The sequence below is a fragment of the Musa acuminata genome, chromosome BXJ1-4, assembly GCF_036884655.1.
Source record: "Musa acuminata AAA Group cultivar baxijiao chromosome BXJ1-4, Cavendish_Baxijiao_AAA, whole genome shotgun sequence".
Classification (NCBI taxonomy): Eukaryota; Viridiplantae; Streptophyta; class Magnoliopsida; order Zingiberales; family Musaceae; genus Musa; species Musa acuminata.
In genome coordinates this window covers 25,023,497-25,159,244 of record NC_088330.1, presented here as the reverse complement: position 1 = coordinate 25,159,244, position 135,748 = coordinate 25,023,497, and the positions used below count along the sequence as shown (strand labels likewise).

At 42.2% G+C, this 135,748-nt stretch overlaps 9 protein-coding genes, 1 non-coding gene and 2 pseudogenes across 15 annotated transcripts; 9 read left to right on the top strand and 3 right to left on the bottom strand.

Annotated features, from left to right (window-relative positions):
• The first annotated feature begins 36,398 nt into the window (after positions 1 to 36,398).
• Positions 36,399 to 45,042, top strand: LOC103981855 (T-complex protein 1 subunit zeta 1). The gene is made up of 15 exons (XM_009398608.3): positions 36,399 to 36,667; positions 36,779 to 36,842; positions 36,936 to 37,071; positions 38,003 to 38,154; positions 38,253 to 38,300; positions 39,924 to 40,016; positions 40,670 to 40,776; positions 41,319 to 41,433; positions 41,523 to 41,609; positions 42,373 to 42,577; positions 42,690 to 42,784; positions 44,196 to 44,264; positions 44,337 to 44,444; positions 44,540 to 44,658; positions 44,737 to 45,042. The coding sequence occupies exons 1-15, from the start codon at positions 36,534 to 36,536 to the stop codon at positions 44,810 to 44,812; spliced, it is 1,608 nt and encodes a 535-aa protein (XP_009396883.2). The 5' UTR covers positions 36,399 to 36,533; the 3' UTR covers positions 44,813 to 45,042.
• A 1,097-nt stretch (positions 45,043 to 46,139) lies between these two features.
• On the top strand, positions 46,140 to 53,086 carry LOC135650964 (uncharacterized). The gene is made up of 3 exons (XM_065170693.1): positions 46,140 to 46,249; positions 52,178 to 52,334; positions 52,878 to 53,086. Exons 1-3 carry the CDS (start codon positions 46,247 to 46,249, stop codon positions 52,922 to 52,924), a joined length of 207 nt encoding a protein of 68 aa, XP_065026765.1. The 5' UTR covers positions 46,140 to 46,246; the 3' UTR covers positions 52,925 to 53,086.
• Positions 53,087 to 54,252: 1,166 nt separating this feature from the next.
• Positions 54,253 to 66,534, top strand: LOC135650938 (splicing factor U2af large subunit B-like). 6 transcript variants are annotated; one of them, XM_065170663.1, is made up of 14 exons: positions 54,253 to 54,492; positions 55,543 to 55,787; positions 59,619 to 59,771; positions 61,120 to 61,187; positions 61,485 to 61,604; positions 61,814 to 61,884; positions 61,981 to 62,025; positions 62,099 to 62,158; positions 63,948 to 64,008; positions 64,092 to 64,204; positions 64,290 to 64,736; positions 65,420 to 65,555; positions 65,786 to 65,853; positions 66,162 to 66,534. In XM_065170663.1, the coding sequence occupies exons 1-14, from the start codon at positions 54,376 to 54,378 to the stop codon at positions 66,297 to 66,299; spliced, it is 1,842 nt and encodes a 613-aa protein (XP_065026735.1). In that variant the 5' UTR covers positions 54,253 to 54,375; the 3' UTR covers positions 66,300 to 66,534. The 6 variants fall into 6 exon arrangements, with proteins under 6 accessions (XP_065026735.1, XP_065026729.1, XP_065026740.1 ...); XM_065170657.1 differs by having other exon boundaries at positions 61,482 to 61,604; XM_065170668.1 differs by lacking the exon at positions 61,485 to 61,604.
• Positions 66,535 to 68,504: 1,970 nt separating this feature from the next.
• Positions 68,505 to 68,633, bottom strand: LOC135672731 (small nucleolar RNA snoR83). The gene has a single exon (XR_010513087.1). It is a non-coding gene; the product is annotated as a small nucleolar RNA snoR83 (small nucleolar RNA).
• Positions 68,634 to 69,499: 866 nt separating this feature from the next.
• Positions 69,500 to 74,595, bottom strand: LOC135650933 (UDP-rhamnose/UDP-galactose transporter 2-like). Its single transcript, XM_065170645.1, has 5 exons — positions 74,322 to 74,595; positions 73,441 to 73,625; positions 73,147 to 73,347; positions 70,944 to 71,105; positions 69,500 to 70,049 (listed from the first exon to the last, which is right to left on the bottom strand). Exons 1-5 carry the CDS (start codon positions 74,449 to 74,451, stop codon positions 69,702 to 69,704), a joined length of 1,026 nt encoding a protein of 341 aa, XP_065026717.1. The 5' UTR covers positions 74,452 to 74,595; the 3' UTR covers positions 69,500 to 69,701.
• A 3,534-nt stretch (positions 74,596 to 78,129) lies between these two features.
• LOC103981859 (UPF0496 protein 1) lies at positions 78,130 to 80,005 on the top strand. Its single transcript, XM_009398616.3, has 2 exons — positions 78,130 to 78,439; positions 78,682 to 80,005. The coding sequence occupies exon 2, from the start codon at positions 78,695 to 78,697 to the stop codon at positions 79,850 to 79,852; it is 1,158 nt and encodes a 385-aa protein (XP_009396891.2). The 5' UTR covers positions 78,130 to 78,439; positions 78,682 to 78,694; the 3' UTR covers positions 79,853 to 80,005.
• Positions 80,006 to 80,333: 328 nt separating this feature from the next.
• LOC135650932 (small ribosomal subunit protein eS1-like) lies at positions 80,334 to 84,303 on the top strand (annotated as a pseudogene).
• Positions 84,304 to 85,194: 891 nt separating this feature from the next.
• Positions 85,195 to 87,447, bottom strand: LOC135650914 (protein SHORT-ROOT 1-like). The gene has a single exon (XM_065170603.1). The coding sequence runs from the start codon at positions 87,316 to 87,318 to the stop codon at positions 85,711 to 85,713; it is 1,608 nt and encodes a 535-aa protein (XP_065026675.1). The 5' UTR covers positions 87,319 to 87,447; the 3' UTR covers positions 85,195 to 85,710.
• Positions 87,448 to 87,551: 104 nt separating this feature from the next.
• LOC135650924 (uncharacterized) lies at positions 87,552 to 93,600 on the top strand. The gene is made up of 6 exons (XM_065170622.1): positions 87,552 to 87,688; positions 87,787 to 88,678; positions 88,896 to 89,040; positions 89,130 to 89,237; positions 91,458 to 91,532; positions 93,041 to 93,600. The coding sequence occupies exons 3-6, from the start codon at positions 88,907 to 88,909 to the stop codon at positions 93,273 to 93,275; spliced, it is 552 nt and encodes a 183-aa protein (XP_065026694.1). The 5' UTR covers positions 87,552 to 87,688; positions 87,787 to 88,678; positions 88,896 to 88,906; the 3' UTR covers positions 93,276 to 93,600.
• An 856-nt stretch (positions 93,601 to 94,456) lies between these two features.
• LOC135650909 (3-oxo-Delta(4,5)-steroid 5-beta-reductase-like) lies at positions 94,457 to 96,000 on the top strand. Its single transcript, XM_065170594.1, has one exon. The coding sequence runs from the start codon at positions 94,574 to 94,576 to the stop codon at positions 95,804 to 95,806; it is 1,233 nt and encodes a 410-aa protein (XP_065026666.1). The 5' UTR covers positions 94,457 to 94,573; the 3' UTR covers positions 95,807 to 96,000.
• A 6,401-nt stretch (positions 96,001 to 102,401) lies between these two features.
• Positions 102,402 to 103,019, top strand: LOC135672114 (uncharacterized). The gene has a single exon (XM_065180566.1). It carries the CDS (start codon positions 102,402 to 102,404, stop codon positions 103,017 to 103,019), a length of 618 nt encoding a protein of 205 aa, XP_065036638.1.
• Positions 103,020 to 118,714: 15,695 nt separating this feature from the next.
• Positions 118,715 to 135,748, top strand: part of LOC135672476 (signal peptide peptidase 1-like) — a 17,621-nt pseudogene continuing 587 nt past the window's right edge.

Sequence of the window (135,748 nt, the reverse complement as noted above, 5' to 3'; positions counted from 1 at the left end):
CTTATTCTGTTCTGATTACTCTTAATGTCAAGTTAGAAGTTTGTCATCTTCTTTTGAACAAAAACTGAACCTTCTTTTGAGATGTATTTTTAAATTCTGGATAAATGCTGATTTGTTCTGGATGAATGCTGATTTTTTTGTGAGATTAATTTTGAATGATGAATTTTGTATGATTAATCTTAATGCTGAATTCTTTTTCTAATGATTTTATGATCTCAGTTTGTGTGCTTTAAGTCTCATCTCCCTTTTGTTGATGACAAAGGGGGAGAAGTGATGACTTGTACCATTTCGATAGCATGACTTAATGAAAATATCTTATGTGCATCGATAACATGACTTATATGAATTGCAAAAGCTTGTGTAATACAAATGTCTTATATGCCTTGCAAAATCCTTGAGTATATCGCAAGTTCTTAGATTGGTTGATCATATGAAATCATGTCTTACATTTATATCATGAAATTCATGTTGAAAGTTTTTATCTCTCGTCATAGTGAAAATTATCCCTTATCATTTGACTTAAAAATAATTTTCATAGTTGGAAATTATGAGAAACACGAAGTTTCGTATTTGCTCATGCTTAATGAGAATAACGATAAGTTCAACAGTTAGAACTTATCGGTTTATGCTTGAATTCAAAGGGATATAATTCAAGTGTTTTTATCTTCTCATAAAATGGTATATAGATAGGAGGAGTTATGTTTAACTCCGTCATCAATTGATTGTCATCATAAAAAAGGGGGAGATTATTGAATCTCGGATTTTGATGATGAAATCAATTGATGGGTTAATTGATCTAATCCATATTATTGAAGTTAAGTGTGCAGGATTAACTACGATAGCCTGAAAACATAAAGCAAGGACACCGGAGTCAAGTTCGATGGACGTTTGAGAGTCCGAAGATTCGTCGGGAATGATGTTGGAACTAGCCGAGAATTAGTAGGGAGCTTGCCGAAGGGTTTTCGGAAGCTCGCCGAAAGGTACGTCGGAAGTTCGCGGAACTCATCGAGAAAGATCGTAGCTTGCTGAAGAAGCTCGTTGGAACTCGCCAAGATCAAATCGTGAAGTCTAGGAGCTTGCTGGGAGTCCGCAGAATGGTTTCCAAAAGTTTATCGGAACACCGCCGGAAGTTCACCGGAAGCTCGCCGGAAGAAGTCTTGACTTGCGGACTTTGTAATAGCTTAGGAAATGTCTTTAAATTCATAGTTAGTACGTTAATTAGAGTTAGGATTAGGTGTTAATCCTATAATCCAAGTAGGGGCCAATTGGGCCCGAGTTCGGATTGGTTTGGGCCAAGTTTGGAGCCCAACCAGTGAGCTGAAAAAGTGTAGGTGGTGGCACCGCCCAGAACCCGAGAACTGAGCGGTGGCACCACTGGACTGAGCGGTGGCACCGCCAGTACATTGTCAGTGTCAGACACTGACAGGCAGTGCTGACACTAACAGGCGGTGGCACCGCCAGCCTCGGAAACCCAAGAGAATTCAAAATTTGGAGCCCAAATTTGAATCCTCTTGGGGCCTATAAATATCCCTCAATTCTCAGCTGAGATTACAACTTTTGTGAAAGCAATAGATTGAGATAAAAGGTCTTAGAAAAGTCTTTAGCGAGTCTTGTCTTAAATTGCTTGAGTGTTCACCTCCGTCTTCCTCTTCAAAAATTGTAAGAGTGTGAACCACTTATAAAAGGTTGTAAGAGGAGTATTTGTCCTTCCCCTTCAAAGAGATTTACTAGTGGAAGTTGGGAGCCTCATTGAAGAAGGCTTTGCAAGTGGATGTAGGTCATTTGATCGAACCACTTTAAATTGGCGTATTCATTGAATGTATGAGTACTTACTTTTCTGCAATCGTTATCTATACAGCAGCAAGTTTTCGGGTTTTACTTTACTCAAGTTACAATCAAAGCAAAATCTCCTTGCATTTTACGAAATCATTTTCGAACTTACAAGTTTTAATCCGCTGCACTAATTCAACCCCCCCTCTTAGTGCCGCTCCGATCCTAACAGATATATATTAAATATGTATATGTGTGACACGTCATATTAGGAGACCAAATCGTAGAAACATCTCTCTTGATAATATTAAGTCGATAAACATGAGGCAATTAGATTGACCCACGTGGCCTTCCATCGTTATAAGTAGGAACCGATTTCCGGTGTAGGTTGAGTTGGTCAAGTCCCTCGAGACTCACCTATATCGCGATTCGCTATCTTGCTTACGACATAGAGATGTCACCGGTGACCTGAGGACATGGTATGCTTGGTCGAGTCCCTCGAGGGTATATTATCAAATCAGACTCATCTTGTAACGAAGGTGTTAACTTAACTGAGCATCATGGTTGGTCGAGTCCCTCGAGACCATGGTGATTCGGAGGCCGAACAGGACGGAAATCACAAAGAGTTGTGATCGACAAGAGTTGCCTACCTTTTAGGCTTAGTGTGATTGGTCGAGTCCCTCGAGGTTACACTAAGACGCTGAATGGATCCTGATCCCCACTAGAAGTCTGCCGGAGACTTCCGTTTCACGTGCTGAGGGTGTCGCATGACTCGTTAGTAAAATAGTGGGAGCATATTAAGATAGAAGTCCATATCTTGATAGTTTATTTCTTGTAAAATCTGTATGTTATTCATTTCTGCTGCATCTTTATTTTCAAAAAATGTCTCTTTCAAATCCCTTACGTGGCATACTTGATGTCAACCGCCTCATTGGTCCAAATTATACAGATTGGCTCTGTAACTTGAGAATTGTTCTCACGGCGGAGAAAATCATGTACGTCCTTGATACAGTGATGCCTACGCTCGAAGAAGGGGCAAGCGAGGATGAGATCGCTCGCTACGTGAAGTACATTGATGACTCCACTCTTGCTTAATGCTATATGTTGGGCTCTATGACTCCTGAGTTACAGAGACAACATAAAAAGATGGATGCCAGATCCATTCTCCTACATGTCCACAAATTGTTTGAGGAACAGGGAAGGACTCAGTGATATAAGATATCCCAGAGCCTCTTCCACGCTAGGATGACTAAGGGGACACTGGTTCAGAACCATGTCCTAAAGATGATTGAGTGGATAGAGAAACTCACAGGTCTAGAAATGGTCCTAGAGGATAACTTATGTGTGGACATTGTGATTCAGTCCCTACTAGATTCCTTTTCATAGTTCATAATAAATTTTAATATAAACAAGCTTGAGGTGACTCTCCCAGAGCTCCTCAATATGTTGAGGGAGGTAGAAAGTACTATTAAAAAGAGAAGCCAGTTCTCTACACTAGTGAGACCAGAAAGAAAAGGAAAGCAGAAAGGTCCCTTAAGAAGGGAAAGGGCAAGGGCAGACCAAGTAAAGCAAAGGTTGCTAAGAAAGACCCAGCAAAGGACAAAGGCCAGTGCTTCCACTGTGGCAAAGATGGGCACTGGAAGAGGAACTGCAAAGAGTACCTTACAGAAAGGGCGAAACAAAAGCTTGATAAAGCTTCATGTACATTCATGATCAGTCTCCATTTGTCAGACTCTTATGATAACACATGGGTATTGGATACCGGTAGTGCTTATCATATATGCAATTCGTTGCAAGTTCTAGCAAGGCCTAGGAGACTAAAGAGAGGCAAGATGAACCTTAAGATGGGTAATGAAGCAAAAGTTGCTATAGTAGATGTTGGCGAGGTTACCCTACATCTGCCGGGTGGAGTTTTTATTGCATTAGATGCATGTTATTTTGTTCCTTCTATTATCAAAAACATTATCTCCATTTCATGTTTGACAGTTAGTGGATATAAATTAGTTTTTGAGAACAATGGTTGTTCGATATTATTAGATGATAAGATCATCACGAAAGGAACATTGCATAATGGTCTATTTATGTTAGACACTACTCCACATATCATGAATGTAAATGTGTCCAAGAGGAAACGAGATGAGATGAACAGTGCATACCTGTGGCATTGTAGGCTAGGTCACATCCATGAAGGAAGGATTCAAAAGTTGCTAAATGATGGATATCTAGATCCATTCGACTATATGTCATATGCAACTTGCGAGCCTTGCCTTCGTAGAAAACTGACCAACTCTCAATTTAGTGGAAATGGAGAGAGTGCCACTTAGCTGTTGGAACTCATACATAGTAATGTATGTGGACCCATGTCAACTCATGTCATTGGTGGTTACTCCTACTTTATTACCTTTACTGATGATTTCTCAAGGTATGGATATATGTACTTAATGAAGTACAAGTCTGAGGCCTTTGAGAAATTCAGAGAGTATAAGAATGAGGTGGAGAACCAGACTTGAAAGAGTATCAAAACTCTTCGATCAGATCGAGGAGGTGAGTACTTAAGTATATAGTTTACTTAATTCCTCAAGGACCATGGGATATTATCCCAATGGACACCTCCTTATACACCTAAGCTCAATGGTGTCTCTGAAAAGAGAAATCGTACGCTATTGATATGGTACGGTCCATGATGAGTTTCGTTGACCTACCCATCTCATCCTGGGGATATGCCCTAGAAACTGCAGCTTACCTTCTGAATAGAGTTCCAACTAAGTCGGTAGTGTCTACACCATATGAGATATGGAAAGAGAAGAAGCCTGATCTTAAGGTTGTTAAGATTTGGGGCTGTCCTGCCCATGTTAAAAGACACAACCCCGATAAGTTAGAATCAAGGACAAAGCGATGTAAATTTATGGGATACCCCAAGGAAACTTGTGGGTATTATTTCTATCATCTCGAGGACCAAAAGGTCTTTATAGCTAAGAGAGCAGTGTTCCTTGAGAAGGAACACATTCTTGGCGGAGATAGTGGGAGCATGATAGAGTTGAGCGAGGTTGGAGAACCAAGCTCAAGCACCACTCTACAGCCCGAGTCTGTTCAGGTACCTAATACACAAGTTTCAACTTTACGTAGGTCTGATAGAGTATCCCATCCTCCTGAGAGATATGTGGGACATATTAGAGGAGAGGATATTGAGGATATTGATCCTCAGACCTATAAGGAGGCTATTATGAGTATAGACTCCGGGAAGTGGCAAGAAGCCATGAATTCTGAGATGGATTCTATGTACTTCAACAAGGTTTGGAACCTAGTTAATGCGCTCGAAGGTATTGTACCCATCGGTTGCAAGTGGATCTTTAAGAAAAAGATCGGAGTAGATGGAAAGGTAGAGACCTATAAAGCAAGGCTAATGGCTAAGGGGTATCGTCAAAGGCAATGTGTTGACTACGACGAAAACTTCTCACTCATAGCAATGCTAAAATCAATCAGAATTCTATTGGTTATTGCAGCACACTATGATTATGAGATCTGGAAAATGGATGTGAAAACCGCATTCCTCAATGGGAACCTCGAGGAGGAGGTGTATATGATGCAACCTGAGGGATTCGTGTCCAAGAACTGCCCAGATAAGGTGTGTAGGTTGCTTAGATCCATTTATGGACTAAAGCAAGCTTCCCGAAGTTGGAACATAAGATTTGATGAGGCAATCAGATCTTATGACTTCGTTAAGAACGAAGATGAGCCTTGTGTATACAGGAAGGTAAGTGGGAGCGCGATCACCTTTTTGGTGTTATATGTGGATGACAACTTGATCATTGGGAATGACGTAGGAATGCTATCCACAATAAAGGCTTGGTTATCTAGACACTTCTCCATGAAGGACTTAGGAGAAGCATCCTATATCTTGGGGATTAGAATCTATAGAGATAGATCCAAGAGGATACTTGGCTTGTCCTAGTCCAGGTACATAAAAACCATTGTCAAAAGGTTTGGCATGAAAAATTCCAAGAGATGTCTCATACCGATGAGACATGGTATATCATTTTTTACGAGTATGTCCCCAAAGACTCCAGAAGAAAGGGCGAACATGGATATGATACCTTATGCCTTAGCAATAGGGTCTATCATGTATGTCATGCTATGTACTAGGCCTGATATAGTGCATGCTCTGAGTGTCACGAGCAGGTATTAGGCGGATCCAGGCTTGGAGCACTGGAATGCAGTAAAGTGTATCCTCAAGTACTTGAGAAGGACTAAGGATCTTTTACTAGTATATGAAGGTAGTAGCCTTAAGGTTGAAGGCTACATAGACTCAAGTTTTTAGTCTGATGTCGATGATAGCAAATCGAATTCGGGGTACGTGTACACCTTGAATGGAGGAGCAGTGTGCTGGAAGAGTTCCAAGCAAGATACTACTGTTGACTCGACCATAGAGGCGGAGTACATTGTTGCATTAGATGCAGTAAAGGAGGGAGTCTGGGTGAAGAAGTTCATCACAGATTTGGGAGTCGTGCCGGGTAGCGAGGAGCCGATCTCCTTATATTACGACAACAACGAGGCGATTGCTCAAGCGAAGGAACCTAGGTCTCATCAGAAATCTAAGCATGTTTTGAGGAGGTTCCACCTTATCAGAGAGATCGTAACCCGAGGAGATGTAGTAGTGGAAAGAGTTCCATCCGAAGATAACATTGCAGATCCACTGACAAAGCCGTTGTCTCAGATTGTCTTTGAGTGTCACAGGGGTCTGATGGGGATCAGACACATAGGTGATTGGCTTTAGGTCAAGTGGGAGATTGCTAGTCATAGGTGCCCAGTAAGCCAATCACGTGAGTGATGGCACGTGTGACTTGATACAGAATCTTTTTGCTTATTATATTTTGGCATATATCACTTTATAACTATTGCATAAATGTATATATATATTATGATGTCCTTGGATTTGTGCAATGGGAATCGGATCGTGATGAGATCACGAAAATGAGATCGATTCACCTTTAAACGCATATCCTAAATAATCTTGTTCATAGGTTACTCGAGAGGGACATCGTGATAACTGGACAGACTGGTGTGCTGTATACCCATCTATATGATGGATGCAGCTGGTCTCATAGTTGCTCGTGTAGGGACACTAGGGATACAGTACAGGTGCTCATTGGAGAATGAGTTCACTGATTGATTCGCTTACGGAATGTTGGATGGTTGATAATGCCTTATTGTCAAACAACGATTCTGCAGTCCTAGTGGTATATCTAGTCCTTAGACTTGAGGCACCAAGGATGTCCTATATGAGTGCTCCACTCTTTGATACCAGACTTATATGTTTGGTTGTCCCAGATCTAGTACAACTGGTCATTGAGAGTGGTAGTCGACCTTACGAGGGCTATTGAGTGTCGATAGAGGATCATCCACTCTCGGCGTCATGAGAGGAATATCCCATGTGTTCTTGCTCAGACAAATCCCTAGCCAGGGTCATTCGGGTTGAAAGAGAAAGAGTTCTCCGGGAGAATCCGATTAGAGCGAGACTCGATTAGAAACTATATGGGTCTGACAGCACCATCCTCGATATACGGTCTCTGGGATATTAGATGGATGAGGGACTATAGGTACATGGTAATTGAGGATAGACAAGTCCAATGGATTGGATTCCCCTGTATCGTTTGGGGACTACGGCGTAGTGGCCTAGTACGTCCGTAGTCGATGAGTCAAGTGAATTATTATAGAGATAATAATTCACTGAGTTAGAAGGAGTTCTGATAGGTATGACTCACGGCCAGCTCGATATTGGGCCTAGAGGGTCACACACATATGGTAGGCATTGCGATGAGTAGAGGTTCGGATATGAGATATCCGATGGAGCCCTTGTCTTATTGGATACCCAATAAGCCCTTGAATTATTGGATCCCATGGACGAGATCCAATAAGGGCTCATGAGAGATTATTGGATAGAGATCCACTAATCTAAAAGGCTTAGGTTATTGGATGTAGATCCAATACCCACTAGGGGAGGATCCATTAGGGTTTGACAGGGGACCTCTATAAATAGGAGGGATTCAGAGCCTCATAGGCTAGAGCTTTTTGCTTCCCTCTCCTATTATCCTTCCCCTCTCCACCTCAGAGCAGGCCTGGAGTTTTGAGGAGTGTCATCGCAGCCCTGCTATGTGTATCACCACTAGAGATGAGGACGCTTGACCTCCTTCGCCCTCTCCTAAGGATCTGCAAGGAAACAGGGATATACGATCTCCCTTGGTAACACAATCTACTCTATACGCAGTTTTTTCAATTTCGTGGATTTTGCGCATCAATCTTCGCACGACGACGAACATCTCTTTGGGAATCAGGGATTTTGTTTTATTGTTCTTCCGCTGCACATGTGATGTCGCCCCCAAGATTTCCCAACATGTTGATCCCTGTTGGTTCCTGCAGATCCTCCAGATGAAGGAAAACACCATCCTTACTAAGCACCAGTCTCTCAAATACCTCATACTGCTTGAATTGGGTGGATGCTTGTTGGAGCTTTAACGAGCATCGTCTCGCAAACTTCTGATGTTTTGGGTCCTTCCTCCACAAAATTTGCACATTGACTCTTCTTTCACTTAGTTGTCACTTCCAAGTAGGTTTGCATCACTTCCGCTTTCGATTAGCATTTCATTGGGAAATGAAGCGGATAATCTACTCTCAATAGCACTGATCACCATTGGTGAGGATTTGACAACTATTGTCTTCCATTATCTTCGAATGGTCTTTGAACCTGTGCAGAGCTCTTCTGCTGAATAGATAAGAGAATTGGGGTACTCGATTTCGCCCATTCTCTTAAGAGTTAAGAAGGCAAAGGTTACTCAACTTCGCCCGCCTCCTCGAGGTTGTACTCTATGCATCGAGCTGGTTACTGGCCTTCATCTACTATTTGCTCACACTTCTGAAGCACTTGAAGTGTTTGCACTCCTTGCGTTGAGTTAGTTACTGTGATTCACTTTCTCAATGCCATCGAACTTCTGGAATGTAGGAAGTTTTCACCCCAACTTGGAGTAATTCTCTAATAGATTTGGTCACCTCTGGGATTGTACCGTCTTCTCCATCAACCCTGCCGCCTACTCCATTGAGTAGCAAAGGTACAACACCACGTACTGCTTGCTTTGTTCCTTGATTGTGCACTCTTGCATGACCCGAAGTTCTTCACTTTCGGCTATCTTGATGAGAAGCTCGTTGACACCGGTCTTACGAAGTTCTTTGGCCTCTGCCCTAAAGTCTTGTCTTGGTATTTAGAGTTTGCCTTTGCATGCTCCACCTCCTCAGTCCCTTTCATGACCAAGCGTTCTCCCTCCATGAGAGCAAGGGATCAATGACTTTCACGGAAGTCCCGCCTTTGCGATACCATGGCGTTGCCATGCCCATGGCCCTACTATCCGTCGCCTCGCATATGTATCCCTTTTCTTCACGATTAGTAGATATGTCTCTGTGACACTCCTCCGAATCCACCTTCATTCTAACTGATGCTTGATTTTGGGTAGCTAAGTCCCTCTGGACTCGTCGTCACTTCCTCGCCCCTTTCGACCCCCTACTTCAATACCTCTATGTTCTCCAAGCAGCTCCCTTTGGTCGATGGAAAGATAGACTACAACTCCCATGCATGGCCTCTGCCATCACGTTATAGGATTTGCACTGATTCTGTTCTCCTTAGCTTCCTTGGTAGCAACGTTCGCTTACTCGACCTTGTCCTCTAACTTGTCGGGCTCTCTTAAGCGAATATGGGCTCTGGAGTAGTCTAACTCTCCAGCTACTTTGATCATACCTCTGCATGATCAAGTCCCTCCCCTAGGACTCACTGGTACTAGCATTCGAACTTTTCCCTTGGTAGAACATAGCCCCCATATGCTGATGACCAAGGCTTTCATCCGATGTAAAATTCGATGCACGCACGGAAGACCCGCCTTTGCGGTACCATAGCCTTCACTCCTTGAATCCATAACCCTTCTTGTTGTCGTGTTGTTCACCGAAGTGGAGCTTCCAGTAGCTCCCGATCATACCTCCGTATGATCTAGTCCTTCATGGGACTATGTCGTGTGTATCGCATTGCCATGAAATGTTCCACCACGATCCGCTACACCATGTCGCCTCCTGGTGACATCTCTATTGCATTCTGATCCTTGTGGGATGAACTCGAATTGTGATCCCTCCATGTGTGGCCTCTGCCAATACATCGCAGGGTCTCTTCCACCTTCGATTTTATTCACTTCTTTGGCAATCGACCTTCGTCCACCCACTCTTGAGTCACACTTAGATGAAGCACCACTCTAGGATAGTCCGTCGCCTAGTAGCTCTCGAAGTCCACCGACTTCGTTGAAAATGGTGCACCATTGTTTGGATCCTAGGCCTCTACCCCTACCAGCACAATCTCCGCTGTGCACCGCTTCCTGCCTAGCAACTTGACTGGCAACATTGTGACATATTCTTCAAGAGTACCTGCCTCCGTGTCCTCTTACCCCGTGCCAAGGCCTTATGAACCCAACTTCGCCTCCGCAAGTTGAGTCGCCTTAGTTCCTCCATCAAATGCTTCTCCGAGGTAAGGTGCATGAGCCCAGAAGCTCCCTCTGTCTTTGGCACTATGCAAGATGAGTCCACTCCGTCAGAATGAAGGACCCATGGAGCAACATGATCCTGCTCTTACCTCTACAAGAGTTCATATCCTTGACCTATGTCCAAGGAAAGCACTGTGCCTCCGCTCCATGTTCCATCTTCTATGCTGGCTCCCTTCATGCGGCTTGGGTACTTCACCAAGTTACACCCAAGTTGGTCTGCTCCTCTTTTTTTTTTTTTGCATTGAGTTGATGGTGGCCCTCGCGCCCACCATTCCACGGGTCAGCCCTCCCTTGAGTCCAATCTCCATATCGACTCCAAGTGTGCCTTCATTTGTATTGCTTTGGGTCGCTCCCCCACTTGATCTGGCAATGCATCCACCAATGCATTCTCTTAAGTAGGATCATGCAACGACTCCTCGCCACTTGCTCGATCCATTGAGCTTCATAGAGTTGTTGTTTGTTGAGGTACTCCTCAACATATGCGGTTCGTCCCACATGATTCTCCCTTTGGAGAGCCGGGACTTATCCCTCCTGGATAACTGTCTCGTTAGAGCAATATCTCTCTTCGTTTCGGAGACCACCATCCCCTTGGACTACTCTAATTTGCTGAACAAACTGTGCATTATTCTGCCTCCTGTAAACGCACTTGTTAGATTGTGACTCCACGTCAATACAGCTCCTGCTGCACCACTCAAGGCCTAGCAACATGCTGAACTCCTACACACTTCAGCCTCCTACGGACGTATCCTTCATATGCCAAAGAGAAAGTTTCAATGCTCCATGGCATCGAGTTTCGATCGCCTTGAGATGGCCGCGAACATTTCATCGTCCGCATACAAGCCCATGCATGAGTACCGAATTCTTTGAGTTAGCAATTCCCCTCACCTCTGTGAGCTTTGCATAACTCTTTCGGTCGCTGAGCAACTACTTCCACATTGCATGGTCTCATCCTTTACCAAGTGCCTCGCTTGCCTTAAGCATCATCAAGTATGGTTGTCAATATTGAGCCATAACTCAAACTCAGCCATCCCAACCTTTGTGCGCTCCGCATTCTTCCAAGCTTGCCTGTTCTCGTGGTGCCTCTTACATGAAGGGTTGGCCATTCCTCTGAATACCAATCTCAGATGCCCGCTCCTCTAAGCGACTCATTTTCCCTACATCTCCATGCCCGTTTTTCCCCCCAAACGGTCGCACGTGTGCTGATTGCCCTCAACGCAGCCCCGCTAAGTCCCCCACGTTTGCATGCCAAGTGTTTCTATGAGTGCTTGTCCCGCTCTGATACTATCTGTCACAGACTTAGCTGATTTTGCCTAAGTTATGCGGCACCCTTGCGTGTCCATCCGCAAAGGTCAGCCTCCTCGAAGCCTCCTATGGTCTCTTAGGACCTACAAAAGAGAAAACGGGTTAGAGAGAACGCCTCACTCAGGATCCACAAGCAAACATCTCCGAAAACACTTCATAGACATTGTAAATTACAAATAGACTTTACATGCTCTGAACAGTTGCATAACAAAGGGTCAAAATGATCCACTATAGACCGAAAATCTCTCACAAGTATCCACATGACAACTTTTATTTATAAGCCGAAAGCGGCCACCAAACCCAACTAAAATGGGACTATTAAGCCTTTGGCTATCCCTCTAATGCTAGGCAAAGAATGAACATACCAAAAAACACAAACATACATAAGCATTACGCCAAACATCCTGTTTAGAAGTTTGTCCGTGACACAGAGTTGCCATCAAAGCTCAGGTACTGGCTGACTTCATCTCCGAGTTAACTCCTGAAGATCATGCTATTAGATAGGAGAACAACGAGAGCTCATGGACCCTACATATGGACGGCTCGACCATTGCCGAGGTAGCCGGGGTCGGACTTATCCTCAAGGGCCCGTCCGAAGAAACCTATGAGAGATCGCTCCGATTACAATTCTGGGTCACCAATAATGAGGCCGAGTACGAGGCGCTACTTTACGGCCTGCTCCTTACTCTGGAGATGCATGTGAGCAACCTCCAAGTCTTCAGTGATTCCCAACTGGTGACGGGACACGTCAACGAGAGCTACGAAGCTCGGGACCCAACAATGGCGTTATATATAACAGAAGCAAAAAGGCTTGCCCATCGCTTCAACCACCTCTCGGTCACTAGAGTATCTCGAGCACAGAACACGTAGGCCGACGTGTTCCCTAGATCGGCCTCTGCTCGTAGCCTGGTAGCAACCCCGGCAACTGAATCCGTAACAGCACCGATAGTACCAACTCACGAGGTCGCCGAGACAAAGACCTCGCCAAACTAGGTGGAAGAGATCCTCTACTTCAAGAAGGACGGGATGAAGCCCAACGACTCGACGACGGCAAAATGACTAAGGCGAACCCAAGCCTGATACTGCATGGTTGGTGGAAAGCTGTACAGCAAGGCTTTCTCTCAACCTCTCTTGCGCTGTCTCGTGCCACCAGAAGCTAATCACCGAACTCCACGAGGGGATTTATGGGGAGCACATCGGGGGACGAACCTTGGCCTTCTAGACCCTCAGACAGGCATACTACTGGCCAACTATGCGCCAAGACGCCATATCATACGTGTAGCAATGCCAACGGTATCAAATGCACGCCCGACTGCAACACCAGCCTCGATGGACACGACCTGACCCTTCGCCCAATGGGGACTCGACCTCCCCGAGCCTTTTCCTCCAGCTTTGGGACAACGACACTTCCTTATAGTCAGGGTCGATTACTTCACGAAGTGGGTTGAAGCCGAGCCCTTAGCCTCCATCATCGAGAAACAAGTTCAAAGCTTCACGTGGAAGAACATTATTACCCGGTTCGGGATCCCGAGGGCTATCATCACTGACAACGAGGCTCAATTCAACAATGCCAAGTTCAAGGCCTATTGCTAGTCGTACGGGATACAATTGAAGTTCAACTTGGTTGTGCACCCCCAAACTAACGGTCAGACCGAAGTAATAAATCGGGCGATTCTGGAGGGCCTCAAGAAGAGGGTCTCAGGGGCGCACGGAGCCTGGGTGGACGAGCTCCCTAGCGTCCTATGGGCGATGCGAACAACTCCCAAAACTACCTTGGGGGAGTCTCCATTTAGCCTGGCATTTGGGACCAAAGCAGTCCTCCCTCCTGAGATGGTGTTCTGACCCTGCGCACCTCCAACTACAAACAAGAAGACTCTGAGGAGGGCCTACGAGCAAACCTAGATCTCCTCGAAGAAATAAGAGCTAAGGCACACTTATGTATCTTGGCATACAAGAAGGCTACAGCTCGGATATACAACCGCAAGGTTCGTCCATGACCGATCAAGGTCAGGGACCTAGTCCTTCGAAAGGCCGAGGTTAGCGACCCGACCCGAGCGAGAGGAAAACTCATGCCTAACTGGGAAGGCCCTTATCGGGTCTACGATGTGGTCCGAGAGGGGACCTACTGACTCGAGACTATAGAGGGAGACCCTCTACCAAGGACGTAGAATGCAGAGAACTTAAAGAAGTTCTACCCGTGAAGGAAGTAAGTCGAGGTGCAGGAAAGACATGTGTTATTAAGAAACATACACATCCACAACCGAAAAAGACAAGCCAGAATTCCAAAACAAAAGTTTCTTTATTGATGAAAAAGAAGTACATGTTGTGGTCAGGCGTTATAATTTCAAAATTCGACCCGACCGAAGTAAAAGAAAAAAGAAATACAGCTTTTAGTTCGGAGGAGGAGTCTCGGGCCCGTCATCAAAGGGGTCACTCGCCGGCATGTCGATGTTCTGATCCTTCGGCTAGTCGGCAAATGGGTCCGACTCCAATTCTAGGTCTAGGTACCTCGCTCGAAAATGAGCATAAGCCACCTGATACCCAAACTCGTATGTCACCCACTCCGACCTCACCAAGCCGCGCTCAAACCCGACGGACGCCTTGTACTCAGTGATCACCCCCTTGATCTTCTCGGGCAGCGCCAGCCGCTCCTCCTTCAGGACCTCTTCGGTGGCCTAAGCCGAAGACATGGCGGACTCGACGTCGTGGGAGAGGGTCAGCAACTCGTCGTCTAGTGTCCGGATGCGGGACCGGCTTTCCTCCAGCTTGGCCTTCAGATGGTTCACTTCCTCGTCCAAAGCTGAGGCGCGCTGCTTAGCTACAGCCATGGCCTCCGAGCCAAATCCAGTCCTCAGCTCTAGGTTCTTCAAGTGAAGAGCGGCATAGACGTTCGACTAGCGCTCGATCACCCGCCTGACGTCAAGGACCCGGTCGATCAGCGCCATGGTGTAGTGTTGGCCCTGCACCAAAATTTGACGTCAAAGACCCATGCAAAGAAGGAAGAATCAAAGCCAAAAGAAATGCCTCCACTCACCCAGACCAACGACTTGGCCGCCCGATCCGCCAGTACCTCCGAGGAGGAGCAGTAAAGCTCCTTGTCCATGGCCGGGTGAAGCACCCCCCGGGTGAACTCCTGGGCAGTTGGCCTGTCGGCCCAGATGCGCCTATCGACCTTGAGGCTCACCCACCGAGGAATGTAGGGGGTTCTCGGCTCCCCAGTAGGAAGGTCGGCCATGCTCAGGGCCTAGTACTGCTCGCCTTCGCCCCGAAAGTGGACGCGGCACAAGTCTCGCATTGACTTCGGGCGCACCGATGCCCTCTTTGAGGGGTTATCACCGGATGATTCGGCCACCCCCTTTCCTTTCACGCTCCTCGAGCCATCGCCTTGGGGAACAGCCCCAGATGACCCCGGGACGGCACTCTTGCTAGCAACTAACCTCGCAGACGTCTTTTGGGCTAGAATCTTCCCTTCTTCTGAGGGCAACTCGCCTCTGGGGACCCCGGCGCCCTCCTCGGGGTGCCCTTCTATGAGGCACCCCCGGCTCCGGAACCCTCACCACCCCGAGACAGTGGCGCGGCGGCCTTAGCGTGAGGTGTCCTCTTCACCAACTAGAGGTCCACCATTTCTGCAAGCAAAAGCCAGGTCGGTTAGCCATCTCAGGACGAGCGGATGATCCATAACATGTGAATGACCATACCCCTAGCGGCTGGGCTCAGTCCCGCTTCGATCAACCACTCCTCAGTCATCTCCCCGATCGCCCGAGAAGAGGACAAGATGCCCCTCAGCCGGTTCATGTCCACTGTCTCTCCGACAGAAAGCAACGGGGGGATGATGTCGATGGTTCGGGAAGTCCATCCAATACTAAAACCTCACCCCCGACTACAATTGACGAAGAAGAAGCGGCTCTTCCAATCTTTGTTGTTGGAAGGAGCGCCGCTAATCTTAAAACCGCTACGGGCGGTCAGGTAATACCTGCCTCACCCTCTACACAAATGGAAGCAGGCCAGGAAAAATATCCTAGACGGCTCTATCCCAGCCCCCCGACATTCCCCGAGGAAAGCCACCAGATAGTGCCAAGAGTTCAGCGCCATCTGGTATGGCGATATCCCCCACATGCAGAGGCACGCCTCGATGACAGGATGCAGCGGGAACCATAGTCCCACCTCAAGGGCACCCACGGTCAGCCCGAACCCATCGGAAAATTGGTCGTATGTGTTGAATCTCGGATTTTGATGATGAAATCAATTGATGGGTTAATTGATCTAATCCATATTATTGAGTTAAGTGTGCAGGGTTAACTACGATAAACCAGAAAACACAAAGCAAGTATACCGGAGTCAAGTTCGATGGACGTTTAAGAGTTCGAAGAATTGTCGGAGATGCTGCCGGAACCAACCGAGAAGAAATCGGGAACTTGTCGGAATTTTTGGAAGTTCGCCGAAGAGATCGTCGGAGGTTCACGGAGATCAACGAGAAGGCTCGGCTACTCATTAAAGCCATCACAAGTTCGGGAGCGTGCTTGGAGCCCGTCGGAAGAAGTTCGACGGAAAGCTCGCCGGAACAAGACTCGACGTTCGCGGTTGAAAAACTTGTTTAGGAGGTGTTTTTTTGTTATGTAGTTAACTTGTAATTAGGATTAGGATTAAGAGATAATCCTATATCCTGGTTAGGGGCCAACTGGGCCCAAAATTAGACTTGGTTTGGGCTAAGTTTGAAGCCCAACCAGTCAACCAAAGAGTTTGGCGGTGGCGCTGCCAGACTGGGCGGTTGCACCGCCCAGCACCTGAGAGCTGGGCGGTGGCACCGCCTGGTCTGGGCGGTGGCACCGCCTGTTGAATCTCGTATTTTGATGATGAAACTCCTTGATATATGTTTATGATTTAATCTACGTTTTGAGTGACGCAGGGTGCTTCGATCAGGATGAGACAATTAAAGCAGGAACATCATGTTGTGCCGGAGGAACATGTCAGAAGATTGGACGTCGGGCCGGTAGATCGGTCGACGTATCGACAGAAGGCTTCGGGCAGTGGACTCGGGCATCGGGCCAAGAAGAGCGGTTATTGTGCCAAGGATATCGGAGTTGCGGAGTCAACTGGCCGATTGGGCAATAGGCCGCAGGAGAGGACGATGCGCCGAAGAATCAGACGAAGCGTCGAGGGACCAATGACATGCCGGACAACTTGGTTAATTGCTTAGGATTAATTGTCTCGATCGAAGTTTTGTTTTAATTGTGCAGGATTAACTATGATAACGATGAAGACATAAAGTGAAACAAAGTGTCGGAGTCAAGCGCGATGGATTTGTTGCGAGTTCGAGAGTTCGACGGAAGTCCGAAGGTTCGTTGGGAGTTCGCGGAGCTCGCCGAGAAAGATCGGAGCTTGCCGAAGAAGCTCGTTGGAACTCGCTAAGAACAAATCATGAAGTCTAGGAGCTTGCCGGGAGTCCGCAGAATGGTTTCCGAGAGTTCATCGGAAGACCGCCGGAAGTTTGCCGGAAGCTCGCCAGAAGAAGTCTTGACTTGCGAACTTTGTAATAGCTTAGAAAATGTCTTTAAAATCATAGTTAGCACGTTAATTAGGGTTAGGATTAGGTGTTAATCCTATAACCCAAGTAGGGGTCAATTAGGCCCAAGTTCGGACTGGTTTGGGCCAAGTTTGGAGCCAAACCAAGTGAGCTGAAATAGTGAAAGAGGTGGCACCGCCCCAGCCAAGAGGTAGCACCGCCCAGGCTATGTCTCCCAGCGAGACTGGGAGGTGCAACCGCCCCAGCTAGGAGGTGGCACCGCCTGAGCTCAGTCTTCGAGCTCTGGCAGAGAGGTGCAACCGCCTCTGTCAAGAGGTGGCACCGCCTGGGCTCAGTCTTCGAGCTCTGCCAGGCGGTGCAACCTCTCCAGTCAGGAGGTGCAACCGCCTGATCCCGGAATTCCGGGATTTGATCGTTTTGAGCTCCAAATTTGAATTGGGTTGGGGCCTATAAATACCCCACCCATTCAGCACTGAGAGAGCAAGAACTCAAGCCGAAATCTTGATCTTTTCAGTGGTTCTTAGAGCTCAAAACTGCTAGTTTTTCCTCCTCCTTCTGTTCTTCAAGTTTGAGTTGTAAAGAGAGGAGAGAAAACATTTGTAAGGGTTGTCTCCTAAGCCCATCAAAAGGAGTGAATCTGTAAGAGGGTAGTTGGCCTTCGCCTATTGAAGGAAGGCTCCTAGTTGACGTCGGTGACCTCGTCGGTGGAGGAAGCCAAAAGTGGAGTAGGTCAAGACTGACCGAACCACTCTAAATCTCTGGTTTGCGTTTATTTTTGAGCACTTTATCCTTACTGCAAACCTCCTTCATTACTACTGCTCTCTGTGCTTTTACGAACAAGTTCTAAGTGCTGTTCTTTTCAAATCTGCATCCAGACGTAAATCGGTGTTTTCGTACGATCTCTACATTACGGTTTACACTTACGTTTTGATTCTATTTATAACTGTAAACTGTCTTCTGCGCTTTTACGAACGAGTTTCTTTGCAGTTTACGTTTACGTCTTGATTCTGTTTATAACTGCAAACTGATTTCTGCGAACGAGTTTCTTTGCAGTTTACGTTTACGTCTTGTTTCTGTTTATAACTGCAAACTGATTTCTGCGAACAAGTTTCTTTGCAGTTTACGTTTACGTCTTGATTCTGCTTAGACGTAAAACTGTGTTTTAGACGTAAACTACTTTTAAACGTAAAACTACGTTTAGACGTAAAACTGCGTTTAGACGTAAACTGCGTTTAGACGTAAAACTACGTTTAGACGTAAAACTGCGTTTAGACGCAAATTGCGTTTAGACGTAAAACTACGTTTAGACGTAAAACTGTGTTTAGACGTAAAACTACGTTTAGACGCAAACTGCACTGCGCTCAGACGCAATCTGAGTTTAGACGTAAACTGCGCTTAGACGCAAACTGCGCTTAAACGCAATCTGAGCTTAGACGCAAACTGCGCTTAGATGCAAACTGCGCTTAGACGCAATCTGCATTTAGACGCAAACTGCAAACTGCATAAATTACTCTTAGACCCAAACTGTGTTTAGACATAAACTGCACTTAATCATAAGTAATCTTAGAATTGGCTTTTGCATTAAAATAGTTTTTATCGAACGAACGCAGCTTTCATTTTTAATCGCTGAAAGATTTCCGCTGCACTAATTCACCCCCCCCCCCCCTCTTAGTGCTCTCGATCCTAACAATTGGTATCAGAGCGGGGTATTTCTCATTTCGGATTTACACCCGAGAGAAATGGCTCTTCAAGAGGGCTTATCGGTTGTTCGTCCACCGTTCTTTAACGGATTGGACTACACTTATTGGAAAACTCGAATGAGAGTTTTCTTGATTTCTCTGAATCTGGATTTATGGAATATTGTTGAAAACGGTTTTCAACTTCCCTCCAAACCGATGAACGAATGGTCGGATTTGGAGAAGAAATATTTTTCTTTAAACGCAAAGGCTATGAATGCCTTATTTTGCGCTTTGGACAAAAATGAGTTCAATCGGGTTTCTTTGTGCGAAACGGCTTTCGATATTTGGCACACTCTTGAAATCACGCACGAAGGAACTAGTAGAGTCAAAGACTCGAAAGTTAATATTTTACTGCATGATTTCGAGCTTTTTCAAATGAAGCCAAGCGAAACCATTGTTGACATGTACACCCGTTTTACGGATGTCGTCAATGGTTTAAGAGCTCTGGGCAAATGTTTTTTTAATTCTGAACTTGTGAACAAGATTTTGCGTTCTCTTTCTAAGAAGTGGGATTCAAAAGTAACTGCAATACAAGAAGCTAAAAACCTAAACAACTTACCACTTGAAGAACTAATTGGTTCGTTAATGACATATGAAATGGTGCACAATGCACATGATGAACATGTTGAATACAATCACCTTCCAAAGAACAGGAAGGATTTGGAACTCTGGACAAATGAATGCCACTTGAGCGATGACTCAAGTGATGAGGACAATTATGAACAAAACAACCTTCCAAAGAACAGGAAGGATTTGGGACATAGAACATTTGAAGACCACTCGAGCATAAGCTCAAGTGATGGTGAACTTAAACTACAAATGAAACGAAAATTAAAAAGCAAAAAGAATGGAACTACTTGCTTTAAACGTAAGAAGAAGAACAAAAATTGGGATGAATCAAGCTCCTCCGAAGACGAGGAGAAAATCAACAAAGGCAAGGTGGCAAACTACGCCTTTACGCCTTTCGACGCTGAGGTAATCAAAATGCCTTTAATTTACTTCGAAATTACATGATGTTTTAAATGATGCATTTTTCTTTTTCTTTAAATTTTCTTGAAAATTACATTTTTAATTTAATAATGAAAATGCAAAAATATGATCATGCTTGTAATTTTGAAAATGATAATGAAAATTGCATGTCTTATGTTAATGCAAGATCGAAATCTAATGATTGTACACCTAGTGAGATTAAATCTTATTTATGTGCTTGAGAAGCAAGAATGTATATTTTGATGATTTTCATATTGCTTTTCAACGACGATACATGGCTTTTGTCTGGAAGGCTTGATATTTTTGTCTTTGTTTGTTAAATATGATGTATGATTTTGACATAAGAATAAAGATTTGAGATCTTAAAGTTATACATGATGATTTTTGTGATTGATGGTTTTATGATGAAATCCATTTCACGATCCTAAACGTTGATGCATGTTTTCATTTGACATAAATGAAAAGGCATGCTAACATGAAATCGATCACTTAAGATGAAACACTTAAAAAATAAAAGGGGGAGAAATATATGAATTGATGCTATAAACACTATGCTATGATTATCCCATGCTTGCATCACCAAGAAATATATGATTGCTATCATTGCTATATGCCCTATATCAAGATATCAAACAAAATCTTGCTTCAAAGTTTTACGCATTGATATCTTACCATATGATGAAATGCTACAATTGATGAACACTTGAAATGTAATCCTCTATCTTATTGATTTTTCAATAAATCTATGCTTGTCATACATGAATTTATTGAATATAATTTTGAGGATGATTTCAGATTTGACAAATGCTTGATTCGTATTTACGACATAAGATACACTTTAAATATGAATCATGCATCAATCATGTTAAATGCTTCAATCATTTTCTATCTCTAGAGTTCTCGATTTTGATAAAATACAAGTGATAAATTCATTTATGATATCTTGTAAATCACTTGAATTATGAATGAGTTTTTTATGATGTGTTAAAAGAATCACTTAAAAAGAAAATGCTTTTCCCATCTTATCGAGATTAATAATTTCATAATATTGTGTGAATCTCGAAATTGATTTTGATGAAATAGTAATAACGTTATTCATGTTATGCATCTCAAAAATGATAATATGCTTCATGTGATAATATGAATACACGAAACACTTATGATATGATTTTTATACAATTCCGTGTATTCATAAAATATTTATCTCCTCATCCAATAACTTTTCTTGATATTCCTTATGAGATGAAATGAAATAATGCATGAAATACAAATGAGGAGTTATTGATCATGCATGGTAGGATATAATTTGACAAAATTGATACCATCATGATATGAAACATATATGATTTGCAATTATGCATGCAATACTTGTGCTTTCTAATTATGATGTGATGTATTGCAAATGATGTAAATCATGATGAGTGCTAAGTTACACATTTTGAGAAGAAATTGCTATATTGAAACATTAATGTAATTATGAATGATGATATGATATTATGCATGTAATACTTCAACTTATGATAATGCAATGATAAAATATTCATGATGAAAAATTATCTTGACATTCATAACTTGATTATTCATCCTTTGTCATGATTTTGAAATCGTTGTAAAAGGAAAAAGAACTACAAAACTGTATTCTTCCTTTCTTTTTGACAATGACAAAGGGGGAGATAGCTAGCTTGCACAAGTCAAGAAGATGCAAAAACTTGATTGCTAGCTTGCCTATCTTAAGTAGCAAAGATTGCTAACTTGCTTATTTCAAGAAGCAAAAGTTGTCTTCTTGAACATCACCATCTTGAATATCTCAAGAAGCAAGACTTGCAACCTGCACATTACAATAGGAAGCAATAATCATGAGCCTACACAAGAAAGTTATCTTGCATTTGCTTTCGAAGTTTTTGCTAACTTGTATATCGTAAAAAATTGCTAGCTTGTAGTCTAAAGAGAAGCGAAAAGTTGCTATATCAAAAGAAGCAAAGGTGCTATCTTGCCTATCTCAAGAAGCAAAACATGCTAACTTGCGCATCTAGCAAAGTGGACAAAATTTTCATATTTCAAGAAGCAAGAGTTGCCTTCTTGAACATCTCTAATTTGCTAGCTTGCATGATGTAGAACTTGCTATCTTGAACATCTCTAATTTTCATACCAAGTGCTATCTTGTATGCTATAAAACTTGCATATCTAAAACTTGATAGCTTGAATATTCTAAGCATGATTCAAAACTTGCTATATTTTCTAGCAAAATTGCATGATGATAAAACTTGATAATATGTTTTTCATGCAATGAGTTGAACCAATATTACAAACACTTGATTGTGATACTTCTCCTTTTTGTTGATGACAAAGGGGGAGAAGTATGTTGATGACATGACATGTGATGCATAAGTTTATGCATATGTTCATGTTGACGTGTTGCAAGTATTCATGATGAATATTGCAATGACTTGAATTCAGTTTGAATTCAAGGTTCTATCAATATGGCATATTGATAGGGGGAGTTTGTTTAAACTCCGGGAGTTAAGTTTAACTCCGTCATCAAGTAGTTGTCATCATCAAAAAGGGGGAGATTGTTGAATCTCGTATTTTGATGATGAAACTCCTTGATATATGTTTATGATTTAATCTGCGTTTTGAGTGACGCAGGGTGCTTCGATCAGGATGAGACAATTAAAGCAGGAACATCATGTTGTGCCGGAGGAACATGTCAGAAGATTGGACGTCGGGCCGGTAGATCGGTCGACGTATCGACAGAAGGCTTCGGGCAGTGGACTCGGGCATCGGGCCAAGAAGAGCGGTTATTGTGCCAAGGATATCGGAGTTGCGGAGTCAACTGGCCGATTGGGCAATAGGCCGCAGGAGAGGACGATGCGCCGAAGAATCAGACGAAGCGTCGAGGGACCAATGACATGCCGGACAACTTAGTTAATTGCTTAGGATTAATTGTCTCGATCGAAGTTTTGTTTTAATTGTGCAGGATTAACTATGATAACGATGAAGACATAAAGCGAAACAAAGTGTCGGAGTCAAGCGCGATGGATTTGTTGCGAGTTCGAGAGTTCGACGGAAGTCCGAAGGTTCGTTGGGAGTTCGCGGAGCTCGCCGAGAAAGATCGGAGCTTGCCGAAGAAGCTCGTTGGAACTCGCTAAGAACAAATCATGAAGTCTAGGAGCTTGCCGGGAGTCCGCAGAATGGTTTCCGAGAGTTCATCGGAAGACCGCCGGAAGTTTGCCGGAAGCTCGCCAGAAGAAGTCTTGACTTGCGAACTTTGTAATAGCTTAGAAAATGTCTTTAAAATCATAGTTAGCACGTCAATTAGGGTTAGGATTAGGTGTTAATCCTATAACCCAAGTAGGGGTCAATTAGGCCCAAGTTCGGACTGGTTTGGGCCAAGTTTGGAGCCAAACCAAGTGAGCTGAAATAGTGAAAGAGGTGGCACCGCCCCAGCCAAGAGGTAGCACCGCCCAGGCTATGTCTCCCAGCGAGACTGGGAGGTGCAACCGCCCCAGCCAGGAGGTGGCACCGCCTGAGCTCAGTCTTCGAGCTCTGGCAGAGAGGTGCAACCGCCTCTGTCAAGAGGTGGCACCGCCTGGGCTCAGTCTTCGAGCTCTGCCAGGCGGTGCAACCTCTCCAGTCAGGAGGTGCAACCGCCTGATCCCGGAATTCCGGGATTTGATCGTTTTGAGCTCCAAATTTGAATTGGGTTGGGGCCTATAAATACCCCACCCATTCAGCACTGAGAGAGCAAGAACTCAAGCCGAAATCTTGATCTTTTCAGTGGTTCTTAGAGCTCAAAACTGCTAGTTTTTCCTCCTCCTTCTGTTCTTCAAGTTTGAGTTGTAAAGAGAGGAGAGAAAACATTTGTAAGGGTTGTCTCCTAAGCCCATCAAAAGGAGTGAATCTGTAAGAGGGTAGTTGGCCTTCGCCTATTGAAGGAAGGCTCCTAGTTGACGTCGGTGACCTCGTCGGTGGAGGAAGCCAAAAGTGGAGTAGGTCAAGACTGACCGAACCACTCTAAATCTCTGGTTTGCGTTTATTTTTGAGCACTTTATCCTTACTGCAAACCTCCTTCATTACTACTGCTCTCTGTGCTTTTACGAACAAGTTCTAAGTGCTGTTCTTTTCAAATCTGCATCCAGACGTAAATCGGTGTTTTCGTACGATCTCTACATTACGGTTTACACTTACGTTTTGATTCTATTTATAACTGTAAACTGTCTTCTGCGCTTTTACGAACGAGTTTCTTTGCAGTTTACGTTTACGTCTTGATTCTGTTTATAACTGCAAACTGATTTCTGCGAACGAGTTTCTTTGCAGTTTACGTTTACGTCTTGTTTCTGTTTATAACTGCAAACTGATTTCTGCGAACAAGTTTCTTTGCAGTTTACGTTTACGTCTTGATTCTGCTTAGACGTAAAACTGTGTTTTAGACGTAAACTACTTTTAAACGTAAAACTACGTTTAGACGTAAAACTGCGTTTAGACGTAAACTGCATTTAGACGTAAAACTACGTTTAGACGTAAAACTGCGTTTAGACGCAAATTACGTTTAGACGTAAAACTACGTTTAGACGTAAAACTGTGTTTAGACGTAAAACTACGTTTAGACGCAAACTGCACTGCGCTCAGACGCAATCTGAGTTTAGACGTAAACTGCGCTTAGACGCAAACTGCGCTTAAACGTAATCTGAGCTTAGACGCAAACTGCGCTTAGATGCAAACTGCGCTTAGACGCAATCTGCATTTAGACGCAAACTGCAAACTGCATAAATTGCGCTTAGACCCAAACTGTGTTTAGACATAAACTGCACTTAATCATAAGTAATCTTAGAATTGGCTTTTGCATTAAAATAGTTTTTATCGAACGAACGCAGCTTTCGTTTTTAATCGCTGAAAGATTTCCGCTGCACTAATTCACCCCCCCCCCCCTCTTAGTGCTCTCGATCCTAACACCGCCTAGTGCCCGAGAGCCAGGCGGTGGAACCGCCACTGACAGGCGGTAGCACCGCCAGCATCGGGAACTCCACGAGAATTCAAATTTGGAGCCCAAATTTGAATCCTCTTGAGGCCTATAAATACCCCTCAAATCTCAACTGAGATAACAACTTTTGAGAAGCAATTTGATTGAGAAAAAAAAAGTCTTAGAAAGTCTTAGCAAGTCTTGTTAGAGAGTTCTCCTCATTCTTTCTTGCTGAAATTTTGTAAGAGGTTGAATTGCTTGTAAAAGGTTGTAAGAGGGGTATTTACCCTTCCATTTCAAGAGATTTGCTAGTGGAAGGTGGGAGCCTCATCAAAGAGGGGCCTCGCAAGTGGAGTAGGTCATTTGACCGAACCACTCTAAAATCGGCGTCATCCTTGGTTTGCATTTCATTATTGCCATTTACATTATTGCAAACCTTCTTACATGCTTTAGTTCCTTATTACCTTTGCTGCACAACTTTAAGAATACGCCTTCAAGTTAAGCTTTTCAAGTTTCGTTCTTTTCGTACGAAAGTTTTGTCGAAATCAACGTTTTAATCCGCTGCACTAATTCACCCCCCCCCCCCCTCTTAGTGCCGCTCCGATCCTAACAATTGGTATCAGAGCGAGGCTCACTCTCATATTTGGTTTAATACCCAAGAGAGATGGCTTACTCCGGCATGCATGAGGGACACTCTATCACACGTCCACCTATGTTTAATGGGTCGGATTACACGTATTGGAAGACTCGAATGAGGATCTTCCTCATTTCTTTGGATTTCGAGCTTTGGACTATTGTTGAAAACGGATTTCAAAAATCTTCTCTTCCGATGAGCGAATGGAATGAATCGGAGAAGAAGGTTTTTGCTTTAAATGCAAAGGCTATGAATGCCTTGTTTTGTGCACTAGACAAAAATGAATTTAATCGTGTTTCAATTTATGATTCGGCTTTTGATATTTGGAGAACTCTTGAGGTCACTCATGAAGGCACTAGCCGAGTGAAAGAGTCCAAAATCAACATTCTTGTGCACTCTTACGAACTTTTCCGAATGAAACCAAGTGAGTCCATCGGAGACATGTACACCCGGTTTACGGATGTCATCAATGGACTCAAAGCTCTTGGTAAAGATTTTACTAACTTTGAACTAGTAACTAAAATCTTAAGATCCCTCCCTAAAAGTTGGGATCCAAAAGTTACGGCCATCCAAGAGGCCAAAGACCTTAAAACATTCCCTCTTGAAGAACTCATTGGATCTCTAATGACCTACGAAATGACATGTCAAGCTCATGACGAGCTTGAGAACCCTCTTCCAAAGAACAGAAAGGATATGGCACTCACATCACAAGAAGACCACTTGAAAGGAACATCAAGTGATGAGGACAGTGACAATGACACTGCACTTTTGACTCAAAAATTTAAAAAATATTTAAGAAAGAACAAATTTAAAAATAATACAAAAAATAAATTCGAACACAAGAAGGACCAAGTAATTTGCTATGAGTGCAAGAAACCGGGACACTACAAGAACGATTGTCCACAAGCCAAAAAGAAAGCATCAAAGAAGAAGGCGCTCAAGGCAACATGGGATGATTCAAGCACGTCCGAAGAAGAGGAGTCCAACACCGAGCAAGTTGCTCACTACGTCCTAATGGCCTTCGAAGAAGAGGTAACAGATTTAATTAATGCAGATTTACCTTATCATGAATCATTAAATGCCTTCCATGAGTTATTTGATGAATGTAAGACAATTAGTAGAAAGTACAAAATGCTAAAAAAGGAGCATGATAGCCTTACTTGTGATCTTGATAAATTAAAAACTGAATATCATGATAGTATAGCTCCATATGCTAAATGTCATGATCTAGAAACTCTCCAAATTGAGAACTTGGTACTTAAAGATACCTTGAAGAAATTCGAGGTCGGTAGCAAGTCCTTAAACATGATCCTTACAAATAAGGGTCACGTTCCCAAAAGGAGTGGAATCGGATTTGTGAGAAGTACTCACCAAAATCCAACCACCTTTATTAAAGGTCCTATCTTACATGTTCAACACCAAAGCAATTGCAACTTTTGTTGCAAATATGAACATATAACTTACCAATGTCCATTCAAGAAAATTAGTCCGAACAAATTGATTTGGGTTCCTAAAGGAACCATGATCAAGTCTATGCAACATGATAAACAAGTTAGATTAGTTTTTGAGGCACCCAAAAGTAAATGGGTACCTAAAAATAATTCCTTCTTGTAGAAACATACACCATCACATGCTAGGAGCAAGAGATGGTATCTTGATAGTGGATGCTCAAGGCATATGACCGGAGATCCATCCCAATTCTCCAAGCTCACTAGCATGGACGAAGGCTATGTCACCTTCGGAGACAACAACAAAGGCAAAATCATTGGCAAGGGAACCATAGGTAACAAATCAAGTTTTTCCATTGATGATGTGTTACTAGTTGATGGATTGAAACATAATCTATTGAGCATTAGTCAATTATGCGATAAAGGCTATATCGTTAGATTTGAATCAAATATGTGCATTATTGAAAAACCAAATCTTAACATGACTATGATTGCTTTAAAACAAAATAATGTCTATACCATCAATCTTGATGAACTAAGAAATGAAATGTGTTTCTCCGCCGTAAATGATGATGCTTGGCTTTGGCATAGGAGATTAGGCCATGCAAGCATGAAAACAATATCTAAAATCTCATCTCAAGAATTAGTCCGAGGGATTCCGAATATGAAGTTTATTAAGGATAAGGTATGCGATGCATGTCAACTAGGGAAACAAATAAAAACAAGCTTCACACCAAAAAATCAAATTAGCACCACTAGACCATTACAATTGATCCATTTGGACTTATTTGGACCAATTGATACGACAAGTCTAGGTGGAAGCAAATATGCTTTTGTGATTGTGGATGACTACTCTAGATACACTTGGACCTATTTCTTAACTCACAAAAGTGATTGTTTCAAGTGCTTCTCTAAATTTTGTAAACTCACTCAAAACGTAAAAGGTTTCATGATTTCATCAATCCGGAGTGATCATAGTGGCGAATTTCAAAACCATGACTTTCAAAATTTTTGTGAAGTTAATGGATACAATCACAACTTCTCCACTCTAAGAAATCCCCAACAAAATGGAGTAGTTGAAAGAAAAAATAGAAACCTACAAGAAATGGCAATAACTATGTTGAATGAACATAGTTTACCTAAGTACTTTTGGGCCGAAGCCGTAAATACGGCTTGCTACATCATGAATAGAGTCCTAATAAGACCATCCTTATCAAAAACTCCCTATGAATTATGGAATAACAAAAAACCAAACATCTCCTATTTTAAAGTTTTCGGTTGTAAATGCTTTATTTTAAATGAAAGGGATGCCTTAGGAAAATTTGATGCTAAATCCGATGAAGGCATCTTTCTTGGTTACTCTTCCGTTTCTAAAGCTTTTCGGGTTTTTAATAAAAGAACTTTAGTAATTGAAGAGTCTATTCATGTAGTTTTTAATGAAGTTTCAAATTTAAAGAAAAATGATTTTGATGATGATCTTGGTTTTGATAATTTGAATTTGAATGAACCCCCTCCTCAAAATAGCAACTTGGATGCACCTTCTTCCGAAATTTCCTTACCTAAAGAATGGAAGTATATAGATGCTCATCCAAAGGAGCTAATTATAGGGGATACATCTAAAGGGGTTCAAACTCGTTCCTCTTTCAAGAATTTTTGTGCTAATGCCGCCTTCCTTTCTCAAATCGAACCTAAATGCATTGACGAGGCCATAAAAGATGATTTTTGGGTTATTGCAATGCAAGAGGAATTGAATCAATTTGAGAGGAATAAGGTATGGGAGCTTGTTCCTAGACCTAGTGACCATTTAGTCATTGGTACTAAATGGGTCTTTAGAAACAAGCAAGACGAAAATGGTATCGTAGTTAGAAACAAGGCTAGATTAGTGGCCAAAGGTTTTAACCAAGAAGAAGGTATCGATTACGAAGAAACCTTCGCTCCCGTGGCTCGATTAGAAGCCATAAGGATGCTCCTTGCCTATGCTAGTAGTTATAATTTTAAACTATTTCAAATGGATGTCAAAAGTGCCTTCTTGAATGGTTTTATTTCCGAAGAAGTATATGTCGAACAACCTCCCAGATTTGAAAATTCTCTTCTTCCTAATCATGTATTCAAATTGACTAAGGCTCTCTATGGCTTGAAACAAGCCCCTAGAGCTTGGTATGAAAGGCTTAGTTCCTTTCTTATTTTAAATAATTTTACCAAAGGCAAGGTTGATACTACATTGTTTATTAAACATTTTGAAAAGAATTTTCTTATTGTGTAAATTTATGTTGACGATATCATTTTTGGCTCTTCGGATGAATCACTATGTGAATCATTTGCCAAATCTATGAGTCATGAATTTGAAATGAGTTTAATGGGTGAATTAACTTTCTTTTTAGGATTACAAATCAAACAACTTAAGGATGGTATATTTCTTAACCAATCTAAATACACATTAGAATTGTTAAAACGATTTAACATGGATAATTCAAAAACAATAAACACTCCTATGAGTACTGCAACTAAGTTAGATATGGATGAAAATAGTGAACATTTCGATCAAAAAATATATAGGGGAATGATATGTAGCCTACTCTACCTCACCGCGACTAGACCAGATATTATGTTTAGTGTAGGACTTTGCGCTAGGTTTCAATCTAATCCTAAATTATCTCATCTCAAAAGTGTTAAAAGAATATTTAGGTATCTTAAAGGAACTCCAAATTTAGGATTGTGGTATCCAAAATCTGAAAATTTTGATTTAATAGCTTATGCGGATGCTGATATTGGCGGATGCAGGATAGACAGAAAAAGTACATCCGGAACATGCCAATTTTTAGGACATGCACTTGTTTCTTGGACTTCCAAGAAACAAAATTCAGTTGCACTATCTACGACAGAAGCCGAATACATTGCTGCAAGTGCATGCTGTGCACAAGTTGTTTGGATGAGAAATACATTAGAAGACTACGGAATTCACTTTAAAAACATTCCCATAAAATGTGATAATACTAGTGTCATATGTCTTACTAAGAATCCAATTCAGCACTCTAGAACTAAGCACATCGACGTTAGGCATCATTTCATACACGATCATGTCCTTAACAATGATGTTGTTCTAGAATTCATTGACACAAAGCATCAATTATCAGATATATTTACAAAAGCTTTGAATGAAGACCAATTTGAATTCATTAGAAGGGAATTAGGTATGTTAAATTGTCCCTAAGAATAAACTTGTTTGAATGGATTTTCCGTAAAGTTTTTCATTCTCTCTCCGTTCCTCGGTGACTTGCTAAATTATCTTATCCTATCTTGAGTTAAACACCGCTTCCATCTGATCAAGATTAATGATTTTATGACATTTTGAATCTCGAAATTGATTTTGATGGCTTGATTATGAGTTGACGAATTGAATTTGAATGGATTTGTATTCGAATTATGATCTTGACTTATTGGAGTTACTACTTAAAATTTTTTTTCTTATCCCAATCTCTTCTTTGTACATCTACAATTTTTGTTATTTATAAAAAGAAGAGATTTGATAATATGGATGAATGCTGAATTTTCCTTTAAGATGAACTCTGCGTAAATATTTTAGTATACTTAATTTTGAATGATAAAATCTTTGTATGATCAATGATAATATAGATGAGTGATGTATGATCAATGATAAAATCTTTGTATGATAAATTATGTGCTTCAAGTCTCATTCCTTTTTTGTTGATGACAAAGGGGGAGAAAAGTGATGACTTGTATCATTTTAATAGCTTGATTTATATGAATTGCAAAAGCTTGTGTGATATGAATGTCTTATATGCCTTGCAAAATCCTTGAGAATATCACAAGATTTATTGATCATATTGAAAGCATGCCCTACATCGATATCATGAAATTCATGTTGAAAATCTTTATCTCCTATCATAGTAAAAATCGTCCAATATCATTTAACTTATGATTTTCATCGAAGTTTCGCATTTACTATTGCTTAATGAGAATAACGATAAGTTCTATGGTTAGAACTTATCGGTTTATGCTTGAATTCAATGGATGAAATTCAAGTGTTTTCATCTTCTCATAATATGGCATATAGATAGAGGGAGTTATGTTTAACTCCGTCATCAATTGATTGTCATCATCAAAAAGGGGGAGATTGTTGAATCTCGGATTTTGATGATGAAATCAATTGATGGGTTAATTGATCTAATCCATATTATTGAGTTAAGTGTGCAGGGTTAACTACGATAAACCAGAAAACACAAAGCAAGTATACCGGAGTCAAGTTCGATGGACGTTTAAGAGTTCGAAGAATCGTCGGAGATGCTGCCGGAACCAACCGAGAAGAAATCGGGAACCTGTCGGAATTTTCGGAAGTTCACCGAAGAGATCGTCGGAGGTTCACGGAGATCAACGAGAAGGCTCGGCTACTCATTAAAGTCATCACAAGTTCGGGAGCGTGCTTGGAGCCCGTCGGAAGAAGTTCGACGGAAAGCTCGCCAGAACAAGACTCGACGTTCGCGGTTGAAAAACTTGTTTAGGAGGTGTTTTTTTGTTATGTAGTTAACTTGTAATTAGGATTAGGATTAAGAGATAATCCTATATCCTGGTTAGGGGCCAACTGGGCCCAAAATTAGACTTGTTTTGGGCTAAGTTTGAAGCCCAACCAGTCAACCAAAGAGTCTGGCGGTGGCGTTGCCAGACTGGGCGGTTGCACCGCCCAGCACCCGAGAGCTGGGCGGTGGCACTGCCCAGTGCCCGAGAGCCAGGCGGTGGCACCGCCAGCATCAGGAACTCCACGAGAATTCAAATTTGGAGCCCAAATTTGAATCCTCTTGAGGCCTATAAATACCCCTCAAATCTCAGCTGAGATAACAACTTTTGAGAAGCAATTTGATTGAGAAAAAAAAAGTCTTAGAAAGTCTTAGCAAGTCTTGTTAGAGAGTTCTCCTCATTCTTTCTTGCTGAAATTTTGTAAGAGGTTGAATTGCTTGTAAAAGGTTGTAAGAGGGGTATTTACCCTTCCATTTCAAGAGATTTGCTAGTGGAAGGTGGGAGCCTCATCGAAGAGGGGCCTCGCAAGTGGAGTAGGTCATTTTACCGAACCACTCTAAAATCGGCGTCATCCTTGGTTTGCATTTCATTATTGCCATTTACATTATTGCAAACCTTCTTACATGCTTTAGTTCCTTATTACCTTTGCTGCACAACTTTAAGAATACGCCTTCAAGTTAAGCTTTTCAAGTTTCATTCTTTTCGTACGAAAGTTTTGTCGAAATCAACGTTTTAATCCGCTGCACTAATTCACCCCCCCTCTTAGTGCCGCTCCGATCCTAACAGTATGATCGTTGACCAGGCCGAGGGGCGAAAATGCCATAGCACTCCGGGATACAATAGCGATCCTGAAGCTCCCCCAGAAGTTCCTCGGTCACCACCAAGTCTACATCATGCCACAACTTGAGATTTGCAAGCATGGTAGGACTCCTTGTGGCCTCTGAAGGTGTACCTCCCGAAGATAAACTAACAACCTCAACCCCTGGACCCCCAGAAGAAGAAGATGAAGAAGAAGGCGGAGACATCCCGACCTCGAAGTTGTAAGGAAGAAGCCGGGTTGCAGGACGAAGGACCAAGCAGGACAATGGCAGCCGGGCAAGGTAATGGTAGATGAACAAAGTAAAGGGCAACTGCTCTAAAAGAAGCTTATAAAGGGCAGGCTGATCCGTCGCAAGATGAAGATTGGGCTTCCCAAGGAGAGATGGTTGCAGCATTTAATACCCATCATAACTCCTCAGATTTGCTAGATTCGTCAGTCTTGGAGCTCCCGCCAAAGGCGCCTCATCACATAAAATCTCCTGCCAAAAGCCATTCGAAATAAGAAGTTTCCTACCATGTCACGACCTTAGCTGGAATTACCTAAGGCGTGAGACACCCTTGCGGCCAAGACGCGAACTTAGCTTGTGTTGCCTAAGTCGTGAGGCACCCTTGCGGCAAAGACGCAAACTTAGCTAGCATTGCCCAAGTCGCGCTTTGCCCTTGCAATTTGCATCTGCAAAGATTAGCCCACTTGCAACCTCTCGTAGGTCTCGAAGGGCCTGTAAAAGAGAAAGTTGATTACTTCAAAGAACGAGCGACGGACAAGTCCTGATGTCTCGCGAAAAGGGGAAGCTTTACAAGCAATTCAGCGAGCACCTTACATGCACAAGAGAAAAGAGGGAGAGGAGGAAAATAAGGACTTTAGAGGGTTGAACAAACAGTTGCAAGTCCACAAATAGCTCACCGGGTGTCGGGCATGACAACAAGTTCCCGTCAAGGTAATGTGCGAACTTGCGAAAGATTGTTCAATACCCGACACTATACCGAAGCCCCATCTAGCCCTGTACCACCCAGGGGTTTCCAGGGTGCTGAGATGGCTGACGTTTTATGTGCAGTAGCGGGCTACAGAAATCAACCTGTGGCATGTGAAAACAGAGCTGTTTTGGGGCTGTTTTGCTCGGTTCAGTGAGCGATCACACTGTAGCGTTGCAACTTATTCGAACTTATATTTTTACAAGCAAAAGGACTTAAAACCAAGCCAAAACATGTTGAACGGAGTTGTTGCGGGTGCGCGATGACCGTTCCTGACAGCCAGGCCCCACGCCGCTCTATACGGCCTGCCACGTGGTGCGGTGGCACTCGGGCTAAATCTGGCATGCCGCCCAACGTCGCCCCCTAGGCTTCATCCGAGTCACTCCCGATCGTTTCCCGACTTGCGACTCGGTGGCACCAAACCTGAGCCCGAGATCAGTCACTTGGCCCACATGTCCAATCCTTGCCCGAGTCACTCTAGATAGGTTCCCGACTGGTGACTCACCGACACCAAACCTGAGCCCGAGATCGGTCACTCGGCCCACAGGTCCAATCCTTGCCCGAGTCACTCCAGATCGGTTCCTGACTTGCGACTCACCGGTACCAAACCTGAGCCCAAGATTAGTCACTTGGCCCACAGGTCCAATCCTTGCCCGAGTCGCTCCAGATTGTTTCCCGACTTGTGACTCACTAGCACCAAACCTGAACCCGAGATCAGTCACTCGGCCCATAGGTCCAATCCTTCCCCAAGTCGCTCCAGATCGGTTCCCGACTTGCGACTTGCCGGCACCAAACCTGAGCCCGAGATCAGTCACTCAGCCCACAGGTCCAATCCTTGCCCAAGTCGCTCCAAATCGGTCCCCTACTTGCTACTCGTCAGTACCAAACTTGAGCCCGAGATCAGTCACTTGGCCCACAGGTCCAATCCTTGCCCGAGTCACTCCATCCCGAGATCAGTCACTTGGCCCATAGGTCCAATCCTTGCCCGAGTTGCTCCAGATCATCTCCTGACTTGCGACTCGCTAGCACCAAACCTGAGCCCAAGATCAGTCACTCGGCCCACAGGTCTAATCCTTGCCCGAGTCACTCCAGATTGGTTCCCGACTTGCGACTCGCCAGCACCAAACCTGAGCACGAGATCAGTCACTCGACCCATAAGTCTAATCCTTGCCCGAGTCACTCCAGATTATTTCCCGACTTGTGACTCGCCGACACCAAACCTGAGCCTGAGATCAGTCACTCGATCCACAGGTCCAATCCTTACCCGAGTCACTCCATATTGGTTCTCGACTTACGACTCGCTGGCACCAAACCTGAGCCCGAGATCAGTCACTCGGCCCACAGGTCCAATCCTTGCCCAAGTCACTCCAGATTGGTTCCCGACTTGCGACTCGCCAGCACCAAACCTGAGCACGAGATCAGTCACTTGGCCCATAAGTCCAATCCTTGCCCGAGTCACTCCAGATTATTTCCTGACTTGTGACTCGCCGACACCAAACCTGAGCCTGAGATCAGTCACTCGGTCCACAGGTCCAATCCTTGCCCGAGTCACTCCATATTGGTTCCCGACTTACGACTCGCTAGCACCAAACCTGAGCCCGAGATCAGTCACTCGGCCCATAGGTCCAATCTTTGCTCGAGTCACTCTAGATCAGTTCCCGACTTGTGACCCGTCGGCACCAAACCTGAGCCCGAGATTAGTCACTCGGCTCACAAGTCCAATCCATACCCGAGTCGCTCCAGATCGGTTCCCGATTTGTGACTCATCGACACCAAACATAAATCTGAGATCTATCACTCGACCCACGGGTCCAATCCTTGCCCAAGTCATTCCAGATCGATTCCCGACTTGCAACTCATCGGCACCAAACATAAATCTGAGATCAGTCACTCGGCCCACAGGTCCAATCCTTGCCCGGGCTGCTCCAGATCGATTCTCGACTTACGACTCATTGGCACCAAACACAAATCCAAGATCAGGTACTCGGCCAACAGGCCATCTCCTCCCAGCTCACACAGTTCGGTCTCCCTGCACGGGCCCAGCCACCCGACCGATAGCACAAAATCATTCCCAAAGCACAAGGCGCTACCCTTGAACTGCCTCATGACATGCCAATCCAGCTTCCCCCCGCGAGCAATCAACACAACCGTGGCATTCCAATACAGGCGTGCCTCTCGCCCCCTCAAGGACCCCACGACATGCCTCGATGGGGGGGGGGGGGAGGAGAAGTGATAAGGTATACTTCGGGCCCAAGCCATGTCACAATCGATGCCACACTACGCCACAACCAAGTCAGCAAGAGAAGCACCCCCATGCAGCCAGTAATCGTATCAAGACGCCACTAAGTATGTCCCGTCCCGGTAAGCCCGGGATGACGTCGTTCCGCACGTCCCGGGACGACGGTCGTACAAAGGTACTATCTTATCCCTCGAGGATCGGCCGTCACGCCAAACCCGCGTATGACCGACCCTCGTACAGTAGTATAAAAGCCCTTGGCCGACATCCGGCTAAGGGAGAAGAAAAAAGAGAGAAAGTAAAACCCCACACCGACTTACTTGTCGAGGGGCCACAGTCGGTAACGACCCGGCAGGGCCTTTTGTGTAGGAAAACGGTAACGTCCAAGGCGAGGTCATCCCCATCGATAGAGGCGTCCTTCCTCCCGACGCGCTAATCAGCATCCCGACGAAAAGACGTTAATATTGCAGTGCCAACACACCGACTGAAGGGCTCGACCAACTTCGGCATCTAGCTCAGCCAACCGAAGACTCCCGACATCGCCCCGTGGACCAGGCCGTGCTGACTTATTAGCCACGGCGCATCAGTTCATCAACAAGATCTACTCATGACAAACATTTATATGTTATTAATAGATTAATCCGAAGATAGCACATTTAAGATGCTTAACCTAATCATTTATCGGGTTAATTACCCGACCCCTTTACTTATCAGGTTAAGCGTGCCAATCCGTTTAAGTTCCCAATTCGGGTAGGCATATTCCAAACCCGTTATCTCAAGACTCGACCCGGTATGAATCATGAGGATGATTGTTCAAAGGCGGGTCCGGGTTAGGCCACGGACCGACTCCAAATCCGAAGGATCGGGCGCGATTAAGCCCGACGAGCTCGTACTTTTAACTCCTGGCCGAGACGACGCTCGCCGCCTCCTGTCTGTCAACGTTAAAACCCTACTCTCGCTTGATCTCGTTGTTGCCTCTCCTCCGCCTTCTCTGTTTTGGTTCTTCGGTGGGACGATCGGACGAGAGGACGTCAAGATGTCGCTCCGAGTGTTGAATCCGAACGCCGAGGTGCTGAACAAGTCGGCGGCGCTCCACATGAACATTAACGCCGCCAAGGGTCTCCAAGACGTCCTCAGGACCAATCTCGGCCCCAAGGGCACCATCAAGATGTAATCTTTCCTCTCTCTCTCTCTCTCTCTCACTTTCTCTCTCTCTCTCCTCCTCCTCATTGTCGTCTGACCTCTAATTTGGACTCTGCGCGTTGATTTCTGTGAGCGTAGGCTCGTCGGGGGAGCTGGGGATATCAAGCTGACGAAAGATGGCAACACCCTCTTGAAGGAGATGGTATGATTTACGTAAATCCGCATCAAAGTTTCCATCTTTACCCATTTATCGAGTATTGCGTCGGTAGGGCTCAGCATTTTGTTGAATCGGCAGCAAATCCAAAACCCCACGGCCATCATGATCGCAAGGACAGCCGTCGCACAGGACGAGACGAGTGGTGATGGCACCACCTCCACTGTGCTATTCATTGGGGAGCTGATGAAGCAGTCGGAGCGGTACATTGACGAAGGTCTGCTATTTAGCCGCCCGGTTGATCTTTTTCTATTCTGGGTGAAATCTTTTGCCCTGTTTTGATGGTTATCGTCCTGGTTAAATAAACATCACAGTGTCCTTAGTTTGGGGTTTCTACCACGTGCATGGTTGCACTTCTTTACCCCTTTGTTGCACATTTTCCGTATAAGAAGTTTCATCATATGTGGCAAAGATATCATCAAAGAAATTACCTTTTAGTTTATGATTTGCCCATCAGAAGCTGATTCATTTATATGGAAGGTTTTAAATATTTGTACTTGTTCCAGAATTCTATCAAACTGGCACTTATTACCAGCATGTTACTGTATTCTTTGGTAGAAAAATAATAATAAAAAGGAAACTAGCAATTGCTTAGCACTGACTGGTATCAGGGACCTATTGATGTTGGTATGGTATCATACCAACATAGTACAGTTAGTATGGTTGGTATAATGCAGTACCTCTGGGATTTTTGGAGTCCTGCTCTTTGTCTTGTGAGGACAAGTGGTATTGTTTCATTCTGTACTTCTGATGGAATACATTATTTTCATGCAATTCTTCGCTTGCATTTGTGGGCCTTGGCCGATTTGAAGCTAAATTTTGTGTTAATTTTTTGTGAGTGATAGAATCATACTAAAAGTTAGAACTTCATGGATAAGTTTAAAATTATTGCCGGTTATACAGTTTACAAACTGTTGTCTTTTGATTAGTTCTTGATCATGTATGTACAGCTTCTTGTGATGTGGAAATGATACTTTCCTGCTTGTGAGTTTAATGGAATTTACTTTATCTCTGATCATGTGGTACCTGGTTCTAGAAGACATTTTTTAGCCTCTCTTGAGAGTGCTGAGCGTTGCGTATGATTACAGCTCATTGCAAAAGAGTTTTTTCTTAATCTCATTCTTACCTTAAAAATGCTTTTTATTCAGGGATGCATCCACGAGTGCTGGTAGATGGATTTGAAATTGCAAAGAGGGCTACTCTTGAATTTCTTGAGAAGTTCAAAACACCGGCTGTGATGGGTGATGTGCCTGACAAGGAGATATTGAAAATGGTAGCAAGAACAACTCTTAGGACAAAGGTAAACAAATTAATTCTTTCTGTAACATACATCTAACATACTAATGCTTTTTAAGTATTCATCTTTTAACATTGTTTCTTGAACTTTCTTTGTTATAGCTATATGAAGCACTAGCTGATCAACTAACAGATATTGTTGTAAATGCAGTAAGTTTTATACTCACCCATACATTTATCTTGGAGCCTTTGTTTCTTATGCTTCTCTAATAGTAAATGCATAATGTGGTGATTAACATTCACTTTTGATGCTGGCATTTTAGGAACATCTTTTTGCATATGCTAAACACAATTCAATTGATTACAAGCATATCTTATGTTATGCTTCCATGCTACAGTTGTGGGTGAACCGTTTCTTTTATAAGTTGCTAACTATCAGTTGCTTATGGTGCTAAATTTACTTCATTCTGGTTTATGATTTATCAATCTTTGCAGTACAGTATATGTTCGTAGCATCTCCTTCATAAGTGTACTTTCAGTAGCTTTACACTGAAATTAGAAATTTTCAGGTAATAGTTGCTTATGTAAATATGCTCATATATATGCTTTTACTTCATAAGTGTACTTTCACTACCTTCATCGGCGACACTTCATGTGCCCATAAATGCTCTGCCCTGGAGAATGTGATTGTCTGGACTGGTACACGCTAGCTGGTATTCATTGGTCCAGACGTGAACTTGAATGCAGACTGCCCATTTTTGGGCAATCCAAATCTAGATCATTTATTTGTTTCCTTAAACCCTGCTGCTTAGGGTTGCGAGTGCAACCTGAACCATGGACAGTTTTGACTCATGACATCTGCTCGGGCCACAGGTCCACCCCCACCCGCCATGGCCCACTGCTATCGGACCTCCTGGTACCTCTACTCCTCCATTCCTCTGTTAGGACTTTGGGCATGTGACGAGCAATAAGTAAATTAATGTGGCAAGTGAGGCCCACATGTCTGGCTATATTATTCTAAATTGGTTCTTGCCAGAAAGGTTCTCAAATATAAGTGGCCCTGTTCCATAGAAAAAAGACAATAGAATGCATTATCTTGACACTTCAAGTTTTTGGGAATTAGAAATGAAAATAAAATAGAATCCTATTTGAGTCACTTGCTTTAAGTGTTCTTTAAAAGCATTCTAACTGTTGTGCTTGTTGTAGCATGATTTAGAGTTCTTTTATGGATTTAAGTAGATCTAGTTATTTTGTCAAATTGGATCAATATGTGCTCCTTAAGTTGTACCTAATTGACTAGGCTGATAAGTTTTGCTAAATAAACCTCAGATTGTGTTTGTGGGATTTAGTCAGACCTTTGCATTTTCAGAAAGAGAAAATTTTCATAATTCCAATTTGTCACAAACACAACATCGGGAAAAAGAAATTTTGGGCTAATTTTGCATGGCTATTTAAAATCATCCTCAATGGACTTAGACTGACTTGAGGCTGGCTGGTTCGTCTGAAGCTTCAGAATCTGGTAGCAAATCCTAGTTTGTATCTTTAATAGGTAGGAGTGGAACTTATCCTCTCTTTTTCGGCTTCAAAGTATCAGTTTTGGTTGCCATGGTTGATGTTATTTTGATTGGAATCGCAATCATCACATTTTCTATTTCTCGTCATGAACTGCAAATTGATTTCTTGCTTTTAACCTTTCATCCAACAGTCATATTTTTTTTCAGCTCTGGATCATCAAATTTTGTCTGTTTATGATTTCGAACTTTAATTCCTATTTGTATTCCATCTAGCTGTATCTAGGCATGCCATAACAAAATTTGCTTTCGATATGAACAGGTTCTCTGTATACGCAAGCCTGATGAACCCATTGATCTCTTCATGGTGGAGATAATGCACATGCGCCATAAGTTTGATGTTGATACACGCTTGGTAGGCTTTTCTTGGTAATTCAGATTGTTTTTATTTGCTTGCATGTAATATGCTGTATATTACACTGTAATTTTACTAGTATTGGTTGGTATCTAAAATCTACAACCTATAAATATTTTCTTATGTAGGATTTTTTAGAGTACAAAAGGCAAAATATGAAACATAAGCAAATTCATCAGTAACAAAAGTTGTTTGGTTTATCTACCTATATATTTGGTGTTGTGATACTTTTAGTAGTTTTGGTGATTGTTTAAGTGATTTCACAAAGGATTTGGTGATTGACTGGTGAACCCTAGGGACTAATAGATCAATTTTGAAAAATACTGCCAGAGGTGACCAGAGTGCAGAACTAAGTGGATATGGAGAAATATTCCTCATAAAAGAAGACTATCCTGTTATAACAGGTATATGTTATAAGAACCCGAAAGAAAAAGGATACTATGAGACTGAGCTGAGCCATTTGATCAGATATGGCAAATCACACTATTTTACCTGTGCTTGTGATTTCTAAATGTTAACAAGCTATTGATGTTTTTTCTTATTTATGTGGACAAGCAAGAATTCAATTAAACTTGCCCATTGATTACTTTTAATTCATATCAAGTTTATGACCCATTTTTAGTCTCATTTTTGTTTTCACATTTTTTCTTAAGGTTGAGGGTCTTGTCCTTGATCATGGTTCTCGACATCCTGATATGAAACGGAGGGCAGAGAATTGTTATATCTTGACATGCAATGTCTCTTTGGAGTATGAGAAAAGGTTAATCTTGTTATACTCGCTTTTCACAAAGTTCATTGAAAAAAGAGTGTATGGAAATTTATGTTTTGTATTCTTGGTCATGCTAGTTTGATGAGTGCATTTTGTTTAGTGTCTTCATCCTTGGCATGCGCAAAACATATTTTTTCTCAAAATAAATGCCTATCAATATGTTATGCGAAGTCCTTTATAACAGCTCTGTTTTTTTAGGTAGTTCATTGATCTTATCGGTCTATTATTGCCCTTTTTTCCATGTGGCATGACACCCAGGAAGAATCACATTCATAAATATGCTATCTTTTTTCATTTGTGGATTATGGTACCGATTCATGGTGCAAAAACACTCATCAATGCAGTATTCCTTACTGTTATATGGTATGCACCCATGTTATGCACAGCTCCATTATTAAAAATGCATGGCATAGCTAAATATATGATGTGGTCTCTACCATGCTCGCAGTCGATGAGAGAAGCCATAGCATGCAACATTTTGATCCTTGCTTTGGATATATATTTTGTATGGACATAATTTTTTTTTCCTTTAGTGAAATAAATGCAGGATTTTTCTACTCTAATGCGGAGCAGAGAGAGAAAATGGTTGCTGCTGAACGGCGTCAAGTCGATGAGCGAGTTAAGAAGATTATTGAACTAAAGAATAAGGTTAAAAAAAAAATCCTCTTCACATTGCATACTTATCTCAAACACCATATGCTTACGTGCAACTTCCACAAACTATTCATCACATGCAGGTCTGCTCGGGCAATGACAATAACTTTGTCATAATTAACCAAAAGGGAATTGATCCTCCATCGCTGGATCTCCTTGCTCGTGCAGGGGTTAGTCATGCCATCACTTGATACTTAACAGTTATAATCACCTCTGGCTGTTGATATATTGATGGGCATGTCTTATTGCATGCTTTAATGATGCTCTGCTTTTTAGGAGGAAAATGTTGTGGCGCAGCAAGAATTCTATGTGTGCAAAACATCACATTTGATATTTGCAAAATTTAATTCTTATTCTGCATTGTAGATAACGATATGAGCTTTTTTTAGCTGGAGTTTGTTTAAAATTCCAAACTCGTAAATTATTAGTTCCTGTGCAAAAGATTCTGATTCTTGATAATGTCCATGTTGTATAAATTGATTGCTGTAGTATGTTTCATAGTGTGAAGTATGAAACCTATTCAGGTCATAAAATGCAGAAAATCGAATGTAATCTTTTGTTTTATGGTTTATCCAGAAGGTCCATTTACGAGGTCAATAGTTTTTACTGATATCTCTAGCACAACCTCATATGAGAGAATCATTTGTCTTGGTAATAATCACAATAGTATTTAGCTTCATGTTTTCTCGTCAGAAACTGGTGCGGGACTAGCTCTGCATTGGCTGTTTTCACATGTTGTTCAACCTTATTTTCTTCGCTCCATAAATTTATGATATTCTTGCCTTTGTTGAGCTAAGTACTGTTCTCAGCCATCCCTAACAATGCTAGAACCTTTTGTGTGCGATGTTGGTTGTTGTATTTCTGAAATCTTTGTAACTAGTTAAGGATCTATACCATGTACTGGGTTTTATTATTTTTTACTCTCAATTTTAGATTATTGCACTTCGGAGAGCCAAGAGGAGGAATATGGAAAGGCTAGTTCTAGCCTGTGGAGGGGAAGCTGTTAATTCTGTTGATGACTTAACCGAAGATTGTCTTGGTTGGGCTGGGCTTGTCTATGAACATATCCTTGGTGAAGAAAAATACACCTTTGTGGAGAACGTGAAAAACCCTCTCTCCTGTACTATCTTGATTAAAGGTTCTCAAGCTTTTAGAATAATGCTATTTTCTCAAACCAGGTTGTTATTATAGCAAGAGAATAGATGATTGGGTATCTCAAACCAGGTTGTTCATGATTGTCCTCAATGCAGGACCAAATGATCATACAATTGCTCAAATCAAGGATGCTGTTCGTGATGGCCTCAGATCTGTCAAGAATACAATTGAAGATGAAGCTGTTGTCCTGGTGAGAATTTGAATATGTAAAATTTATTAAATGCTAATAAACTTCATGCTGCATTTGTTAGTGAAAGTATTTTGCAATGTTTACCTTCTGTGGCACCTGTTTCATGCTCATATCCTGTCGGTATGGCGTGTGCTATGCCACATTCCATGTCATGGGTTTTGCTAATCGGCTTGGATTAACAAGCTTAACTGTAAGCAGTTTCTTTGTCAGTTGTGCTGGATCAAGCAAGTCAATGTGTGTTGGCATGGCTGTCATGACAATATGATTTCTGTAGCCCTTATCACTTTGGGGTTTGCGGCCTTTTCATTTTGGGGTTTGCTTGGTTGTGCTATATTCCAAAAGATTACAAGTGGGTTACTTGCCAACTTTTTATAAGTTGCTTCATCTTTTTTGTAGCCGGATAAGTGGCATTAGCTTACTCAGAAGGTATCAGCATTATGCATGACTACGGCTTTGGAGGTTGTCATGCATGTATAGTTTTATAAGGTACCAGATTATATAATAATTCAGAATGCCCAGTGCTCCCTATTAAAGACTGTTATCTGGTTCTTATTTCACAACCGTACCTATATTACTAACACAAGTTCACAAGGAAAAAGACAATTTCTGTTACACTGACCTGGATGTCAATGTCAGCTAATGCCTTGATATAGTTCCTTGGCATATGTTTCCCTTGGTTGCTTGACTGGATCCTCAGCAAGAAAATTTTTACTTTAAATTTTTGAAAAAAATAAAATAGTGGTGAACGGACATTATTGCAGGAACATAAACGTGGGTGGCTTTTATTCAATTGAAATGGAACATAAAATAGCTGCAGAACCATAATTCTGGTGTTTCAGCCACTTCATATTCTTTAGCAGTTGACTCTAAGACATGGTTGTTAAGTCTAATAGAGGTTTATGTTAAGGAATGGATTTGTTACAGTTTGTAGTTATGTGATTGTGTTTCTTGTAATTTTGCACATCAGTTGCCTATCATGTTGGGAATATTGATTGATTGAAGTGGACAATTACTTTCATAGTGTTATGTTAATCAGCACTCATATAGTATCTTGTAAAATGTACGTGTTTAAATAATGTCTGCAAAAAAAAGGACAACCTACGCAAGTTTATAATCACATAGTCAAGATTTGATTAGCAACTTCCTTTGAAATTTTGTCCAGTTTTCTGAATATGTCATGTGCACTCACCATGTTGTCTTATTCAGTGTGTTTTATTTTTAAATGTAATAATCTGTTAGCTTCTTGCTTTGTGTGCTAATTGCTATTCTCATATAGTATGTCAATTAACTTTATTTGTCGCTGAATTTAGTGCATCTATATATCGGACAAGTGCTAAATCAGTGTGAATGAGTAAAGATAAGGTCCTGGATAATTTACTAACATTTGCATCATATTTCTTCCCGGGAATAGGGGGCTGGGGCTTTTGAGGTAGCAGCCAGGCAGCACTTGGTCAACAATGTGAAGAAAACTGTTCAAGGGGTAAGCTGACCTAAGATTCTGTTCAAGCAGCTGTTGCACGATGCTGAGTTTTTAATCGAATGCTTTTAACAGCGTGCACAGCTTGGCGTGGAAGCTTTTGCTGATGCTTTACTGGTGGTACCGAAGACACTAGCAGAGAACTCTGGCCTCGACACACAAGATGTCATTATTGCTCTTACAGTAAAGGCCTGCTCTATATTTTTCTCCACACTCGCATGCAAGATTAAACAAAATGGATCATGGTTTAACTAATCATTATTTATGTTGTATTCAAGGGTGAACATGACAGAGGTAACATCGTGGGTTTGAATCATCATACCGGAGAACCGATAGATCCGAACATGGAAGGGATCTTTGATAACTACTCAGTGAAGCGACAAATCATAAACTCTGGGTATGTCCACCCTCTTGCATATTTTGAATTTTATTCTTATGAGCAAGCACATAAATGATATATAATTGTGGTACGCAGGCCTGTCATCGCTTCCCAGTTGCTTCTGGTAGATGAAGTGATCCGGGCCGGTCGAAACATGAGGAAACCCAGCTAATTGTATGGAGTATCATCTCAAAGTCATTGTCTTGAGTCGAGGGTGGAGTTTTCAATATCTTGATCTGCCTGATGACACACTGCCATGCCCATGCAGATGGTATTTGGCTAGCTGCCTAAATTTTATCCTATCATTTTTTGCCGGTTTAGTTCATATGAGACAAGGAAGCATACTCGTGATATAGTTAGACTGTCTAAATTGTTTATCCTAAGTAGTTTCCGATTAAGTCTTGTGTTCTGTTCGTCAAGAAACATCATCTGCTATCTTTCTTTGGGTGACTATGGTTCTGGTTTGGTTGTAGAGCAAAATTTTATGGTCACCTGAGTTGGCAGAGCCACTTTTCTCCTTTCCCATACCTTTCTCCCTCTAAAGTGACTGTGGCCCTCCTCCCATGCCCACCAAACGACTCCCTTTTGCCCTCGACTCCTCCATTGTTCTACTGCAGGCGAGGTTTAAGCAGCTGCAGAGTTAGAGCGTTGAGGATCCTTAGTTTTGAGCGTGATCAGTCCTAGTGTTTGTTCGCTGGCTCGCCATCCGACCACCTCCGAAACCATGGTGACGGCAGGGAAGCCCTGGCTCTCGCCTCGCTCTCTGCCATGACCGAGGAAGCGGGCGTCGGCTTTCGACACCTTGAACGTGTTCATCTCTGTTCTCGCTCGTTATATTGATGTAGCATTGGAGCTGGGAAATGATGCTACGATAGTGAAAGACGTACCATATGCATTGGAAGACCCAAAATGATTCGGTTTTTGATAGTGAAAGGCACGTCAATTAATGTAAGAGTTCGAAGGAAATTGGGAGGAGATGATAAACCATATTATAATCCAATGAAACAGACAAGAGGATGAATCCCAACATGAATGGGGCATCTTAATGATCAAAATATGCATCGGTTAGATGCATGTATATATATATACATGAAGGATCATCAAATAAAAAGGGGATGGATTTGGCATTGCGGGAAAGCATATAATCTTAAACAGAGGGGATCAATCTAATTTATCTTTGGTACTCACAACAATTTCAAGGATGTAGATAGATATGATGTGCTCATTGGTATGATGAGACATTTACGTCCAATAAAATTTCGATGGATGAATTATCTATCGATTTGTACGTGTAAATTGCTTTTCATCTTCTGAAGATAAGAATTATTGTTGATAGAAAATGCATCATACGCAGAGAAGTTACCCAATCAAACTGGAATTTAACGTCACTTGTAAGTTTCAATTGGTAATAATTAAGTATAATTACAATATGTAAATTATAATAAAATTTAATTTTAGTGGAATAAATAAATATATACGTAAATTAATCGCCATAGAAACCGGACTTGACGTGTGTCTTAAATGACGCCACAAAGGGTAACTCCGCCCATTGCCCCGAGCTCGTTTCCTCCGCCGCTTCCTTTCCTACTTCCCCTCGACCGAGAACATGGTGAGCCGGCCTCTCCTCCCGGACCCTAATTTCCTTGCGTAAAGTCCCTGATTTTTCTTTGTTAATTTTGGTTTTTGGTGGATCAATTCTCTCTCGATCGACACGGGCCCTAATCTTGAGAGATTTCATCCTGGTTCCTCTTTTCTAGCCTGCCGTTGTCTTTTGGAAGAATCCATTCCGAACCAATTTTTCTTTCGATCTATGTAGTTTGTATGTATTTGGTATGTTTCAAGGGACGCCCTTGATTTGTTGTGTTTCTTGGGCCGAGGAAAAGGTTTTTATCTCGCAGGGTTAGGGTGGGCGATCGAGCGATTTGTCATCTGGTTTGATGCATTCGGTCATTTGGATGAGTGTGATGTGCCTTCATGGAGATGCAAGTACTTTTAACGGTTTTGAAAACATAGGGATTGTTGAGCAACTTTACGCCGGCCGATGGATCAGCACGGCTTGGTCCGATCCCGAGTCCGCATAGCCGCCCACGTGGCTGCTCGAACTGGGGTGGTCGGCGTCAGGTCGGGTCCAGGCTTCATCTCCATAATTGATCCAAGGTAGAGCAAGGAGTTTCTCGCCGGGTTGTTGCTTCGTCGTCGAGTTCCTGCACACAGGCCGAGGTTGGGAGGGGGATTTTTCGACTCGACCCTTCCGTAGCTCAAGTCAATGTTGAGTGGAGTTAGGGGGAGCTGATGTGTTTGAAGTCCGACTCAGGAGGTTGGCTTTTATACCTGCGAACAAAGATCGGTCGTACGTGGTCTATTAATGGCCGTCGACTTCTCGGGCGATTGATTTGTACCTTATGTGTGGGCACTAATCGACCTGCACGGATCGGCCCTGTGCGACGTTGTTCTGAGCTTTTTGAAGCGGTTCTGTACTATGCGGCGCTATCTTGTACGACCTCGGACAGTGCGAGAACATGCGATCGTCCCACCCGAGTCCAAGGTGTTGTGTCGACGCAGTGCACCATATCATGGGCACTGGACTGGTCGAGCAATACTGCTCGGGCACATGATTGGTTGAGCAACACTTCTCGGGCACTAAGCACTGAATTGGCTGGACTAACCGAGCAACATTGCTCAGGCGCAGGAATGGCCGAGCAACACTACTCGGGCATATGACTAGTTGAACAATACTACTTGGACACTGATTTGGTCGAGCACACTACTCTGACAATGAGCACTGGACTAGCCGAGCAACACTGCTCGGGCACATGACTAGCCAAGCAACACTGAGCACTGGACTGGCCGAGCGATGTGACTCGGGCACTGGGCTGGCCGAGCAACACTACTCGGGCATAAGACTGGCCGAACAACATTGCTCGGGCATCGAATTAGCCATAAGGCATGGCTCGGGCGTTGAACTAGCTAAGACGTGACTCGGACATTGAACTGGCCACGAGGCGTGGCTCTAGCATCGAACTAGCTGCGAGGTGTGGTTCGGGCGTTGGACTGGCTGCGAGGCAGGGCTCGGGCATTGGATTGGTCGAGATGTGACTCAGACATTGGATTGGCAGCAAGGTGTGGCTCCGGCATTGGATTGGCCAAGACATGACTCGGACATTGGACTGGCCACGAGGCGTGGCTCGGGCATTGGACTGGCCAAGACGTGACTCGAACATTGTTTGGCCGATGTGCACAATTCGAGCACTGTTTGGCCGAGGTGCATGACTCGGGCACTATTTGCCTGAGGTGCATGACTCTGGCACTGTTTGGTCGAGGTGCACAATTTGGACACTATTTGGCCAAGGTGCATGACTAGGGCACTATTTGGTCGAGATGCATAACTCGGACACTGTTTGGCTGAGGTGCACCACTTGGGCACTATTTGGCCGAGGTGCACAACTCGGATATTGTTTGGCCGAGATGCACAATTCGGACACTGTTTCGCCAAGGTGCACAACTCGGGCACTGTTTGACCGAGGTGCACAATTCAGATACTGTTTGACCGAGGTGCACAATTCAGACACTATTTGATTGAGGTGCATAAATCAGACACTGTTTGGCCAAAGTGCACAACTCAAACACTATTTGACCGAGGTGTGTGCATAAATCGGACACTATTTGGCCAAAGTGCATAACTCGGACATTCTTTGGTCGAGGTGCACAACTTAGACATTGTTTGGCCGAGGTGTACAACTCGGACACTGTTTGGTCGAGGTGCACCACTCGAGCACTATTTGGTCGAGGTGCACAACTCGGACACTGTTTGGCCAGTGCACAACTCGGATAGTGTTTGGTGGAGGTGCACAACTCGGACATTGTTTAGCTGAGGTGCACAACTTGAGCACTATTTGGTCGAGGTGCACCACTCAGGCATTGTTTGGCCGAGGTGCACCACTCGAATACTGTTTGGCCGAGGTGTACCACTCGGGCACTGTTTGGTCGAGGTGCATGACTCGGGCACTGTTTGGTTAAGGTGCATGGCTCGGACATTGTTTGGCCGAGATGCACCACTCGGGCATTATTTGGCCGACGTGCACAACTCGAGCACTATTTGGTCGAGGTGCACAACTCAGGCACTATTTGGCCAAGATGCACCACTCGAGCATTGTTTGACTGAGGTGTACAACTTAGACACTGTTTGGCCAAGGTGCACCACTCGAGCACTATTTGATCGAGGTGCACAACTCGGACATTGTTTGGTTGAGGTGCACAACTCGAAAACTGTTTGGAGGTGCATGACTCGGGCACTGTTTGGTTGAGATGCACAACTCGGACACTATTTGACCGAGGTGCACCACTCGAGCACTATTTGATCGAAGTGTACAACTCGGACACTATTTGGCCGAGGCGCACAACTCGGGTGGCCGAGGTGCATAACTTAGACACTGGTTGGCCAAGATTCATAACTCAGGCACATGATTGGCCGAGATTTATAACTCGGGCACATGCTCCGTTATAGCGGGCCCTTTTTTTTTAATCTGCAAACCTTGGGCTCATTACTTCCGGCCTTGTCGTGGTGGGCCTTCTTTCCTTGATCTTCTCACATGGTTTGCTCCTGGCGAGGCCTTTTGTGCGACTCCTCGTGCTTTCTTGCCACCAGTGCCTCCACAACAACATACTGGTTGGCCCGTTGGAGCATCTCGGGAACGGTCATTGGTGGCCTCTCGACCAGTGACCAAAAGAACCTTGAAGGTCGTAGGCCCGTTATGAATGCCTGCATAACCAAATAGGGTGGGCATCTGGAACGTATCGGATCTCAATAGCGAAGCGGGCGACGAAGAGGGAGGAGAGATTCATCCTCCTTCTGCCTTAGCCCGATGAGCATGGCCGCAAACGGATTAGGTTGCACTCATGCTAGGAAGTGAAGCTCGAGTTCCCTTGTAAGTTGATCAAAAGACAATACCGAGGATTGCCTCAATCGGCTATACCACATCCGAGCCGGGCCTCGGAGGGTGGTAGGAAATGCTCGACACATCAGGGCATCGGAAGTGCCGTATAGGGCCATCTGGGCTCGAAAGGTGGTGACGTGCTTTGTTGGATCAGAGCCACCATCATAGGCCTCTATTGTCGGGAGGTGGAAGTTGAGGGGGATAGGTTTGTCCTGAATTTCTTGGGCAAAGGGGGACCCTACCGAGGTACTTTCCCTTAGCTCCTCCTAATATTTATGGAATTCACTTTAAACCTCGTCCAGGCATCGATTTACCAACCGCAACTGGGCTCGGAACGAATCGTCCGCCGAGTCAGATTATAGGGTGTTGGCTTCGGGGAAGGTCGAGGCAGCGCATCTGGGCACAGGGATGTTGTCGTTGGCCTCGGGTGTCTCAATTGTTCCCCGGATCGTGGGTGCCCGGGCATTTGGAGCCAGAGGTGGTTGGTCAACCGGGGCGGCATTGTGAGGTGTAGGGATGAGCGTAGGTTAGATCACGGGTGACGATCGTGGGGGAAGAATTGTCTGCTGAGCTAGCTGGGGTATGAGGGGTGCGATGGTCTGCATCATCCCAGCTAACGCTTGCACCTGGTGGGTGAGGTTGAGGAACGCCTCGGCGGAGACGACCAACTATCCCGCGCTAGCCCCGAGAGACAAGCTTAGGGTCGTTGAACAAACAGCAATAGCGCCCCGGAGTCTGAGCCGAGGCGCTTCCATCCATATACGGGAGAGTGGGGAGCTGCCCTTCGAGGGCAAAGGTGGAAATGGTGGCGGGTGCCTTCTCGCCAGGGCGTTCGCTAGGGTTGTTTGGTGGAGGATGCTCCTACGACATCGGGCCCTCCTCCTAGCGCCAAAAACATTGAGCAACTTTGTGTCGTGGCCGATGGATCAACACGGCTTGGTCTGATCCCGAGTGCGCAGAGCCACCCACATGGTTGCTCGAACTGGGGTGGTCAACATCAGGTCGGGTCCAAGCTTTATCTCCAGAATCGATCCAAGGTAGAGCAAGGAGTTTCTCTTCCTCCCCCGTCGGGTTGCTGTTTCGTCGTCGAGTTCCTGCACACAGTCTGAGGTCGGGAGGGAGATTCCTGACTCGTCGAAGCTCAAGTCAGTGTTGAGTGGAGTTAGGGGGAGTTGAGGTGTTTGAAGTCCGACCCCTGACGCTGGTTAGGAGGTTGGCTTTTATACATGTGAACGAAGGTTGGTCGTACATGATCCATTAATGGCCGCCGACTTCTCGGGCGGTCGACTCGTACCTTCCATGCGGGCGCCGACCGACCTGCACGGATCAGCCCTGTGCGGCATCGTTCCGAGCTTTTTGGAGTGGCTCTATACTATGTAGCGTCGTCTTGTACAACCTCGGATAGTGCGGGAACAGGTGATCGTCCCATCTGAGTCCGAGGTGTTGCGTTCACGCAGTGCACCATCTCAGCCTTGAGGCGTCGCATGGCGCTGACGCGATTGTTGATTGTTGCTACGGGGGTGGTATCAGAATATACCCTATTAGAGATCGTGATCACTTAGTAATAGTCTGTAATTAAATGAGTTCTTGGGTGTCTCAACTTGATTTGTTTGCATGTTTCTCTTTCTCTCTTCCTCTCTATATATATTTATGGAATCTCTTTCGAAAGTATTTGGATGGAGAGAAAGTGGATACTCTCTTTTCAATGCATTAACAAGAGAAGTGGAGAGAGACTTTCTCTTGTTTGGTTATAAATCCTGGGAGATAGGTGGAGAGAACCAACACTTTTTCAAAAGACTTTTTTTTTCTTTCTTTCTTCCCAAAAGTGGAGAGAATTGAAGCAAAAAAAGAGAGTTGTGACTGATCCTTCCTTTCTCTTTATTTGGTCCAAACAAGGAAAGATCAAGTGGTTTTCTTTTAGTTTATATATATAGTTTTTATCTTATTGCCTTTCTTTTCCTTTTACTTTCTTGGAAAGAAAGCTTAGGAAGAAAAATTAAGGAAAGTTTGCGTTTAAAATTATCCGGACTAATTAATTTTTTTCTGCCCATGAAGTTGGGAAGAAAATGGTTTGGCCATGTGTGAGCAGTTATGATATGATTTTTCACTTCAGTTTTCTCCCCCAGCAAATTAACTGATTATTGTCATCTTACTATTTTTACAATTGAAATTCGTTTTAGTTTATTATAACTTAGGAGAATTGTTTTTGTAGTGTTTAGCCATGACTGAGGTTGGTTGAGATGAACAGCACAGGGCTGTCCATGTTTCACTGTGAATTTCATTTTGCAATTAGGCTTCTAAACTTGAGATTTTTCTTAGATGATTTTCCAATTCTTTATGGTATAGCCTTCACCGTAGCTTTGGTTGCAAAGGTGAAAGCTTGTTCAGAACTATGGATTTTTTGGTCTCTAGCTGTATGCTTATTCACTCTGGTAGTTAAAGTATTTGGTCCCAAGAAGCCCATTTGCTCTGGTAATCAATTATCTCCATGATTTGATTTTCTATTGCTGCAATAGATATTTGTGTACAACTTACTATGCATACTCTGATAAATGGTAAAAATGCTAAGAAATGTATACTCTGATGGGACCGCTACTGTGCAGACTACGTCAAGGCGTCTTGCTGACAGGAAAATTGCAAAGTTTCAGAAGAATGTCACAAAGAGGGGCTCTGTTCCAGAGAAAACAACAAAGAAAGGAGATAACTATCCTGTTGGTCCTATCTTGCTTGGATTCTTTATCTTCGTGGTTGTCGGATCATGTATGTCATGTGAATCTCATCTTTCTTAACCATGAGACCATAATAGTTTCCTTTTTTGGTTCCTTATCTTTCCATTTGCATATGCATCTAGTTTTTGATATGCATAGAAAATTTAAGCCAAATAAAGGTGTGCAAGTATAATTTGGTTCACAAATTGGCTGATCTGTATTAGGACTGTATTCATTATGATGACACTGAACAAAAAATTCTCTGTTTTGAACTTTTATAATCTGAAAGTCCCATGTTAGATCTTCTACTAAGAAGATTCCATTTTGTACTTTTATAATGTTATATTCCTTTTAAATCACAAATAAATGGGTGATTTAGGACTACCTAAGGCTGTTGCCAATGGGGTGTTTGAAAAGTGTCAAACGAGGTCCCTCTCATGATATCTCTTTGTCAACTTATCACGTAGAAATTTGTGAGAAACTGAGAAGCTTTCTATTATTGATCCGACTGCTTGCTGATCCATTGGAAACTCGTGACTTTGTGTGATGTTTTCGTATGGTGCTGATATGATTTAATTCTTGTGTTTGTTTGCAGCTTTGTTCCAGATAATAAGAACAGCCATGAGTGGCGGGATGGCATGATAGTAGCAAAGAGGACGACTAAAGCCCTACTCAAGTATGAGGTTGAGGATTCTCATCATCTTGATGTAAACCCAGTTTCTAATAGGGGACGATGATATGAAGATTTTATGATGCTTTCAATAATAAATAAATGTCTTTTTCCAAGGCATACCCATTATGGCATCTTATGTTGTGTGTGGAAATTGCATGCAGATTATATTTTTCCAGGCGTATATACCCATTATGTGATTATTTTTATTATTAAATTATTAAATACTATGTTCATATGATATGCATCACTCACTATTCATGTTCTATTATTCCTTTTTGTTGTTAATTCTTCTTATGGTGTCATCACAAGTTGCATCGCTAGTGATGACTCTGATCACTTGTTTGGTGCTACAAGGAGACTTAAACCTTGGGCCATGGTTAACAACTATAAATATAACGATCATTATTTTACTGACCAATTAAAGTTTGATCTTCTAAATTCAATCCATTGAGCTCAACTTATAGGTATTACAGACTTGATCGTCCAAGGAATAATCATGTCGGATGCATCATCTTTTGTAGGAATAGAGTTTGTAGCAATAGAGGAAACAAGATACGAGATTTAAATATTTTTAGCCCTGAATTAAGATACATAATGTAAGATACAGGCATGTTTCATTATTTTTCCCCATTGGACCATGGGATATTAGGAAATATGTATTTTTTTGCTCTCGAGTAAAATTCTTCATAAGCTTTTTTCCTTTTCTCTCTTTATAATGTGACAATACTTCAAAAAAAAAAAGACTAGGTCGAATTAATTTCACTATATCGGATTGTTTGGTATTAAAGGAAGAACCTTAAAAAAAATCTCTAGATCGAATCAATGAAATGTCCCCTTTGATAAAATCTCTAGATCGAATCAATGATAATTTCACAATGATCAAAGATAATTATATCCCAACAAGGAGTATAGCTCAAATGATCATACCAATTGAGCTTTCCTCTACCTCACTCGGAATGATATATATATATATATATATATATATATCCAAAGTGTCTGAAGCGATCAACACATCCCTTAACATAAAAGGATATTTATAATTATTTTTTTCCAAAAAAATTAATTGCATATCCTTTATATTCATTTTATAAATACAGTATATATTAGATAAACTTCTCACGAGAGGAAACTGTTCCGCCGCCCGCCGCCCGCCGCCCGCCGCCCGCCCGCCGCCCGGTGCCGGTACGCGAATCCGGGTTGGATAACCGGTCTCTGGATACCGGGTACGGATCGGTAATGATATGGATCCGGATCCGACATGATCCGATAGCATACCTATTAGTACGAAGCTCGGGAGACGTAGGCGGTCACCTCCACCCGCTTCGCTCGAAGCCCTAAAAACCACTGCCTTTGCGCGATCCGAAGCAAAGGCTTCGAGGGGAAAGAAGAAGACGCAGACAGATACGAGGGGTTATCGAAGATGCCGGACTACGGAGAGAGGTATGAGGGCAACGGTGAGGAGTACAATGAGTACGGCGCGGCCGCGCCTCCGGCGAAGGGCAGCGGTTTCGATTACTTCGGCGATTCCAGATCTCAGGTACTATTCGTTTACATGGTATTTTGGCGTCCGATTCTCCACTTCAGACGGTGGATTTCGCCTTTCCGTTTCTAAAATGTGTGTAAAAAGATGCCGTTTCTGTTGCGACTGATCTTGGGAATTGTTTCTTGCTGCAATTTCTGATAGTTGAATCCCGTTCGGGGAACGTGCTTCAGCATCGCTGGTTTATTAGTAGATATACCAACCCGATCGATGATTGGTTAGATTGTAGGGTTCAGGTGCAATTTTTAGTTATTTTGTCCTTTTAATTACTACCTTGCACATGTACGTGGACTGGCGTTTGATCGAGTGTTTATTTAGTGTTTCATGTTTACTTTCTTGGACACTCATATGTTCATTCAGTATGAAAGACTAGGAGGTCTCCAAGAAGACGCCCTGCTATTGGATGTCAACTTTTATCCGCCAGATCCATTCTTATTGATTTTGTGTCTTTCGAAACGTAATTATGCCCTTATTTACTTGATTCATACAGACCACAAAATCGAAAGTGTACATGAAATATAATCTCTTAGTTTGTTTATTGTAATAAAATGATGATTTTGATAGGTTGTAGGATTTCAGGTGTAAAATATGATTTCTTTGGATTTTTAAACTGCCATCTTTAACATGTTCGGTTGGTTTTTATTCTTATTTGTATTAGGTTTCATCTCCCAATTAGGTGTTGCTTTTTTGGTTTGGTTTTTTAGGTGTTAGGGTTTCAGGTGTAAAGTTCAGTTCTTTTGACTTTCTAAATCGTTATCTTCATCATGTACATTTTGTCTTGAGTTCTATTTATTTTATGTTTCATCTCCCATCTATCTGCTGCTTATTTTGTTGGGTTGCAGATGGTTTTCTTTTCTTATTTTGTTGTGTTGAAGATGGTTTTCTTGTATGTGTTTTTCAGTTGGTTCAGTATTTTTTTTTTTTTTTTCAAAATTGCTAGATTTTTTGCCATATTAGTCCTTCCAGCAGTTTGTGTTCCTTATCTGATGCAATGTATGCTGCTTGGTGCTCTTGATGAAGCTTCACTAACATAGTTCATTTCTGCAGTATGATTCCCATGGACGTGAGAGAGGGTCCTCAAAGAGCAGAGACAAGGAAAGAGAAAGAGGCAGGGAGAAGGAGAGGGAGCGTGACAAGGATAGGGAACGGGACAGAGACAGGGTCAAAGATCGAGATCGCGAGAGGGATCGTGATGGCCATCATAGAGACCACAAGGACAGAAGTGAAAGGAGGGAGCGTGATCGAGATAGATCTGATGATCATGATCGTCACCATGGTCGAGAGTACGATAGGTACATTGAGATATGCTCTTAGTTTTTTCCCCTACTAAAGCAAAACCCTATAAGTTATAACCAAATATTCTAGTTGGATAAATATGGTACTACCACATCTATGTTTTCTCCTTGTTTCCCTTGTAATTGGAAATTGGAAACAGTAAGTACCATACTTGTCCATGTATGTGTATGTACGCTTTTAATTAATGGGTATGAACTGCTGCTTCATGGATATAGGCAGATTATCCAAAGTATAAACTGTCTTCATGCTAATAGTTGTTCTGCAAAAAACAGTGTTTCTAAAATTGCTAAGTGTCAAAAGGAACCAAGGTCTCAAAATGCCTGAGGTGCTAGGCGCTTGTCTGAGCGAAACAAGGCACTCCAGGATATTAAAATATAAAAAATATATATGGAGGAAGGTGGGGGAAGGAGAAGAGGAGTAACCAGCGGTTATGGAGGAAGGTGGGGAAGGAGAGCTCAGCGAAGGAGATTATGGATGAAGGCGGCAGACGTAAGGTTTCAAAGCTGGGTCGAGTGGCCAAATTAACATGTTGGATAGAGCAATTTCCATGCTTTTAAGTAACCAAATTAGTAAACAAAGAATTGACTCTTTTGTCCTAAATTCCATTAGATTATTCTTGGTTAATTTTTCTACACCATATTTTAAATAAAGGATATGTTTCTTTAGCAAGCCTGTTAGCTCTTCACCTCTATCTTAGATAGTTAGTCACTTGTGAGGAATCTAATACCTTTTAGTTAGCTTTCTATGTTGTAGTTCCATCTATTTTCCAGCTGATGAATTTTCGGAACCTCATTGAGTCAATTATTAGAATGCATTCCTTATTCTCCCAGGTTTTGTAGGTCATGATTTTCTTTATTTTGTGGTTTGTTCTTAACTCGATGATTATCCTCATGGAGAGGTTTTTAGATATGCTGTTCTGCATCTAGAAAATATTATTGGCCAGACAAGTTTACTCAATCTATCAAGTTTTGTCAACTAATTAGGAGTATGATGACAATAAGTCTATTACTGGTAAACGGTGTATCTTATTTTGACTAGTATTGTCAAATCTACAATGTGAAGCACCATGAAATAGGCATAAAGTTCCTTAGCTTGAGCTATTGGCAGGGTTCCGAACAATATAGTACCTGATTCCCAAGAGAATGCCCATGAGTGTTAGATTAACAAGCATCATTACCATGCTTGCTAGAATGGGCCTCCATTCTTTATCAATCAGTGGGTTTGATCATTCTGGAGTTTGATTTGACATATCTTAGTTATATTACTTTAAAAATAGCCCTTTATTCATGTGGATGACCTGCTCCCAATTATAGGGATATACTAGCTGAAGACAGTATTGTGAACTATAGAAAGTTCTTTGCTCATTTACATTCTTGCATAAGGGTGCATAGATAACTTTATGTGATGTCTTTTGGTCAGTGCATCAGTTAGTGCTTTGATGACTTTTTGGTGATTAATTGTTTCTTCCATTACCTAAAACAAAGAATTGGACGGTATATGTTAAGAATCCATATTTGGCCTTGGTGGTAGTATTATTTGGATAAAGCAAAGAACTTAAAAGAAATTTTGGAAAATTAAATAAAGATCAAAGTGACTAAAAGTTTTAGCAATGGCAGTATATGTTAAGAATGAATCATATATTTTGTATTTCTTTGTAGCTATGCAAGTAGCTGAAATATGTTTAAGCATATTCATAGATAATGAATACTAGAAAAACCAAATTATTTGTCCAATATCAATCTGCGATCAACATTTTTTAACATCATTTCCTATTACTTAATCATGTGGTGCACCAATTCCTTCTATTTGTGGGGTAAAATTAAATTAGGTGGAATTAGTTGAGAAAGCTATATGAACTATTTGAATCTTACGGTTAACTAGACTTGTTCTTTGACATACTACTATCATAACAGTGTTTTGTGCAGCAGATGTAATGTTTGCATCTGTTTGATTTCTAAATACTGAAGTGTATGCAAAAATTGGAGCATGAATTTACTAATTGTGTAATACATATTCAAACAAGAACTGAGGTAACTTAATAATATGTTTCATCATATCTAAAAGGATATGTCAAGCGTATTGATCTCCTTAGTTATTGGTCTGAGGCTCTCATGCCACACTGATGATGTGTCTTGGCAATATGATTAGCTTGTAACAATCAATAATAAGTTCTGTGCCATTTCTTGCCAATCAGTGTATGCTGCTTTGCATGGTGACTAGGTGGACAAAACGATGATTCTCGATTGGAAGGAATTACACAAGATTATTTTGATGTCAGAATAATATTTTACAAATTTTGGTTCACATGTAAATGACTAATATTACAGGTTTCAGGACTGTAAGAAATCCTAAATCATTACATCATGGTTATTTTTGTTGGGACTTTGTAGTGTCAAGGATTTCTATTGTTGTAATATTTATCTTATGATGATAGTCAAATTCGAAACAGTGTGGTATTTTGTTGACATTTATTATTGAGTTGGAAACTTATACATTATTTTAGATGGGTGTTTATGCATTTCTTGTATACATGGATATTTTTCTCCTGTTGTTATTGGAGCTTGATTCACTTAATAGAAATTTACCTATATTTTGTTTTTTTCATGTAACATTATATTGATTGCTTTGATTTTGTAGTATTCTATAATATTACATATATTTTTGTACATTTTGTTTAGTACCTTTTGTTGTTTCATTTTGGGAAGAAGATTCAGTGCAAACCGAATATATGTTTAGTGCCTTAGTCCAATGTAGTCAATATATATACTATTGTTACCAAGATCATTATGTCTCCCTTGTAACGTTGATTAGACTTTGTTGTTCCATGTTCTTGGTATTTGTTAGTATTGAATATTGATAATGCATATTCCAGATCTTTTAACTGGAGATGTTATTTGATAGGTATTGTTTAGTATCATAGTTACAAAATCAGTATATTCCTTTTGATTCGATGACCCATTCGTTAATTGAAGCATCACTGAGTTCAAAACTTCTATAAGTTATCTACTATTAATATTTTGGCCAAATTAAACACAAAGTTAATGACTAACAAGACAAAAAAATGTATGTGAAGTCCTAAATGATCCGGATAGATGATTTAACATGTACATGGATGCAAAAGAGCGAACCAATTAAGGCTATCCTGCATGAACCATGAACCATGAACCAATAAAGAAGGTTTAAGAAACTGCAGGCTTTTATTTGAAGTTGCTTTCAAAGGCACTTCTATGGCTTTTGAATCAAATATAGTTCTTCCATTATTAAACAAGATGTTTAAGAGTGACTTTGTTTGAGAAGCTATTTATAGATATTTGTTTTTTTAATTGGTTGTATGCATATCAACAAAAATACCAGACCACTTTTAGTAGGATGTATAATACTAAATATGAAAATTGTAAGGGCTTATAATTGAAAACTTGTTTGGATCTTTTAGGCAAGCAGAAGCAGTTTCTTACATTCTTTATTAATCTACAGAAGGGGATAATAAAAACAATTTGATGATTTTTCTAATGTGACTACTCATGAAACTTGCAAGATTTGCTTGGTAGGTGTTTGGAATTCATCTCTAAGAGTATAATCTGTTACTATTTGCAACTTTTAGTGAAAAATCTGATATTACTTATGAGTAAAATATTTTTGATCCAAATTCAATAGCATATTTTAAGTGTCAAGGAAGTGCTTTAACTTGTATATTCAAATGTATTATCCAAGAGGACATTGTTCGTCGTTGAATTATCTTGAAAAATAATTCTTTGATCCTCACTTTTGAGGAAGGAAATAAATCATGATGTAGGATTTCTCATTTTCTATCGTAATGATCCTTTCAGGCACAGGGATCATGATAGAGATAGAGATAGAGACAAAGATAGAGATGGGCATCGTAGTCATCGCTCACGGTCTCATCGGTCACGATCTCGGTCTCGATCAAAGGGTAGATCCAGTCGAAGATCAAGGTCTCGTTCTCGTTCAAGATCAAAGAGGTAAATTATGCATTACATATGCAACAACTTTTTTTTTTGGCTTACCTTGTATTTTAACTCTTGCCAAGGTTTAATTTGACTTGTTAAGTCATTTATTTTCTTTATACACCTGTTGATTTTAGGCTTTACTTATTTGTGTTATCATCATCTGTAGCTACTCTTTATGCTATTTGTTTGGCTATAGTGGTGTTACCCTCAGTTCCAGATTGATGTATTTTTGGATTTTCAAATTTATATTTCTCTTTTGGATGATGTTAAGCCTTGGGTTTTAGGATGTATATTAACGTCCAGTTTGGATAGCATGCCCAAAACTCATGGAGTTTGTAGTAGCAGTTATAGCAATATAGGTCACTTTTTATTCTTGATTTTGGTTTAAGTTGCAATTGAAATTTGTTAATTCCGCAGGGGAAACTGAAATGATAATATTACATATGGTGAAAATAATCAGTGGCACATCTTTGCTTTTTTCAATTGAAGTAATTTTTTTGATGCAATAACTGAAGTCATGCAAGTATTTTGCTGCTTTAGTAAAGGATTATTATGGACCCTGTGTTGCTCAAATTACAACATAGGCTAAACTTATTTAAACTTATTTGGTTTTTGATTGTACTGTTGGAGGCCTGTTTGTTAAGAAATGATCAAACAGTATTGAACAGGTTTCTCATCTGAGTGGTAGACAAATTATTGGGACTTCAAATATATACAGCAACGGATAAGCCATGGACAGATGGGATTAACTGGTGTACACCTGTTGTTATCATTTATATGGGTAATATAGTGTTAAATTGATAAATTAAGCCATGGAGGGAGAGAGGAGGAGAGACAATACAAGAAGTGGGAGGGGAGGAAAATGGAACAGTGAGGGCAGCAGAGAGAGAAAGATGAAGGGAGGGAGGGGTGAGAAGTGGGAAAAGGAAGAGCAGCAGCAATGATGCTTGTTGGTTGCATAAACAGGAAAGAAATAATAATGGAAGGGAGAGAAGAGGGTAGAGAGGTTGGCGGCAAACAGTTAAATGAGTTCTGTAGTTCTGCTCATGGTCTATCATAGGGCCTTTTGGTTTCGATTGTGCTATATGATTTGCTGGGTATTGATGCTTTAAAGATTTGTTTGCTTGTGACGAAATTTTTACCATTCGGAAAGTAGCCTATGATATAATTCAGTGGATCCGTAACCCACTATGAGATATGTGGTGACATTTCCAGATGTTAGCTTGGTAATGTTATTTTGATATTTGATTCCATGTTGTCTAATTTCTTTGAGTTAGTCTTTTTTGTTTTGTGTTTTCCTTGTTGCTTCTGCTTGTAATCCTTCAAGTAACAGAGTTAATAATTTATTTCCCAATAACAGCAAACGAATCAGTGGTTTTGACATGGCCCCACCCGCTTCTGCTCTTCTTCCTGGTGCAACTGCCACAGGTACAAATATTATTTAGTGAATGATTTATGGTCTTGGTTTTGAAAGTGTAGCATAATCCATGGGTTATGAGAGAATTATATCAAATACTTTGGTGCTCTTTGGTAAGCTATCTTTTCTCTGCATTTTACATGAGTAGTATATATGTAATCGCAATAGAGGTCTAAAATATCTGCATTTACTTTTTTTGTAATTTTCTTTTACTTGATAACTTCATTTTCAGACTGAGAACAATCTTGGTTGTTTCTTGTCTTTGTTGTTTGTTTGTTTTGTTTTGTTTATGTATGTTGTCTAAGAAGGCAATGTTGGGCCACTAGTCCCACTCTGCTGCCAAAGGGTGCGAGCGGACTCTCTAGCTTTTATGTGCAAGAAGGAACCAACGCACCAGTTTGATGGATCTTGTTCGTCTTCAATCGGCAGTTATTTACTTTTTGCCAGATTTACATATATTATCTTTAATCCATGAAAGTGATTAGTTTATTTGTTTTCTTTGTGATGAATTCTATTTCAGAATCCAGATCAAATCTCGTACGTGCGAGGGCATAAAAGAATGATGCTGCATATATTCTCTGATGCTTATTATAATTGTTTTAGTATTACATGTCAGCTACTCAGTTTCTCTATACAGGTCAACTTCCTGGAGCCACTCCAGCCATTCCTGGAATGTTTCCGAACATGTTTTCTTTGGCAGCTGGACAGGTTCTTGACTCTGTTCTTGGCTAATATGCAACTTTATGGATTTGGTACATGCTTTTGTGTTTGTAATTTGTTGATAACATATGTTTGTCTTGCTAGATTCCAACTATCCCTATCATGCCAGTGCAAGCCATGACTCAACAGGTATGGTCATCCATAGATTTGTATTACACATTTTTTTTGTCTGGCATGTTGTAATTTTAATTTTTTACTTTAGGCTACTCGGCATGCTCGGCGTGTATATGTTGGTGGCCTTCCTCCAACTGCTAATGAACAGGTTATGCCTTTCTATATGTCTCTTATTTTTTTAATATAAATTTTCTTGGTTGCTTGTCTGATTGCCTAATGCTTAACCATATAGAACGGGTAGTCTTACATTCATGTAAATTCTTCTTTCAACATAAGAGATACAGGAAATCATATAAAAAGCCTCTGTAGGTTTTAAATTGGTTTAATGCAAGAACTTTGTATTACGAGTTAGAAACTAGCATATAGTAGTTTACTTCTGTGGATGGCCTCATTCTGTACATTTCAGGTTGATCTTCTTGGGTAATTTGCATGTCCTTTTGGTTAAATGCAGTTTTCTATGAATTGAAGAAGTTCTTGGGACTGTAGAGCTTGTATGAACAGGAAAAGGAGTCCATCATATGAGTGGTCAAATGGAAGCACCAAGTCATACCTAGCCAATAAATAAGTATATTTATATTTGTTTCTTTCAGGAATTAAACCAGTCTCCTAAAAGACTTCTATTGTCTTGGCCTTTGTTCATCACCTTCTCCAAAGTTTGAAGTGTGGTATATTAGCATAATTCCTTTATAATTTGAGCAATATTAAGTATCTCTCTTATTTTTGTACATCAATATAAATATACTTCTGTAGTTATCAGACTTTCTTTTATTTTTTTTGTTTGGAAAATTTGATTAATCAACTAGTTCACCAAACTATATATTGTTCTCGTATATTTCTTTCAATTCTCAGAAATTCTGTCATCCTCAGTTATACTAACTTTCTGGACCCGTATCCAATTTACAATTTTAACCCTAATGCTAAGTCGTTAAGTTGTTGATAGAATGTTCATTGAATTATTTATTGAAAATAATTCTTCCAGCCTTCATTGTGTTCATAAAGATGCAGCATTTGATCTATTTCGTTATTTCCTCTAATAAAGTTCCTAATTCTACTTTCTTTTTTCCATCTTGAGCAAGCTTATAAATTTCCTTCTTTAGATGTTTAGTCATAGCCAATAAAAAGTCTTAAAAAGTCTCATGTATTATTCTTGCAGTGTTTTTAGCATCCTTTTTAGTTACTATGTTTCCTCTAAAAATTTTGATAATTTTACAAAATTTCTCATTTCTTAAATATATTTTCTTTGTACTTTTTTATATTCATTGTCCCACCATCGGCTCTTCCTTGATACAACACATGACCTTTAAATTATCCAAGAACCTCATTTGCTACTATCTTATTTTACTAGTTATCAAAAGCTACACAGTATTATGAACCATCAAGTTCCACATAACATAATTTCACATGACAAATGACAGTGGAGGAAAAAGCATAAAACATTCTCTCTTGATGACAGCTTGTCAACAATGCCTACTGCAAGGAATTTGTGTCTTGTGGCTTGCTTCTTCTGATCTTAATTATCCAATTGATTATCCCAAAGTATCATTTTGTCTAAATTGCTATGAAAGCACAATAAAGTATTTGGAGGTCCAGTACGTCATGTAATGCAGTTTATGACATCTATGTTTATATTCAATATTCAAATTGATTGAGATAGTTTTGAACATATTTATTGAGAACAACATTTTTTGTTTGATGGTTTTTATTTACTGTTTCATACCATTTTATTTGTGTCATATTCTGTATGCATGATGTAATTTCAATAAAATATCTTTTCCATCTGTTATGAATCTGGTTGTTGAAACTGGTTATTATATATATTTTTTGCTGAATTGGTGTTTCTTCATGTTCACAAATAATTAGATCGAGTTTTGAATTGATGTGAGAGAAATTATGGTTTATGCTAATGGATTTCCTTCCATTCGATAAATTCTTTGCAGTCAGTTGCAACATTTTTTAGCCAGGTTATGTTTGCTATTGGGGGTAACACCGCTGGGCCAGGTTAGTCTATGTGTATCAGTTTTATACTTTACAGAACTTTGTTTATTAAAAAATGCCTAATTGCCTTTCTTATTTGCTTCTAGGTGATGCTGTTGTGAATGTGTATATAAACCATGAGAAAAAATTTGCGTTTGTAGAAATGAGGACTGTTGAAGAAGCAAGCAATGCAATGGCTTTAGATGGCATCATTTTTGAGGTTTGAATTATTCAAATAAGATGCACTGTCGCTTTGTTCATAGGTGACTCAAGACGCTAACGTGGGTGTTGCTATGTTTTTGCAGGGTGCACCAGTGAAGGTCAGAAGGCCAAGCGACTATAACCCTTCTCTTGCAGCTGCACTTGGTCCCAGCCAACCCAACCCAAATCTTAATCTCGCTGCAGTGGGTCTTACACCAGGTTCTGCTGGTGGTCTTGAGGGTCCTGATCGAATTTTTGTGGGAGGTCTTCCATACTATTTTACAGAAGCACAAGTGAGGGAGTTGCTTGAATCTTTTGGGCCTCTTCGAGGTTTTGATCTTGTCAAGGACAGGGAAACTGGCAATTCAAAAGGATATGCATTCTGTGTGTATCAAGATCTCTCTGTCACAGATATTGCATGTGCAGCTCTTAATGGTATCAAGATGGGTGATAAAACCCTTACTGTAAGGCGTGCTAACCAAGGTGCTGTACAGCCACGGCCAGAGCATGAAAGCGTACTGCTGCAGGCACAACAACAAGTGGCACTCCAGGTATAGTGCAAAGTACTGTTAGTTACATGGACTAATGGTTATATTATCAATTACAACCCGAGTCATTTGCTAACAAGCAATTAGATTGATCTTTGAAGATGGTGATTGATACTTGTATAGTTACTTGTACATTTTTCTTTTGCTTTACTTGTTTCTTGTACCTTTGAAATGTCATCCGATAGAGAACTTTCATCTGAGATAGCAGAGATGTTAGCTGTTTATTTTGGTTGAATGTTTTCCACGACATGTTCGACTTATACTTGTTCATTCTATTTAGTAACCAAATACATGTTCATGCATGGATATTCTGACAGTATCTTCATTATGTTTGTTCTGTATTGTCAAATTTGCACAAAATTTATATTAGTAGTGTTTATGGTGCTTTAATAGTTTTCAGTTGTCTATTTAATAGATTGTTACAGAATTTTTAATATAAGTTGCTGATTAAATGACATCATTTCCCAAGTTCTTCCGTTGAAGTCACTTGCGAGCAATATCATCAACTTGATGATTTTAATTACTTGTCTTTATTGTCTTGTTTTCTTTTCAAAGAATCGTTATTGTTTATAGTGTTTCTTATAACGATGCATATATAGTATGTATGTATGTACACACACATATCAGATGATTCTTTGTGGAAGGCAGTGTGTAAACTCTTTTTCTAATGATTTTTTCTGGTGTAGAAACTTGTGTACCAGGCAGGATCCCTTCCTACGAAGGTAGTATGCTTGACCCAGGTAGTTAGTCCAGATGAACTGAATGACGACGAGGAATATGAAGACATAATGGAAGACATGAGGGCGGAAGGTGGAAAATATGGTGAGGGAATAAGCAAACACTTCATGTTCGGTGGCATTTAACCTCATTTTTTATTTGTTGCTGGCACTTTTTTTTGCCTATATATGTTAGTCTTTGTATCTTAACCTAATATAGAAGAGTCAGGTTTAACTTGCATAATATTTTATTCTTTTCTTGAGATCAAGATCTCTCTCTTGCTTTTGAGCTTATTTTATTTGCTCTAAATTTGAGTACCTATTATTTCGTTGCAGGTAAGTTGGTCAATGTTGTAATCCCACGTCCTGTACCAAACGGAGAGCCAGCTCCTGGTGTTGGAAAGGTCAGTTAATTAATGGAATCCTTGTGGCATGAAGCTCATATGACAAAAGGTCTTCTATGTTTTAGGAGACACTTCGATTTAGGAGTTAAAATCGAATGTCTTCCTGAATGTCCTTATCCGTCTCTTAAATTGAATGAGTTTGTGTTACCTGCATTCCGTTTGTATCTGTACTTGTTATAATTGTGTGGAATTTGATAGTCCAAAATATGAATGCATTCTTCTTTCCAATGTTGGATCTGTATCACAATCATTCATATTTGCTCTAAATATGAATGCATTCTCCTTTGATAACCAATGTGTTTCCTCAGGTCTTCCTGGAGTATGCGGATATCGATGGATCTACCAAAGCTAGACAGGGCTTAAATGGAAGAAAATTTGGGGGAAATCAAGTTGCTGCTGTGTTTTACCCGGAGAACAAGTTTGCCCTAGGAGAATATGATGGGTAGCTATTTTAATATATTCGCTAGGCAGTTTGTAGACTAATCTGTGCCACGGTCTGATGCGGGAGTGTACTTTATGCACATTGATTATTAGATTCATGTGCTAACCAGCCTAGGTTTCACGGTAGGTTTCATTCAGCATGTAAAATTCTGTTTGGTAGGTACCTCACTTAACAGTCATTCCAGTGAGCCTATAAATCAGCAGATATATATTGCTATTTGAATATCTGACATTTGCCAACAGTTTTGTGTTTCTAAAAGTTTTAGGAAGTTGATAATTATTCTTTTTATTATGCCAGCTGAATTTGATCATCTTTGTCTACTACATTTACACTGGTTTCCTGGCCCCCTCCGATGGAGGTCATGTTCAATTACTGACTTGGATAAAGGTTCGATTGTTTTTGTCGTGTTGCATGAATATCCTGCATGCCCGATATTGGTTTGTTCATTTTGGCTTTATACCGATATCTATTTAATACACCTAGCATTGGTTGGTCACGCGAAGACGAGGGATCAGTCATCTGGGTTTTACTGTCTTCTTGGATTCCCTCGAAAGATGGGTGACTCGACGACTCAGAGTTGCAAAGGTAATAAAAACGGATAATAAAAAGAAGAATTTTTTTTTTCATCCTTAAAAAAAAAAAGAAAATTATAATATGAATAATTAATCTTTGTTCATTGAAAAGAGAGAAATTAAAAATAGATACGTCGAAAAGTTCGAACTATCATAAATCGATTTTTCACTCTTTATTTATATATATATTTTTTATTTATGATTTAATTTTATTTTTATTTATTTATTATTTTAATTTATCAATCGAGTTTTTAAAATATATTGATGTTCATAAATTTTAAAATCGATTAAAAAATTATTACACTAGTTTATCTCTCCTTTGGACACTTATCAACTATTCATTGTTCGAGGAAATAATATCTAGATGGATGGAAAAAAACAAAAGGTTTATCATTCACTTATTTGTTCACGTGAATAAATACTCTAAAAGCAAACGATTATATATTATTTCTCTCAATTAACTTTTACATCGTATACAAAAACTCATATTTAATATAATAAAAAAAATTAATATTTTTTTATTACTCATATTCGTACTTACCTATCTCATATGACTCGATGTTTTTTTCACCTCAAAGATATTTTAGATAACCTTACTCGTATAAATCCGAACTATCTAAAGCTAATCAAGATATCGAAACCATACGAAAAAGATCATTCAAAGTTTTTACTTTTACAAAAAATTATCATCATCATAGTTTTCATAAAATGATAATTAGTTAAATTTTTATTATTTAGAAATGATGCAATAAAAGTCATGTGAATCTTTTCAATTTTAATAAATGTTATCATAAAGTATAAACTTATAACTTTTAAAATGATAAAATAAAAAAAATACAAATATCACTTTGGATAAAACATTTTTAAATGTTATTATTTGAACTGTTCACTTTCGTTTTGAAGGATTTTCACATAAAATAAGTTCTAGAAGACTATTCTAACGACTCAATATTTTTGTTCATTCAAAATTTTATATTTTGAAACAGCATAATAAGAGTCCTACTGATTTTTTTTGTTTACAATCCTCTGATATATGCCTTCAAAGTATTAACTAACGTAGCCAGTAAATTATCACAACTATTACCTAACTAACTTTGGTCGATAACCATTTATCACAAGATTTTAAGGTCGAATCCCCTTTTTACCATTTATTTTTTTAAAAAATAATAATTTAATATCATAATTCATTATTAAATTAAAATTTTAAATTTATAAAAAAAATTTACTGTTAATGTTTTTAAAGATAAAGAAAAAAGCACTCAAGACTTTTAACCTCTAATTTAACTACAGACCAGATTCTCGAAAATTAACTAAATTACATTGAATCACAGAACCTGCACAAATCAGCAGCATCCCTATCCCTAGCCTTTTGGGTTCTGTCTATCGCACCTATCCCGGTCACCAAAATGTTGCTCTTTACTCACCCGCCCCACTTTCGATCACAAATGAAAATAACAGGATAACGGATACGAAGATCAAAAAGCTCATCTTAACGATCTCAAACCCCAAAGAAAAGAGGAGAAAAAATTGCAGATTTTAAATTAAATATATCGAACAAAACGCCCCCCGCCCCGAAAAAACGAAGACGAAGAATAAGAGCAGTTTCTAGAGAACGCTGGAGGACACAACACTACAAATCATGTACGGCGAGCTACTAATGAAACGCCTTCACGAAAGATAGAGAATGCGTTATCAGCGAAACTGCCGGTGGTTGGTATTGGCCTCCCATGAATCAGATAAGCACCAAAATCAAGCTTATCTGGGATTAATGAAGGCCGCCTCTCTTCTGTGCGTGTGTGGATCTAATCTCTAATCGAGAGAGAGAGAGAGAGAGAGAGAGAGAGAGAGAGAGAGAGAGAGAGAGAGAGAGAGAGAGAGAAGAGAAGCATCAAGATCAAGCTTATCTGGGATTAATGAAGGCCGCCTCTCTTCTGTGCGTGTGGATCTAATCTCTAATCGAGAGAGAGAATCGAAGAAGAAAATGGAAAGGTCGCAACCCTAATCGACCAGCTGCCGTGAGAGGGAGAGAAAGAGAGAGAGAGAGAGAGAAGAAATCGGGCTAAACAGGAAAACTAGCAACCCTAACCCACTGGTTGCTGGCACGCCCCATATATATATAGCGAAGAGATATGTCAATCATGGGCCATCTGCGTGTGATGGACGGCTCTGATGGCGAAGCAAGAAGTAATCCATGTTTTTTTTTTAGCCCTAAAATTTTCGGGGTCCTGTGGTTTGTGCCAATCCCATGGGCAGACCTCATGGGACCCACTTATACATGTTGGTCTCGACATCAATTGAAATATTTACTTGTACAAAATCCATGAATTAAGATCACTTGTTTCTAATGGAACCCCACTGACTTGCAGGTAATTATTCATTTGAACTGTGCGACGGAAATCATATCTCTCTGTTCACCATCTTCTTGAACAAGATGAATTTAAGCCCTTTTCTTTTCTTTTTTTTTTTATAAGACTATTTTCTGACCAAAACATTAAAAAAAAAAAAAAGGCTCAACCCTCTCTTCAAGAATCGAAGCTATCTGCCACTCATGGCTTCAGATATGCTGAGGGAATCGAGTCGATACATAAAGCCAACTTGAAAGAGAAACCCATTTTCCTGAACAATTTTACCATCACAGCACCTTAACAAACCCTTACCATTGCAGCATTAAACTCCACATGATCTGAAACGAGCTGGGAAGAGAGAAGACCCCCTCTCCCCCACATCCAGACGACAATGTTATCAATCAAAGATCAAGAACTGAAAAACAAATAAATAAAATCCGCATAAGAATAATAATGGATCAGATAATAGTAATCCGGGTTAGCTCTCTCTCATCGTGCAAGCTCGATATCAGGCTTAGCAACACCGTTGTCTTTCTCCAAAAGCATATCGTCCTCCCCATCCAACTTGCTATCTACCCTGATGTCTGGAGATATTTTCGCCTTCTTCTCGTGTTCCATGGCCCAACTGTAAACCACCATGCCGACCACCGCAAGCAACATCCCCAGTATGTTCTTCAGGGTCAAAGCTGAATCAAACAGTAGCCATCCCAAAACTAGTACACACACTGTTTTCATGTGACCCAAGACTTGGAATGATGTGGCAGAGAACCGGCCGATGCAGAGGTATTGGCTCGTATTGCAGAAGACCGCGAGGATACAGGAGAGAAGTATGAATGACTGCAGAATGGTAAAGCCAAACACTTTTATCAGGAAAAGTAGAAAATTACTTAGATGGAGCTAAATGGAAAAAAAAAAACAGATGCACGTTCCATTTAAATACAATCTATAACTGCCTTCCAAATTTGTAAATTCTCATAGCCTCATCAAAGTTTGTATTAGCTGTATGTAACATCACAAAGCTATTTACTTTCATCGATTTCAAAAAATCCTATAATAGAGTTCCTAGAGATCTATTATGATTTGTTTTAGAAAAAAATAGTATCTAAGAATTATCTTTTTTTCTTTTGAAATATGACATTTCATTAACCTCTCATTGGAGGGTTATCCAAAAAAACTGAGTACAAAAAAGAGGAAGCATCAGCTCCCCGATAAAAGATAGATAGCAAGAATTATCTTGACCTGATAAAAGATATATATGATAGTCACTAATTTTAGGACTGTAAGAGGTGCATCTAACCATTTTCCTAGAATTAGATAGTCACTTCAAGGATCCGCTTTAACTTCTTACATTTTTTACATCGATAATAAAAGAACCTACTAGCCATATCCTCATGGTATGTTGTTGTTTGCTGACAATACTATATTGATTGATTAGAGGTCAACTAAAATTAACTCTACATTTTGAATTCTGAAAACAAATTTTAGAAGCTAAAGATTTTAGATTACACGATGCTACGATTGAATATATGAAACATAATTTTAGCAAACCTAAGAAAAAAACTGAGGTTATTTCAGACACATGTTCAGATGTTATTAATCTGAACCAACTCTATGAATTGGATATGGCTCAAACTGACCTATTACAATCACCACCTGAAATGTAAAGTTCATAGCAAGAAACAAATTTAACCAACTTTGCTATAAAATGTATTTAAAGGTTTTATAACTTACAGTTGCTCCCATAGAGTAATGGTAAGTTAAGAGTGAATGACCATTTAGATAGTAGTCTGTGAACGGGCCAAATAGAAGAAGAGAGATGGCCTGGATTGGTGCAGTTTTGCTTAGAAGTTCAAACGAACCAATGTCGTACTTTTTCTGAAGAGACCCGATCGTCTGAAATAATAAAAGCAACATTAATTCATCTACCAACAGCACAATGGGGGTTTCTAATAATTGTTAAACCACAAATTAAAGCATTAATCAATCATTTAAGAACAACAAATGAAATATAGCCGACAACAAATTCTCAGGCAAAGAAGAAAGTTAAAGAATATTAGGCAGCTCAGCCTTCTTACTAATTGAGTCTACATAACTACCGTAACAGCTGCACATCTGTCCGCATGATATATGTTGCCGTAGTGTGCGGTCTAGTTGGAACATTATAATGTATGCATTGTGGAATGCTTACTACCTTCTGTATATGCTGCCACCAAGACCTAAATTTTAAACAACCCCAAACCCTCTTCTACTGCATTAAAACTTATCCAAATATCGCTTAGTCTACCTAGTATTAAACCCATTAACCCCTGCAAATTGTACCCTCAAACAAGACCAACTAGCACCTTGTAGGTCAGTTAGACATACCCAACTGCAGATATTTAGCTCGTTTAAGTGGTTGCTTCAGAACTAATTCCCCTACTAGGAGGAGCTCATACATGAGCAGCAATATAGATCATAAATATTTCACCCGTATTAGAGGTTTGTACTATTAGTTGAGTCCCTAGTTCCCTAATTCATTGACTCAAAATAATATTTATAGCTTCTCCTAGGCTATAATCCATCAAGTTAGACTAGCAAAAGTTTAATATGAAGGAAATGATTGGTATGGTCTATACACTAGTATACGAGCATGCTATTAGACAGATACAGCATAGTTGGCATACTGAAGTATTTTGGAATCTGATAGATAATACCCACCACTATTTTCTATCCAAGAGACTGCCGATGAGAGCAAGATCAGAAACAAGCTAAACTAATGAGGTTCATGTTGTTTTATGATCGGAGCAATGAATGCCATCTTTTATATACAGTTCATGTAAAAATGTGTAGCTTATAAAAGACATAATGAGGAAGGAATAATAATTAAAAAAAACAAGCAACAGAAGGGATAGCATAGTCATTTTTTGAAGTAAAACCTAGCCCTCAATTAGTTCCAGCTAAAAGTATGCTTATGCGCAGAAAATGAGAACATTTGCATATAAATTGACATACTGTGAAAGAATCTAACATATTTGTAATTTCAAAGTGTGTATGCAAAGTTTTATACATGTCAAAAGAAGAAAATATATACAGGTGACCCATAATATAACATCTTGGTGACCACAAATTAGAGAAATCAGAATGAAAAAAGGATTTTTCATTTTGTTTGCAACAGGTAAACAACTAGACAACTATTAAAAACGAAAATAGTAGTACAACTACTTGACCAGAGAACAGAGGCATAATGCTGTAGGTCTGCTGCAACAACAGGAAATAGAGAGGAAGGAAAGTAAAAGCTATAACCAGTGAGAAATAAAGTAGAAGAAATGAAAATATCAGGAAAAAACAGAAGAAAGAGAATTAGGAGGTTTAGAAGTCATGATGTCTCTTTATTTATCCCACGAAAATTACCAGGAATGCCCAAGCAATAGCACAGTTTCTTCTTAAACAAAAAAGTGATTTACTAATGCTATGGTCCAAATAGGACTCTTTAAGAGTGCACACCCAAATAATCAGCATGCAAACATATTAGTGACGAGGAAAACAATCGACTTATCCCTGGAATATAAGACTTAAAACATGATGTGACCTAAACAACATAAGGGTTATTGTGTGGAGCCTTTCAACCGATAAAGAGACCATACAGGATTCTATTAACTGAGTAAGACATGCTACAAGATTCTGTTACATCTAAAATCAGAATCCATAGATAATAAAAAGCATCTTCTGCAGTAATCATCAAGTTGGATAAAACAGAAGTTGGTGTATATACATAAATGGCACTGGAAATTGGTTCGCTTGGGGAAATAAACCATGTGAAGTAACTTCATGACAAGCAGGTTTTCAAGAATAAATTAGTTAGGAATTTGGCTATCCAATCTTAGATGATTTTAGAAATATAAAATGAAAAGAAAAATCATATGACTTATTCCAAAAGAAAAGTTAAGACGCTCACTATTTGCTGCAAGGATGTGCAGAATACCGCTACGCATGCACAAAGTAAGCCCTTATTTTTTATCTCGACATCGGTAACAGTGCAGATACCGACACCCACAGCCACAGCTGTAACAGCCATTATCACCCTAGACGAGTAATGTTTACTATGCAAGAAATATTCCATCAAGCAAACAACTGGTATTATGCTCAACTTGGATATCTGCATTTTTCACAAAAAAGTTTGATCTGAGACACTTACATATCAGGAACCATAAATAATTGCTTTTTTTTTTCCAACCATAAAACAATGGACCTGATAAAATCCAACTGAGTTCAACATGAGGCTAAGATTCATCCCGGTGATTGACATATTAGCAACAATGGAGAACCATAAGAGCTCCCAAAGAGGAACATGCTTGGAGACTGATAAGCCAGTTGCATTTGAAATCCAACCAACAAGGGCCGTCATGGTAAAGTGGAACCCAGTTAGTGTCGTCGCTGCAGAATTTTAGTTTTCATAAGTATACTCAATTAAGAAATAACATCAGGAACTTAATACCAAATGGTGCAAAATGATGGGGCTTTTCAAAATGGTGAGTTGAACTCTTAGGTTCCACCTTCAGAGGAACAAAGACTTGATTTACCATGTCGCTTTACTATATCAAGCACTCATACCACGGTAGTATTACAGAACCACAATAATCTAAAATTTTCTAAACACTAAAAGCTACTAGTAGACGCTTCACTTCTTCGGCTTATCAAAAGAACAAATCAAATTTCACAATAATTTTAACATCATTCACTTTCCGACTGTTAATAATTAAATCTGAAGAATGGCGTACGTCTGAAGTAAATTCAACTCACCAAATCCGGCTAATAGCTCACTAGGATATTCGACGACCCAAAATTCCAAATTTTAAACAGAAAACGACCATAATAGGTTCGATGTTTTTCATTTCTGAGTCAAATATCAAATCTTTATACTTCAATTTCAATTCCAACACGACGCAAGCTCATGTTTATATCTCCAGTACTCAAATTTGTCCGCTCTTTTCCCCAAAAACCCATCAACAGAACAACTTCCTTTCTTCTTTCGACACAAAGATCGAAATCGCAGCACTTAAAGAGTTCCAATTCCCGGCGGGGAGAACGGACGAGGAGAGGTAGGTGAGCAGAGCCGGAGAAAGGGAGTACCGAAGGAGAATCCGTAGCCACTGTTAGACATGAGCTGCTTGTTGGTCATGATAAGGCCGACGGCGCTGACCACGTTCATCGCCCACGCCCCCGCATCCGACACCATCGGCTTCTTCTTCTCGGCGTCCATCGCTAACCCCCGATTCCCCTCCCAGAGAGGAGGACGACAAGAACGCTTTCGCGAGAGAGGGGAAGAGAAAGCGAAGGCAAAGCGACACGGTGAACACTTAGAGCTTCTCAAGAATTTTCCGTTGTTATTAGAGAGGAAAGGGTAAGAAACAAGACGTAATATTACTGAGGACCCTCCCCTCCACTCGTATGCTAAATCATAGATCCAAGGAAACACGAATCGTCGTTGGAACGTCGCAGCCAACGCACGTCTAGTAAGAACAAGGGAGATTTCATAGGGGAGTGGAAGTGGGAGATTTGCTGTCTTATTCCTGACAGGGTTCAGGCTTCTTTACCAACTCCCGCCGGGCCGAGCAGAGGGGTCCACATTATGCTTACGTGTTTCATTGTGATTTAAAACATCACCCAAACAAATTTTGGGAAGCGTCAATGACTGTAAAAAAAGATCATGATTGCTAATACTGAAGTCTTAAAAATCAAATCCCTGCTCTTATTATTTATCATTTTGTAAAAAAGGGAAAATTCACCTTTTTTTTCTCATTGGCCATACTCTCCCTGTCTGGCTTCGCACACCTAAACCGTGACCCGGCTCACGCGGAACGTCGTTCGGAGGTGACGTTGAACCCTGTCAGCCGTTACACAGCTGATGTCAACTCACCGACTCCTGGAAGTCTGTCTCATCAAGTTGAAGGATGGCTATTATATGCCTTGGATGTTTTATGAATTTTATATTTATATATATATATATATATATATATATATATATGATGTATTTAAATGATGTGCCAAAAAAAGGAACAAATGTCTTAATAATTTCAGCGATCGATTTTTTATTTGACGAGTGAAATCTGATATTGTTATTTCTAATTAATACAAAATCGAGCAATATCATAATATCTATCCTTCGTTTGACGTCATAATGCCAATCTTCGCCGTCGGTTGCCTTATTCCTTGTGGGAGAACCGTCGCAGCTTGCTTTGAGATCCGTAATTATAATATTCATATAGTAGAGGACTTTTTTTGTTTTGGTCTCTTTTCATTATGTTAAATGTCTTTTTCTATTTTACTGGGAAACGACCAAAAAGGGAGCCGTTGAAGAGTCAGTGCAGTGTGTGGGATCAGATGTATCATCATCTATTCGAGAGTGCGACGTCAACGATGGCTGCTGCTAACCGGTTTACCGAAGAAGACAGAAGGATTTCTTCTTTCTGAAATCATTCATCATTTTTTAGGCAAAAATAATAATAATAATTATTATTAGTCGGACGGTGATTAGTGAACTCTATACGACGATACTTCATAATTCAAATGATTGATTGCTTGCAAGAGAGATTATAATCATTTAAACTGCTTTCTGGATTTATATATTAAATCGATTTGTATAAATAAGAAGATATTTTTTTTTAATTTCTATTTTATGAATATTATCATTTTTTGAACGTGACGAGATTAAAGAATCTTGCATATAAATTTTATGTCATCCAGATGAAAATATTCGAGGATAGATGGATTTAATAAGAAAGAGGAGATCAAACAATTAATATAGTAATACAGAAAAGGTAAATAGATACTTCAAATTTCTTTCTTGACTTAAGGAAGGATTAATGCTTTATATGAGAATGACTTAGAGATCTATATGGTTGACCAGATATTCATCATGTATTAATAATATCTCAACCCCCACCACCCCCTTTTTTTTTCTTTTTTATGGTTTTTAGATATTCATCCTATAACATCCTTTATTTTTAATTATTTTTATAATATATATTTATTCAAATTATTTTAAATATAAAAATTATTTATAATTTTATGTATTAAAAAAATATGAATATCATAAAATAATTTTAAAATAAAAATTATTACACTCTCTCTATTAAAAAAATTTTAGTCCTTTCAATTATCATAACTATTTCCTCCCGAATAGTTTTTTAAAAATTATCTTAATCTTTTAATTGATTGAATTATAATAATTTAGATTACTAAATAATTTTTAATGGAGAGAGTATAACATCTTTTTTATTTTATAAGAGAGAAGTATAATATTATTTTAATAAGAGAATTAATTTAAATAATATTAATATTAAATATATTAAAAATTATGAATAACATAAAATAATTTTAAAAAATGAAAGATATTAGTTGGAAAATACTATATCTGCACTTAATGTTAATATAGCACATGTGTCTTCAAAGTATTCTTAGTTTAGTAAAATGTTTATTTTTCTCTCTTTTTTTTGGACAAATGCTCAACATCATGTTTAAACCCTTACCGAAGGACAAATGAGGTAACACTTAAATAAGGACCATAAGCTTTATGTATAGTGAAGGATTAGAAGGACCACATCATTTCGCATAGAATTAAAGAAAACCACTAAGACACAAAATTATGTGAAGGATATGACAAAAAAAAAAAGAACAGTTGGTGAGTATAGGATTAGTCAATTATTAAGATAGAGATGGAGTACCAGCTACCATTGATTGATGAATGACAAATTGTTCTACTTCACATGCATTTGTTTAAAGGGTCAAAACACATGAAATAATAATATCTTCTGAAACATTACCTCCGTTCGTCTAACCCATGTCCGAAGGCTCTCATTAATTAGTCTAATCCTACTTTTATTTCACCGAAAAATAAATACTCTCTTTTGACCAGTCCACTGATGCATTATTATAGGGATAATAATGGGTTCTGCTCATATGTTGTTGTGATCACTGATAATTTTCTTTCTTCCCATAGACTAAACAAATCCATAAAATCTTCTCTTCTCCGAGTTAGAACACAAGCATAAGAACAATAAATCTAATTAAAATATAAAAAAAAATTATGATAAGGTGAAATCCCTTTTATTATCAAAATCTTCACCTTCAAATTGAGTGTGCAGATGCTTTCTTTGTAACTCAAACCAACCTTCCTTCCCACCATATTGTATAACAATATGAATATAATATTTAATCTTAAATTTTAAATATATATAATGAGAATAAATAATAATTAATTATTTTAATAATATTTCATTCGAATCATCAACGTAAGTTACAATATAAATGATAAAATCTAAATTTGATCTGATCGGATTTAAATTAAGCTCGAGCTTAGTTTAATTCGAGGATGGATTAGGTTGAACAAATTCCAAGCTGGTTCAAACCGTGTTAAAGAAATATATGGTCTAAGTCATGCCGTGAACGGTTGACCTCTGAATCATTCCACTTTCAACTAATAAGCTACAATTTTGTCTTCTAATAAGCTACAAAGAGTTTCTTAGCAATAAGACATCTTCTGGAGTCAAAACACCGGTACTTATTATTTAGGTCACCGAAATTGACTCATTTAAGTGGGTGGAAGAAATTTCATTACCACAAAAAAGAAAAAAAAGATCATATTATCATCCCTGTCTCGCACTAGATAATGATGTAATTTACTTTAAGTTACATCATTATCTAATGATGGAATTTAATGATTAAAACAAAATTGTCTGGAATCAATTACTTTAAATTAAAATTAATTTAGACTCGTGTCCACACCGATCTAATGGATCGAATGGCGAAGCTTAGAGGCTTCTAGAAGCTTTGGCATCCACGCATGGGGAATTAATGATGTAATTTATTTTTCTTTCTTTTTTTCCTTTTAAATTTTGTGTGGCTTCGCCGTCGTGCACCTCCGGCACTTGTGTGGAGCCCACTGCATCGTTGACTTGGTTCCATGGCAAAGGAGGCAACCATTCTTCCAGGAGGGGCTCCAATTCCGCTTCTGGATTCCCCTCCTCGATCGAAGCCCTTCATCTTTCCTCTTCCCCCTCTTTGTTTTCTGTAATATCTGATTCCCCTTTGAGCTCCTTCCCTTCTTCTTCCCCTTACATCTTCTCTCTCTCTCTCTCTCTCTCTCTCTCTCTCTCTCTCTCTCTTTCTCTTCCTATATAGCTCTGTCTTCACTAAGATTCATAAAGTTTCGATCTTCTAACTCGTTAAAAAGCAGCCTACATATTTCGGTTGGTGTTTCTTCTGATTCCCTCTCCAAAAAGTTCCAAGCATCTATTTACCTTTTTTTTGTTCCTCTTCTTGTGAATATTCTTTTATTTGTCTTCATATTTTTCTGTAATTTTTCCCTTTATTCTGCTATAAGATTGGATTGGATTGGATTCTTTTCTCGAATTTTGGGTAATTTCATCTGTAAAAATCTCTCCTTTCGAGCCTTGTTGTTTGGTTAATCCTTGATGGGTGGTCACCTCAGCAAGAGGCCCAGTATGCGGCGGGACCCCAAGGTCAACGGCGGCGGCGCAACCCGCTCGAGTGCTGCCCAGACGGGAATTCAGCAGTACACGGCGGAGCTGAGCTCCTACGAGGAGGCGTGTCGCCTTTACCCCGAGCTCCAGTCCTTCGATGCCACCGTGCAGCAGCGCACAAGCCACGCCATCTACACGCTCGCCCAAGGCGTCGAGATCGGCTCGCTCTCTTTCGACACCCTCAGGGAGATCACCGACGGCATCCTCGAGACGAACCAGGAGGTGGTCCGTTTCCTGCTGGAATGCAAGAAGGACATCTGGAAGAACCCCGAGCTCTTCGACCTCGTCGATGATTACTTCAACTGCAGCATCAAGACCCTCGACTACTATACCGGGCTAGAGAGGTGCCTCAAGAAAGCTCGCGACAGCCAATTGATCATCCACTTCGCTCTCCAGCGCTTCGAGGAGGAGGATGAAGCGGAATCCAGGGAAGATGACAAGACGAAGTACATTGAAACCCTGAAGAAATTGAGGCAATTCAAGGCAGCTGGTAATCCGTTCACCGAAGAGTTCTCTCAGGTCTTCCACTCCGTTTACACTATGCAGCAGTCAATGCTCGAGAAGCTGCTGCTGAGAAAGAGGAAGCTCGACAGGAAGCTGAAGTCCGTGAAAGCATGGAGGAAAGTGTCGAACATGATCTTCGTGGCAGCTCTCGCAGCATTCATTATATGCTCGATCGTGGCAGCTGCCATAGCAGCACCTCCTGTTGCCGCTGCCTTGGCCGCGGCATCCGCAATTCCCATCGGTTCGCTGGGCAAGTGGGTCGGTTCACTGCTAAAGCGACACCAAGATGCTTTGGTGGAGGAGAAGGAGCTGCTTTCTTTGATGCAGATCGGTACCTGCGTCGCTCTAAAAGACTTGGATACCCTGCGGTTGCTGGTCGATAAGCTGGAAATCCATTTCAATTCGGTGCTGGAGAATGCAGATTTTGCCCTCAGGGATGAGGAGGCAGTGAAGTTTGCAGTGGAGGAGATCAAGAAACAAATGGAATTCTTCATGAACAATATAGAGGATTTGGGGAAGCAAGTCGATCAGTGCAGCAGGTATATCAGGAAGGCAAGGACAGTGGTTTTGCAGAGGATCATGATGCACCCACACCCACACCCACACCCAAAATAAAGAAGAAGACACCTTGGTATGTGATTGTGAAAGCTCTGTATCTTCTGCCATTGCTGCAATCTACAACCATTTGATCTAGGAGAACCAACCCACCCACCCGAAGCTACGAAGCTGATATAATTATCTAATAATAAAAATCTTTTTACCAAATAATCCTGATGACTATGTTGTATTAGCTTTAGATATGTATGTCATTATCCGAGCGTATCGTGGTGATAACTAACATCCTATATTGGGAGCTGCCAGTCTTTTCATCGACTATGAATTGGCTTTGCTGTTCTCATTCACTGGAATATACCTGTGAATGAGAATATGGTCTTCTCTTTCTTGTGACGACTAGAGTTGCTGCGAATAATAAGAAGGAATTCGATGATGCTATTCTGCAATACTAATGTTATTTTCAGAAAAGCTCATCGCTGGAAAAGGATCCATGACATGATGAGGACAAGCAATCATACATTTATGCAGGACGATTTATTTTCCTACAGTATTCGTAAGGCAAAAATGGGCCGAACAAAGCCCATAAATCAAGAAATGGAAAGAAGGATGATGGCTCATTTACCGTCCGATCACCCCTGCTCCTCATCAGGGACGTTCATTTCTAGGCGGGGCACGACGGATAAAGGCAGCGAACGTTTCTAGGGCACGTCCGTCCTCTCGTGGCTCGCCCCCTTCGTTTCCTTCGTCGCGCCGAAGGACACAGTCGTCGGTGCAGTTGCAGCAACAGCTACAGAAACAGCCATGGCGGTCGGGTTGGGATCTCCGTTCTTTATCGGTCGCTTCGGTCCCTTCTTTTCCTGTCCCGTTCCGGTTTCTCACGCTTTTCTCTGTCTCCGGTATTTCGTCATTGTTCCAAGAAGAACAAGAGGATCTCCAAGGGGAAGAAGGGTGGCAAGAAGAAGACGTGAGTCTTAATTCTGTTGATTCTTCCTTTTTTTCCTCCCTAGCTCTCTTTCTGTTTCTTTCTAACTTTGACTTCGCTCGGCTTGATGCTTGGCAGCGTCGATCCCTTCGCGAAGAAGGACTGGTACGACATCAAGGCCCCCTCGGTGTTCAGCGTGAGGAATATAGGTAAGACCCTTGTCTCGAGGACTCAGGGCACCAAGGTCTATTATTCCCACATTTTGGTATTCAGCATACATCTTTGTCGATGGAAAAACAATTGTCTTGTTCTTTTGCTTCATTCTGTCTCGTGACTTAAATATTTGTTCGTCGTGAGAATGTATTTGAATAGAATCGCAAAAATTGGTTTTGCTATTTTATAATTAGTTTGTAACTCAGTTGGTAGTGAGGCTTTATCGGCTGAGTTCCAGTTGTGGGAAGTTGAATTGTCGTAAGGAACTAGTTGAACGGAGGTCTTAAATCTATTGGAAGTCGAACCGTGCTCTTGAACTTAGGAGTGATATTTGATTTATAGGAGGTTTTTTTGTTACATTTAGCAGAGGAGACGAGATTCTTCCATTTGCATTGTTGGAAATGATGTCCAGGGAAGAATTATCATGACTGTACGAGATGTTAAGCTTTTTTTATCTTCTATTAGAAAATCTCTAAGAACCACTCACTGTAAAGTTTTATTCTTCCAACTCTGCTCCTTTTTCCTCAAACAAATTATCAAAGATAGTGGTAAGAGCGTACAGTGCATGTTCATGACCCAAACTCATCATTGGTGTGAATATAACACTTGACATCGAAGAAAATTTGGATGCTTGGAAGCCATTTGTAATCTGACCGATTTAGGAGTGATGATTTCATTGACCAATCCATGTGTTCGAATTGTCTTGGTTAGAATGATTTTGCTTTGTATAAAGTAGCAATTCTATGCAAGGGGTGATACGAATGAGAATAGTGAATGAGAGACAGAAGATGAATGAAGTTAATAGGCCATTATACATCTTTTATGATTCTCATCAATGTTCTTCCGAAGTTGTGTTACGGAGTATAAAGTTCTATTATGGGAATGTAGGTTCTAGTATTGGTATAAAATTCTATTATACATCTTTTTTTCTTTTTGGATTGTGGGAATGTAGGTTCATCCTGACTTTTTAGCATATGCAGGGTCATCACATGTTATAATTAGTATAACTGTCTCTGTTTTAGCCTGAAAATCCTAATAAAACTTATAGTAGCAATATGATACATATCTGAATAAACTCATTTGAGGCTGAAGGATGCGAAACAACTTAAAAGCCCACATATCTCAAGCTAGAGATAAAAGGGAAATACTTTTAGTATCTATTATGTTCTTAATTACAAACAAAGAACTGTATAAGTATTTTTTTTTTTGTATGGAATAATTAATTCTCTTGAACCAGGTGGACCTTTAGAAATTTTGTTGACATCTTCCACTAGTTTTGAGTCTTTCTAATTTCTATAGAGCATCCCAAAGGCACCATTTCTAACCTCAAGATCTGCAGCTTGTTGTGACAAAATTTCTGTTACTGTTAAGTCGTATGGCAATTTGAAACATCAGAAGAAAATATTAATTTTACTTGAGGGGCCTGTTGTGTATCCCATTGAACTCGCCAGGATTTCAGGTATTGAGAGTGCAAATACTTTCATCAGACTGCTGTTGTCGATGCTTCTTTAACCAAGTGATTATTTTGAACCGTTTCCAGTCAAAATGGTTTAAGTGATACAGGTCAAGCTGAAAATTGAAATTTCGAGCTCAATAATAGGAATTTTAGTGGTTAATCATTTCCTAAAATCTAATTTATATATGGCTGTTATCGTCATAGGAATTACCAAGGAGAATCAAATGCACATAAGTCATACATTTATGAGTCAGGCTTATCAATTGAGTTGGTTTGCACAAGGATTCGCACCTTGAGGTTGGAACCAGGAGTCAGACTGACATCTGTGGGACCGGCTTTTCCTTCTGCTGATATATATCGACCTACTTACCATCCACGAACTGTGTCTGGACAATCTATCCTCTGACCTGTTATGCTTTGCTTTTGTTGAATTTGCTGTCTTTTCCAATATTATCATCCTTCTATGAAGGTCCTTGAAAATCTATTATTGCAGGTGCATTATTATTTGTGTTCTTTCACTGGCTAGTTGTGTTCTGCTTATTTTTGTAATCATTTGTTGATGTTTATGCATGTTGGTGTTGTCTACATTTTGTTGTTTTTGATTACCCATGATCTATTCAAGAATCAGCTTCTTGTTTATTCATATATGGTGATCATGAATTTTCATTACTTTATAGTAATCAGTGTATTAAAGATAATTTTCTTGGCATCTCAGATTGCATCTGAAGGTTTGAAGCACAGGGTTTTTGAGGTTTGTTTAGCTGACCTTCAGAATGACGAGGACCAGGCACACAGAAAAATTCGGCTCCGAGCAGAAGATGTGCAGAGGAAGAATGTTTTAACCAACTTCTGGGTAGGTGCTTTGTGCTGCTGTCCGTAGCTCTTTTTCTCTTCTCCTTTGGTTCTGATATTTTGTTTGTTTGCCACTAGGGCATGGACTTGACAACTGACAAGGTCAGATACTTGGTCCGAAAGTGGCAGACTTTGATTGAAGCACACGTGGATGTCAAAACTACTGACAATTACACACTAAGGATGTTTTGTATTGGCTTCACCAAGAGACGTCCGAATCAGGTTAAACAGACCTGTTATGCCCAATCTAGTCAGATCAGACAGGTAAATATATTAAAGGCTGTCATCTTACTTTGTCCATTGTATATTTAGATGGATAGCTTAAGGCATGCCATCTTACTTTGTCTGCAGATACGCCGCAAAATGAGAGAGATTATTGTTAATCAAGCTACAACCTGTGACCTGAAGGACTTGGTACAGAAATTCAATCCAGAGGTCATTGGCAAAGAGATTGAGAAGCGACAACGAGCATTTTCCCCCTTCAAAATGTTTTCATTCGCAAAGTAAAAATTCTCAAGGCTCCCAAATTTGATTTAGGGAAGCTTATGGAGGTACACATAACTTTCTTTTTGTTTTTGTTAAATAGTTATATTAAATAATATAATTACCCATTGTTGAATTTTTTTACTTTTGCATCGACTGAATCTTGGTTGAGAATCTTATGTGCCATGTAATCTAGAAGCTAATGAAATAGTTTGATGTGCTTTATTGTCTGCTTAAACCTTTCATCGTTTGCAGGTCCATGGTGACTACAAGGAGGATGCGGGTGTCAAGGTAGACCCGCCTGCTGAAGATGTCCGGATGGAAGGTGAAGAAGTTGTTGGGGCTTAGGCTTGTAGGTCTTTCTGTTGCCCACATTCACATAAATGGAAGCACTCACTGCATTTTTGAATTGCTTTCCTCGATTTAATGATATTTGAGTATTACCCTTTAAGCTGACTACTCTGTATCCTTCAATTTGGCCTTTTTTTTTTTTTGATACATTTGGAATGAGACAATTGGCTGCAGCTTAAGCTACTGATTTTGAAGCTGCCAATTTCTTATAATATTTATTCTGAATTTTGTTTCCGACTTTGCTAAATCATATGTAGATATCATCTGTTTAGAAAAGTTTTACATCCTTACTGGAGAATATGGGCCTTTAAGATTCTTTAAATCATTCTTCCCATTCTAGTTGTTAAACTGGAGTTCTGCATGTATTTTTCATCAACATGTATTTGTAAGCAAGCTTTGTGTAGTTTAAAGTTTTCACCAATTTTGATTACCAATTAGTCCAAAATCTTAATCATAGAAACTTCTTGGTTGATCATTTTTATTCATAAGTCTTTGATGCCACAACTGTGATGTTAAAAGCAAATCATAATATCTCAACTCTGTTGATGACAAGAGCATCAGTTTTTTTTCCCGTTGTTAATCTCTCTCAATGTGTGGTTGAACACAGGTGGGAATGCGGAACAGTAATGGCAACGTGATGTCTTCCTACAAGCATTAATCCAAGGAAAGGAGACATGGATGGATGGTGGTCCTTCTCTTTTCAAGGTACGAGAAATAAGCCAGATTTTGTGAGTGACCGCAGGTGGGGAAAGCCAATCCATTCCCGTCCCCCATCCTCAAAAGCAGCACCCACTATCTTTTCCTTTCTGTTGTTAGTGACCCAAAAGCTCCACCATGCTGCTGCAGCTGCCTGCCACGAGAGAAGACTTGGGTATCTGTACAGTCTCTCTCTCTCTCTCTATGTATGAAAAGGGAGAAAGCAATTGCAATGGGGACAGGCTGGGCAATAGCAGTCGGGCTCAGAACTCAGTACACCATCCTTTGCTAGATTCCATCAGTTATCGGCCAAAGATTCTATTCCTTCCTTCCGCCACACCCCCCTCCTTGTCTCACGAGATAACGGCCTCTTCTATCTTTTCATCATCCATCACTGTTATATGTTAATGTTTAGTGATATCACCGTGTCATCTAATCCAATACACATCTCTAATCTGAAATGTTTCAGTTTCTTGAGATTTGGTAGAATGAAAGCCGCTGATACCTTTGAAATAGAATATAAGAGATTTTTTTAATCTTTTTTTAAGTAAGTTCCTCACTGGCTGCAGTATGAGTACTTTAGTTAACTAACCTACAAGGATTTCATAAACTTAGTGTTTCAACCATGGTTATTAGGGTAATTGGTCAAAATACATTTGCTCATTCCAAAGTTTCAGGGGTCATTTTGAGAAACAATTTATTTGTGAGCCTTAATTAAATTAGCAAAAAATTTAATTAAGCCTCTCTCTCTCTCTCTCTCTCTCTCTCCTCTTTTCCAATCTTCTCCGTTCTCGCTCTCTTCCCTCCGTAACCAAGCCTCTCATGAGATACCGGTACGGCGTAGCTTTCAATATACGCAGCACACCCTCTCTGCAACACGTGCCGAAGCTCTCTTTCTCTTGTCTCTCTTCCACCCCCCCCCCCGCCTCTCTTTCTCTCTCTCTCTCATGGCTTCCATGCGCTCGCCCACACCACCGGCTGCTCCTTCCACTCCAAGAATATCCCGGCGTCTCTACCTGCCACCTCCGCTACCCTCATTGACCAACCCTTCCTGTATCTCCTTAGCAGCGCTCTTGCATCGTCGGCCACGTCATCGCTGAACTGCGCTGACTCGAACCCCGCCGCCTGCATCCGCCTCGACCACCCGGCTGCCGTGTCCCTTCGCTCCGTAGACTCCGCCGCCGGGCACGCCACGAGGTCCACTACCGCCCGTCCCGCCGCCCGCTCCAGCGCCAGCCGCTCGTTGCTCGTCCGCGGGAAGCTCTCCTCCAGCGTCTCGTAGTACGCCGAGAAGAAGCGTAAGCTCTCGCCGAACACCTTCAGGAACGCATCCCTGTCCTCCTCCCCTCCCGCGGCGGCGTCGAGTTCGGCCTCCTCCTCGACGATCGTGAGGATCCTCGGCTGGAGCCGGCGGAAGGCGGCGAAGAGAGTGTCTCGGCGGCAGCCGGCAGGGGAGACCCCGTGGAGCGTGTTGACGCAGTTGATGGCGAGCGCGGCGGCACCGCCTTCCCGGAGGTCGAGCCGGTCGAGATCGAGATCCAGCAGGTTTCCGGGGTGATTAACTACGTTAAACCGGAACGGGACACCCATCAGCCTCGCGAACTTCTCCATTCGCTGCCCGATCTCCTTCATGACTCTCTGCATAGAGGACGACGGGGCTGACGACGACGACGACGAGGGTGACGACACGACGGTGGTGATGGACAGATGCGGCGTGTCATCGGACGATCGCGTGGCGAGGGCCTCAAGAAGCGTCGGCCACTGCGTGCAGAAGGTGTTACTGAGGTCGAGAATGTGGAACCTCTGCGTGCGGCTCGAAGACGAGCTCTGTAGGAAGGACTCGAGGATGGCGCCGTTGGCGGCGACGTGGCCGAAGGAGGACCAGGGGCTGAGCTCCTGGAAACGGAGGGCGGTTCGGCGGGTGGAGTCAAAGGAGCAGTTGTGGTCAGAGGCGGCAGAGAGGGAGAGGAGGGTGCGCGGGCCAGAGGACGTCAGGCGGGCGAACAGGCCCTGGAGAAAGTAAGAGGCCAGCTTCTGATCCACGTCGCCATAAGGGGTGGAGAGCTCATTCAGCATCCACATCAACTGCTGCACCCTCTGGCTGTCGCGCTCCGCGACGGCGCGCGCGCATTCCGGCAACAGATGCGACGCCAACCGGCCGCCGGCGCTGCTGGCATTGGCCGACGAAGAGGACGCGGGGGAAAAGTCGAGGCTGAGGTCCCGGAGAAGCGACAAGTCATTAGGATTAAAAAGTGGTGTCGGGGTCGGTGTGGTGTCGGTGGAGGCGGAGGCGGAGGCGGAGAGAGGACGGCGTCGGTGGTGCTTCGACGAGGAGGAGGAGGAGGAGAAGTCTTCTTCATCCATGTAAAGATGACAGCGGCCGACGCCGCATTCTTCTTGACACTGCTCTTGTTGGTGCAAACAGCTTGTATGGATGTAGTAATGGTGGTGGTGCTGCTGCTTTGAGTGAGCTTTAGAGGATTTCGAGCTGGAATTTTGGCAAGACTGTGGATCAGATGTTTGCAGTCTAAACAATCTAAATACGGCGTCCATCTACCCAGGAGAAGAGCAACTTGGTGCCAGCTCCACCTCTCCACTCATAGAGAGAGAAAAGAAGATTATGCAGCATGCACTTGTTAGGAGCTTGTTAGGAGGAGGAGGAGGAGGAGGTGGGTGAGAGAGAGAGAGAGAGAGAGAGAGAGAGAGAGGTTAAAGGGAAGATGAGAAGAGGATCTAAGAATTGGAATTTAGATAAGAGAGAGGCTCATATTTAGCTTTTAGGAGTCGGGGAGACAGAAAGATAGGAAGGAGTTGGAGGGGAATCTGAGGTGGGTGGTGAGTGCATGCTTCTTTGATGGGACCCCGTGAAACAATTGCCTTTATTTAGATGCTTTGTGTGCTATAGATTAGAGTTGTGGGTGGGGTAAGTTGGTGTTCTTCGCTCTCTCTTTTTCTTGTTTATCATCGTTTTCTTTGCTTGGCTTTCTTTCACCTCACTCACTCTCATGTTTTTGTTGCCAGGCAATGTCACTGAAGTGGCCGTCGGATCATATCATATGCAATGACAGTAAACGCGAAAAGGACTGAATCATCTCGGACGAGCAGTAGTGGCTGTGAGGAGGATGAGGAATGCTCCCTTATCATTGTATTTTGAGGTGGTGAAGGAATTCTCTCTGACATGCATATATGAGAGCAAGAGAGAAAGAGAGAGACAGAAAGAGTCATATCAGGCGTGCCCAAGCTTGAAGAATATGACAGAGTGGAGAGAGAGAGAGGCTGAGAGAAGTCAGAGAAGAAAAGCTGGGAAGCGTGCATCATCACCATCATCAACAGCAGCAGCATCAAAACCTAGCACCACCTTCCATGGCTTTAGATTGCCAACCTATTGTGATCTCTTTCTCTTACAAATTACTCGACGAGATTTCGAACCCTCCTTGACAACTTGCTTACCTCCTTCAAAGGCTCACAGCGGTCCCGCATGGGCCCACGACTACTTTCATCACATGCCGAGTGGCTGAGCGAGTAAACGGATGCTCCATGGACCATTCCACCCATTACGAGAACAATATCGGATCCGGATTCGACAACGAAACTGACCCGGATCCGACACAAATAGTCCGGTCGGCCATAAACTTTCGATTCCCTCTTCCGTGAGTGGTTCGGTGAGGGCCAAGCGAGCAAATATAACACAACTCGAAAAGCCACCACCGGTCTAAGCGTGCCCTCGGCTCCCTCCGTGCCCTAAACGCTAACTCACTGCGTTCCGCGGCTTGGAGGCCGTCAGGACGCGCCTCACCTGCGCCTGTTTCGTCGCTCGGCCGTGGTTCTACCTGCCTCGGCCTCAGGCCCTTGACCATCCGTCGCAGCCGACGGCGAGCCACAACTCTTTCGCCTCCTGTGTTGGTCATTGGAGGTCGGTCGACGCCTTCCCAAGAAAAAAACCCCCGTATAATTAGCATTGGAGTGAGCGAAAGCAAAAACAAACGATAATTGTAGAATCTCATTGCTGAAGATTAGCCTCTCCTTATGTTCCACTTCCTCCCTCGTTCCTTCTTTCTTGATCGGGGTTTACTTTTCGGTCGCTTGATGTGGTTGAATGTTTCACGTATTCTTTGTTTAATTATTCCCAGAGTGAAAGAATATGAGGAAGTTGAAATTCCATGAGAAGAAGCTACTCAAGAAGGTCAACTTCATCGAGTACAAACGCGAAGGTGGCCACCGTGAAGCCCTTGTCACGCGCCGTTACCATCTCACCGAGAGAGATGACTACAAGAAGTAGCTTGTTCTTCTTCCTTTTCAATTCTTGAAACAAGCTCTATTTTTTCGGTTGTTAATTAGATGATTTTTCTTCTTTGGATCGTTAGGTATTCAAGTATATGTAGGATGGTGCAGAAGCTAGTGCATAACTTGAAGCAAATGGATCCCAGAGACCCTTTCCGTATCGAGATGACGGATGGATTGCTGGAGAAGCTGTAAGTCGAGTAGGTCATCTCATATAAGATTTCTTTCTTGTCCAAGATGCTAAGCGTGATTTGTGTTCGTTTTAGAAGTTTTGTTAAATGGTCACAATTGGCAATTTTAGAAAGTGGCGTCTTCATAATTTGCTGCAATGCTCGTTGTGAATTTGTCTTCTATGTGAGAATTTATTGCATGCTCAACTGATGACATTCCCTCGAATATCTCTCTGGTTCTTTTGTGCTGCTTTTTGTATAAACATCGCAGGTGACCAGTTTTTCTATGGGGTACTCCAGGTAGTTTTGACACTTGAAGTATATAGAGATTTGGATCCCAGATGCAAATCCATGTGTAGATCAATATCTAGAAAGTTTTAGATAGCAAACATTGGACATGATTATAAATGTGACATAGCACATTCCTGTAACCATGTCAAATGCTATTGGGATATAAAAATGAATTCGAACTAAATTGACCAAACCAATTTCACTCCTACGGGAGATCTTTGGATGGTGCAAATATATCTAAAAATGGAAAAATGGGAATTTAAGTTTCCAAATCTCATAAAAGGATAGGTTAATTCTTTGATCAAATCAATGCAAGTATTACAATGGCATTACTGAAAATCTTTCATACTCAAGGGAGCCAAGCTTATTCTGGTATGATGAGTAAAACCATGTATTGTCTATTTCAGTCAAGGATAGCATTTTTTATTTTTAAATTCATTTATCTGTTTTTTTAATAACAAATAAATACAATCTAATTGGGATGTAGATCCTTGATATTCTAAATTAGTTCACTTAGTATAGAATTATTCATCACCGAGTTAAGTGCCACGACAAGATCCAATAACAATCATATTATTCATCACAAAGTTCAGTTAGCTACTGATTGAAAGAATTTATTCTCCCTGTTTTGATCCAAATACCTTGAGGTAGAGGTCAGGAGAAGCCCATGAGGACACACTCTAGCTTACTTCCCCTCATCCTAGTGGTAGTCATTCATGAACGTTTAGGGGTATGTCCAGACTTGCTGTGATTTGGAATAGTAAATGTCGACACATGAATTCCAGAGATTCCTGGGAATGAACCCAGATGGGAACCTGACAAATATTTTCTTGGAGTAGGGAGAAGTTCTGCCATCGGATAATAACAAGCGCCTAGCCGTACCAGAACCAAGGACCCTCGGCTAAAACAGAACATTTTCTGACTCTGACTGAAATTTAAAGCAATAAAGCCCTCCCGGTAAATCCACAATCTAAAGCTCGGAGCTGAGTTTCCATAGCTTGGGAAGGCTCATCCTAGTGGCCTTTAAAGGTGGGGATTTACCAAATGATTTCTTGTAAGGATTGAGTTTCCATTCTTCCCTAGTTCGGTCACGTCATCCACGTCTGGTTCTAAAGCCAATTGAGAGTTTACCTAGATGTGGTGACGTTGCTTTTCCAAAATCATGCCCTGGTTCCAGTTGAACACCCAGTGCACCTTGCAGAACAGGCCTGCCCAAGAACCCAGCTGGTCCTGGGGCTTGGAGCTTGGTTTTCTTGAGGAGTTGTTGCCATTTGGGGAAGCATCCGGAGATCCCTGCTCATTGGCAGATAACCCTTGCTCATGAGAAGTCTCCAGAGAAGATGAGGGAGGAGAGGCTTTGGGGCGAATGCAGCCAAATGTGGAGACAATGTTGAAGCCTGGAGTACTCCTGTATTGAGAGGGAGAACAGATGGAGATGGAGAGGCAGAAGAGGGATATCAGGAGCTCATGGGTAGCGCTGGAGCTGTTGGGAGCCATTATCCACAAAGCCTCTGCCTTAGTGCTTTCAACCTTCAAGCTGTAAATATTGTTTCCAACCTATTATGGTCAATAGAATTCTGGAAGTACTTGTGAATCTCTATAAGCTGTTTCTCTTTTCAAAGAAGAAAAAGATTGACTAGGGAGTATGAAACTTTAAGACCAATACTTGGAAAGTGATGAACATAGTTAAATAATGTTCTATCAAGCTTCACTAAAGGAAGCAGTTTAAGGTATTATGCAGGCAAATTCCAGCCATAAGATATGATTTTAATTTCCATGAATTAATCATCAATGTGCCATCTTATCTGCAAATTATGTTGTACATTTTGTGTGTTGCTTACCTTATGTAGCATTATGCTAATTATACTTCACTGTTATGTGGAAGTGACTTAGTAGTTAGTACATTATTAATTACATTGTAATGCTTCTAACTAGTCTCTTGCGTTGCAGCTATAATATGGGTGTTATTTCAACAAAAAAGAGCTTAGCAAAGTGCGACAAACTTTCAGTTAGTTCATTCTGTAGGTGAGCATTATTTGATGCTACATAAATTTTATACAGACTTTTTGTTCCAACTATTTCTATAGCTTCAAAATTTAAACATAAGCAATTTTGATTTACTTTCGGGGATGAATAATTTCTTGTCTGCTTTGACTCCTCATCATCATCGACTGCTGTGAGGCAGATAATGAATGTCCTCTTTCTCTTGGACATATCTGTATGGTAGCTTATCAAGACTTATTATGTTTTTTTTGTAGTATCATTTACTAATTGATTGTATCCAGAAACTTATTTTCTTTTGCAATTATTTTGAATTTACTCAAGCTATGCAGTAAAAGATATATATAATGGCGAGCCTTTATTTAGTATGCTGTATAAGGAACTTTAGATTATCAATACTATTGACCACTGTATATGTATACACATGTAGACATCCATAATCAGCAGATTAAGCTTACTATTAATCAAGGTTCGTCGTACCATACCGTACCGGCGTTTCGACCCGGGCTCGGTACCGGTACGGTATGGTATACCGCTCGGTACACCCAGGTGTACCGAGCGGTACACTTAGGTGTACCGAGCACTGTAGCAGTGCTACAGTGCTCGGTACGGGCGGACCGGTACAGGGCGGTCCGCGTACCGCTAGCCTGTCGGACCGGTATGTACCGCCCGTACCGGGCGGTACAGTCCGGTACGACAAACCTTGCTATTAATATAGAAAACAATAAATGCAATTTTTTTTGTTTTTTCATGGAATCAACAATGGTTGCAACAAAGAACAATTGGAAAGAATTTAGAAAGACAAAAATATCACACAAGGACTGTTTCTTCAGCGATGATTAGATCCGTTTTTCAACCATGTTAATATTTGGCTTGAAAGGCCTTTTGACCTGATAAATTAAATGAGATCAGAATTATGTTATTTTAAAAATGCCTATTAGCCCCATGTGCAATCATATCATCCTCCTACACTTTTGATGTGGGACCAATTAGGGTGCAGTAAACTTCCCTTTATTAAAGGTTTGACATCCTCATCAAAGGTTGAACACCTAATAGACAAAATCATTCCTAGTAGGTGGTATGGATGCTCATCTCCTAGTGGTGGTTGCCTGCTATGATGTTTGCGTTGCCCCATATTTTGCTAGCCCTTTTTATGTATTACTAGGTTGGTTGTTACAAGTTTGCTTGTTGGAGCTACTGACCCAATAGCTTAGATAAAATGAGTCCAAAGCCATGTGACACAAAAGTGCTTTTCAGCTAACTCTGTATACTATCACAATCTTTCTTCTACATCTAATGTGATTTCCATATGTCTGGTCTTCTTGTTAGAATTGACCTAAATTGTGCCAAAAATGATGAGAACCATAGTCATTTAGAGCTTTATTTCTTGAAAAAGCACATCTGTGTATTTATGTTTGGGTAATTTGTTGTTTTATTTGAGAGAAGATGAAACATAATTATGCAGTTAAAGACAGCTTTTAGGGTCCTAGGTGGGAACATCTTGATTTCATTTGGTTTGCATTTTGTTGCAGGCGCAGGCTAGCCACAGTTTTGGTATACCTAAAGTTTGCTGAGCATCTGAGAGAGGCTGTAACATACATTGAGCAAGGCCATGTCCGGGTAGGCCCAGATGTGGTAACAGATCCGGCATTTCTTGTGACGAGGAACATGGAAGACTTTGTGACTTGGGTGGACTCTTCTAAGATCAAGAGGAAAGTGATGGAGTACAATGAGAGATTGGATGACTATGATGCGCTGAATGCCTAAAGTTGCTTTTACAAGTCAAGAATGCCAGTTTTTTCAATATCCATTGGTGGGGGGCTATTTCTGACCGCCGAGAAATTCTTATCGATCGCAATTAGTCAAATGGACCAATGCACATAATGCTAAAATTTTGGAATCAGATTATTAGTTGAACCTGTGTATTATTTTATATAGTCTTGTCTTCTGCTTTTAGTAATGTTGTAGTAGTAAATGAGTAAAAACTGTAATGGGCTACCGGAAGTATTGCTGAGCCAATGTCATGTTTAGGTTGGATGAATTAATAGCTTCAGAAATATGTGGAACAATCAGTCAACCTTGCATGGTTTTAGATGACACCTATCAGCATTCCAAGCAGCTAAAATAGTAGTAGATGAAAACAATACCTGGTTGTTTCAAGAATCACATTTTTTCCAAGCAGCTAAAAGTGCAGTGGATGTCTGTTCCAGATCTGTCCATCTTGACAGATCTTTATTGGTAATTATATTTTTATTTAATCTAACTCTTTAATCTAATTCTTCCTCTTTTACAGGAAATTTTTGTTGGTAATTATATTTTTATTATTTATAATGTCATTCTAAGAACTTCTAATATATTTAGAATGCCCTTTGCCAACGAATATAAACATCTTTAATTTATTAATTAATTTTAACAAATTTTTAAAAACTTTTTTCATTTAATTTTTTTTTTCTTTCACTTTGTTGTTTTTCTTTTTTCTCTTTCTCAAGATTAAAAAAATAAAAAAAATATTTTTATATTTATTAGATCGATTTAACTTTTTTAAGTTTTATTATAATAGCTTCGGAAGTCATCTCATGCATCATATAAATCAATTATATATTATTTTTTTTAATAATTAATTATCTTTAATATTTTAATTTTTATATTTTTAAAAAATTAAAATTTTATACTTATTAAAGTAAAATATTTAATCTTGTTTCCTCGATATAGTTTAGTATATTATTTCATATAGCAAAGTTCGATGGTCTAAAATAAAATAAAATTAAATTAAATATTTTACTTATATATATATAATATTAATATACTTTTTGAAAGTATTGGATCGAAATATTAAAAATAATTAATTACAGAACTAATATGTAATTAGTCCCGAGGATCCTCCATCGTGTTAAATACTTAGTTGATCTTATTCCGTAATGTTGTTGTGCTATATATGTGTCTTGTTGTCTGCCCCACCTGTAGCGTTGTTCTCGTTTTCGCTTGTTGGATCTCGTTCTTACTTGCGGTTCTTTTTGTAGCTTCATTCACTCCAAAGAAGGAAAACCAACAAGCACTTCGTCGACATGAGCTGGTGGTGGGCGGGCGCCATTGGCGCGGCCAGGAAGAAGCTGGAGGATGACTCCTCCTCCACCGTCCCCAAGTACGAGAGCGTGGCCATCGTCATCGGTGCCACGGGTATCGTCGGCACCTCCCTCGTCGACATCCTCCCGCTCGCCGACACCCCCGGCGGCCCCTGGAAGGTCTATGCCGTCTCCCGCCGCCCCCCTAATTCTGCTATTCTCCCCTACTCCTACTCCCCGGCTGACGCCGAGGCCCCTGTTGCCGCCGATACTCTCCGCGTCCAGCACATCCAGTGCGACGTCCTCGACGCCGCCGACGCCGTCGCCAAGCTCTCCCCGCTGACCGACGTCACCCACCTCTTCTACGTCGCCTGGGCCAACCGCCTCACCGAAGCCGAGAACCGCGTCGTCAACTCCGCTATGCTCCGCAACGTCCTCTCCGCCGTCGTCCCTTCGGCGCCCAACCTCTGCCACGTCTGCCTCCAGACCGGCCGCAAGCACTACGTCGGTCCTTTCGAGGCCGTTGGCAAGGCTCTTGCTCATGATCCGCCCTTCCGCGAGGACCTTCCTCGCCTCCCTGTCCCCAACTTCTACTACGATCAGGAAGACATCCTGTTCGACGAATTATCCAAGAAGGAGGGCGCCGTGACCTGGTCGATCCACCGCCCCACGACCATCTTTGGCTTCTCCCCCACCAGCCTCATGAATCTAATCGGCACCCTCTGCGTCTACGCGGCCATCTGCCGGAAGGAAGGAGCGCCCTTGAAGTGGTTCGGCAGCCGGACGACATGGGACGGTTTCAACGACGCGTCAGATGCTGACCTCATCGCCGAGCAGCAGATCTGGGCGGCTGTCGACCCGTACGCCAAGAACGAGGCGTTCAATATCAGCAACGGGGACTTGTTCAAGTGGAAGCATCTGTGGGCGGCTCTTGCGGATCAGTTTGGGTTGGAATCCGTGGGGTACGAGGGGGAAGCGAGCCGATTCAAGCTGGAGGACGCGATGAGGGGGAAGGAGGCGGTATGGGCGGAGATCGTCGCGGAGAATGAGCTGGTGCCGACAAAGCTGGAGGAAGTGGCGAGTTGGTGGTTCGCTGACGTAGTTCTGGGCCTCGAGCTGGCGCACCTCGACAGCATGAACAAAAGCAAGGAGCATGGATTCTTGGGGTTCCGCAACACGGTAGCTTCTTTCAATTCTTGCATCGATAAGATGAAGGCTTTCAAAATCGTTCCTTGATGCCTCTTTTTCATATGGGTCTATCTATGTTATCAACTACGCATATGCTTTCTCGTTATGGTTGGTTACTTGTTATGCTTGTTTTCCTTCTTGCAAAATATCCCTGTCTTCAAGCCAAATTTCCATGGTTTGCTTGCTAAAATGTACTGAAAATTATATGATTATGTGGGAATAAATGTACGATATTGTTTACAGTCTGTGATTTAGGAAGCTTTGTTCACATCTATCAAACTTAGCTTATAATCTATCTCATGCTATATTGCTTTTTTTTTTTTTTTTATCGGTCCAACGTATTTAGTCCTAATGTTCCTCCTTTATTGTCATCTAGGATTGCACACCTCTTATGCAGCATGTTTATTCTATGAACATTATGTGTTGTTCTTTCAGTCAAGTGTTATTTAGGAACAAATGAAAAAGGACACTATTCATTAGGTGTAATAAGCAGAGACATGATCGGAGGAAACAAAAAAAAATAAAAGAATGAGTTACAACAATGTCACAGTTGAATTTACCTACAGAAAGAAATTGTTTTTGTAAAAACAAAACGTTCAGAGATCTATGAGTTGAGCAGTTGTCGGTAAATAGTCGAAGGAAAAGCCTCATGATCGAATGTTTTGCTTTCATGCTGTTTATATATCATGGTCTGCAAAGTAAATATAAAGGAAAGAAAGAGCTCTTACTTAACATATATTGCTCAAGATTTGATTGAAATAGATCTTAAGAGGTAGGGTTATTATGGTACGATGTTTCTTAAGAAGTAGGTTTGCAAGCCTATCACCCAAAATATTTGTCGCGTTATATGTCAGCCCATGTTTTTGGTTCCACATCATGATTTCCTTGTTACTTTCTGGTAAATAAATTTTGTGTCTTTCAGTCTGGACAAGTAATATGTCATATATAAAGAATTAACGTCCATAAAACGAACACCACTCACAGTCAGCAACTACAAAATGACTATTGATAGGGGAAATAATGGCGGCATGATGAGGAAGGCAATAACGCTAACTCGACTCGTGCTGACGTCACCCGCTATCAGGCAACGACTTCCAACCACGCACGCTTGACCGTGGCAGGGCAGAACGATACGACTTCCAACCACGCACGCTTGACCGTGGCAGGGCAGGACGATTACCGACCCTCGCCCATACGATGCCGCACCAAGGCTCCACCCTCCACGCCACGTCCCATCCGGACGGTTGTGACCGGCCACCCCAGCCGTCCCAAGGAGCACCGCACCAGATCCCCGTACATTCGGACCCGAACCAAGCCGCGTCGGCCCCAAGGCCACGTCATACAGTTGTTCCTCGCAACAAATTGGCGCTAGAGGAAGGGCCCCGAATGTCGACCGATCAGCAGACCCACTTTGGCGAACCCGGAGCTATGGGGTCGCGTCCGGTCAAGACCCCAGGGGATCATCCCTCGCGGGAGGAGCTCCGAGACGAACGCCCCGCCACGACTTCGGAGCGATACTGGCGGACCCGGCCTCTGCAACAGCGAGAACCCGCCCCCCGGATGCACACGTCGCTCCCCGAGCCCCCTCTGTCGCCTCGAAACCAAACTGTCACGACCTTAGCTGGTTTTGCCTAAGGCGTGCGGCACCCTTGCGTGTCCGTCCGCAAAGGTCAGCCTCCCCGAAGCCTCCCATTGTCCCTTAGGACCACCAAAAGAGAGAACGGGTTAGAGAGAACGCCTCAAACGGGATCCACAAGCAAACATGTCCGAAAAACACTTCATAGACAATGCAAATTACAAACAGACTTTACAAGCTCTGAACAGTGGCACAACAAAGGGTAAAATGGTCCATTACAGACCGAAAAGCTCTCGCACGTGTCCACATGACACAGCCTTTATTTACAAGCCTAAAGAGGCCACCAACCCAACTAAAGTGGGACTATTAAGCCTTCGGCTGCCCCTCTACATTCTGTACAAGGCATGAACATGCCAAAAGACACGGACATATATAAGCATTACATCAAACACCCTGTTTCAAAGTTTGTCCGTGACATTCTCCCCCACTTATCCCTTCGACGTCCTCGTCGAAGCCTTTGTGAACACTGCAACTCTTCGCCTTTGCTGAGTCTTCAATCTTCTGCTCTAGCTGCAATGCGCCTCCTGGCTCCCAGCTGCTCTCCGCTGCTGTTTTTGAGTAGTCGAACCTTTAATCCGCCATGCTGCTTCAACTCGCCAATGACTCTGACTCTGGTGTGGGGTTGGCGGAGTTGTGTTGATCCTCGTTGATTCCTGCGGATCTCCCAGATGAAGGAAAAGACCATCCTTATTGCGCCAGTCTCTCAGAAATTTCACATGCTGCTTGAACTGGGTGGATGCTTGTTGGAGCTTTAACGAGCATCGTCTCGCAAACTTCTGAAGTTTTGGGTCCTTCCTCGACAAAATCTGCTCATTGACTCTTCTTTCAGTTAGTTGTCACATCCAAGTAGGTTCGCATCACTTCCGCTTTCGATTGGCATTTCGTTGGGAAATGAAGCGGACAATCTACTCTCAGTAGCACTGATCACCGTTGGTGAGGATTTGACAACTATTGTCTTCCATTATCTTCGAAGGGTCTTTGAACTTGTGCAGAGCTCCTCTGCTGGATAGATAAGAGAATTGGGGTACTCGGTTTCGCCCATTCTCTTAAGAGTTGAGAAGGCAAAGGTTACTTGACTTCGCCCGCCTCCTCGAGGTTGTACTTCATGCATCGAGCTGGTTACTGGTCTTCGCCTGCTCTTTGCTCACACTTCTGAAGCACTTGAAGTGTTTGCACTCCTTGCATTGAGTTAGCTACTGTGATTCACCTTCTCAATGCCATCGAACTTCTGGAATGCGGGAAGTTTTCACCCCAACTTGGAGTAATTCTCTGATAGATGAGGTCGCCTCTGGGATTGTACCGTCTTCTCCATCAACCCTGCCGCCTACTCCACTGAGTAGCAAAGGTACAGCACCGCGTACTGCCTGCTTCGTTCCTTGGTCGTGCACTCTTGCATGACCCGAAGTCCTTCACTTACGGCTGTCTTGATGAGAAGCACACTGACACCGGTCTTACGAAGTTCCTCGGCCTCTGCCCTTCAGCCTTGTCTCGGTACTTGGAGATTGCCTCTGCATGCTCCACCTCCTCGGCCCCTTTCACGACCAAGCGCTCTCCCTCCATGAGAGCAAGGGATCAATGACTTGCACGGAAGTCCCGCCTCTGCGGTACCATGGCGCTGCAAAGCCCATGGCCCTACTATCCGTCGCCTCGCATCTGCATCCCTTTTCTTCACGATCAGTAGACATGTCTCCGTGGCACTCCTCTGAGTCCACCTCCATTCTAACTGATGCTTGATTTTGGGTAGCTAAGTCCCTCTGGACTCGTCGTCGCTTCCTCGCCCCTTTCGACCCCCTGCTTCAACACCTCTGTGTTCTCCAAGCAGCTCCTTTTGGTCGATGGAAAGACAGACTGCACTCCCATGCATGGCCTCTGCCATCGCATTGTAGGGTTTGCACCGATTCTGTTCTCCATAGCTTCCTTGGTAGCAACGTTCGCTTACTCGGCCTTGTCCTCTGACTTGCCGGGCTCCCTTAAGCGAATATGAGCTCTGGAGCAGTCCAACTCTCCAGCTGCTTCGATCATACCTCTGCATGATCAAGTCCCTCCCATGGAACTCACTGGTACTTGCATTCGAACTTTTCCCTTGGTGGAACCCAGCCCCCATATGCTGATGACCAAGGTTTTCATCCGATGCAAAATTCGGTGCACGCCCGGAAGACCCGCCTCTGCGGTACCATGGCCTTCACTCCTTGAATCCATAGCCCTTCTTGCCGTCATGTTGTTCACCAAAGCGGAGCTCCCAGTAGCTCCCGATCATACCTCCATATGATCACATCCCTCACGGGACACTGTCGTGTGTATCGCATTGCCACGAACTGTTCCACCACGATCCGCTGCACCATGTCGCCTCCTGGTGACATCTCCATTGCATTCTGATCCTTGTGGAATAAACTCGAATTGTGAACCCTCCATGTGTGGCCTCTGCCAATACATCGCCAGGTCTCTTCCACCTTCGAGTTTGTTCGCTCCTTTGGCAATCGACCTTCATCCACCCACTCTTGGGTCACACCTAGATGAAACACCGCTCTAGGACAGTCCGTCGCCTAGTAGCTCCCGAAGTCCCCCGACTTCGCTGCAATTGGTGCACCATTGTCTGGATCCTGGGCCTCTGCCCCTACCAGCACAATCTCCGCTGCGCACCGCTTCCTTCATAGCAACTCGAATGGCAACACTGTGGCATATTCTTCAAGAGTACCCGCCTCTGCGTCCTCTTGCCCCGTGCTAAGGCCTTCTGAACCCAACTTCGCCTCCGCAAATTGAGTCGCCTTAGTTCCTCCCTCAAATGCTTCTCCGAGATAAGGTGTATGTGCCCCGAAGCTCCCTTCGTCTTTGGCACCATGCAAGATGAGTCTGCTCCGTCAGAATGAAGGACCCATGGAACAACATGATCCTGCTCTTGCCTCTGCAAGTGTTCATGTCCTTGACCCCTGTCTAAGGAAAGCACTGTGCCTCTGCTCCATGTTCCAACTTCTCTGCTGGCCCCCTTCATGCGGCTTGGGTACTTCGCCAAGTTACACCCAAGTTGCTCCGCTCCTCGTTTTCGCATTGAGTCGATGGTGGCCCTCGTGCCCACCATTCCACGGGTCAGCCCCCCCTTGAGTCCGATCTCCACATCGACTCCAAGTGTGCCTTCATTTGTGTTGCTCCCCCACTTGATCTCGCAATGCTTCCACCAATGCCTTCTCTCAAGCGAGATCATGCGACGACTCCTCGCCGCTTGCTCAGTCCATCGAGCTTCGTGGAGTTGTTGTTTATTGAGGTACTCCTCCTCAACATGTGAAGTCCGTCTCACATGATTCTCCCTCTAGAGAGCCGGGACTTATCCCTCCTGGATAACTATCCCATTGGAGCAACATCTCTCTTCGTTTCGGAGACCACCATCCCCCTGGACTACTCCGATCTGCTGAACAAACTGTGCATTGTTCTGCCTCCTGCAAACGCACTTGCTAGATTGCGACTCCCCGTCAATACAGCCCCCACTGCACCCCTCAAGGTCTAGCAACATGCTGAACTCATTGCACACTTCAGCCGCCTACGGACGTATCCTTCACATGCCGAAGAGAAAGTTTCAATGCTCCATGGTGCCGAGTCTCGGCCGCCTTGGGATGGCCACGAACATTCCGTCGTTCGCATACAAGCCCATGCATGAGTACCAAATTCTTCGAGTTAGCAATTCCCCTCACCTCTGTGAGCTTTGCATAACTCTTTTGGTCGTTGAGCAACTCATTCCACCTTGGATGGTCTCATTCTTTCCAAGCGCCTCGCTTGCCTAGAGCACCATCAAGTATAGTTGTCAACGTTGAGCCGTAGCTCAAACTCAGCCATCCCAACCTTTGTGCGCTCCAGATTCTTCCAAGCTTGCCTGTTCTCGTGGTGCCTCTTGCGCGAAGGGTTGGCCATTCCTCTGAATGCCAATCTCGGATGCCCGCTCCTCTGAGCGACTCCTTTCCCTACATCTCCATGCCCGTTTTCCCTCAAACGGTCGCGCGTGTGCTGACTGCCCTCAACGCAGCCCCGCTAGGTCCCCCACGTTTGCATGTCAAGTGTTTCTATGAGTGCTTGTCCCGCTCTGATACCAAATGTCACGACCTTAGCTGGTTTTGCCTAAGGCGTGCGGCACCCTTGCGTGTCCGTCCGCAAAGGTCAGCCTCCCCGAAGCCTCCCATTGTCCCTTAGGACCACCAAAAGAGAGAACGGGTTAGAGAGAACGCCTCAAACGGGATCCACAAGCAAACATGTCCGAAAAACACTTCATAGACAATGCAAATTACAAACAGACTTTACAAGCTCTGAACAGTGGCACAACAAAGGGTAAAATGGTCCATTACAGACCGAAAAGCTCTCGCACGTGTCCACATGACACAGCCTTTATTTACAAGCCTAAAGAGGCCACCAACCCAACTAAAGTGGGACTATTAAGCCTTCGGCTGCCCCTCTACATTCTGTACAAGGCATGAACATGCCAAAAGACACGGACATATATAAGCATTACATCAAACACCCTGTTTCAAAGTTTGTCCGTGACAAAACGGCCCAGCTCGGAGATCGGGAGGCGGAAGGCACGTCGAGTCGCCCGGAGCCGGAGCGGCCGTCCGCGAACCCGACGAACGCCCTGCAAGCCCAGTTGCATCTCTTCAATCAACACGCCTCAACGAAGTGCAACAAGAGATTCGCAGGTCGAAAGGGGAACCCGGAGCGGACGGATACCAAGGGTCCCCGTTCGCACCCGAAATACAAGATCAGACCATCCCACCACACTTTCGACTCCCATCCCTGGACGCCTATGACGGCACCACTGACCCCGCGGATCACGTAGCCGTGTTTCGCGCCCAAATGGCGCTATATGGGACTTCCGACGCCTTGATGTGCAGGGCATTCCCAACGACTTTGAGGGGACCGGCCCGCGCATGGTACGGCGGCCTCAAGGCCGGGACCATCTCTTCCTTTGACTAGCTCGCCCGGGACTTTGAGCTCAACTTCCTCGCCTACGCCCGCCCGAAGCCGTCCATGGCATTGCTCCTCGGGCTCAACCAAAGGGAGGATGAGTCCCTCTCCCACTTCTTGAACCGTTTTACGACACAGATCCGAGGGCTCTCGGACGCTCACCCTTCTCTATTGATGCAGGCATTCATGATAGGCTTGCGGCCCTCCAGGTTCTTCTGGTCCCTAGTAGAGCGACCCCCCACGACGGTACCCGAGATGCTCCAACGTGCGAGCCAGTTTGTCGCCGCGGAAGCATGGATGGCCGGGAGACCCGGGGGACACAAAGGGACCAAGCCAGAGCCGCCCCGGCAGCAGCAACCCGCGGCATCTCGGCGTAGGTTGGACCGATCCGACCCGCCTACTTCGAGGCCCCCTCTCCCAGCCTTGAACTCATCCCGAATGGAAATATTCCTTCACATAAGGGAGAAGGGGCTGCTCAAAGAACCTTACCCGATGAGAAGTCCGCGGGCGTTGGCGGACCAATCAAAGTACTGCCACTTCCACCGGCAACATGGGCACGACACTGAACAGTGTCGGGAGCTAAAGAGACAGATCGAGGAGCTCATCCGTAGGGGGCACCTCAGCCAGTACCTCCGCCCAGACAAGGAACCTTCGCCACGCCCGGAGGGTCCCGTCGAGTGACACATCGACGTAATAACTAGCGGCGCCGCGTCTAGTGGGGATTCCATGACCAGAAAGAAGGCGTACGCCAGAGTTGCCTCAGCCGAAGCTCCCAGACACGCGCCCGGGCCTAACGTCACCTTCCCGGCCAGGACATCCGAACAGGCCGAGCACGACGATGCGCTCGTGATATCAGCCAGAATCGCCAATGCGCAGGTAAGAAGAATTATGGTCGATACCGGGAGCTCGGCCGACATACTCTACTTCGACGCCTTCCAGAAGCTCGGCCTATCCAGAGACAACACGAAGTCGATATCCTCGGCGCTCACCGGATTCACCGGTGATTCAATCTCACCACTAGGTGCGATCACTTTGCCCTTAACCCTAGGAACCCCGCCGAGGTCGAAGACAGTAATGACCACCTTCTTGGTGATCGACCTCCCCGTCGCATACAACGCCATTCTCGGTCGGCCGACCCTCAACAAAATCAGAGCCGTCGTCTCGACCTACTACCAAACTGTGAAGTTCCCGACCCACGCCGGGACCGGAGAGATCACAGGAAGTCCTCGAGAATCCCGGCGTTGCTAACTGACTGCCGTCTCCTTACACAAGAGGGCCAGGATCGAATCGCTGTTGGCGGACCCCCGGGAAACCCAGAAGCCAGCCCCCCATCTCGAGCCGAGGGGGTCCACCATCGCTGTGTCGCTGCTAGAGGATCGGCCGGAGCAGACGGTTAGTATCGGGTCAGAGCTACCCGAGCAAGAACGAGGACAGCTCATCGGCCTCCTACAGGAGAACGCTGATGTCTTCGCCTGGTCGCCCTCTGACATGACAGGCGTCGACCCGGAAGTCGCCCTATATCACCTCAGTATCTCACTTGACGCCCGCCCGGTAAAACAAAAGCTGAGACGGCAGGCCCTAGAGCGGCAGGTAGCCGTGCGAGAAGAAGTAGCTCGACTCTTGGAGGCAGGTTTCATAAAAGAAGCCAAATACCCGCAATGGCTATCCAATGTAGTCCTCGTCAAGAAAGCTAATGGAAGCTGGAGGATGTGCGTTGATTACACCAGTCTCAACAATGCATGCCCGAAGGACTGCTATCCCCTTCCGAAGGTCGACCAGTTGGTCGACGCCACGGCAGGTCACGCCCGCCTCTCGTTTATGGATGCCTTCTCGGGATATAACCAGATCAGAATGGCACCCGAAGATCAAGAGCACACGGCCTTTCTCACCGATCAAGGGGTTTACTTTTACAAGGTCATGCCCTTCGGATTAAAGAACGCCGAGGCAACATACCAGAGAACGGTGAACAAGATGTTCGCCCACCAGATCGGGCGGAACATGGAAGTGTACGTCGACGACATGATCGTGAAAAGCCAAGAGGCCGGAGCCCACCTAGCCGATCTGACCGAGGCATTCACCACGCTTCGCAAGTTTGGCATGCGACTCAACCCGGCAAAGTGCGCCTTCGGCGTCATGTCGGGGAAGTTCCTCGGGTTCATTATACACGAAAGAGGAATTGACGCCAACCCGGAGAAGGTCCAGGCGATCATCAATATGCAATCACATCGGACGATCAAAGACCTGCAGCGCCTCAACGGGAAGCTCGTCGCCATGTCCCGCTTCCTCGCCCGATCAGGTGATCGCTGCCTCCCCTTCTTCAGGGCGCTGAAGAACCCGAAAGGTTTCCAATGGACGACAGAATGCGAGGAAGCCCTCAAGCAAGTGAAACAACACTTGGCCAACCTCCCTCGGCTTGCCTCAGTCTCTCCGGGGGAGAAGCTGAGCATCTACCTGGTAGCCTCCCCGCACGCAGTAAGATCCGTCCTGGTTAAGGAAAACTTCGGTGAGCAGCTCTCGGTCTACTATGTCAGCCACGTCCTCAACGGTCCTGAAGAACGATACCCACCGATCGAGAAGCTAGCGCTCGCGCTCATATTGTCCGCCCGGAAGCTACGCCCCTATTTCCAGGCTCACCCGGTGGAGGTCATTACGGACCAGCCGCTTCGTCAGGTTTTGTCTAAGTTCGATGTTGCAGGACGGCTTCTCAAATGGGCGGTGGAGCTCGGCGAGCATGACATTCAATACGTGCCCAGTACAGCTATCAAAGCCCAGTCCGTGGCCGACTTCATCGTGGAGTTAACCCAGATCGGGGACAAGAGTCTCGGACAGCCCCCCGAGGCCTAGGTCCTGCACGTCGACGGATCAGCCAACTCAAAAGGAGCCGGCGCGGGGCTGGTGTTGCAGGCTCCCGACGAGCGGTCGTTCGAGCGCTCCCTCCGCTTCGGGTTCCGGGCTACCAACAATGAGGCGGAATACGAGGCGCTTCTAGCAGGACTCAGGTTGGCCCTCGAGATGCAGGTGGTCGCCATCCGCGTCCTCACCGACTCCCAGTTAGTCGCCGAGCAACTTAGCGGGGGATACGAGGCCCGCGACCCGACCATGGCGAAATACCTGGCACAGGTAAAGAACCTGACCGCCAAGTTCCTTCATTTTACATTATCTAACGTCCCAAGGGGAGAAAACGAGCGCGCCGACACACTAGCTAAGCTGGCATCAAAACCAGCCCCCGAAGTCAGGCCCCAGGTCGAGGAGCTGCCTGCCCGCGCCATCGAAATCGCAGCCGCAGCCTCGAGTAGCGCGCCTACCACCTGGGTACAAGAACTGCTCCGCTTCAAACGGGACGGGACTCTCCCGCCCGACAAAGCGACAGCTTGGCGCCTACGTCGCACACATGCATGGTACACCGAGGTGGGTGGACGGCTCTACAAGCGGTCCTTCTCGTACCCCCTCCTACGGTGCTTAGAGCCCGACGAAGCTCGGACCGTCCTGGCTGAGGTCCATGAAGGGGTCTGCGGGGAACACATCGGCGGGCGGACCCTGACACATAAAATACTCCGCCAAGGCTACTACTGGCCGACCATGTGTCGGGACGCAAAGACCCACGTGCAACGGTGTAGCTCATGCCAAGAACACGCCCGCACACCCCGGCTGCCCGTAGTCTCGTTAACCCTCATCGACTGCGCGTGGCCGTTCGCGCAATGGGGTTTTGACCTCCTCGGTCCCTTCCCCCTAGCCTCGGGACAGCGGAGATACATCGTCGTAGGCGTAGATTATTTCACAAAATGGGTAGAGGCCGAGCCATTGGCGACAATCACGGAACGACAAATAGAAAAGTTCGTATGGAAGAACTTGGTGACTCGGTTCGGCCTGCCGAACACCATCATCACGGATAATGGGCCCCAGTTCGCTGGTAGGAAGTTTCGGGAGTTCTGCGCGAACTACGGAATCCAACTAAAGTTCAGCTCAGTGGCTCACCCTCAGACAAACGGGCTGACGGAGGTGACTAACCGGTCCATCCTAGACGGGCTCAAACGAAGAGTGTCTGCGGCTCGATCAGCTTGGACGGACGAACTCCCAAGCGTACTATAGGCGCTACGCACCACTCCCAAAACCGCAACTGGAGAGTCCCCTTACAGCCTCGCGTTCGGAACTGAAGCTGTCCTCCCACCCGAGGTAGCCATCGCCACCCTTCGAACACGAAGCTATGACGAGGAAGCCTCAGACGAAGGACTTCGAGCCGCCCTCGATCTACTGGAGGAGCGGCGCGCCGACGCGCACGTAAGAGCCCTCTCTTATAAAAGAGCGGTCGCGAGGGTGTACAACCGAAAGGTACGACCCCGACCCATCAAACTAGGCGACCTAGTCCTACGGAGGACCGAGGTCAGCGATCCGACCCGGGCACGAGGCAAGTTGGCTCCCAGCTGGGAAGGCCCTTACCGGGTGACCGAAGTCATCGGAACCGGTACATTCCGACTCACCACGATGATGGGTCACTCCCTGCCAAGGACTTGAAACACCCAAAATCTCAAAAGGTTCTTTCCGTAAACAAAGACTTGGCCAAAGAACAGAACTGTACCAAGACACAGACAGTCAATTGAGAAGAAGAGAAAGACCATGTTTATTCAAAAAGCGCATTACAAAACAAAGCAAAAAAGTACAGAGGTCTTCATTCCTCGGGGGCATCTGGGCTGTCGTCGAAGGGAACCTCAGCTGGCATGTTGACGCCCAGATCCTCGGGGAAGGAACCAAAGGGATCCTCTACGACCTCCGAGTCAGGATTGCGCGCCTTGAAACGAGCAAGGGCAACCCGATACCCGTACTTGTACGAGACCCGCCCGGTCCGAACAAGGCCGAGCTGGAAGCCCGAGGAACCCTTGTAGTCCTCGATCAGCTTCTTGTCCTTCCTCGGCCTTTGGCGGATCTCGGCATCAAGGGCCTCGGAGGCCCCCCGCGCCTCGGCTCGCGACTCCTCGAGGCGCCGGATCAGTTCGAGAGAGTCCGTCCTCGCCGAGCGAGCCTCGGCCACCGACGCCTTCAAATGCGTCTGGAGCTCCGTATTACGCTCCTCGGACGCCTCCAGCCGCGCCTGGAACTCCACAAGCCGCTCCGCGGACGCCTGGAGCTCAGATCGAAGGCGCGTCACCTCCGCCTCCAAATCCGAGGCGCGCTGCTCGGCCGCCGCGACCGCCTCGGGACCCGCTCCAGCCCGAGCTTCGTCCGCCTGCCTCCGGAGCTCGGCATTGCGGCTGCTCAGGGCGGCGATAACTCATCCCGCGTCACGAACGCGGTCCATCAGCGCGGCGGCATAGTGGTTGCCCTGGGGAAAGGGCGAGGTCAAAACAAAGTCTGTCCAAAAACGTACAAGCAGGAGGACGAAACAACACTTACCCACAACAGCGACTTAGCGGATTTGCTAAGCAAGACCTCGGAGGGCAGGGTGTACAAATCCCGAGCTATGTCAGGATGAAGCCCTCCGCGGACGAATCTGGCCGCACAATCCCCGTCGGCCCACACCCGGCTGCCCCGGGTGAGACCGTCCCACCGGCCCATTAACGGATCGGTGGCCACGCCGCGCAGGAGAGCGCCCACCTCCCGCGCCAAGTAAGGCTCGTCCTCCCTCCCGAGCGGAAGACGGAGAAGCTCACGTATCGAGGGCTGGCGGGGCGCCTCCACCGTCGCGTTCCCACTCGTGCCAGCCTCGCCCTCCCCGAGGCTCCCCGCGGCTTCCACCGCCGGTGCTACGGCGCCTTCCGCCGCCGAAGTTGCAACCGCCTCAGGACCCTCGCTCGGAAGCGCTTCCGAGGCTGACCGGCCTCGACATCCATGGGGGCCTCCCTCGTACCTGCCCTGGCGACGGAAGGCGAACGGCCCGACGCGGCCGAAGAAGTTTTCCCTCCACGCAGGGCTTCGAGAAGCACCATATCTGCAAAGAAATGCCAAAACGACGGTCGGTTAAGTGAATAATCCACGAGGAAAAAGAGAAGAACCCCTAAAGAACCGCCCCTTGGAGCGTACCTAGAGGTACCAGGCTAAGACCCGCCTCCACCAACCACCGCTCGGACATATTCCGGATGGTGCTGGAGGCCGGGAGGATCTCTCTAAACCTCCGGAGCTCTCGGCGCCCCTCGTCATCCAAAACCGGGGCGGTGTTGTCTATCGCACGCGCTCCCCAGCGGACCCGGAACCCCCAATCTCCCGAGCGGCTGACAAAAAAGAAGCGCTCCTTCCACCCCTTATTACTGGAAGGGGCCCCGCTCACTCGAAAACCCGCTCGGGCGGACATATGGTAGCCCCCCGACCCCTTACAAAGGCGGAAGCAGGAAAGGAAGAGGGCATGGGTCGGGGTTATGTTGGCATAGTGGCACTCCCCCAAAAATGCCACTAGATAGCGCCATGAGTTCGGCGCCATCTGGGACGGGGAAATACGCCACCAAAAAAGATAGGAGACCATGACGGGGTGTAGGGGGAGGCGTAGCCTGGCCTCGAAAGCATCGAGGGTGAGGGCGAAGCCCCTAGGAATCGGGTCATACGCCCGTTGACCGGGCTCGGGAGCAAGAAGGACAAACTCCTTCGGGACGCCATAGCGATCCCGGAGGAGGCTCAGCGACGACTCGCCCACGGTGGAGTCATGGTCGTGCGGCCACATCAGGGCCTCAAGGGCCCGGGCCGCCTTCTCGTCGGATGACGAGGTGGGATTCGACGAAGTCGCCGTCTCCTCGGCTTTCGACAAAGAAGAAGACGAATGGGAAGAGGGAGACACCATTCTTACTGACCTTTAGCAAGAAAAGAAGGAACGATTGGTGTGAGTAAAACGACGGAGTACGAAGTAGCACGACGAAAACAGATGAAGAGACCCCCCAGCGGCTAGCCTCATGCTACTTATAAGCAGGCCGCATCCCGCCAAAACGGCAACCCTTCCTCTCCCAAAGTGCGCTGCGAAGACCAAGAGCGTCACCTCGCCATGAATGCAGCCTGACGTGGCAGCTAGCTGCAGCGCGGTGCAAAGTACGGAGGCGCTAATCATATCAACCTCGGAAGCGCTAATCGTGCCCGCCTTAAAAACACTAATCATATCGGCCTCGAAACCCGGCGACCCCTGGAGAGGGCGGCCCCTTGATCTTCCCCAGGAAAAAGAGAACCTGGCCGCCCACGCACGCTTGAGCGATCAATCGCCGGCTAGAATAAAGTACCTCCTCGGCTACCTACCGCTCGAGGTCATCCCTCGGCTACATATTGCCCGAGGTCCTTCCTCGGCCGCATAATGCCCGAGGCCCGCCAGCGCGGCCAGCCCGCCTGCGTAGTGCTTCTCGGCCGCATGACCCATGCGACCACGCCTGCGCGGTATGCCCGCCTACGTTGTGCTACTCGGCCGCATGACCCTCGCGACCACACCTGCGCGGTCCGCCCGTCTGCGTCGTGCTCCTCGGCCGCGTAATGCCCAAGACACACCAGCACGGCCAGCCCGCCTGCGTCGTGTTCCTTGGCACCATGTTCCCGAGACACACCAGTACGGCCAGCCCGCCTGCGTCGTGTTCCTTGGCACCATGTTCCTGAGACACACCAGCGCGGTCAACCCGCCTGCATCGCGCTCCTCGGACGCATAATGCCCGAGATACACCAGTGCAGTCAGCCCGCCTGCGTCGCGCTCCTCGGACGCATAATGCCCGAGATACACCAGTGCGGTCAGCCCGCTTGCATCGCGCTTCTCGGACGCGTAATGCCCGAGACACACCAATACGGCCAGCCCGCCTACGTCGTGTTCCTTGGCACCATGTTCCCGAGACACACCAGCGCGGTCAACCCGCCTGCGTCGCGCTCCTCGGACGCATAATGCCCGAGATACACCAGCGCGGTCAGCTCGCCTGCGTCGCGCTCCTCGGACGCATAATGCCCGAGATACACCCGCGCGGTCAGCCCGCCTGCGTCGCGCTCCTCGGACGCGTAATGCCCGAGATACACCAGTGCGGTCAGCCCGCCTACGTCATGCTCCTCGGCCGCATAAGACGAGCTCGGCCTCATGCCGCCTGAGACCGCTGCGGCACCAGGAGTCGAAGCCATGCCTCGGACTCCCTCCCCCGATTGCCACAACCGATGCATAGCTTCTTCCGGGGGGGAATATGATAGGGGAAATAATGGCGGCATGATGTGTCACGGCGACGGCCCCACCTGGGCGCCACTCTGCCCGATGAGGAAGGCAATAACGCTGACTCGACTCGCGCTGACGTCACCCGCTATCAGGCAACGACTTCCAACCCCGCACGCTTGACCGTGGCAGGGCAGGATGATTACCGACCCTCGCCCATACCCTACGACGATCCGGTTCTCCACGCAACGTCAGTAACGGTGTCAGACGCCATCAGAGGTGCGACCCCGCCTCACACAGGCGGGTACATCAGGTAACAGTAAGCTTCCCTATAAATACCCTTGCACTCTAAACAGGTGAGGGGGGAGGAGAAAAAAAGACAACTCTCTACCGCATCTCCTAACTTGATCGTCGGAGGGGTCGGGTCAAGCTCCCGACCCGACCTGTGTGCAGGAACAAGGGCAATGTCACACCTTCCTGACGCCGCACCAAGGCTCCACCCCCCACGGCCACGTCCCATCCGGACGACTGTGACCGGTCACCCCAGCCGTCCCGAGGAGCACCGCGCCAAATCCCCGCACATTCAGATCCGAACCAAGCCGCGTAGGCTCCAAGGCCACGGCATACAGTTGTTCCTCGCAACAACTATGGCCGACTTAGAGTTAGCTAACTTTTTGTCCCAATTATATAGAGTTAGCTACTTAGATCTTTTCCCATCATTGAACTCCATATAAGATTGCATCTTTAGTTCAATCGAGAGCATTTTATTTTATTTTTTTACAGTTTTTAATGAAGTTCTCATTGGACCTTTACCTTTCTTCGGCCGCTAGTGCTAATTATCTCATATCATCTAACCAGAGCATCTATATGTCCTTTTACAATAAATAGATCTATCCCATCTTAGGTTTCGGATATTTCCTCACACCCATCAGTGCTACCTGCTGCTATCTTCAAGCAGAATGGTTTTGCACATGTGCCTTCCGAAACCCATCTATGGGGTTTGATATTGTTCGAATGCTTTCTTTCCTTTTGATGAGATATTGCATTTTGCAACTGTAGTTTCGTTATGATGATTGATATTGAATGACAACTATAGTCTTGAACCAGCAATCCTTGCACCTCAGCTATCTTTAAGCAATCATTCGTAGCTGCGACATTGCTCCAAGCGCAAAGATGATTCAGACGAGTATAATTTTTAAGCTGTAAGATGCTGTTTCATGGCAGTTCATGGTGAAAGGGATGAGCATCATGCTTCATTTTTCCCTCCATCATGCTTGGATTTCCAGTAAAGGATTTCTTTTCCTTATGCATCCCTAATGCTCCCTGGAGTTGTTTGGAGATCTTGAGAGATCAGACATTTGCCAATAAATTTTATTTGTTACCCATGCTCAGATATAGTACATTCAGTGTATTGGATTCTAAGATCCGTGTTCATTTTTTTTCCTCTTGTGACTACTGCATGAATTTTGAAGTTGTAGAATCAAAAACAGCATTATGAGCATATTGAAATGATGGCAACTTTAAAAAAGAGTTAGGTGATGAGTGTTGGAGTCATGCTTTATTTCTTTCTAGACATAAGATGAGCCCCATTTACTCTCTTTCCAGATTTCACCATTTTTATGATTTATTCATGTCTCAGTTTTGCAATTTCTGGTGCCTTTCTCTGCCTGAGAGTGTGATCTGAAGAACACCAAACAAGTAGAGGAAGGAAGGATCCGTAAGCAACCAAAGCATTCAAACAAGTAGAGGAAGGAAGGATACGTAAGCAACCAAAGCATTCAAACATGTAGAGGAAGGAAGGATCCGTAAGCAACCAAAGCATTCAAACATGTAGAGGAAGGAAGGATCCGTAAGCAACCAAAGCATTCAAACATGTAGAGGAAGGAAGGATCCGTAAGCAACCAAAGCATTCAAACATGTAGAGGAAGGAAGGATCCGTAAGCAACCAAAGCATTCTGGCACATTCTCCAAACATGTATCGTGTAGAGAGAGAACATACTTTGCAAACCTGGGAGACTCCTCGTCGCATATGAACTTAACTGTGTCTGTGTATACGCCACCCAAAGCTGAAAATACGTTAAATTAAAATTCAAAGATGAGGCCGATTATAAGTAGTCATGCGGGAAGAACAAATTAAATTAAATTCAAATATCAGTTCCATCAACTATTTAAAGTACTTCGATTCAAATTAAGTTTAAATCAAGACCTGCTAAGTTATTTTATTTTTATTTTTTATTTTATATAAAAAAATCTAAATTTATCTTAAATTTAATTTAAATATATGTAAATTCTTTTCAAGTAGATTGAATGGGCCCCGACAAAAAAGAAATATGGAAATTCGTGAGCACCGCTGTGGTCTTCTGCTCTCCCCCTCCGAAGAAGACACTGGCGAAACGCGACTCCGAGTGAGCTTTGCGCGTTTGGGAACGGTCTGTTGCACGTTGGAACGCTCAAAAGCACGAGAAGAGAGAGAGAGAGAGAGAGAGAGAGGCGTCTCTTATGCAGCCGATTCCGAGATACCTGACCCCGGATCCAGCGGCTTCGAAGTTCCCTCGATTTCAGGAAGCAAACGTGAGACTCTTGGATCGTTTGGAACTCTTATTCCGATCCCCTTCGGTGCTGTTCTTGGATCTTTATTTGGCGCCCGATTTCGTTTTAGTGCCAGAATTAGATTTGGATTTGTTGGGAAAAATCGGTTAAAGCGGAATATTCTTTTCCCTCTTTGTGTATCAAAATGGGTTCCTCATCAAAATACCAACTTGATATCCAAATGTAAATATCAACCAGCACAGCATAAATAATAGAGCAAATAATCAATCACACAGAGACCAAATCTTTTTAACGTGGAAAACCCAATGCGAGAAAAACCACGGGACCGTAGTCCACCTCAAACTTCCACTATCAATAATAATGATAACAGGTTTACAGTAGGTCTTCTCTAGAATAACTAGAGGATCAGAATAACATCAAGATCATAGATCTTGGCTCAAGAATAACATATCTTCATCACGTAGGATGGATCTCCTCAAAAGAGAATTCTAGGTCTCACGGAGTGGATATCACAGGAAAGTACCTTAGAGAGAGTAAACTGCAGATCAACACCGTCAGGATTGTAGAGTTTGCTGCAAGGATTCTCCACATAAAATTTGGACCGAAACTGACAATGTTTGGCCACCGATCGTCAAGCAGAAAACTCATAAACCTAATATTTCTCTCTCTATTTCTCACTCCTCTTTCCTCTACATGCCGCACGCTGCACGCTGCAATCTGATCTCTTTTCAATTTCTTTCATTTGCTGATTTGGGCTCAATAGGCCCAATTGTCCAAGCCCACATATGGGCTGGACCCAACAATTATCTCCCTCCAACTTATATGGTGAGCTGTACCAAGCCCGCTCTTCGCCTACATGCTTCAAGCTTCTCCTTAGGCAAAGACTTTGTCAACATATCTGAACCATTATCATTGGTATGCACATTTTCCAACTGTAATTCTTTCAACTCAAGCACATAACGAATCCAGTGATATCTCACATCAATATGCTTGGATCTAGAATGATATGTTGAATTCTTGGAGAGGTGAATGACGCTTTGACTATCACAGTAAACAGTATATATTTCCTGTTTCAAGCCCAATTCCTGTAGAAACTTTTTCATCCATAGAGCTTCCTTACAAGCTTCAATAACTACTATGTATTCTGCTTCTGTGGTTGATAGAGCAACACACTTCTGTAACTTAGACTGCCAAGAGACTGCTCTTCCTGCAAATGTCATCAAGAATCCCGAAGTGGACTTCCTGGAATCAGTATCACCTGTCATGTCTGCATCTGTGTAGCCTTCTAACACAGGTTCATCACTGCCAAAACATAAAGACAACCTGGAAGTACCTTTTAGATATCTTAATATCCATTTCACTACTGCCCAATGTTCCTTTCCAGGATCAGAGAGAAATCGGCTGACAACTCCAACTGCATGAGCTATATCTGGCCTAGTACAAACCATAGCATACATCAAACTGCCTACTGCAGATGAGTAAGGCACTCTGGACATTTCTTCTTTTTCTTTCTCACTTGTAGGACATTGTTTCGAACTAAGCTTGAAATGACTTGCAAGTGGAGAACAAACTGCTTTGGCTTTACTCATATTGAATCTTTCAAGAACCTTTTCAATGTAAGTCTCCTGAGATAGCCAAATCTTCCTTTTCTTCCTATCAGGAAGAATCTTCATGCCAAGTATTTGTTTCACCGATCCCAAGTCTTTCATGGCAAAAGACTTACTTAGCTCTCTTTTAAGCTTTCCAATTTTTTCAACATCATGGCCAACAATCAACATATCATTAACATATAGCAGTAAAATAATAAAATCATCATCTGAAATTTTTTTCATAAACACACAATGATCAGATGTGGTTCTATCATACCCTTGGCTCATCATAAAGGAATTAAACTTCTTATACCATTGTCTAGGTGCCTGTTTGAGTCCATATAAACTTTTCTTAAGCTTACATACTAGATTTTCTTTTCCTTTGACTTTGAAACCTTCTGGTTGCTCCATGTAAATTTCTTCTTCTAAGTCACCATGAAGAAATGTTGTTTTTACATCAAGTTGCTCAACTTCTAAATTCAAGTGGGCAGCCAAACCAAGAACAACTCGGATAGAGGACATTTTCACAACTGGAGAAAATATTTCTTCAAAGTCAATACCTTTCTTCTGACTGAATCCTTTCACAACTAGTCGTGCCTTGTATCTCTGTTGTGAGCTATTATTTTCAGTCTTCAATTTATAAACCCACTTATTCTTGAGAGCTTTCTTCTCTTTAGGCAATCTTACCAAGTCATAAGTGTGGTTCTCAAGCAAGGATCTTATCTCTTCTTGCATGGCTTTAACCCACTCACTCTTATTCTCATGTAGAATAGCTTCTTGGTAAGTTTCTGGCTCTCCCCCATTAGTAAGCATAACATACTCATGTGGAGGATATCTGGTATAGGGTTGTCGCTCTCTAGTGGATCTTCTCAATGGAATCTCAACTGGTGGTGGAGGTGCCTGTTCAGTTGGTTCAGCATCATCAACTGTAGGTGTATCATCACTAGTATTCTCACCACAATCTTCTTGTTCATCTCCCCCATGATCATCATGAATTATAGGTGAAGGAACTGGACCCAAACTCCAAGGAATATAAACAGAGGTTTTTGGCTTCTCAATATTATCACCATCATCAAACAATTAGTCTTCAAGAAACACAACATCTCTGCTTCTAATAATATTCTTGTTCACTGGATCCCATAATCTGTACCCAAACTCTTCATGACTATATCCCAAGAAGATACATGCTTTTGCCTTATTATCAAGCTTGGACCTCTCATCTTTGGGAATATGAACAAATATTTTAAACCCAAAGACTCTCAAATGATTATAAGATATATCTTTTCCTCTCCATACTCTCTTTGGAACATCACCTTACAGAGGAACTGATGGAGAAAGATTTATCAGGTCAACTGTAGTTCTCATAGCCTCCCCCCAAAATGATTTTGGTAACTTGGCGTGAGAAAGCATACACCTAATCCTTTCTTGAATGGTTCTGTTCATCATTTCTGCCACACCGTTTTGCTGAGGAGTTTTAGGAACTGTTTTCTCAAGCCTAATACCATGAAACCTGCAATAATTCTCAAAAGAACCCCTGTACTTGCCACCATTATCTGATCGAATACACTTTAGTTTTCTGCCAGTTTCTCTTTCAACACTGACATGAAACTCCTTAAAAGCATCGAGTACCTGGTCTTTAGATTTCAAAGCAAAAGCCCACACTTTTCTAGAATGGTCATCAATAAAAGTAACAAAATAAAGAGCACCACCAAGAGTTCTAGTTTGTATAGTACAGACATCAGTATGAACTAAATCAATAACATCTGATCTTCTAGATGATGGATATGTCTGAAATGCAACTCTATGTGTTTTTCCAGCTAAGCAATGATCACAAGATTTAAGAGATGTACCTTGCAACTCAGGTAAGAACTGCTTTCTAGCAAGAGTTTGAAGTCCCTTCTCACTGATATGTCCAAGCCTCTTATGCCAAAGATCTATACTTTCACCTTTTCGAATTGCATTAACCTCTCCTTTGTGTAGCTTAACTTCCATGACATAAAAAGAGTTAATCTTCTTTCCTTTTGCCACAATTAGAGAACCTTTAGTGAGTTTCCATTTACTTTCACCAAAATAGTGTGCAAAGCTCTCATCAAGTCTGCCTGCAGATATCAAGTTAAGACGAATATCTGGAACATGCCTTACATCTTTGAGTATCAATTTGCTCCCAATACTGGTCTCCAAGCAAATATCTCCAATACCCACAATCTTAGATGTACCATTGTTTCCCATTCTAACATTACCAAAATCACCAGCAGTGTAAGATCTAAAGAAATCACCATGAGAAGTGACATGAAATAAAGCACCAGAGTTAATTACCCAATTATTGTCCTGAGCTACAAGACTAACACAACCTTCATCACAGACAATAATGATATTACCTTCAGCAGCAACTGTATTGGTCTCTTTCTCATTTTTCTTCATTTCATTCTGTTCTCGATTCCAAAACCTACACTCTTTCTTCATGTGACCTGACCTGTTACAGTGAAAACATTTGATATCTCTTCTAGACTTAGATCTTCCTCTATATCCATGTGGATTTCTGCTATGACTTCTTCCACATCTTTCTTATTTTTCAGTAACAAATACACCAGAAGAAGATTCATTCTGTTCTTTCCTTCTGGCATCTTCATTTAGCAAACTGTCTTTAACCATATCTATGGTTAGAGTCCCCTCTGGCGTGGAGTTACAAATAGTCACCACATACGTTTTCCAACTTTCTGGTAAAGAGCTGAGAAGTAATAATCCCTGCATCTCATCATCTATATTCATTTTCATAGCAACCAACTTGTTTGCAAGACTCTGAAATAGGCTTATGTGCTCAACAATGTTACCACAATCTTTATACTTCAAATTTACAAGCTTTTTGAGAAGAGAAATTCTATTTCCTACTGTCTTCTTCGCAAAGAGATTTTCTAACCTTTGCCAAACAACATCAGCTCTGATTTCATCTGAAATATGCTCATGCAAGTTTATATCCATCCATCTTCTAATATAGGCAATAACTTTTCTATGTTGAACTTCCCATTCTTCATCGTCCATAGTAGAAGGTTTATCTTTAACCTTGATAGGCTTATACAAATCTTTGCAATATAGCAAATCTTCCATCAAACGCCTCCAAGTGGAATAATTTGATGAGTTCAATTTAATCATACCATCTGATTGCTCCATTTCAATCACACAAGAAAAACTAGCACCAAATAACCTGATGCTCTGATACCACTTGTTGGGAAAAACCTGTTAAAGCGGAATATTCTTTTCCCTCTTTGTGTATCAAAATGAGTTCTTCATCAAAATACCAACTTGATATCCAAATGTAAATATCAACCAGCACAACATAAACAATAGAGCAAATAATCAATCACACAGTGAGACCAAATCTTTTTAACGTGGAAAATCCAATGTGGGAAAAACCACGGGACCGTAGTCCACCTCAAATTTCCACTATCAATAATAATGATAACAGGTTTACAGTAGGTCTTCTCTAGAATAACTAGAGGATCAGAATAATATCAAGATCATAGATCTTGGCTCAAGAATAACATATCTTCATCATGTAGGATGAATCTCCTCAAAAGAGAATTCTAGGTCTCATAGAGTGGATATCATAGGAAAGTACCTTAGAGAGGGTAAACTGCAGATCAACACCATTAGGATTGTAGAGTTTGCTGTAAGGATTCTCCACATAAAATTTGGACCGAAACTGACAATGTTTGGCTACCGATCGTCAAACAGAAAACTCAGAAACCTAATCTTTCTCTCTCTATTTCTCACTCCTCTTTCCTCTGCATGCTGCACGCTGCAATCTGATCTCTTTTACTCACCTTCTCTTTCTTTTTTTTTAATTTCTTTCGTTTGCTAATTTGGGCTCGATAGGCTCAATTGTCCAAGCCCACATATGGGGGCTGGACCCAACAGGATTATGTTATAGGATTTGGGTTTATGCCTTTGTTTTGGCGGATAGCGGACCTAATATTTGGTTTTGCCCAAGAATGTAATGCCTGCGTTAAAATTTTGATTCTTTTCTGTTAATTTTTCTTAAATTTTCTGCTCTCCGGTGGATTTCGGCTTCCCTTATAACTTCCTTGACTTGTGGTTTTTCTTTGATTGGGTCAGTAATTTGGTTGACGGCCCATGAAGAGTGCTTCAGTGGGTGAAGAGAGTTGAATCTTTTTCTTGGGATCTGATGAGACGGTTCGATCTTCGTATCCCGTGTCTGTCAAATTCTTTTCTTTTTATCTTTTACGTAGACCAATTTTAGACTTCTTGTTTCCTTTACCTTTCCTTAAAACATATATAACTTACTACTTTTAGTTTTCTTCCAAATTGTGCTAATCGTAGATTTTGATGTGTGAGGCGCATAGTGGTGATTCTACATGCTTGCTGCTTTTTCTTATGCGGGACTGAGTTCTGGGAGGATCATACCCCTGATCCAGCACTGATTTTGTTGCTGAACCATACATAGATCTTACTCGCCTTACAAATTCATAGATCCACAACTTGCTCTATTCATTCTGTGTTGTAATAATCATTCGTTACTGACCCTGAGTTGATTACAATGAAAACACATGAACGTGCTGCAAATTTTCTTCTTTCGGGTATGATGCCGTGGCTCGTATGGTCGGAGCTTTCTAACACTGAGAATTCAGTTAATTTTGACTGGTTGTCTCTTTTGAATTTTGCGTATCATTTTATTGGAATAATTTTTTCTGTTCTACAATGGTGTGGAATTATTTGATATGTTCATTCCTGAATTGATCTACTTAAACGTCTACAAAAACTGGTGCCATTGTGGAGATGCTGCTTTGTATATTTCACAATATTACTTGTTTGACGGCTGTAATCTGTAGTTCTTCTATGAGCTTCTATAGTAGTTGGCTGAATGTGCTTGGTCTTTTGCCACTTAAAAGCCATGATCATGACATCATTCTTACACGTCTTGGGTTAGTGCAAACATAAGGTTTATTCTAACATAGCAGCTTCAAGAACCACCTAGACCGGCAACATACCATGATAGGGAAAAGGGAACTAAGTTGTGATTAGCCCCTCATCTTCTTCATCGATTAAGGCTGGAGATTGGACCAGAAATTGGAGACACTGGCGAGAAGCAAGAAGGGTCTACCTCTTCTTTGTCCAAAATTTTCTTAGACAAACAGTCATGTGGTTCGATTCAGTGGAGAGAAGAAGTCAAAACATTTCAAGCCATAATGACCCTTCTCTTACTGATTTGTTTTCCATTAGGCTAGACTGGCCAATACTTTTGAGCGCTTAACAGGCTGTTTGGATTTGTTCTGACACATGTACTGGCTTTGGAATATTCACCATTAACGAGTGGCATGCATTCTGTTTCCTTCTTGGACAGGTAAAGACCTGGTAGATCACACAATCTATGTGGCATTTTAGACTGTCCAGACCTGTTGCATTGGTTAAGTTTATCTTGAAGGGTTTACAATTAGGTGGTTTATTAACTACCTAAATTACAAAAAAAATCTTTTTCTATTCATAGGCCTATAGCTTGATAAATTATTCTTGTGTAAGTAGCTTGGTTGTAAAAGGATATCTTGTTTGATTGCTAGGCCTATGGCTTGATAATTTATGTTAAGCTTTATTTTCATGTTAGGTTTGACCTTAGCCCCACTTGTTGTGAAGGTAAATCCCAATATAAATGTTGGTCTGACAGCATGCCTAACACTACCTTTAGTGAGTCTTCTTCTTCTTTTGGGTGGTCACTTAGGTTACAATTTGTTCTGTTTTTTGATTTAGATTAAAGAGTGCATATCAAAAGTACATCCTGAGATTATGAAATATATTCAGGAGACAATGTCAAATGTGCCCTGTGATTTCCTTTGGCCGGGAGTGCAATGCTATTAGCACAGTTTCTGCTTTTCAAGTTTTTAGCCAAAGATTTGGTTAGTGCAGTACTGACATGCTACTTCCTTGTTCTTGGGATTGTGGCTTTCTCGTATGTAGCTGTCTCTTTTAGTAAAATGAGATCTGGTCAATGATTTTCTATAGAATTCATATGTCTAGGAACTTCATTTGTTGCTAACATTGACATGCAGGGTAACATTATGTTAGAACCCTTGCAGATTCTAAACTTGGGGTTGATCTCTTTAGGGGATCGGCCTCCTTGGAACTCTATAGGGGTTCCTCCCTCCAAATTGTTGCTCAAAGGCTGCAGAAAAGATTCATCTATTGCTTATGAAAAGAGGTGGAATACATGACTATTTATAGGGCTTCTAAACCCTAACTCATAATAGGACTATTACTTAAGACTCCTACTTCTAACCAACTCCTAATAGGACTCTTACTTAAGACTCCTACTTCTAACCAACTCCTAATATGACTCCTACTCAAGACTCCTATTCCTTTACAACTTCATATTCTTCTATAAGAAATAACCTCCTAACCCTAGCCGACCTCTTCACCTCTTTAATAGGGGTCGGCTTAGGTAGGTTTTACATGAATGTTCCTCTCAATTATGACTCTCCTAGCTAGAGTCCTAACAGACCCGCCCTCTTCAAATCAGCCTTGTCCTCGATTCATGAATTTTGGGAATTTGATCTTCAAGTCATCATAGTCCCTATTCCTTTACAACTCCATATTCTTCTATAAGAAATAACCTCCTAACCCTAGCCGGCCTCTTCACCTCTTTAATAGGGGTCGGCTTAGGTAGGTTTTACATGAATGTTCCTCTCAATTATGACTCTCCTAGCTAGAGTCCTAACAGACCCGCCCTCTTCAAATCAGCCTTGTCCTCGATTCATGAATTTTGGGAATTTGATCTTCAAGTCATCATAGTTCTCCCAAGTGACATCTTCTGTTAGTAGGTTTGCCCACTGTATTAGCAATTCAGTAGTGGATCGTCATCATCGAGTCACGATCCGTCGACCAATAATAGCACTTGGCTGAGTCTGAAGTTCTCCTTGGGTAGTCATATTTGATGGGTGGCTTTGGGTTGTCTCCAATCACCTATTTACAACTTCTGTTTGGCCATCGGTTTGTGGGTGATATGCTGTACTCCTTTTCAATTTAGTACCCTGCATATGGAATAACGTTGTCCAAAATCTGCTCATGAAGATGCAAGTAGAATTTATCATAAGCACAATGCGTCCCTTATAGTGTAATTCTTTTGAGTCCCAATTGTAATGAGCCATGGGGCTTGGTGCTTCCTCCAATTTTTTTATAATTTTACTAGCCTCTGAATCTTCCTGCCATTCCATCTTAATATCCTTAAGAAAGTCGCTGGTTGGAAGTAAAACGACCGAAAATTCAGCTTGCTCAGGTAGCTGCGAAAGCGCATCTGCAACAACATTCTCTTTCCACCTTTTGTAAGTTATTTCATAATCAAATCCAAGAACTTTTGTTACCCATTTTTGCTACTCGGGGGAAGATATCTTCTGCTCCAAGAGATATTTTAGGCTTTTATGGTCGGTCTTGATTTGAAAGTATCGCCTGATCAAGTACGATCTCCACCTCGTTGCTGCGTGCACAATGGCGAGCATCTCCTTATCATATGTTAACATATTTTGATAGGGGGGAGACAATGTCTTGCTAATGTATGTGAGTGGTCGACCATCTTGCATGAGAACATCTCCCATTCTGTCTCCAGATGCATCAGCCTTAATGATGAAGGGTCGGTTGAAATCTGGTAGCGCTAGCACCGGCGTCGTCGTTATGGCTGCCTTAAGTTTGTCGAAGGCAGTGGAGGCTCTGTCCGACCATTGGAAGACATCTTTTTCCAGTAAGGAAGTAAGTGGTGCACTGATCTTTCCATAGTTTTTCATGAACTTACTGTAGTAGCCTGTTAAACCCAAAATGCCATGTAGCAATTTTATGTTCCTTGGGGTAGGCCAGTTTTGCATTGCTTCAATTTTGAAGGGGTCCACCGTCACACCTTCCTCTTATATGATATGCCCAAGATATTTCACCTTTTGTTGAAGAAAGTAAAAATTCGTAGTGGCCGTTGTGTGTTCGAAAGGCGGTTTTCGGTATGACTTCTTCATACACTCGTATTTGATAATACCCAGATCGAAGGTCCAGCTTTGTGAAGATTTGTGCTCACTTTCATCTAGCAATTCATCTGCTATTGGAATAAGGTATTTTTTCTTGATGGTTATGCCATTGAGAGCTCGGTAATCAACGCATATTCGCCATGTTCCGTCCTTCTTGTGTACAAGTAGCACCGGTGAAAAGTAGAGGTTGCAACTTGGCCGAATAACTCCTGTTTCAAGCATCTCTTTTAAAATCCTTTCTATTTCATTATTCTGGAGATGTGGATACCGATATGGCTGAGTATTTGCTGGAGATTTGACTGGAAAAATCATTATACAATGATCATGCCGATGACTAAGAGGTAGGTTGTGCGGCTCGTCAAATATATCTGAAAATTCAGCAAGCAAAGGAAATAGGTTTGAAACTTCAAATTCTATTGGCTCTCCTTTAATTTGCTGCTCAAGTTGTACCAAAAAGCCCCTGCATGCTTTATGCAAAACCTTCTCCATTTGTTGTGTGCAAATCATCATTACGTCGCCCTCACGTTTCCCATGCAGTATCACCTGTTTCTCCTTACTGTAAAATTTTATAAATAGTTGCATAAAATTCCAAGAAATATCACCTAATGTTATCAACCATTTAATTCTAAGTATGGCCTCATGATCATCAAGAGGGAGGAGGAAGAAATATGCAATTATCTCTTGGTCCTGTAGCAACAGTTTCACCTGCGGGCACCTATGATCACACTTCAAAATCCGTCCGTTGGCGACCTTAACAACAAACCTGCTACAATTCTCAATAGGTAAGTTCATATGGATAACAACCTTACTATTTAGGAAGTTATTAGTGCTGCTCGTGTCGATGAGAACAGTGATCGGTTGTTGTTTGAGAAGGCCTCCAACTTTCATCATTTGCGGGTTTGAGTAGCCAACTAGTGTATGTATCGTAACTTCGGTCGGTTGTGGCTCTTCTTCTGCATCTTTTTCTTCATGTTCAAGGCTCTCTTCTGAATGTTCAATGACCTCTTCTTCTATCGGTTCAATCATAAGAAGTCCTCCTTTACTACAACGATGCTCACGACTCCACGGCTCGTCACAATGCCAACATAACCCCTTCGCATATCGCTCCCGAAGCTCTTCTCTTGTTAACCACTTTGGTGTAGGGACTTGGTCAATAGTAGAGGGGGCTGAGGGCTTCAATATTACTGGTTGAGGAGCGACCCTAGTCCTCCGAGCTTCATGGTTCAATTGCTCCTCTTGATGTCGTGCGAAAGAGATGGCTGCCATCAGCGTATACGGTTGTCGCGCTTTAACTTCTCCTCGAATCTCCGGCTTCAAGCCCTCAATGAAGGTCCTCAATAGCTGTTTTTGAGACCAATCATGAGTTTGATTAGATAACCTTTCAAACCTAGTTTGGTACTCCTGAATGGTGGAGGTTTGTCGGATCTTTGCTAGTTGTCCGTCAATATTCTCGTAATCGGTTGGTCTGAAGCGGATTAGTAGTCCTTCTTTGAATTGTCGCCATGAAAGAACTCCATAAGTATGTTCAAACCAGTCAAACCACTGTATAGCATCCCCTTCAAAATGTATAGCTGCAATTTTCACCATAGATACATCCGCGGTTTTGTGGTACTGAAAATATCGCTCCGCGCGCGAGATCCAACCAATCGGGTCTCCTTCTTCCCATCTAGGGAAGTCCACTCTCATGCATGGATAGTTGAGGTCAGTCATAGAGCTTCCCCTCTCTTGGAAGTCATATCTTTGGGTTTGGTGCGATTGGGCAGAGCTCTCTCCTTGATGTGATTTCTTCGTGCTTAGTGGTCGGCCCAATTTGAGTTCGGTAAAGAGCGTCCGAATCTTATCCTCCATTCGCGCCTCGAAGGCTTCGAATTTAGCATTGATTACCTCCTCAGATGCCATAGTATATGCCACTAAATCTGTGATATTAAGATCTCTCTTTTGTTGTCGGGTTAAAGGCATGTATTGGTTGAGAGAGGTGTTGGTCGAAAGGGTTGGTAGATCGGTGGATGTAGGCTACGGTTTAGGCTTGTTTTGTGGCTATTTTGGGTGCAGTTTGAGGGTGTGGTTTGGTGGAGTTTTAGGGCTGCAGATAAAAGTTTTGGATCTGTGGTAGATGGTAGCAAAGGTTTGATAGAAATAAGTGGAAGTTGCAGCAAGTATGTGCTGTCTTGTAAGAGTAGAATTGTCGTCGAAGAAACAACGGTTTCTCGACGTAATTTCCACCAAAAACTTGAGAGAATTGAGGAGGGAATTGATAGCAAAATCACAGTTTATATGACAGCAAGGATATCTAATTTAATCAAGAAAATTTCGGCAGTATAACAGCAAGGAAATTGGTGTAAGTTGCGATTGCAGAATTCTCGTCGAAAAATTTCAACAGGTTACGACGAAAATTTACAGCAACATAAAATCGTTTTTAGATATGAATTTCTTAATAGATTAATCTTAGATGGAAGCCAAGATGATCTATGAAGTGTATAAGAAATTTCATTCAAAAACAATTACAAATAGATGGGTTAAGGCAACAATATGCGGTTGAAATTTTTTGCAGCACAGATTTTTTAGGTATAGCAGATTGGACGTAAAAGATTAGTGGTTTATATTGAGAATTTTTTGATGAATCCAAAGGGAAATCCACTGTTAGGAAGTTTCAAAGCTGTCGTAAAAATTTTGTAGAGATTTGGATAGAAACAATATAGTATCAAGATCAAACAAACAGTGCTATGCGGTTGAAATTTTACAGTGCAGATTTTCAAGTATAGCAGATTAGACGTAAAAGATCAATGGTTTATATTGAGAATTTTTTGAAAAAACCAAAGGTAAATCTGCTGTTAGGAAGAGTCAAAGATATCATAAAAATTTCATAAAAATTTGGATAGAAAAAGCACAGTAGCAAGATCAAACAGATGGTACTATGCGGCTGGAATTCTGCAATGTATCTTTCGTCGTAGAGATGCAAACTTTGTGACGAAAGGTTTATGCAGCAATATAGGAACAGTTTTTTTGATTTTTTTTTTATTTTCGAATATGGATAACTAAATTGCAGCAGCAATAAGGTAGGAAACCAGAACCTGTTGCAATTCACGGGGAGATCAAAGGATGATCCGCGATGGTAGAGATGATGGCGGAATTCGGCGACGATCTTTTAAGCAATTGTGGAAATTACTTTGGGCGGTTGTGGAGGGTTGATGGATGGCAGTGGAAGGGCAGCGAGATGCCAAGAACACTGCTCTGATACCAGGTGTTAGAACCCTTGCAGATTCTAAACTTGGGGTTGATCTCTTTAGGGGATCGGCCTCCTTGGAACTCTATAGGGGTTCCTCCCTCCAAGTTGCTGCTCAAAGGCTGCAGAAAAGATTCATCTATTGTTTATGAAAAGAGGTGGAATACATGACTATTTATAGGGCTTCTAAATCCTAACTCCTAATAGGACTCTTACTTAAGACTCCTACTTCTAAACAACTCCTAATAGGACTCATACTAAAGACTCCTACTTCTAACCAACTCCTAATATGACTCATACTCAAGACTCCTATTCCTTTACAACTCCATATTCTTCTCTAAGAAATAACCTCCTAACCCTAGCCGGCCTCTTCACCTCTTTAATAGGGATCGGCTTAGGTAGGTTTTACATGAATGTCCCTCTCAATTAGGACTCTCCTAGCTAGAGTCCTAACACATTATTACCAGCAATCAACCGATTTCTTCCAAAACATTGGAACGATGACCTCATTGTTTGGCATGTTCCTTATTTCCGGGGTATGTTATACTTTATTTCTTTTCTTTTTCTGAATTCCTGGATATGATTATCAAATTATTTTGTGTTGACAGTGTCTCATGCTCTTATCATTCTAATAAGCTTTGTACCTGATTTTTGTAACTTTTCTATCTTCATCTTACTTTCGATGTGTAGCTGACATGTATGATGTGACAATTCAATGCTTCTTATAATGATATATTCAATATTACTTGTTGTTGCACTCTTTGTTCATTTTTCATCTGCAGTAACAGCATAATCAGCTAACGTATATTTACTTAGATCATTGTTTGATTGGAATGATTAAGCTGTCCCATTCAACATGATTTCTTCTAATAGAAAATGATCCTTTTCGGGTTTTCATATGAAAATGGGGATTTATATGTGACAATCCTACGTATTGGTTGTTCTCAATTTATCTATATCTCGTCTTTAGGTTGAACAATAACTACCTTCTTAATGTCTTTTGTTATTGGGTTAGTCCATCTAGTGCATGTACAGTCTTCTTTTAGATGTTAGACTCAACGAGCTTGCGCTGTAAAATTCATTTGGTTTAGTTCTCTATTTTTGAATGGCAAAAATTGGAGTGCAGGAAGCTATGATAGGTATGCATGCTAGATTGCTAGAATTTTTGTTGATGGGCCAATGGGGCACTGAATTTTTATAGAGATCTAGTTATATGAGACTTGCCTCTCCATCCATAATGAGCAGACATGTTTATTTCTAACTTTTGATGATTTCTGCACCTTATGTGTCCTTATACGCTCTACTTTAGCTTTTCCTTCTGCACTGTGCTAGTGAGGACCTTGTGTTTAAGAACTCAGTCAGCTGATAATCTTTCCCCTTCTATTAAGAAGCAGAATTGACGTGCCGTGGTCATCTCTCATCATTTCTTTGGCAGATTGAAGTTAGGGAAACTATCTAATCATTTTATCAATAAAAATTGATGAAGAAATTAGAACAACACTTTGATTCCCTTAAAACGTCACAAACTAAGAAGCCTGATAAGTTGAAAGGAAAAACAAAGATTTTTGGGTTTTGAACGCCACGAGCAAAAAAGTTTGATAAGTTCCAAAGTTCATGCAAGAACTTAAAAACAAAACACTCACCGGTGTTGAAAGTTGAATACACTTCTGAATTGTATTCCTTACAAAGGGAGTCGGTCTTGATTATATAGTACAAAGCAAGGTTTGAAATTTCGTACCGTACCGGAGTTTCGACGATCTCTCGGTACGGTACGGAACGGTATACCGCTCGGTATACCGAGCGATATATGTATATATATATATATATTATATTTATTTTTTTTATTTTTTTATTGGCCGACGTCGCATCGCCTCGGCGACGTCGCCTTTTCCTTCCCCACACGGGGCGATGTCGCCGAGGCGACGTTTATTTAAATTATATATATATATATAGCGACGTCGCCGAAAAAGGCGACGTCGCCGAAAAAGGCGACGTCGTGTCGCCTCGATTTTATTTAAAATATTAATATATATATATATATATATATATATATATATATATATATATATATTATTATTATTCGTTCTGCCCGGTAACGGGCGGTCCGCGTACCGATATACCATCGGACCGGTACGTACCGCTCGTACCGGGCGGTACGGATCGATATGGCAATCCTTGGTACAAAGATTAAGTACAAAGGGAAGGAATCCATTAAATACATTAAATGACATTCATATTCCTAATGCATGAATATAGATTACTCATGAATCTGTCTTGATTTGATTTGAATGATTATTCATGAATAAACCCACAATTCATAATATGGTCCAATATGGCTGAATGACCTTTATTCTTTAAAATGGGCTAAAAATTCATCCTTTTCTCAAGGCTGGACTTTCTCTTCACGATATGGACTTATTTGAATCACGTTGACTATTTTAGGCTCTTCTTGTGTCCATAGAACATTGACCAAGTTTTGACCAACTTGCTCCTTCCAAATGGCTTCTAATAAACAAGTTAACGCTTTTTTAATCCTTTTAGCTTTAGCTCTTGTTATTGGTTCTCCATGAATAGTTAAAGAGTCTTTGGCAGAATTATAATCAACTACTTCATTCATATCATTCCCCTTTTTCTCGAAAGGATTCGTCCTCGAAACAACGCTTTCATCACCTGCATCAAACAAAGATAAATTAGAAACATTGAAGGTTGCACTAACATTGCCATACTCACCTGGTAGTTTCAGCTTGTATGCATTGTCATTGATTTTGGATACACTTAAGGAAGGAAAGATTTCCTAACCAAAGGAAGTATAAACTAATGTCAAGAGGAGATGGTCCATTTCGAGTCTTTCAAAAAATCAATGACAATGCATACAAGCTGGAACTACCAGGTTAGTATGACAATATTAGTACAACCTTCAATGTTTCTGATTTATCTTTGTTTAATGCTGGAGATGAAGGCGCTGATTCGAGGACGAATCCTTTCGAGGAAAGAGGGAATGATATGAATGAGCAAGTTGATTATAATTCTGCCAAAGATCTTTTAATTATTCATGGAGGATCAATGACAAGAGCTAAAGCTAAAAGGATGAAAGAAGCCTTAACTTGTTTTTTGGAAGGCACTTGGAAGAAACAAGCTGGTCAAAACTTGGTCAAGTTTCTATGGATACAAGAAGAACCTAAAATAATCAACGTGATTCAAATAAGTCCACATCGTGAAGAGAAAGTCCAGCATTGAGAGAAGGATGAATTTTTATTTCATTTTGAAGAATAAATGTCATTCAGTCATATTGGACCATATTAGGAATTGTGGGCTTATTCATGAATAATCATTCAAATCAATTTAAGTCAGATTCATGAGTAATCTATATTCATGCATGAGGAATATGAATGTCATTTAATGTATTTAATGGATTCATTCCCTTTCTACTATATAAACAAGGCTAACTCCCTTTGTAAGGAATACAATTCAGAAGTGTATTTAACTTTCAACACCGGTGAGTGTTTTGTTTTTAAGTTCTTGCATAAACTTTGGAACTTATCAAGCTTTTCTGATTGTGACGTTCAAAACCCAAAAATCTTTGTTTTTCCTTTCAACTTATCAAGCTTCTTAGTTTGTGACGTTTTAAGGGAATCAAAGTGTTATTCTAATTACTTTATAAAATTTTCATTGATAAAGTGATTAGAATAGTTTTCCTAACTTCAATCTTGAATGATCCGTCTTGTTTCAATTTGTTGGAGGGGATCAATTTGCATTCCATATGTAACATAGCTCTTTTACTATCGGGGTGTATGGTTGCTAACTTGATGATTTCCATCATGTGTCGTGGTCATCTCTCATCATTTATTCTTGATAGATGTTTATTTTTTAATGTTTCGTCTTGCGGCTGCTTCTCTGGAATTCACCAGGTCTCAGGTTGTTGCTTCAGTACTGGAATCTTTTTTCCATGTGTGGTATGCTCTAAAAAAGCATTGGCTGGCAAACAATATACTGGGAATTGCATTTTGTATTCAGGTTTGTATTCAGTATTTTTTCAATGAATGATGATGTAGCTGATTGATATTACTTGTCGTAGGTTTTTTAGTCATTTTTGTTCTGTAGTAATTTTAGTCATTTTTTCGTCGTTTTAGTCAATAGATCCTAGGTAAGACTTAATAACATACAAGAGAGTCATTGTTTGCTAGATGCAAAAATTGTTATGTATTGGTATATTTTGAATTAAAAAAATGATACAAAAATTGCACTTCGTTATATATGAATATTTACCTTTAATTACCTTATATTATATACAATTATGGAGATAAATTAAGAGTACTCAATTTGATTAATTGGTTATTTAAACTTTTCAAAGAAAAAATTAAGACAAGTGGAAAGTGGCAAATTTGAAACAGGGAAATCGGTGCCTACGAGGGCAGACTTCAGCAGAGGAGAGTTGGTAATGGAGAGCAAATGTGAGGGATAGTTTGATGTAGGGTAAAGGAATTAGGGCTTGGATCGGGCACTTGGTGGCAAGGAGTTATATATCTGATTCTTTAATTGATTCAACTGAACTATTGGGTGTGGTTTGGATCAAGGCTAAAGCTGTATGTAATTGTTGTTTGTCTAATCGAGTTTGGCCCAGAAAAGTGTTTCCAATGCCTAACACCCAGACAAATATTTATATAATGTAATATTTAAATACCTTTTCTGTTTAAATATTACATTATATAAGGAGAGGATCATTACACTCACTAGCATGGTTGTAATACCTGTTCAATATTGGTTTTATTAATTGGTTGGACTGATTTGACACTGAGATACCAAGCGGCATACTGAGCTGTATAACCTAGTATCGCTAAATAAAGAAAGCAGAAATGATATATCCAGCAGGACCAAGTTTATGGTATCATTATCAGTACTTGGTTGGACTGGTAGATCTCAGTTTGCTAGGAGTTGGTTATTTTATATTATGTTTAGTAGAGTTTGTACACTGAAAAGAAAGTCCACATTACTTTTCTCAATGTCTTTTGTATATATTTACCAAAATCTCTGTTTTGCAGGGAACTGAAATGCTATCGTTAGGGCCATCTAAAACCGGTGCGATTTTCTTGGTAAGAGATGACAAATTATATTCTTTGTTTTTTACACAGTTGAATATCTCTCCTAATGCTACATTTTGTGGATTCCCAAAGCTTTTGCTAAGTGGCACATCAATCAAGTGATTTCCAGAGATTATTAGAATATACTTTATGAATCATAACTGACCTAAATCATCTCCATTAATGTAAGCAGAAGTTATTTATCTCCACAAACGATGTGTGCATTTTTGTGAGGCCCCTGACTGCTTCGTAAATGTTTTTAATTCTATGGATTTTTATTCAATTATCCCTGTTGAAATCTAGCTTATTTTGTGTGACTGGAATTTAGAAAGTTAGAGCTGTTGTTAGACAAGTGATGCAAGTATCTGAAACCAGTTCTTCTGAAGTGACTTCAAGTGAAGTCACTTTTTGTGGATGAATACTGTGATATACATTGTTAATATCTACAACAACACATCTTTAAAGGAACAAATATCTTTTTTCACTAAGATGTAGTCACCAAAATATTAAAGCTATGTAAAGTTTAAGCTCTGCAATTACCAAATTTCATGTGAATGGTTCCAAAAATCTAATTCAATATCTCAACAATAGATGAGTACAGAAGTCCCCTCCACATCCCTGATATTGCTGAAAGATACCCATGAGTGGCAGAAATATGGCTAACATGGCATCCCAAAATGTGCCAGTTTCCATTGTCTCAAGGTCCAAAATACCTTATTCTGATTTAAGGATTTAAATTTCAGTCCGATACCAGTATTTGAAGCTACTAAATCAGTACAGTATGTCCTAATGCTACCATATAGAAAAGGTCCAAAACACCTCCTTCTGACTTAAGGATTTAAATTGCAGCTCAACAACAGTGTTTGAACCTACTAGATCGGTACATTAGTACCCAGCAGTATATGCACTTATACTCCCTGGTATATTGAATGAAAAAAAAATTATGAAAATGATTGTGTTGTTATTGATCTATATATATAATGCCACTACTTGGTCTGTTGTTCAGGTTGTTGATTATCGCTGTGTACCTGACAGGTACTGTTGAGATTTGATACCTTACCTCTGATGCATTATGGAAGATGATTTTAGGAAAACAAGGCTCCATCAATAAAAGCATTTATTGGTAAATTTTCATCTTGAATCCAAAAATATCTAAAGCAATACAATAGCATACGTTAGGGCTTTAAGTGAAATTGGGTACAAGGTTAGACCTACACATACCTTGGTAGGATGGACTGGTTTCAGTGTTAATGATAGTGATAGCAGTGAGGCTGTTCATGGTGGAGGGATGGAGCAGGAGAGATTGGGTCAGATAGAGGGATGAGGGAACAAAGAGAGAGATCAGGTTGGGTTGTTCTTCCCTTTGGAAACTTTACATATGTCACTGACTTGGACCTCCAATGGAGAAAATTGATTCCAGATTTTTTTGGCTGCTTTGAAGTTCCTCACATCATTCCTTTGGACTTTGGTCCCACTTCAGGCATCTAAACACCAGGAAGTGGTTGAACCCAACTGCAAATGACTTCTGTGGAGCCACTCTTAGTCATCCAGATATGCCCTAATGATAGTGAGGTGGCATTTTAAAGGTCAATTTTGTTGGAAGTGATCACAGTTTGGTTGTTTTGGGTATCAGGAACAGATGATAAGTGTTCAAGGATGGTAATGGGCTAAATCGACCCAGGATGCTTCAAGATCTCAGCTATGCATCAATGCTGAGGATAAATCTAGCTAAATGACTCCATGATGCTTCAACATCTCAACTATGCATCAGTTCTGAGAATAAATCTATAGTCTAGCTTTTTCCTGGTTGGATTCAACGATACAAACATACTTATTTCCTGTTCATTGGGGATTAATTTTATGTCCATATGCTGCAGGGATTATGTAATTACTGTTGAGATATCCTTTTAAGTCTTGCTTAGGCCATTTTATCATTTAGTCTTGTTAAATAAGTTTTGGCTAAAGGTTAAAGATGGTCAAGGTTCCCATTCTGGTCAATTCATCAGCATTCCAGAAGTTCTTATGTCTACTTATAGTAAGATAAATGTTTGGTTTCTTTTGAGGTTTAATAAATGTAATGCCTCAAAATTAGGGAGAGATGATCCATCGAACAATCATAAGCTACGATAGTTCAAGTCTACCACCTCTCACTCAACTACCTTAAACTATTGACATTCGAGATAATTTATATCAAGGTTCCCCTTACTGGTCTGTACCAATGTATCGACCAACTATCGATATGGTACCTATCAAGGTGTATCGACATGCCATATATCGAAACGCCTGGGCGTACTAATGGTACAGTAAAATTATTGAAAATAGTTTAAAAATTCCTTTAAAATAGAAAAAAAAAGTTGGATTAGAGTTTTTAAGTTAGAAGTAATTATAAATTATTTAATTTTAGTAAAAATAATCTAAATTAGGAAAGAATAGTGACACATCTTTTTCAAGCTTTATGAAGTAATTTTATGGTACATTTCATACCTTCCTTTCATTAATATTGTATTATCTACAAAGAAATGATTTAAATTGTTAGATTATTTTTTAAACAACATAAACTTTATGATTCAAATAAATCAAATAATCAATCGGCGGATATACCTGATTTTACTATAAAAAAGAATAACGTGACTCCACGAGCGGTGGATTGAGGTCCTCGATTCTATGTATCTGTATATCAATTTAATATGTTTGTCAAACCCAATCCTGAAAATGATTCCACAATATAGTATATAGATACACTGTAAGCCATTAGTGCATCGATGTGGTGATGGTTATAGTTTGATTATCGTGAACCATGTTTCCGAGATGGCTCCTAAGGCAAGGACGATTATGACATGTATTGGTGCAGAGCATGGAGAATGTTAAAACTTATACTTTCGCCATTGATTTGCTACTTGGTATCATAAGATCGGTCATTGTACTACTGCTCAGAGAAGTATAACCAACTATCACTGTACTACTGTTGGCCATAAGATTTTCCATAATATGACAATTATGAATACGATGAGCTTCGCTCTGTATCTACGTCGTGTAGTCTTTGTCGCATCTGCTTAAAATCATCCACTGCCTTTCCCTTTCTTTTTCGTGTATAAACTTGACCAATACCTCGTTGAGCTCGATGACTTGAATCTTAGGTGGCAAATGTAAAATACTACTTCTTGGTCCATGCACCACCCTCAAATTGTGTAGACTACCAGTGACTCCATGACATCGTTGCCATCATCGGTCAAGGCACTCCTGTTCACATCGCTACCATGTCTCTAGACCAAGTGGGTTGTTGAATGCGATTGAGAAGGTGTCTTATCGTCCGATTCAATTCTTTCTAATGGTGTAATTGATGATACTACCTTCCCTTTTACCTTAGCCTTTGCATGCTGGACGACTGTGACGGACGAAAGAGTTTGAAAACATTTCCTATGGTTCAAACGGTCAAATTAACTATTTGAAATAAGGCAATCTGAGCCCTTGATTGATAACGGTTGGATTTCAATCGTTACCGATCGGTATAGATCTTGTATTGCTCGATACAGGGTCATGTAATGGGTACTGCCTGGTAGAGGGTGGTTTTTGTATCGGTCCCCTATCAGATTGATATCTACCACTAGTACCGAGTGATACAGCTTAGTACAACGAACCCCGATTTATAAGTCGAGTTATATAATCCTATTGTATAAAGCATAGCGTGCTTTTCCCGGCCAGTCAAACAAGTCCAGAATGAGTGAGATAAAATACTTGTTCTTCATTCTGGTCATTGAAAAACCAGCATGGTCCTCACTGCTTTGTAGGGGTGGCAGTGGGAAGAGGACTCACGAATTTAGTTCTACCTATTTCCAAATGCCATTAACGACCAATCACACTAACTCATTGCAAACTCCATCGTGTTACCTATTTTCCTACCCTGCCAATTTCAATCTCATTTTAAGGGGGATAATACTGACTTAAGTGGGCCAGGTAGGCGATAATGAGAAACGACTTGTTATTAGTATGCATATTTTGAGGCTAGGAACTATCAGTTACTATCTTCAGTGTTGACATTGTTTAGTGCCATTAGAATTGACAGAACAAAAGGCAATTTACTTTTATAATGTTTTAAGGATCGCTAACATAAACAACTACTAGGAGTTAATTCAAGTTGAACACGAGAAGCAAGGAAAGACTTGGTGACAGTAAGACAAGATATGAATGCTCTCCATATGGATGGCATGGATGTTGGTCAACTTAGGCATTGCCAATCACTGCGTTGGGCTTTGAGGCATTCTTTTCTCTAGCACAGTTTGATTGTTTATGTAGGTATTGTTTTCACAGACAATCATCATTGTATTACACATCATTCATGCTCGTAGTAGGATATTGATTGAAGTAACAATATGCCCATAATTGGAGACGTGAACAAAACATTAAAATCAAGTTGTTATAAATTGTTGGTTAAAACTTACAGGATACGAGTGAATCTAGTATCCAAGTGCAACTACTGATGCATTTTTTGCATAATCTGTTGTCTGCTGTAGGACCTAGAAGGTTTGATGAATTATTTTCAAATCTTAATTTAGATTTTCTAATGAAATGAGCTCACAAGAATTTTTTCTACATACACAGCTCTTGGAGTACAACAGATCAAAATCCTCAGCTTACCCAAGCAGTAGTAGTTCAAAACAAGATGGAGATACTAAATTGGACAAGAAACTGTATTAGTTGATTGTTTGTTGTCAAAATTATTCCAATATTTTGTCACAAGTTACTAGGCATTGCCACCAATAGGTTCTCGAGACATTAAAATTTTACAAGTAAAATAGAGGATTAATTGTCCAATGTCTTCAGCACCCCTGGACTTTGGTAGAGTTGTGATACCCTTAATGCTGTACAAGAGCATGT

Bases quoted from the DNA above. Each gene is read 5' to 3' on its own strand.
- LOC135650924 (XM_065170622.1), top strand. From the start codon at position 88,907: ATGAGGAAGTTGAAATTCCATGAGAAGAAGCTACTCAAGAAGGTCAAC. The intron at 89,041-89,129 runs GTAGCTTGTTCT...TTGGATCGTTAG, and splicing joins GAGAGAGATGACTACAAGAA to GTATTCAAGTATATGTAGGA. The intron at 91,533-93,040 runs GTGAGCATTATT...ATTTTGTTGCAG, and splicing joins TCAGTTAGTTCATTCTGTAG to GCGCAGGCTAGCCACAGTTT.
- LOC135650938 (XM_065170657.1), top strand. From the start codon at position 54,376: ATGCCGGACTACGGAGAGAGGTATGAGGGCAACGGTGAGGAGTACAAT. The intron at 61,605-61,813 runs GTTATTTACTTT...TTCTCTATACAG, and splicing joins TTGTTCGTCTTCAATCGGCA to GTCAACTTCCTGGAGCCACT. The intron at 61,885-61,980 runs GTTCTTGACTCT...TTGTCTTGCTAG, and splicing joins TTTCTTTGGCAGCTGGACAG to ATTCCAACTATCCCTATCAT.
- LOC135650964 (XM_065170693.1), top strand. The intron at 52,335-52,877 runs GTATGTCATGTG...GTTTGTTTGCAG, and splicing joins CTTCGTGGTTGTCGGATCAT to CTTTGTTCCAGATAATAAGA.
- LOC103981855 (XM_009398608.3), top strand. From the start codon at position 36,534: ATGTCGCTCCGAGTGTTGAATCCGAACGCCGAGGTGCTGAACAAGTCG. The intron at 36,668-36,778 runs GTAATCTTTCCT...CTGTGAGCGTAG, and splicing joins CCCAAGGGCACCATCAAGAT to GCTCGTCGGGGGAGCTGGGG. The intron at 42,578-42,689 runs GTTCTCAAGCTT...TCCTCAATGCAG, and splicing joins CTGTACTATCTTGATTAAAG to GACCAAATGATCATACAATT.
- LOC103981859 (XM_009398616.3), top strand. From the start codon at position 78,695: ATGCGGCGGGACCCCAAGGTCAACGGCGGCGGCGCAACCCGCTCGAGT.
- LOC135672114 (XM_065180566.1), top strand. From the start codon at position 102,402: ATGGCATTGCTCCTCGGGCTCAACCAAAGGGAGGATGAGTCCCTCTCC.
- LOC135650914 (XM_065170603.1), bottom strand. From the start codon at position 87,318: ATGGACGCCGTATTTAGATTGTTTAGACTGCAAACATCTGATCCACAG.
- LOC135650933 (XM_065170645.1), bottom strand. From the start codon at position 74,451: ATGGACGCCGAGAAGAAGAAGCCGATGGTGTCGGATGCGGGGGCGTGG. The intron at 73,626-74,321 runs GTACTCCCTTTC...AAAATTCTGCAG, and splicing joins TGGCTACGGATTCTCCTTCG to CGACGACACTAACTGGGTTC. The intron at 70,050-70,943 runs GTAAGTTATAAA...ACCATTCTGCAG, and splicing joins ATTACTCTATGGGAGCAACT to TCATTCATACTTCTCTCCTG.
- LOC135650909 (XM_065170594.1), top strand. From the start codon at position 94,574: ATGAGCTGGTGGTGGGCGGGCGCCATTGGCGCGGCCAGGAAGAAGCTG.